General features: G+C 48.3%; 17 protein-coding genes across 17 annotated transcripts; 10 read left to right on the forward strand and 7 right to left on the reverse strand.

Annotated features, from left to right (window-relative positions):
* Positions 1-1,030: 1,030 nt before the first annotated feature.
* N7446_014029 (uncharacterized protein) lies at positions 1,031-1,577 on the forward strand (the record flags this gene model as incomplete). Its single annotated transcript, XM_058522768.1, has 2 exons — positions 1,031-1,202; positions 1,258-1,577. 2 exons carry the CDS (start codon positions 1,031-1,033, stop codon positions 1,575-1,577), a joined length of 492 nt encoding a protein of 163 aa, XP_058364861.1.
* Positions 1,578-2,693: 1,116 nt separating this feature from the next.
* On the reverse strand, positions 2,694-3,216 carry N7446_014030 (uncharacterized protein; the record flags this gene model as incomplete). Its single annotated transcript, XM_058522769.1, has 2 exons — positions 2,694-2,878; positions 2,931-3,216. 2 exons carry the CDS (start codon positions 3,214-3,216, stop codon positions 2,694-2,696), a joined length of 471 nt encoding a protein of 156 aa, XP_058364862.1.
* A 1,391-nt stretch (positions 3,217-4,607) lies between these two features.
* Positions 4,608-5,222, forward strand: N7446_014031 (uncharacterized protein; the record flags this gene model as incomplete). The annotated part of the gene is made up of 1 exon (XM_058522770.1): positions 4,608-5,222. One exon carries the CDS (start codon positions 4,608-4,610, stop codon positions 5,220-5,222), a length of 615 nt encoding a protein of 204 aa, XP_058364863.1.
* A 34,334-nt stretch (positions 5,223-39,556) lies between these two features.
* N7446_014032 (DUF4238 domain-containing protein) lies at positions 39,557-41,207 on the reverse strand (the record flags this gene model as incomplete). The annotated part of the gene is made up of 2 exons (XM_058522771.1): positions 39,557-41,063; positions 41,122-41,207. 2 exons carry the CDS (start codon positions 41,205-41,207, stop codon positions 39,557-39,559), a joined length of 1,593 nt encoding a protein of 530 aa, XP_058364864.1.
* A 14,313-nt stretch (positions 41,208-55,520) lies between these two features.
* Positions 55,521-56,882, reverse strand: N7446_014033 (class I SAM-dependent methyltransferase; the record flags this gene model as incomplete). The annotated part of the gene is made up of 8 exons (XM_058522772.1): positions 55,521-55,953; positions 56,014-56,200; positions 56,251-56,276; positions 56,335-56,451; positions 56,510-56,551; positions 56,609-56,638; positions 56,689-56,745; positions 56,809-56,882. Coding segments are annotated over 8 exons (966 nt in total), but the record flags the coding sequence as incomplete, so codon positions are not given.
* Positions 56,883-58,140: 1,258 nt separating this feature from the next.
* Positions 58,141-59,937, forward strand: N7446_014034 (cytochrome P450; the record flags this gene model as incomplete). The annotated part of the gene is made up of 5 exons (XM_058522773.1): positions 58,141-59,217; positions 59,277-59,302; positions 59,360-59,444; positions 59,507-59,670; positions 59,733-59,937. The coding sequence occupies 5 exons, from the start codon at positions 58,141-58,143 to the stop codon at positions 59,935-59,937; spliced, it is 1,557 nt and encodes a 518-aa protein (XP_058364866.1).
* Positions 59,938-66,774: 6,837 nt separating this feature from the next.
* N7446_014035 (uncharacterized protein) lies at positions 66,775-67,312 on the forward strand (the record flags this gene model as incomplete). Its single annotated transcript, XM_058522774.1, has 2 exons — positions 66,775-66,905; positions 66,962-67,312. The coding sequence occupies exons 1-2, from the start codon at positions 66,810-66,812 to the stop codon at positions 67,310-67,312; spliced, it is 447 nt and encodes a 148-aa protein (XP_058364867.1). The 5' UTR covers positions 66,775-66,809.
* An 8,150-nt stretch (positions 67,313-75,462) lies between these two features.
* Positions 75,463-77,974, reverse strand: N7446_014036 (uncharacterized protein; the record flags this gene model as incomplete). Its single annotated transcript, XM_058522775.1, has 4 exons — positions 77,696-77,974; positions 76,666-77,650; positions 75,923-76,610; positions 75,463-75,860 (listed from the first exon to the last, which is right to left on the reverse strand). The coding sequence occupies exons 1-4, from the start codon at positions 77,911-77,913 to the stop codon at positions 75,463-75,465; spliced, it is 2,289 nt and encodes a 762-aa protein (XP_058364868.1). The 5' UTR covers positions 77,914-77,974.
* An 896-nt stretch (positions 77,975-78,870) lies between these two features.
* On the forward strand, positions 78,871-79,741 carry N7446_014037 (uncharacterized protein; the record flags this gene model as incomplete). The annotated part of the gene is made up of 2 exons (XM_058522776.1): positions 78,871-79,059; positions 79,136-79,741. The coding sequence occupies 2 exons, from the start codon at positions 78,871-78,873 to the stop codon at positions 79,739-79,741; spliced, it is 795 nt and encodes a 264-aa protein (XP_058364869.1).
* Positions 79,742-80,886: 1,145 nt separating this feature from the next.
* On the reverse strand, positions 80,887-83,494 carry N7446_014038 (ATP-binding protein; the record flags this gene model as incomplete). The annotated part of the gene is made up of 9 exons (XM_058522777.1): positions 80,887-80,955; positions 81,011-81,430; positions 81,479-81,551; positions 81,604-81,790; positions 81,840-82,146; positions 82,218-82,676; positions 82,725-82,843; positions 82,896-82,999; positions 83,058-83,494. The coding sequence occupies 9 exons, from the start codon at positions 83,492-83,494 to the stop codon at positions 80,887-80,889; spliced, it is 2,175 nt and encodes a 724-aa protein (XP_058364870.1).
* Positions 83,495-84,472: 978 nt separating this feature from the next.
* Positions 84,473-84,873, forward strand: N7446_014039 (uncharacterized protein; the record flags this gene model as incomplete). Its single annotated transcript, XM_058522778.1, has 2 exons — positions 84,473-84,547; positions 84,658-84,873. The coding sequence occupies 2 exons, from the start codon at positions 84,473-84,475 to the stop codon at positions 84,871-84,873; spliced, it is 291 nt and encodes a 96-aa protein (XP_058364871.1).
* On the reverse strand, positions 84,870-85,741 carry N7446_014040 (uncharacterized protein; the record flags this gene model as incomplete). The annotated part of the gene is made up of 3 exons (XM_058522779.1): positions 84,870-85,075; positions 85,125-85,190; positions 85,240-85,741. 3 exons carry the CDS (start codon positions 85,739-85,741, stop codon positions 84,870-84,872), a joined length of 774 nt encoding a protein of 257 aa, XP_058364872.1.
* Positions 85,742-86,987: 1,246 nt separating this feature from the next.
* Positions 86,988-87,347, forward strand: N7446_014041 (uncharacterized protein; the record flags this gene model as incomplete). The annotated part of the gene is made up of 1 exon (XM_058522780.1): positions 86,988-87,347. One exon carries the CDS (start codon positions 86,988-86,990, stop codon positions 87,345-87,347), a length of 360 nt encoding a protein of 119 aa, XP_058364873.1.
* Positions 87,348-88,595: 1,248 nt separating this feature from the next.
* On the forward strand, positions 88,596-90,392 carry N7446_014042 (aminoglycoside phosphotransferase family protein; the record flags this gene model as incomplete). The annotated part of the gene is made up of 4 exons (XM_058522781.1): positions 88,596-88,671; positions 88,734-89,033; positions 89,087-89,440; positions 89,488-90,392. The coding sequence occupies 4 exons, from the start codon at positions 88,596-88,598 to the stop codon at positions 90,390-90,392; spliced, it is 1,635 nt and encodes a 544-aa protein (XP_058364874.1).
* Positions 90,393-90,708: 316 nt separating this feature from the next.
* On the reverse strand, positions 90,709-91,505 carry N7446_014043 (uncharacterized protein; the record flags this gene model as incomplete). Its single annotated transcript, XM_058522782.1, has 2 exons — positions 90,709-91,022; positions 91,313-91,505. The coding sequence occupies 2 exons, from the start codon at positions 91,503-91,505 to the stop codon at positions 90,709-90,711; spliced, it is 507 nt and encodes a 168-aa protein (XP_058364875.1).
* A 46,845-nt stretch (positions 91,506-138,350) lies between these two features.
* Positions 138,351-139,216, forward strand: N7446_014044 (uncharacterized protein; the record flags this gene model as incomplete). The annotated part of the gene is made up of 4 exons (XM_058522783.1): positions 138,351-138,355; positions 138,631-138,869; positions 138,923-139,000; positions 139,119-139,216. 4 exons carry the CDS (start codon positions 138,351-138,353, stop codon positions 139,214-139,216), a joined length of 420 nt encoding a protein of 139 aa, XP_058364876.1.
* Positions 139,217-140,170: 954 nt separating this feature from the next.
* On the forward strand, positions 140,171-140,665 carry N7446_014045 (uncharacterized protein; the record flags this gene model as incomplete). The annotated part of the gene is made up of 3 exons (XM_058522784.1): positions 140,171-140,202; positions 140,258-140,456; positions 140,510-140,665. 3 exons carry the CDS (start codon positions 140,171-140,173, stop codon positions 140,663-140,665), a joined length of 387 nt encoding a protein of 128 aa, XP_058364877.1.
* Positions 140,666-143,105: the final 2,440 nt, after the last annotated feature.

The raw sequence follows: 143,105 nt of genomic DNA on the forward strand, positions 1-143,105 counted from the left end.
TCTGCTATCCATGTGCTTTTTGGCGGGTTCTATTTCATTTTAGTGATGCAGGATGCTACTTGGAAGCACAGGAGTAAGGTTCAAGGGCATTCTGTTTTACCAGTACGTGTTTCATGGCCTCGGCAAATTGCGGCTGCCGGCCACAACATACAGTATGCAGCGGACTGTTGGGTTGAAGAGACGAGAAGGCTAACAAAAAGCCAGAGGCAACTCACCCGCACCGTGTTGTAGTGCCTCAGAAACATGAATTGGATCGTTCAACACAGTGTGTTGTGGGGACCAAGGCTGGGTCGGCCTACTTCCGGAACAAGACCGCCGACCAGACACACGGCCTGATACGCCTCGTAATTGGATACATGGGTCCTCGGTTATGAATAGCATAGCTCTATCAGAATGGACAAAGACCAAGGTCGAAATCTATGGTTGTGCATTTCGCGCCCCGCGTTATCGTAGACGCGGCACATCACTTCGATAATGGCCTGCTACGCCACAAGTGTCCAAGTGCATATCCAGTCCTCACTTCTTCAGCCACGACGACACGCCATAAAGCTGTAACAAGCCATTTTCCTTCGGCCGGGTTGTGAGGTGTAATCTGGTGAGATGTTGTAAGGAAGTACCTCAGAACTCCGGAGCTCATCAGTTCTGAAAAGGTCGCCCGCATGTTCTAGCCCTAGATACGTCAAGGGTTATTGGGCAAGCATCAAGTTGTCTTAGCTGGCCTAAACTGATCTAACCGATTCCTGACCGCATAGTGAGCCTCAATAACCGACCATACTTGCCAAAGTGTTAATCTCCCATGCACCTCAACTTTGGTCAGCCGACTGACATTTTTAATTCAATATGTGCCCCCTACAGGCGATCTGAAGGCTCTCAGAAATCTCGGTAATTCTATAAAAGCCTCTGTCATCCTTCCTCGTTTTGCTCGACTACACGCAACGCCAAATCAATCGGTTAAGAAATACAGGACACAAGACGCAACACACAATATTTTCGAATTTTAAGTTCCTGTAATTCGTCTAAGACAAGGAAAATGCGTTTCTCCATCGTTATGATTCTCGCCAGTGCCTATGCAAGCGGATCTCTCGGCGGCACCCTTGAGATCATTGATATTGATGGTCAATGCGCGATATGGTCCTATGACAACCATGGCTGCACGGGATCTTCAGCATTCTTTGGCCAGCTTGAGGGGGAAAAATGCTCAAGTAAGTGAACTTCTGGCATAAGAGTCAGCAAAAAGAGTTACTAACAAACTCCCAGCGGTGAACGAAGTCGGTGACCGCACCCATCGCTACCCTGTGCACGGGGTGGAGGCTTGTGGCACGGAAGACAATTCGTCAGCTGCATGGATTCAGGTGAAGGATACGGGGATGGTCACCTTCTCCAATCACCAGGGAGAAACGTCGTCATGTACATTAGACAACGGACTCAAGCATGGCAGCCGATGTATTGCTTCTGACTCGGGATCTTCCACCAAGGCGTCCTCCGCTTTGACGACACCGAAGGCTTCGTCATCTGTGTCGGAGTCGTCCTCGACTACCTCCCAGACCGCACCTTCTTCTGATTGTTCCGCGGATTGAGGAAACGTGAAGAACAAGTGGCAAAGTGACATCACTCTCGGTATGTACCAAGCATACCCTTCACTACTTTGCAGGGGGATGGAATTTTAGGCTTTCTATTAGTTATGTTCTTCAATGTCCGGTTTTGTTTCCTTTTGAACATTATATGTAGGCAAATTAGACGGAAACGTGGACAGCAATGCAATTGAGTTAAACTGGATGGGTGTTCTGATAGATTTATGCTGATTCATAGGTTGTGATTCGATTCTGCATAAAGTTCTACGATTTCAGTCGGGGAGTAGCAATAGCCTGTATTGTAGCTATGCTTTATTTCCCAATTTGGGCGCTTCTCTTGAAGACTTCCATCGATATGATAGTATTCGAGACCTTGTCCCAATCCGACGAAAAGCAAATAAGGGACTTCCCATTTTCGGAAATTTGGGCCATGGTGATTGAATATGCCCTTTGATGTTGCAGGTTAGTTTGTGCGTTATATTGTCGTCCCAGGGATTGAACATACATATAATATGACGCTTTTTGAGTTTTCCGACGGTCTTCGAGCTCGACAACAAACAGCTCGCCGATCACGGGAGCACGGGTAATGCAAATACCAATGGCAGGCTCAAGAGGTATCTTGTTACCTTGAGAATCTGCCAGAATCAGTTCCGAATTCGCATGGTTTGCTTGGAGCGACTGCCTGCTTGTCCTAGCGCATTGTTTAGTCTTTCAATTTCCTTTCTTATCACTTGGACCGAGGAATCACATACAACAGATCGCCCTGTTGGGAGTAAGAAGCTATGTCGATGGAGAAACCGTGCTTGAGATTTGCAAGTTGGGGTTGGGTTGTATGCAACTCCCTGCAGTGGTATTCGACCTCTAGCACCCGCACGTAAAGTGGGTTTACGAGTGCAGCCTTGCTACTAACATCGACGGGCGTGGCGTAAGTTCTTGCTACGGTATTTTTCCGGAAGCCAACATATCCCGGACGACCGCTACGGAACGTGCTATGACTCGTGGATTGCTGATTCCGCAGTGCAAATATTTTTATCGGCAGAGACTCTCGCAGGGCGGTCTTTGGGCCGATGGCTCGGTTTTGGGGCCCTAACAAGGAGTCATCAGCAAGCTGGTAACGATTTCTCAGTTCTGGACCGTACTCAAGATCTCTTGAGAGTTGTTAGATTGAGGGTCCCCAATTGTGAATAACCGGTCGACTATTGTGAAACAATTTGTTGTATAAAGCTCCCCACTAACTTTGTCGAGTACTCTCGCAAGTTCCTGGTGGTCGTAGTTTCTCATAACGCATGCTAGGACTTCGGATTTCTCTGGACATACATTAGTATTAGTGTTAAAAAGAGTGCACGACGTAAGACTGACCGGATTCTTGCATACCTGAGGCGTCTTTGAAGCCCCATTCAACGCTAGTGGGCCACCACCTAGGTTCCTCTTCCAGTCTCGATTTCACAGCAGCCAAAACCTCGTCATTAATAAAATTCCAATCAACGGCGCTTGGCCACCAATGTGGTTTGTTTTCCAATCTCAGTTTCGCAGTCGCCAGAAAGTGGTTGTAGAGCACTTCTCTATCGTTAGGGCAGAGTGCTTGGAACTCTCCATAATATTGGTCGGCGTAAGTTGGAACCGAAAAGTCGACCTTTGCGTCCATTGTGTTATTCATGGATGGGTGAAGTTTGAACGTCCAAATAGTAGGAGGGCAAGGGATTGTTTTAAACACAAGAGCAACAGATCAATCGTAGGGAAAAGTCACTGCCCTGACCTAGCTGCCGAGCGAGCTTGGAGGGCATGAAAGCTGGACCATTCCTATTTGGAGAGCCGCTAGGGGCCTGAATCCCTGTTTGGGTTTCGCAGGCATAAGCAACCTATAATCAAATTGAAGGCTTCCGACTGCAATGCGGTGAATCCAACTTTTCTTGGTTTGGTTTATCGCACTTGGCTGCTAGTAATGGAGCCGTTTACCGGATTGAGAATTTTCCCCCTGCATCCTTCAACTCCTTCCTTACGAAGACTCCGGGTCCACGTATCATGGAGCCGATAATTCCATGAATTTTGATCTCAAATGCCTACTGTCAAGGCTGACTACGTTGTTTGAATCGCACCCACATGGCGCCTTGTTCACATTCCTCGTAATTATATTGAAGACTAACGCCTGGCGGGGCCCCTCACAAAAAGCGTGGCAGCTCCTAGGATCAGTTCGGCCGATTCCAACATAAATTACATTAATTGTGTCGTAAATGGAACAGGAGTGGCAGCTTCAGAACTAGATTGCAAGCAGGTCTCGCCAACCCATGGGTGTTGGAAGCCTTGGAAGGGCGGCGCCATCCTGGCCGATAGGCTGTAGCCCTCCTGAGCCAGGAAGTGTCGGTGTTCTATGTGTACGTCTAGCCCGAAACCTCGAAATTGTCTTAGCCAATACACGTCCGGCAATTGTTTACTAGCCCCACCGCCAAGGCCTTAGCGCGACTCACTCGCGTCACATCCAATGGAATAGCTCTTACGGGGCCAAAGAACAACATCAAGCGTGTATTGGTCAAGGCAACTACAAGATTGCGGGCTAGACGCCGTAATATAAGTAGCACGTACGCTCCTTTGTATATCCTATCAAAATTTCCTGCATATCATCTATCAACTGAAAGAACTGATGTTCATATCGGCTTGGCGCATGCGAACATCCCTCAAAAGCTACACCGCATGCTCTCTGCAAGCCGGCCACAATTGCCCCACCGCATCCAGACATGAAGCCAAAGGCATGGGTATACAGATTTCCAATACCCCAAAGATATCGTAACGTCATCGGGTCTATCTTTGAGTTGGTTATGACGGAGAGCGAGTATTACGAGCTAGCCGACCCCTTGTTGAGTGGACTCACCGCCACGGAAATCTCTTTAATAGCGCACCTGCTCGGAGTCACAGAACAATTCCTCTACGCCAGCAGATATCTGAATCCGCTCAGGGAGCAGGACCCTTTCATGGTCTACTTTGAGCCACTGATCAAGAAGGGACTGCAAGTCAATTCTTGGTAGCGATATTCTGGATTTAATGGAGAGAATCCAACGTCCGGCGACGTACTGGGGCAGTCGAATTGCGGAGCTAGAGACCAATGGCGGACTCATACATACGCCTGAAATTTGGATCGTGGCAATACGGCCCAACCAGCCCACGTACGAAGCGCCAACAGAGCTCGCGGCATCTGAAGAGCCATTTGACGCCTTAGTCCAGCCTGTGGAGAGCAAATACATGTACAGAGACCCCGATACGAGCATGCCGGTGATGTGGTTAAAGGGTACGGGCGTATACTTGAGACATCGACATCCTCAAATGGAGACTCAACGGTCGAAATACATGTGTACCGTGGAATCTTCCTCTTTTGCGATCGATTGGGATGATCTTTACCAAGACATACGGCCCGGCTCTACCCTACCCTACATCGACGCTTCAGGAGAACCCCACACGATCAAATTTTCAGAGCATGATACGGCCATGGAATTCAAGTCGGATACCCATAATGAAGATCGCTCGGTTGTTTTGTGGAAGAGAATGTACGGTCCGGAGGCGAACGCGGTATTCAATGGCAGGGTGCTAGACAGAAATGGGAGGAATATTTTGGGAGAGGTTGAGTTTGCTTTCAAGTTCCCTTTTCAGAGTAACATATAACTGGGGATGACATTGTAAGTTACAATCGAAAGTCAGGCATCGAATCCACTAAAGCCGAACTGCTTAAGTCAGTTCCTATGAATATGGTATTCAAGGTTTGAGAGTATCGTCATCATCAAAAAAGAGTGGTTATCATCCTCTCAAGGCAGAAGGTGGCACTGAGGAGCCTAATTGTGGAAAGAGTAGGATGGGAAGCATGTATTTATGAATTTCTTCACCCACGACGTCACGTCCGGGTCAAATGTTCTTCCACGAGGTGCACTAATATGGTATATGCAGCGACCAATCCAACCCCAGAATACCTGATGCAAGTTTTCAAAAAGGCAGCAGACCCTGGGAGCTCAGGGTGATTCCAGGAGCTGGGTTACTCCCAAGACATCGGACACATTTTCCGGGGCTGTCGAACAACGACTTGCTCTGTGTAAACATCGATCAAACTTGGTGTTCGTAAAGACTTCAAAACGGTGACTATGGAAATACCATAGCCCCAGCAAATCGTACGTAGCTTGTAAGGCTATCCACCATCACTATCACGAAACCGGTCACGCTCCTATTGACGATTCGATCAGTGCTAGGAGCTCATCTCTTGACCCTGGGAGTTACCTTACTCCCAGGGGCTCCTGAAACATATCTGGGAGCAAAGAAGCAGCTTCTAGGAGCCACATATCCCCCAGGAAACCCGATGTAGCTTCTGGGGTCTGGTATCCCCACCTCGGGGAATCAAAGCCGCGTTCCTGTTGACGATTCTTTTGATTCCTGGGGCTATAATTTGGCCCTCTAGGAGTGACCGAATGACGCAGAATTGTGCGCAGGTCCGGTGAAGGTTTTTTGTGAGGGCTGTCGGCGATCTCGGAAGGCAAGATAGTGACTCTAGGACCCTAAAGTAAGCTCCCAGGGGCTCCACAGCTCCCAGATCTGGTCAATGTATTCCCAGAGCGAGTTTCGTATTCAGTCAGGAACGTAGAGTGAAGATCCCAGGGGTAGATCTCATTTTCCTAGAAATAGGAACAGCCCCAGGATCTCAAGAGTATTTCCTAGGGGATAAACAGCTCCTAGAAATGCTTTTGAGGTTCCCAGGGCCATCATATTGGTTCTCAGAGTAAGTTAACAAGCACGAGAGTTTGTCAATCTCTTGCCTGTGGCTTTTCTGCCAACAATCCCCGCCTTCACGCGACACGGCTCCACTGAGACGAATCCTTCTCTGTTTTTTTGGTCACCGCCGTTAGGTATCATGAAAACAGAATTTTTATCTACCACTACAGTTTCGAGCTCAGACATTTTCGGAATCAGCGAAGCAATCAATAGCTACTGGCTATGGTGTATTGGTGTCCAGCACTTACGAGATGAAACAGTCGCGTTGTACTTCGGAGTTTAACCATCCGTATTTCATTTCTTGCTAATTTGCTTCAAAATTCTATATCACGGCTATAACGGCTGTAACCTCTGTTGCTGATCACGATGCCGAGTGTCTGGTCACGTGTACTCGCGTGTGATTCACTCGCTTTTCGCATTTTCCGTCAAACTCGGCTGTAACCTGTGATCACCTACGCTGAGTGGAATTGAGTCGTGCCGATCGGCGAAGCGGTGCAGCGGTGGAAGGTTGTCGCGGTAGATAAGTTCCTGCTAGTCTGGCTGAGCGACGGGGCCCACCAGTGGGAGATGGATCGCTTGCCGTGTGGACGGAATGTGTCTCGGCATCCGACGAAGGGATTCGTAAGGGGCGAATGATGGCATCTAGGGCTCCTTCGTTTCGGCTGCGGTCATCAGTGTCTTGGTCGTCTCAGAAATAAGGTCATCCACACTTACCACACACAGCATGACGTGCCAAACCCTGTATCTCGCTTTTCCAACCATTCTTCGGCGCATGACAGATGACAGAGCGATGTGCACTGACCGCAGTGCAAGATCACGCTCTCGTCCGCATGGTCTTCATCCTCAGTCTGGCAGAACACACAGTAGATGCTGTCGACGTGGATGCTGTCGACCGCTTGGCTCGGCCTGAGACTCTGCAGCGTCAAGTCTTGGACACCCGCCCGGATATTAGTTGCCGATGAGAGGATGGCTGGTCGGGTCGGCGAAACGCGCCATGGAACATTGTTCGTCCGCAGCGTTGCAGAAGTCACAAATGGATTGAATGGCTGCACTGGCTCGGGGTTGGTTGACAGGGGCACCGGTGGTGGTGATGACCGGGTGTTGTCTGATGCAGGGCGTCGCCTGGAGGCTGACGATGTCTGACGCTGGCCCCGATGTACAATGACTGATGGAGAGGCCATTCTGGAGCCATGTGGTACTCGCGCCTGGTTGCGGACGGCGGCTTCATACCACTGCTGGCCAACTTGGTCGGCCTGCCGTTGCCGGTGCCATCTCGCACAGAGGAAGTCTCTGGCGACGTCACAGAGCTTCGACTGCAACGATGACAAGTCAAATGGCTCTCTGGCGAGAGTGGTCAACTTTTGATGGCCGATCTTGGTGTCTTCAACTTTGATCGAGTTTTTGCACGGCTCGCCTTTTTTCGTCGTCCCGCAACAAGAGCCAGGACCGCCATTGGGGCTGACCTCTATCTCACAAACAAGAAACGGATTCCAAGGCAGCATGGTAGTTATTGAGGTAGTCGTCAAAGGCAGAAAATGCTTCGGATTGTGGTGGTGTTGGGCAATCACTGCGGCGTTCCTTCGCCAGCTTTATATGCCATCGCGTGGCTCCTTACCTACATGGCTGCGTGGCTGGCATGGAACACTTCCTTGAAACAGTCGGTACGTGGAAGAATGCATTCACACGCAGTATGCGCCGTATACAGCCGATCAGTGGCCTGCATGAAGGGATATCATTCCAGACCACTGCTGCAATCAGCTGCACCTGTGACTGTCCATCGCGGTGACCAGGGAGTGGCGAACAGACTGGCTACTGCGGTGAGCAGCAAAGTCGACATATGCTGGGTGAAATTCTGGGTTGCCTATGGAATTCGGAAGCGCGTGATAGGTTATGATCTACTCTTATGGCGCTAGATGAAAGTGGGTACCAAGATAGATTCGGTTTCCAGGCTATCGACATAGCCAGGAACTGATTTGGCGTTCCCGGGAGCTAGACCCCACAGATTCTCCAACTCCGCCTGAACATTGTTGTCAAGGCTATGATGCTGCCGTGTGATTGCTATGCACCTTTCAGCCAAGTGACAGACTAGACTCCTAGCTGACCACGAATTTGGCTGAGGTGAGTATATAAAGGCCTCCCATATCCTACTTTCACATCTCTCACCTCACCCCTATCTACATTTCGTTTGCTCCATCCGCTGTCCAATCATGGTCCGTTCAATTCGTTCTTACGGGGTTTACCGATGAGCTAATACGTTACAGCCAAATATCAGAGACCTGCCCAACGAGCTTTTGCTGTGGATTGTGTCGTATTTGGACGGTAGTGCATTATTTGCCCTCGCAAAATCATGCAAAGACCTCGATTTTAGACTGCAGCCCAGCATCTGGAAATACAATATCAAATTTCAGAACAGCAATCTGTTGCACCTGGCCGTCAAATACGACAACGTCGGTCTTGCGGAGGTTTTGCTCCAGCACACCGCCAACATCAATGCATTTTACCGAGGCAAAACTCCTTTAATGAGGGCGCTGAAATTCTCTTCCGCTGCTGTGCGTGACCTCTTGCTCAATCGTCGAGATCTAGACATCAACATTCAAAATCAAGCACGGGAGAGCGCCCTGTGGTATGCCATCCACTACGGAACTTTTTCCACCGTCAAGCGCGTTCTAGAACAACCCAACGTCCAGGTGGACATCAAGCACAAACACGGCCGAACGGCGCTCCACCTAGCAGTCTTCGCAGGCCGAATAGGGCTCGTGCATCTGCTACTTTCTAGAGGCAGTGACCCTGATCTACAGGATGATTCGGGCCACTCGCCATGGGACCGGGCACGTCGCTTCAATAGGCCCGTGATGGAAATGATTTTTTCAAACGATCCGATGGCCGAGGTGTTTCTTGGTGCCCAATCATCACAGGAGGCTGAGCTACCTCTTCACCATGCGGTATCCTATGGGTCGGTAGATGCTGTCAAGCGGCTTCTTGGACATAAGGGTCTGAACTTGGACGCCCACGACCCAAATGGTGATACACCCTCCATCTCGCCGTCCATAGCAGACGCCTCGAAGTGGTCAATATGCTCCTGAGTTACCCTCGTGCCAATGTGGACCGCAAAGACAAAGAAGGCAATACGCCTCTATGGCTGTCAACGTACTTGTCATACGACGAGATAACCGAAAGGCTACTGGCCGAGATCGGCATCGATGTCAACTTCGTCGGAGGCTACGGGAGGCGCGAGGGGCCTTCTACATCGCTTCATCACGCGGCAGCCAGATTGGACACTGCAGTTTTACGGCAGCTGCTTGCGGTGCCAGGAATAGATCTCAATCACTGTGTTGCAGGCCGCTCTCCAATGTCTGCTGCCGCATCTCACGGAAGTGTGGACACGGTTGCTTGTCTACTGAGTATGGCGGGCGTGGAGATTAATGGAATGGATTTAATAGATCCGCCTATTTGTCGAGCGGTTGCACATGGCCATCTCGATGTGGTAAGTCTCTTAGTGCAACAAGACGCACGTCTGAACATCAATGAAAGCACGATCGCAACTCACGACACTGCTCTCTGCATGGCTGCCCGTGGCGGTGACTTGGAGATGGTCCAGGCGCTGCTACGCCATGATCGAATTGATGTAAGCGTCAGAAATCGATATTCTGAGGATCCATTGATGTTGGCAGTCAAGGGTGGACATTTCCTGATTGTTGATGCACTTGTGGTCAATCCCGGACTGACATACTTCAGTTTGGCAAAATCCCTGCATCTAACAAGGAACGATTGCATCCAGAGGGCCATTCGAAGCAGAATGGAAGATGCCAACACTCCGCAAAGATTGCTGAAGCGGTCTCCGGGGAGAAGGTTTGGTGGTCTGGAAGAGCTGGCGACATCTACTTCGGGTAGCTGTCGTGATGCAATGCGGGACGGCCGAGTTAATCGACACTTTCTCCGCTAGCTACACTGCCCACATTGTCACTGGATCCGTAGTTTTTTTGTTTATAATATATTGGGGTAATAAAAGCGATACTAGAACATGAGGGATTCTTCGCAGAACATTCCACGAAGGCTATGCTATTCCAGATGTAAGCTACTTTCCATACGGTAATTCTCTCTCAATTACAATGTTGTCATATTATTGCCAATTTGGAAAAGTAAGACCTACGACAATCCTGAATATGCAACCCTTCACCCTTCTCTTGCGTTGTCCAAGAACCCTGGTACATGTAGATTGAGTCTGGACGGGCGGTTCCAATCATCAAGTACGCAAGTCAGTCGACCCCGAGATGATTCCAGTGCCTGCTCAAAGAAGCGCAGCCGAGACAGCTGCTTGTCGTGGCGCAGCTGAAGTCCATCCCTCTCTTTAGTCAGGTGTCTGCTAGCCTCCTTCAAGATCCGATTGCCCTGCTCTAGGTTCTGGCCATCGATGTGTTTGGACACGCACGACTCCCATAGGCGTCGATAGAGTCCGACAATTCGACCTGCTGGAAAGGCGGACTTGGGATCGTCGCGTTCAAGGTCTGCTAGCACATTCAAAATAGGTTGAAAGGGCTCGGTCGCCAAGATATGTCTTGTTTCTGCTTCCTCTTGCGAGGGAGAGAGCTGCGACGGTCAGCAAGAGCACTGGAAGCTGAGCCGCTTTACTTACCAGTGGAGGGACATTATCAGAAGCCTCCTGCGAATTATCTTTTTCAGAAACGATTGGCAATGCAGTGGGCTGTTGTTCTCCTTTTTTTCCTGGTCTGGCGTACTGTTAGGGGCATCCATCTTGATCGCAGGGGAACGAGTATCTGGGCAATAGCATGTCCACTAGTTCTTGGAGGTTTTTATAGACTAGAAGACATCGGTGGCTAGGTACTCAGTCTCATTTCACCATGAAAGTTAATCAGTGTAGTCAGCTTTTCAATCGCTTTTCAATCTCAGCACTCTGTTAGCAGTCCGTTTAATGATGGTGCTGATGATCAGTCTCGTGGTGTTGATGGTTGGTGTGTTGTGATCTGAAGCTCGCCAAGCACTGCTAATGCTTGGCTGAGCAGCGCTATAGAGAGCTTCAGAGCACTTGGTTGAATGCATCAAGCAACGTGGCCTTTTCATAAAAGCTAGTGAGCTGATCACGCAATAGTTTCATGAAAGGCATATCGTATGCATTTGACCATTATAAATAGCTATAGAGAAGCCTCCTTCGGGAGGTAGACTTAAATCATCTCGTTTTACTGCCCATTGCTCATGCATAGTGCTTCTCAGACCATTGTAAATTACAACAGGTTATGAGCCCGGCTTCGTCTCCGTAAGCCGGGAATAGCTTCATTCTTGCTATCAATTCTTTACTTGCTTTACCCCTGAGTCCACTCCTCCAACAATGTCTGATAGACGCACCACACGTTCTCAACGTCGCCGTCTCGAGACCGATCACCTCGATTGGAGTGAAAGTGAAGCTCCACCAATGAGCGACGCTTACCCCTCTGATGTTGAAGACGATACGCATACCGTGATCCAGGACTCGGCGCCGGGCCCTTCATCGCGAGCAATTGGCAACCAACCAATAAGAGAGCAGCCAGCTTCGACCTCGCTGCCTCAATATGGGCCAGAGATCACTGGCACCAACCAACCACATGTCTTAGACGCCAGTACAACGTCTGATAGATATAGGCTTAACATTCAAAGTAGGAGAGCACCCTCTCTCTTTACTCAACCAAGTGAGCCAATCCATGGACCATCGGACCAGTCAGAGACCGATGGGCCCCATACAGATGCCGACGTAATGTATCGCAACCGAACTGCGTCGAGCAAGCCGGGAAGAAGCTATACAGCTCACCCGAACGGAACACATACTCCTAGAGCCTCCAGTCGCCATAGTGGAGAGCCAATTCAAAGAACAGCTTCGCGGAGATCTCACTTTTCCACTGGCAATGCACCGCTAAGACGTCTACCAAGCCATCAACCGACGCCGGCAATGACCAATGAAGAGGTCCAATACGCAAGAGCCGTTCGCAAAGCCACCGAGCACATCAAAATAGCTGCGACTATTCATCGCAAGCTTACTGATGACGACAAATTCGAAGCTTTGAAGGGAAAGGAGAACTACACCCTTTGGGTAATGAGCATGCAACAAGTCTTTGAAGACAATGCAATTGAAGCCATTGTATATGGCGAAGTCATTGCCCTCCCAGCCGACCATCGGTATTCAATGATGCAAAAGAAATTCATCAGCCACGCGAGAAAGGTTATTTGCAATCACATATCGAAGCCCATTCTCCAGTTCTTACAACACCGCAAAATCAACCAGCCGCATGCTATTTGGAGAGCATTGGAGCTGAATTATAAGCCGCATCCATACAAAGTAGCTGAAGACGGCATTGCGGAGCTTGAGCGATGTAAGCTGAGCAATTACGCCAGCTTCGACCAATACAAAAACGCCTTTCAGTCTGCATGGGCCAAGGTCCATAATGAAGGCATTGAAAGCGAGCGAATCAAATGCCTTTGGTTCATTCGAAAGCTCGACTCGGAGAAATGGCAAAGCTGGAAGACCAACCTCAAGTCTCGACTCACAGCTTCATCTAACCCTGATAAGGAAATTCTCCAATTCGAGCTGCTCGTCAGCGAGATAGAGAACCAGACAGAGAACGTCTCCAACGAGACATCAAAAGCATACTCAACCGCTGCAACGGGAGAGAAATGCAAGCACTGCGGCCGGAAGCATAAAAGCTCCAATTGCTGGAAGAAATACCCCGAGAAACGGCCAAAAAGAGGGGAAAAGGAAGAGAAAGGAGAAGAAAGAAGATCTCTACTCACCGCCTCCCTCACCGCTTCGCTAAGCGACGAATCACCGTCACCAGCTACTATAGCCCTCTCGGTAAACACCAAAAATGGCCCAGGAGCATGGATATGTGATCCAGGAAGCGATGACCACTTTATCTCTTCACCTCACTACTTCGTGGCTGGCACTGCTAAGCCAATTACGACCACCATAGTCACTATAAATGGACGACAAGAGCAAAACGGGCTTCGTGGAAACGTCGTTTTGACCGTCAAATCGGGCCGTAAAACCAGAGAAATCGAACTCTGCAATACAATATGGTGCCCGACCATACAGTGCAACCTCTTCAGCGGCAACCGTATCTCAAAGAAAGGCATTACAGCCATTTATAAGCCAACCAGGGTTGACTTCATTGAGAAGGACGGCTCGCACCTTACTTCGGGAAGGAAGAATGGCTCACAATGGCTGCTTAACGTCGTTAAAACTCATCAAACTGAGAAAGCAATATATGCCTTGAAAACGACGACAGAATCGGATGAGTTGAATGCCGAGAGCCTCACCAAGGAAGCTCCGCATATCGAGGAAGCTCAACAAATTGAGCAAGCTCCGCCTATAGCAACCGAGCAAGCGTCAAAAGCGTCAAAAGCGTCAAAACCACCTGTTTTGGACCGCTCCCGAGTCAATGTCGACACTTGGCACCGCCGTATGATGCATCTCAGCATTCAGGGGGTGCAGAATACAGCCAAAATCGTCAATGGCATTGACATTGATGGGTTGTCAGCCTCAAAAAGGCCATGCGAATGCTGCGCCATTGGCAAAGCAACTTTGAAACCACGCCGCGCACCTGTGCTTCACCGCTCGAAAAAGACCGGAGAACTCGTCTATATAGATATTGGCGGCGGCGGCAAGCTAAAACCTGCTCTCAATACTGAAGCTCGCTACTGGCTCCTAATGATCGATGATTTCGATGGCTGGGCCGATATTTGCTTCCTCAAGTCTAAGAACGAAGCAAAAGACGCTATCAAGAAGCTTCTTGCCCAGTACGAAAGGGACCACCAAGCCCGAATTGAGCAGTTTGTTTCTATCGACTCGACCAAGGAAATTGGAGCCATTCAGACCGATAATGGGGGTGAATTCATTCAGAAAGACCTCCAAATTTGGGCTGAAAACCGCGGAATCCACTGGCATTTCATTGCTCCATATGCTCATGAGCAAAATGGGAAAGTGGAACGACTGATGCGCATAGTAGCTGAGAGAATGCGATCCGTTTTAGCTGACTCGAACCTCCCGCCATTCCTCTGGGCGGAGATCATGAAGACCGTCGTATACGTCCGAAACCGCACCATTTACTATGGTAGACGACTCGCCGGGATGCCACCAACCACCCCATATGAGCTTCGCCATGGCCGGAAGCCGGATCTCTCTCACCTTCGTATCATCGGATGCCGGGTATTCAGAGTATTTGGCCGAGAGCAGGTGGCTCAAGACCCCGTCGGCAAACATCTCGCCCGCCGCATCGAAATCGGCTACCTCGTCGGTTATGAAGATGACAATGGCGGCATTTTCAAGGTCTACCGACCTTACCCAGTGCGATCAGACGGCACTAGACCTAATGGCGGCACTCTCCACTTAGTGAGAGATGCAATTTTCGAGGAAGGAGAAGACTGGGCCCTTTACAACAACCCCGACCTTCCAGACCCTCGAAACAAGCTTCCTCATCATCAAATCGATGAGCCTATTGGCCATCAAAGCCAACAAAGCCAGGAAAGCTTCAAGGAAGCAGATCACTTGCTCCTCAACCCTGAATCGGACAATGAAGAAAGCTCCGATGAATCTGCCGACAATCTCACCTCTGAAGTAGACGCATACCTAACAAGCAATCAATCTCCTCTCGATATGGCCGAGGAGGACAAGCTATCGCCGTCCAAAACCGACAAGATCATTAGAGCACTAGCTTTCAGACCCTCAGTGATCTCAAAAAGTGACAGAAGGGAAATCCAGGCATGGGAAGACACTACAACGGTATTATTAGCTCAAAAGCTGGCTAGTAATGACCTTCATACCCTACCTCAAAACATGGAGGAAATCCCTACCAAATGGCTCGACTCTCCAGTCTCTCTTGCTCAAGCGAAAGCTTCACCTCTCTGGCCATGGTGGCAGAGAGCTATGCAAGCAGAGATCTCACAATTTGAAGCTCTCGGTGTATGGAAAACGGCGACACCGCCTAAGGGCGCCCGCCCACTTCGTGGTCGATGGGTATACAAATTGAAGACTGATTCAGCGGGTAAACCAGCGAAGTTCAAAGCTCGCTGGGTCGCTCGCGGAGACCAGCAACTTCCTGGTATTGACTTTGACGAAGTCTACGCCAGTACTGGCCGATATGACACCCTTCGAGTGCTCCTTGCCGTCATCGCAATGCGAGACCTTCACACCACGCATATGGACGTCAACTTAGCGTATCTCAATGCAGCTTTGGAGGAAGAAACGTATATGCATTACCCAGAAGGCTTCGAGGACCGCGGAGCATTTTGCAGGCTTTATAAAAGCTTGTACGGACTTCGCCAGTCGGCAGCAAACTGGTACAAAACCCTCTCCGAATACCTCCACTCCAGGCAATTCATGAGCACCAAGGCTGATCCATGCCTTTACGTACGCCATGTCCAGGGGGTGGAATAGTGCTCATCTTCGTCTATGTTGACGACTTGCTGATAGCAGCAACTTCGGAGAAGCTTCTTAACGACACTAAAGAAGCTATTTCAGCAAAATGGTCAACTTCCGACCTCGGTGAAGTGTCATATTACCTTGGCCTTCGCATCAAAAGAGACAGGAAGCAGAGGCTGCTGAGCATTGACCAGCAAGCATATGTTGACGGATTTGCTAAACCAACAACCAAGATAGCTTCACCAAGCCCTCTTACTCCGATGAATCCTATCGCAGTACTCAAGAAAGCTGATCCAGAGCTTCCTACCGACACCTTACGAGGCGAGGAATATAGGAAGACCACTGGCAAAATCGGCTATGCGAGCAACAACTCCAGGCCCGACCTTACCCTCGCATTCTCCATACTGTCGAAATTCAATCAGAGCCCCGACGAATCGCATACCCTCGCCGCCGACCACGCCATTAGTTATGCCAAGAGAACCAGCGGATATGGGATCACTTACGGCAAGGCGAAGGAAGCAGGCAATACTGGTTTTGAAGAAGGTCTAGGGTTGTGGGGGTGCGTGGACGCGAGCTTCGCTTCCGACCCCGACACTATGAGATCGAGAACCGGCTGGGTATTCTTCCTCGCCGGCGCTCCTATTTCATGGTGTACTCGCCGTCAAACCAGCGTCACGAAGTCTTCAGCTGAGGCTGAATACTACGCTCTCTCAGACGCAGGAAGCCAGGCCGTATGGCTGCGTCGCTTGCTAGACGATCTAGGCATTGGCAACAAGGGTGAAGCAGTGCATTTGCTCTGTGATAGCCTCTCAGCTATTGCTCTTACGACGTCCGCGAAGAACCATTCGAGGAGCAAGCATATTGACGTCCATTGGCACTGGATTCGCGAAGCCGTCGAAGATCAAAAGATACGGCTGTCGCATGTGCCAGGTGTCCGTAATATAGCGGATGGCCTCACAAAACCGCTCCCGAAACCGTCATTTGACGAGTTCAGGAAGCAGTTATCCATTTCTCTCATCAACTGAAGAGATATCTTGCTCCATGAGCAAAATGGCATTCTGATTCGACCGATCAGAATCGAGTATTTGGGGAAGTTATTTGACACCCTATCCATTCATTTTAGAGCTGAATTTTATGGCTTTTGAACCTCTGAAATGCTTGCTGCATTCAGGGGGTGTGTTGTGATCTGAAGCTCGCCAAGCACTGCTAATGCTTGGCTGAGCAGCGCTATAGAGAGCTTCAGAGCACTTGGTTGAATGCATCAAGCAACGTGGCCTTTTCATAAAAGCTAGTGAGCTGATCACGCAATAGTTTCATGAAAGGCATATCGTATGCATTTGACCATTATAAATAGCTATAGAGAAGCCTCCTTCGGGAGGTAGACTTAAATCATCTCGTTTTACTGCCCATTGCTCATGCATAGTGCTTCTCAGACCATTGTAAATTACAACATGGTGAATGTGCCTCATATTAGTGGCTTCCGGTGATGATCGGTCCAAAAGATATATATTCAATCACAACGCATTTTCCACATTCGTTTGAGAGCTCAGAAATTCCAAAAGTAAATAGAGTAAAACTTAGAGGATTGAAAAAGAAAATCGAAAAAAACAAGGTATCCATCTCAACCATGATCACAAGTTCAAAAGTTGACTCTCGTCAACAAGGACGGCCAAGCTTCAACGGGTTGACGGGTCGAGTACGTACCCGCGCCCGCGCACGACCGTGGTCTGACGCTTTCCGCAGCCTAGACGAACAGAACCACACACAGCTCAGACAACCAACACTCGAGCGAGGCCAGAAAATTTCCGTCTTCCTTAGATGAAAATGTGAGCGCTCTTGGTAAAATCAAAGAATGCACAGCTTCCGTTACCTCAATATTAAGACCGTAGATTCAACGGTGACCCAACGTTTCTTAACCGACTCACTTTGACTCATTTTCAACATGACTTTAGCATGTTTTCTCGATGAGCATCTAAGATTGCACCACGAATTTCGCTGCTAATAGTTGCGGTAGAATGAAGGCATGGGTTGCAACAGGCCTCACTTAAGATAGACATCGTGTTCAACGTTTGCTCTCTAGTAGAGCCCGCGTGCTACAGGAGCCGAGAACCTATAAATACGTCCTCTTCCCCCAGCAATTTGTTCTCCATTACCATCACTTGGCTATGCAGAGTCGAGCAGGTCTTCGATTCCTGATAAGTTCTTCCCTTTGACCTACTGGAATTTCACTGTATTGACATCTATAGTTACATCGTGGACCGACAAGCTAGAAAGTGCTTGTGAGACGCGACGACCACCAGGTCCATTATGTCACTCATGCCAGCCGATCAAGAAGCAGATTTGGGTTAGCTAGTCAAAGTATCTATGCGAACATCTGTCCACCATAGCAGCCGACCACTGTCCGCTCCTGAATATATCGATGCAAAAGAGCGGTCGAGGTAAGTCTGTCTCCGCGCGACCCTATCCGAGACTAGACTGACTTCAAAGACGGTGCGAAACAAAGATCCATGCATTCCATCCAATATACACCAGCCACGGTGCCCTTTCCCGTGTCGTCTTTCAGAACATGTGAGTCATGCATTGCCTTGCCGATCGACAAGCTAACGATGGACAGGAAACCGTTGACAGCGCACCAGACCGAGTCCGAACCAGCTCTCCGTTAGTGCTCCGCGCAGGGTCATGGCTTACACGCCATTTCTGGCCCTATCACTTCAAACCATGCAACATGTCCTATGTGAAATACTGCAACTAAGGCCGCGGGCAAACAACAGGACGCATAAGCTCCAGACGTTCGTTGTCCACGACGAGGTGAGTGCAATATCACGCCTCCTGCTGCGCCGGGTCCGATGATTTTTCTCAACTCTGTGCCGGAGACACAAACACCACTGACATCTCTATGCCATTGCAGGAGCAGCCAGCCCATCGCCAACCGCGACAATTCTTGTGGCGAGTAACCTATTCCCGCCGAGTCAGATAAGACCCAGGGCCCAACGCGCCATCGCGTCTTCCCCTTCCTCACCGCCTTCACACCATGAACAGCGGAGTGCCTCAACCTCTCGCTGTCTGCACGAAGCTGTCTCCTAATACAACTGTACAATTTTTTGTCACACGTGAGTTCGTCATGCGCCTTTACCGTGTTGTGAACTTGTCGGTTCATCCAGCGCGGCTTCTCGAAGCGACAGCCGGAGAGTGTGACGAACCTGGATACAACATGGCATATTGGTGACTGCATCGCAGAACTGATTTGGCAGTGATCTAGTTGGTAAGCAGGTATGATCACGAATATTGTTGATTATATGTCTCAAGCATACACTCGGATTCTTCACGAACGGCGTAAGTACAACACCTTGTCCAACTGAATCAACACTTGCTGACTCGGGTCTCACCACAGGAAGACGCCGTCAGATTCCCATCACCCGAATGCAAAGCGAGCAAATCTCTTATCTGCTCGACCTCCCCTACATCAATACCATCTATGCTTTGTTTCTTCCACATGACTACTGGTGGCATCGACGAGTCGCTACCTCGACCTTCTCCCAGTCGATTTGGTTCATCAGATCACGCGTTGGTATGCTTACCTGATGCAAGACCCCACAGAGCGCATAGCAGTGTCTGTCTCTCGGCATTTGAACACCTACATGGGATAGCCTACTTGCGGCTTGGATCCCCGGCGTCCAGTGGGTGGCCATCGTTGTTCTTGGATGGCGTCTAGCGTCTTTTGAGCCTAAAACCCCTAAGAAACCGGGAGAAGCCAACGCAGCCAATGCTTTGTCTAGCTAGAGCCATATTTTCGTACTGGCGAGGTTGTTAGTCGAGACTGCTTGCATGGAGAAGGTGAGGCAAAAATCCCGTCATTCCTAGCCAAATCAACTAACAATAGCCATGTCAGCTTCGAATCGATGGACAAGACCGCGGATGGCCAAACGATTGAGAGGACCCATGACCCAAGAACTACGTCTGATAGAGTCATCTTGGTTCCTCTTCCTCTCCGGGTTGCTGAGCTTTTGGACATGTACGGGCGAGCGGGAACCACTCGGACATACACGGAGCTGCATGCTATCAGGATTGTTTGTCTCGTCCCTGTTAGACAGGAGCTTGGCGATCTGATTCCTAAGCCTGTGTTTTTCTATCCAAGCCCGAGCACTACGTGCAAAACCCATACACCTTGAATGTCAGAGCAGCTGGAGGTCAGTCAAGTTATCCAGTATCCTTCGTCCATTGAGACCGTCGTCTAACATATCGCAATTGGAGGCGCAAGCAGGTCTTGCCAGCAAATCACCGATTCCTCTACGTCTCTGAGCTCACTGTTCTTTGACCATCTATGATGTATTTCTCCGCGCCCAAGACGATATCTGGCATATCACTGTTCGAGCAATTCACCGTGAAGGTGGGTTTGATGTCTGTAACAGAATCACAAGAGCCCTCGGGTTCTAGGACCTCTGAATATCCTGTACAGCCTATACTGAATTGTCTAGCCCAATAAGCGCTCATGTTATATTTGCTTGGGGAGCAGTTGGAGCGGATGCCTGCTAGGGTCACACGTGGGTTAGAACACCCCTGTACAGATATCACCAGGTCCTGAGCGGTGATCGTGGAGAGTGTCTTTACCGGTTCTGATTCCAGATAGCTCGTTGGACCCCGATCGGAATTTAATCATGCTATATCAGCAGCGGCGCGTGATTTATCGCATGTAGTGGGGAATAAGCCTCACAGAAGGTAACGACCGTTTCTTCATCGCTGTAGTGGACTTCTACGAAAGACTGGTTCAATTTACTGGCGGGATATTATTCACAGAGTTGCGACGGCTCCTACATGTAGAAGGAGCGGATCAGATATTCCAGAGCCAAAGCTACCAATGACATGTTAACCTCGAGAGAAAGAAACTCTCACTCTCGCAATCGCTCTATGATGTAGGCATTCTAGTGTAGAATAGGTTCGAGTGACTAGCAATAGTCATCTCAAGCAATTTCTTTGGCGACGCAAGAAACTGAGCCTATCACATAAGCATCTTGAATTGAACCCATGATCAGATTTTCTAGACACATCGCATGGGTCTACACTTCGTATTTCTGATCTTGAGTGTACAGTATATTGCGTGATCAGAGTTGCACAATTCTTGAATTGGATCATCTCAATTGAGTTGGAGGCCGTAGTCAAGACGTGACCAACAGGGATCAAAATTGCTTTGCAGAATCAAAAAAAAAAGGAATTGAAATTTCTATGATGTGGGTGACATGGCAAGAAACCGCGCTGCCTCCATGAGACGTTGACCACCCCTCCCTTCACCGCCCGACCGTTCACAACAGTGATGTTTCGGTACACACATTTCACCACATCGACATCAACACTGAGCAACAACACACCAACACCAACATCAAACATCAACATCAAACATCAACATCAACATCAACATCAACATCAAACATCAAACATCAACATCAAACATCAACATCAAACATCAACATCAAACATCAACATCAAACATCAACATCAAACATCAACATCAAACATCAACATCAAACATCAAACATCAACATCAAACATCAACATCAAACATCAACATCAACATCAACACATCAACACATCAACGCATCAACGCATCAACGCATCAACGCATCAACACAACAACGCATCAACATATCAACACATCAACACATCAATACATCAATACATCAACGCGCATCACCACATCAAAACACAACACATCAACACTCTCACCAATTCTCACCAGCATGTTTGCCCTACGCCTGAATGAAGGGTGTCAATTTCACTACGCGAAAGGACTATCGGACCGCAAACTATCAGCGCAGAACATTTGGGAACCTCCCCTTTGATAAAAATGACAGTTTCGTTGTTATCGTATAATTTTGGCCATTGAATTTGGGACGATCTATCTAGGGCTCATTCTATCTATCCACTGATGATCCTTCGGAAAAAGAAACAGACTATGAGGAGGTTGGGCAGGTCTTTGCTTCTTCGAATACTGTTGAATATCGAATACTGGTCTCTAACACCACGAAGAGGTGCCTGCACATTGCTAGAGGGCTTGTTAACGCAGCAATCCCCTGCAAAGCACGTTTGTTGACGCAGAGCTCGTCCTGCGAAGCACATTTTTACACTCGCGGGGCTCAGGGCAACGAGGGAGCACACTCTTATACTCGCAGGGCTCAGGGCAGCGAGGGAGCACATTTTTACACTCGCGGGGCTCATGGCAACGAGGGAGCACACTCTTACACTCGCGGGGCTCAGGGCAGCGAGGGAGCACATTTTTACATACACAGGGCTCATTGGCTGTGAGGGAGCACATTTTTACATACACAGGGCTCATTGGCTGTGAGGGAGCACATTTTTACAGTCACAGGGCTCATTGGCTGTGAGGGAGCGCAAATCTTACATCGCTGGGCTCGGGGCAGCGACAGCCGTGGTCACGGATGGTCTGGAGTACTTGGTTTCGCAGAGCCCATCCTGCGAGGCACACTTGTTGACGCAGAGCCCATCCTGCGGAGACTCTTGTTGTCGCAGATGTCCCTGCGAGGCGCTTTGTTGACGCAGGACCTAGGCTGCGGAGAACTTGGTAATGCAGCGGTCTCCTGCAGAGAACTTGTTAACGCAGCGGTCTCCTGCGGGTCTCACTTGTCATCACAGCGTCCCCCTGCGAGGTAGTCTTGTTGACGCAGCACCTCCCTGCGAGGATTATTGTTGACGCAGACCTATCCTGCGAGGCACACTTGTTGACGCAGAGCCCATCCTGCGAAGCACACTTGGTAACGCAGAGCCCATCCTGCGAGGCACACTTGATCACGCAGAGCCCATCCTGCGAGGCACACTTGGTAACGCAGAGCCCATCCTGCGAAGCACACTTGGTAACGCAGAGCCCATCCTGCGAGGCACACTTGTTGACGCAGAGCCCATCCTGCGAAGCACACTTGGTAACGCAGAGCCCATCCTGCGAGGCACACTTGATCACGCAGAGCCCATCCTGCGAGGCACACTTGGTAACGCAGAGCCCATCCTGCGAAGCACACTTGGTAACGCAGAGCCCATCCTGCGAGGCACACTTGTTGACGCAGAGCCCATCCTGCGAAGCACACTTGTTGACGCAGAGCCCATCCTGCGAAGCACACTTGTTGACGCAGAGCCCATCCTGCGAGGCACACTTGGTAACGCAGAGCCCATCCTGCGAGGCACACTTGTTGACGCAGAGCCCATCCTGCGAGGTAGTCTTGTTTTCGCAGCGCCTCCCTGCGAGGATTGTTGTTGACGCAGACCTATCCTGCGAAGCACCTTTCTACACTCGCGGGGCTCATGGCAGCGAGGGAGCACAGTCTTACATCGCTGGGCTCGTGGCAGCGACAGCCGTGGTCACGGAAACTCTCAAGCCCGCAGGCAAGAGAGGGACACTATGATGCATCAAAGTGTGAGGACCAAAGTGTGAGGACCGAAGTCCTGAGTTTTTTGGGCTGGGAATTCGGCCCCTTTTATAATTTTTCGGTCAAGTCTCTACCATGGAACCATTGCGCCGAGGGTAGAGAGATCACTGTCCTTTGGTTGGCGTTGAAGCAAGTCGAACGACGTTGAAACGGTTTTTGGAGGATTTGTGGCCTATAGACTGAAGTTTCGACCTGGGATCATTTTTCTCAATCTTGTGTTGAGTATGGTGAACCACTTTCATTAACTGTTGAAAGAAAGCAACGCCGCAAAAATGCGATTCCTACATATTGTTGAGCTTGCAATTAAATCGCTCAAGGCGGTGGCACTCTACATCTTGCTGTTTTAGCCACGGTCACCTTCTCTTTCATGAGGGTTGAAGTGCTTCAACAGATGCCAAAATAATAGGTTGGAACTTTTCTGGCTGACAGAAACGCTGGACTGTACCTGCGGTTGGCCGGAGGATCCTTTGGTCTCGCTCGAATCAATCCTGTTCATCCTTGGCCCCGCGCCGCTGAATGTTATTTCTTCCCTGTCTACTCGCAGCCAGCTAATGTTGCTTTTACTAGAATCTTTACTCCCTTACCGCACAGATATTGACATACTCTCAAGCTCAGGATGAGGATTGTCCTTCTTTGGAGGGCATAAACAAAGTCCAGAGCTTATTGGAAAGTTTCCATAGGAAACCGAGCCTAGGACAACCATGTGAAATGTGCAACCAGGCCCACGAGCTAGGTTCGCGTGATCGCCACCCCCTCGCAAGATTGCAACGCTACTATCACATTGATGAGACTCTGGATACAAATAGCGCCCGACGGACCAATCAAACACAATGCGCGAATTTAGACAGACGCAGGTACGGTTCTGCGATGCAGATCCCAGCGACGACCCACCGGACACTAGATCAAGGAGGTTCTATTTATGGCCCGGAGAAGAAGTGAAGGATTTGCAAAGGTCCAGACCGATCCACAAGCCCAAACTTGACGGCCGTCAGTGTCCGATGGAAAAGGACTTTGTTGCGTAGAGGGTACGGCCGAGGTACGGTCCAGGCAGGTGAGGTATTTGGAATATCGGCGGAATTTTGGCAACAGAATGGTAGCCTAAATCCCGATCCGTGGTTATGCTTTCCTGGTTCCTGTCACAGGAGAATAATTCTCCTGTCAAGTGGCAAGTTGCTCCTTGTCTATCAGGTCTGTCGAATGTTCTAGAAGCTCTGTCTTCTGTCCTGCATAAAGCTTTCCCGTAGTGGTTGTACTCTCTGAATCCGACACAACCCCCTCAATCGTCAGTCCCATATCCCTAGCGGATAGCTTGTGGAAACTTATCCGATCATGGACAGATCTCATGAGCTTATGTAAAAATATCTCCGGTTTTTGCACTAAAACCGAAGAACCGATTGGCTGCCGGAAATGGGTTGAGGTTGTGGGCCGGCCCTCCTGCGGCCCCTAAACTTTATCTCAATTACCCTCCGCATCTTGATTACGACTGTAGCGAGAGAGAATCTTTCTAGTACACTGCTGGTCTGTTCCAATACCCCATACATGAACAGGTCGAAACTCTCGTGATTCTGCCCCAATTCTCTGGGCTTCTCTTTTGGGCTGTAGGGCTTAATCACGAGCAACCTAGAAAGCAAGTGAGGCAATAGCCCGGGCCTGAATCCTTCATGACCACCGCATTCTCTCACCGAGCAGGCGATTCCATGGGTCGTCCAGACTAAGTGGTGGAAATGATTTGCGGTTCCGCTGATGATCGTCAGCTGCGCTCGTGATTCCACGGTCTCTGTCTAACTAATTTCCTCCTGACTTGGGTGTAGTTCAAAACAAATCGTACGCTTCACCCCAAAGATTACCCTGCTTTCGACCATCGACCCTATCAAATCCAAGCAGTCGTATTACCTTGAGCCAACAAGAATGCCGTATTTCCATTTTCCTAGAGCCCCCTTGCTACCATGTCCTGTCTCCCCATGGGAACACTCATAGTATCGTAAATCCTTATATGCTGTCCGCAGTATTTACCGGGCCACATAACACTCCGATGAAATCCTCCTGGTTTTGCATGACAAGGATGAAAATGTGTAGGCGGGCCTGATCCAAGGGCACCACCATCGTGCTCGAGTCCTTTGACTTTGGGACATCCTCTATATTGTTGTCATTCCTAAGAAGGGCGATTGCTACTTCCTCTACGGAATACATGAAATGATATACAACTACGCTTATATTCCTCATGCTGAGGCTTCATTGCTGATCACCGCCTTTATTATAGTAACATTTACTTGGACTAGTGTATCGTGGTAGTTGGCCACTGTTCCTTGGACATCGCTATGTAGCGATCCAGCCGATGAATGCTGCTAAAGTACACGCTCTGTTCGCCGGTATCTCAGCTTCCTAGCAGCACAGACACGATGCACATAGTCCCACCTCCAGGATGACGACCGTGTTCTTTTAGGCCGGCACGGAAGCGGTGCTGGCGTCAAGCGGTCTGTGGCAAAGCATCAGCATGTAATATGAGACGATTAAGTATTTCGTACCTGGAATTGGGTTCGTTTGAGTTGGCCTTTTGCTGTCATCAGGCTGGTTAGGGTCGACCGCTAGAATCGTTTGGAACCATTTGTCGATGTTCCTTTGGGCAGGGGTCTTGGCTGAAAGACTCGACTGTGAAGCGCTATCGACCACCGAGCATCGTACGGGAACGGCTCGCTTTGGTTTGCCTGACTTTTGGGGAGCTTTGGTGCCAGTGCCACTCTGCTTCCGCAGAATATGGTACTTTTTCCCTCGTAAAGATTCAACGCTTCGATGCACCTGGTATTCTTCATAATATGCGTCGGAGAGAGCTTTCCACGACAGCTGCGGATGGGCATCCAACCATGGAAGAAGGTTTTTCTCCTCTCATTCTGGCCAGCCGCATGCGTTACGTGGGGACATGGTTATGCTTGGGTAGTTGGCAGAAGTGGTCAGAACAGGTGAAGAAAACTGCAGAAAGTGAACTTGTAGATGTAGGTTGTTGAGTTTAAAAGATTGAAGTGTGGCAGATAAAACCGACTTTTATGTGTTTATGAGACCCAAACGAGCCCTCATTTTTGATGCAACGCACATCGTTGAGAATCAACAACGTTGAACGCGGCCACAAGAGTCCGTTCTTGTTGACAATTTCTCGTTGTTTCACCATTTGGTAAATTCTATTGTCTGATCCGCCTCTTAGTGAGTCATTGTTAAAAAATGTGCAGATTCAGCAATAGAATATCTACGGGTAGAAAGTAGGAATGAAAAATGCGTGCACTTACGGTCCTCTCCTCAATTGTGAGCGAGCAAACAGTCAATCCGGATCCCGCGATGCAACATGCTATAAAACCCGAGCGCCTCCTCCTATCACAGAAAACCAGAAGTAGGACCACTCCTCACCCCAGCGTAACTCAGACCCAAGTATGGGCGGAATTCGCAAAGTCTCGCACACTCCTCGACGACACAACTTTCGAAGCCGACTGCAACGTGCATTGTCCTTGTCGTCCTCTGAGTCTGAGGATACTGGTAGTCCATCCAGATCCGCTACAGGCGATACCACAGAGGATGATTCATCCTTTCAGGAGGAACATGACTTTGTCGACCAGGAAAATAGCACCTCGGCCGATGAGAGTGAGCAAGAAGCTGTACGACAGCGAAAGACTGTGTTTGGACACCGAAGGGACTTGGAACCACGCGGGCAGACTCAGCTTTCCGGAGATGGCAATTCGGTTGCTCTGGAATGCCTGACGGAGTAAGTAAAATCCCATCAAGCACATAATCATGATTGGCCTGCTAACAACATCTAGACTAGATAACCGGATGCGGTCAGTTGTGGTCCATCTTGAGTGACAATGTAAAGCGCTAACTGTCTCCGCAGGTCTATTGAGCGCTCATCGCAGGACCAAACCACCTGGAATGAATCGATACGCAATGATCTGGCCGACATTTTTGGTCGATTGACACTCGTCGAAAGTGAGATCCAAAAGGGGACACGGCAGGGTTCAAACAAAGCTACAGAGGGCCAGAAGATCGGACGATCCTTGCGTCGGCAGCAGTGATGCGACTGGAGGTTTACTTGGGTATCACATTATGTATATCAGAGCAAGATCAGTCTGTATTGGTCTTGAGGTATGACCACCAGTTCAACCAACAGAATATGAACACGCTCATCATTGACGCCGGATTGGACGGTCACTGGATAAGCCTCAATTGACTCAGTGCCAAGCTAATGCCATGGCGAGCGATGGACCGTTTGTCGTTGCATGGGGTGTTTGTATTTTACCAGTGATCTTCTAAGCTGTGCAGACAGAAAAGTTTGACTGGTATATGGACTGTACCGAGATGGCTTTTTTGAACCCTCGGGCTATTGTCGCGAGCCACCACATTTTACCGAGTAGATTAAAGATTTGATTATTTCCATCATTGCAGCTGATTTGTATTGCCTGCCCCAATAAGCTCGTACTCGGTCTGCATAAGTGAGGAAACTCCCAAGAAAGCTAAACTACAGTAGTGCTCAAGAATCGCACACCATGTAACAAATGATCAAAGATTGCTTGCGGCTATTGAAGTACGATCCTTAGTGGTTGATACGCACAGTAGTGCCACGTCTATCGACTTGCGATATCTCACTCAAACGAGAAACTGCTATTTGTGATTGCGTTGGACCAGAATACTACGGCAAGCTTTGGCTGAACGCTGAGAAGAAATAATGACTATAATGCGCAAGAGAAGCGCGGGTTTCTCCACGAAACCCATAGCACAGATATTAGCAATATACGGATCGGACCGTTGGAAATGCGTTTACTTTACGGCAAGGGAGCCCAGTGTGTAACAAATCCACAAGCCCGCGTGGCAGGGCCTTTCTCTCATCCAGAGCGTATCCGGGCGTCTCGGCCTGGAGCGGTGTGATGTCGAATACTCTACGGCTGTCTCGCCAGAAGTAAGAGTCCAATCTACGCTTATATTTATTTATGGCATAATAAATCGACCATGGAGCTTGTGGCGGACTCTGCTGGTATGCGGCGAACAGTCCGCTGGCAAAAGCTCCGTACTGGAAGGAATTAGCGGAATTCCTTTCCCCAGGCAGGATGGTTTGTGTACCAGATTTGCGACGGAAATTGTCTTGAGACATACTCTGCAAGCGAATCGCATGACTGCGACGATAACTCCTCATTTCTCGCGAGATGAGGAAGAGAAAAGGCGCTTGGAATCGTTCCATATGGAATTCCGTGACTTCGCTGAGCTCCCCGGGATCATCGAGGCCGCAGGTCAGTTCATGGGTATTCGCACCTCCGAAGATCAGACCGACGCTCCCGCTTTTGCCGCCGATGTTCTGCGACTGGAGTTAGTGGGTAATACCGGACTGCATTTGACTATTGTTGATCTACCCGGATTGATATCGGTGTCTGAGAATGAGCGCGACATGCAGCTTGTCAGTGATCTGGTAGATTCGTACCTCGAAAGCTCGCGGACCATTGTACTCGCGGTTGTTCCAGCAAGTAGCGATGTTGATACTCAAGGCATCATCCAACGAGCCCGTCGCTACGATAAAGATGGGGTACGAATGGTTGGGATCATTACCAAACCGGATCTTATCAATGCCGGTACCGAGCAGCGGGTTGCACGCCTGGCGAAAAACATGGATCGTACAAAGCTCAACCTGGGGTTTTTCCTGCTCAAGAATCCGGCTCCTGCCGAGTTGCGGAAGAGCTCGTCCGCGAGTGCGAGAAATCGCGCAGAGCAGGCTTTCTTCTCCGGTGAACCATGGAGTAGCCTGGGACTTGATCCATCACGCGTTGGGATCGAGAACCTTCGAGTGTTTCTCCAAGACCTTCTGGATAGTCACATTGAACGTGAGCTCCCGAAAGTACGAGAGGAACTGCGTGAGCTTCTCGAGCGAAATCCAGAATCTCGCTGCTCTTGGATTGGAACGAAATACTGCTGGTCAGATCCGAATATATCTGACACAGATTAGTGTCGACTTCCAGGGCTTGGTGCGAGCTGGTATGGACGGCGACTATGGTGGCCGGGACGCGAGTTTTTTTGACGTCCAAGACAAGTATTTCGCCAACCGGCTGCGCGCTGTGGTCCATCTCGAGAACGAGAAGTTTGCGAATCACATGAGAGAATACGGTCAGACACGCAAAATAATTTGTAGGGAAGATGATCAGTCTCTCGAGTCAAATTCTTCTAATAAGAACATGGAGTTATCTCTAATCGAAGAGGGCCAGATTCTTGTTAGTAAGGAAGGGATGGCTGCGTGGGTTAAGCAGGTGAGCGGGGAGCCAAACAATTGTCGATCATCTCCTAATAATATCAGGTATATTACCGGACGCGCGGCAGGGAACTACCGGGAAATTATAACCACGCCCTGCTCGCAGAGCTTTTTCATTCACAATCAATGCGATGGGGCAAGATCGCTCGTGACCATGTTGACGCCGTCGCGAACTTGGTCTTTAGTTTCTTACAAGCAACATTGAAGTTCGTGATCAAGGATACCAAGGTCCGCCAAAATGTCCAAAACTGCGTTGAGAAATCTGTTCAAGGAAATACCCAGCGCGCAATCGATGAGTTGAATACATTGCTCGAGGACGAGGCGCGCCAACCTATCACATACAATCATTATTATACGGACAATATCCAGAAGGCTCGAAATGAGCGATCAAAGTGCCAGATCCAAGATCCAATGCGCAATGCCATTCAAACAGACTGGAACGGCAAATTTCACGTGAGCAATTCGTCTGAGGAAATTGAAAAGCTCGTTACTTCACTTCAGGAACGGGTGGTTGTCGACATGACGAAGCAGGCCTGCTCCGAGACACAGAACGATCTTACCGCATACTACAAGTTCAGTCAGCCTTTCCTGATGACGAATCCTTCTTCCTAAAAATTTAGTTCAGGTTGCCATGAAAACCTTCGTCGACAACGTTTGTAGACAGGTCATCGAACGGCATATCATCGCGAAGCTCCCAAGTGTTTTCGAGCCCGTTCTTGTGAGCGGATACGAGACCGACGAATTGCTTCGGATGGCTGCAGAATCCGCACAGATCAGTCTTCGCCGGGATGAAGCACGTCATTTTCAGGAAGTGTTAGAAAGAAGTCTCGATGATCTGAGTGTCTAGTTGGGTATTTGTGGGCTCTGGGCAAGGTTTTTTCTCACGTAGTTTTCCCTTACCTCTTCGCGAATGTGGGAGCCTACGTACATGTGTCATTCTATTTATCTGTTTCAGTTGCTTTACAATCTTCAAGCTATATATTGTGCTTATCTTCTATGAATCTGCTTTTTTATCCCGTGGGCTCTATAGGCAATAGATTCTCTTTCTTCTTGCCATAATCTCAGTATGGTGTCTGTACAGGGACCGCTTATGAGATTAGCACTTCACGAAGTTATCAAACATGTTTAACAGGTCTCCCATACGATCATTGTGTAGGCTTATCCTGTTTAGTAGTTTCACCCTGGACGCGACAGGGAGATGGCAGCCAGGCGCGTGCCCCAGAGATCACATGCTAGACTCAAGTAGAGAATGAGTCAAATTCACCTCAACCTTCTGGAATGGTCGCAGTTTGAATCAGGCTCAAGTGTGCGCTCAAGTGTACGCTCAAGTGCCCCATCAACGTGATCTGAAGTATCCAACTATAAAAATTCTGGGCTCTACAGTATTTTTCGAAATCAGTTATACCGCTATTCTCTGGCAACTTCACTCCCGGAAAATAAATCCGCCTTGTATGACCTCTGATTGGATTACGTATTTCGATCCTTATTTCAGACCGCTTTCTATAATTGTCGCTGTATCTATAGTACAGTCAACTCTCGCTTATACCACGGTGGGATATTGCACATTCTTGATAATAACACATCCCTTGCTTGGATGGCCCCTTCATTCCAGTTTTTTCCATATAAATTGACAGAATATAACACATTTTGTTTTACCACACTTTCTTTACCTCAGTTCCCTCAGACCACAGCCAATGATGAGACAGAATTCTGCCGATTCTGCCACGCTAACCCGATTGGGTTGCTTCATCAGCCCGTGGTCTGAGCCGGGAACCCCTTCCGTACATACAAGTTTCCGGTTCTCGCCAGCAACCCCACCATTTGGTCAAGGTGTGTTTTCTCAAGCTCTCTGAGAGTATTTCTGACATTGTTAGAAAGAATGGCATCACCGGATTTGCCCAATATGATCTCTAGATCGCGAAAGCGTGCTCGACAATCCTCCCTCGAGTGGCCTTCTTCCAGTTCACCATTACAAGAACCACCTGCGTCTACTCAGCGATCTCGTTATATCTCAGGATTGCAGCCACGCGAACGTGTCGATATGGTACTGGCTGAGCTTAATGATAAGCACCGGTGGACAATCAAGGATCTTCTTTACCACATGGTGCATGCACAACCAGTCAAAAAAAATGGATATTCGACATCGTATCGAGCACAGAAATTGTCTGACGCTATATATGGGCAACCTGAAATTATTGAGCGGCTAGGTAGTGTCTCAAAAGACATATATGCCACTGGTGCATCCGATCTCGTGTCTCGGATACAGACCGAGATTCGAGGGCTGATTAACGGAGATATACTCGGCGAGTTCCAGTCCAATGTGGACCCTAAAGATATGGACATCTCTAGCTTGGCTACGCAGATGCAGAGGAAAGCTCCAGAGCTCTGTGGACTGCTCGTTAGCATCATGACACCTCCAGGAAACCATCGCGATACACCCAAGATCCACCAGGGCAGCATTGTGATGGTCTGTTCAATTCTGGCTTGCGCTTTTGCACCACGGAAAAGCAACAACTTCCCGATGTTGATCGGCTTGTATTTACATGCAATGGGTGTCAAGCGACGTGTGATTAGCTTTCTGGCTGGCCTGGGGATAAACTCAGCATACCAGACTATCATGGACAGACGGAAGGAACTTGCAGAACTAGGACAGGTACTATAACCGCATTTACCGGAGAATAACATGTTCTGGCTGACTTCTTACCCCAAGATGTGTACAGAAACAATTGAAACAGAATGCCCAGGCTTCTCGCAGGAATCTCATTGTGGCATGGGATAACTTTGACTACAGCCAGACTGTTCGACATCAAACTATTCGTGATCCATCAGAGCATATCTCCGCCACCACTGGCAAGCTTTGTATCGGTCAGTCCATCCCTGCAGGAGGGCTTCTCCGATCTATGTTCCATCCAGAGGTTACACTGAGTCCTCATGATATCTACATGGCACCAGGCAATCAGGATGATGAGATCTTCCATCAATGTCAGCGCCATTGGATTGCAGAGGCCATTCGCTATACTCATCGGGAGGCAGTAGAGAAACTATTTACTGCGGAAGCGTGCGTCAAACCAGGCCAGATGAAACCGCGAGCCCATCTTATTGACTGGCCTGAATTCCCAGCAGTTAAACGACTGCAAGCGCAGAAGACAATTCACTACAGCCTTGGGCCAATGTTATACAACGAAGGCACGACAGAGGGGACATACAAGGTCATTCAGAATGTCTTTCTGGAGCAACTGGGGGATGATGATGATACAGACCTTGATGGGCTTTTACAACTGGTTTATGGAGATCAGAAAACAGTGTCACTCCTTCGTGCCGTCAAAAAAGAACGTGCGGAGGCTTCTCGTCTTTTCGATCGTTTCAGCTGGATATTGCCAATCCCCGGACTGTTCCACTGGCGTATGAACTACTTGGATATGATCTTTGAGCTCTATGCTGGGACAGACCACCCTACCGTTGAATCGACGATCCATCATAATAAGGTCTGTCTCGGTTGCGTACAGGGACACAAAAGTCCATTCCACCATAAAGAAGAGGTGGCTACTCGCTCATTTGACGCTCGCGTCACGGCCATGTTCTATCAGTTTGTCCCATTAACAGTCAATTTCGCGGATGCTAAAGATGTGGATGATTGGATTCAAAGCCTCGGAAGGGGTCAATTCCTGGACGTTGTGGATCAGATACGCCAGTCTCTGTTCCATTTTAAAGAGCAGCAGTCTAAGGTTCGTGAACGAGAAGGAGAACCAGTCGACTATGAGTTCTCAGCACATGCGAAATTCCTTCAGCAGATGGAGACTTACAAGTCCTTGAAGCTTGCCATCAAACTTGGTGACATTGGAATTATCCAGCGGATCTTTGCACAATGTTGTCTCCTCTTCCCTGGCACAAAGAAAACCCGATATTCTTTCCTCTCCTTGTATATGACATGGCTCACTCAAACCAAAGCAGCTGATCCCGAGCTGCAGACTGCCATTCTTGCCAACGGACTTGTGAATCTACGGGGTGCGGAGGACGGTTGGTTCGAAATTGATCGACTGAATGAGTTCTTCAATCTTCATATGAAGACACTCATGTCGACTCGACGGACCTCAAATCTGGACATCACTACCATGTTCCGTCGAACTGCTCTCACAGCCAGCTACTGTACTGATCTAAAGGAGCTTCTGGAGGCTACCTTTGGAGAATATAGCAATGGGCGACACCAAAATAAGGATGCTAGCCAGGATGTTCGTCATCTAGCTTATCAGATCTCGAAGTGCATCCAAAAGCAACCAAATGGTCGGACAAGAGGCTTTCAACCATGTGATATACTCACAGAAACAATTGGCGAAAAGCTCTTCAAAGCCGTACAGAACTTCAATAGCCTCGTCGTCAACGGACAGTGGGCACAAGAAGTTGATTTTAGCAAGATGACATCGACTCCTATTGCTGTTCTAGATGAGATTGAAGAGAATGACACATGACACTGAATAGCAGGTTGCTGCCGGGACAGCTTTAGCTATACTTCTCTTCATTCCATTGATAATACTCCCACGCTATATTATAAGGTGACTGACACACATTGATGGAATGCATCAGATGGATTGTTCATCATTCTCTACCAGACCTTAGAACCTAGGTCTTCTCCACCCTTCATCACGCGACGCCCATTTCCTGATACCACACCGAGGGCCTTGCGTTTGGGAACTGGAGTTGCCGAAGGAGGAGGCATGTCCATAAAAGCTTGGGATGGCGTGTTAATATCAACCCACGGAGAGATATTCCGAGATGGAGTTGGTTGACTGGTGCTTTCTGGCGTGACTGCAGAAGACCATGTGAGGTTGCTGCATTCACTCATTTGACTAGAGTCATTCGACACACGCTTCCTCTTTGCAGGGGTTTGAATAGTGGCCATAAAGGCTGCTTGATATGCATTCTTCAAGACATCCACAAGACCCTCAGCAAGCTGATTCGACAAAGCCCATATTCCCAATATTGTCTGAAGATCCTTTGCCTGGAAATATTCCCGCTCCGAATAGGTGGCATTTTCAATATATATCGCAAGATGGACATATTGTTCTTCTGCCAGTATGCTTGAGCAATCAGGTATGAACTTCACTCCGTTCAAAGCGCTTGAAAGGACCTCCTTGGACCAATATTTTAACTGGTTGATGATTATCTCGTCCATCTGTCCTGACCTCGGACCGTGCTCAGTATACAGATAACGAGTTGGATCATTGAGCTGATACTCAGGATTGCAGTTGCTGCAGCACCGGTCACGCCGAGGATTACATCTGAACTCTTCAGGTTCATTGAAGTAGTCCAGGAACCGTTTCCGGAGGCATTCTGTAGGCTCATTGGCAAGGAGATACCAAAATTCAGGCAACACAGCACGTCGCTCTTCATGACTTAAGCGTCCACCTTTCTGTGGTCTCTCAGGGTTTGCTTCTTTGACTTCATCATCTGAATCGGCCAGTGGGTTGTCTTCCGCTAGATCATCATTTTCTGTATGAATCTTGCGTTTCACGGCACGTTTCTTGATACGCCCCTGTATCCACTGATCAACGAGAATAACGATCTTTCCATCCTGTCCAAGGCGAGATGCCCGACCACCGCGTTGCCAGAGCGTTGCTGGTTGTAGGTTTTTGGGGAACCGATACATGACAACTTGATCAATATCCTGGAGGTCCACTCCGAGCGCTAGTGCCTCGGTGGTCATGAGGACACGAAGCTTGGATTGCGGTCCGGGTTTCTGAAGCTCTTTGATCATTGCTTCCTTGTCTCCCTTTGCGGTGTCGCTATGGTAGACCTTCACCGTATCCATTGCCTCTTTGAGGGTATAGTTGCAATGTTGAACACTTGCCCCATCTGGTTGCTTGTTATGCTGCAGCCAATACCGACAATTTTCCATGGCAGTATATGCATCATTCTTCGAGTCAAAGAATACCAATGTCTTTGGGATTCGTGACGGTCGTAAAATGGGCTGACAAGGACCATTGTCAAACAGGAAACGCAAGGCCGTTGCCTTCTTATGCGCGCCTTGTGGGATCCAAGCTGTTTGAATGAGCAACTCTGGACGATTGACGGATGTCCGCAAGATTTCAACATCCTTTGGAAACCCAAGTCCCTCAATAACAACGCGCAATGTATTCATATCAAGCGTAGCAGAGCATGCAAACCAGGGGACGCCACTGCCGAATAGACTTCGCAATTGATGCAATCGCGCATAGTCCGTTCGAAAATCTTTGCCCCATTGAGCCACAAGATGAGCTTCGTCTACAACAACCAGAGCCAGCCGGTCTCGGAAACCTGGATGCATAGCAGTTGAACGGAACTTGTCACTGATTGCAAGCTCTGGACTCACGAGGACATGTGTGAACTTGCCCGCTTGTACCCTGTCAAGAAGTTCGGATGAGAATGTTTCCCTGTTTAGGAAACAAGGTCGCCCTCCAATGTTCTCGATGTAATTGGTCTGCTCAACGCCAATTTGATTCAATGGAAGCACAACAAGGGTGATAGACTTATCAAGCAAGAGTGACACTGCTTGCAATATCATACTCTTCCCAAATGACGTCTTCGCAATCAGGATAAGGTCCTTTCTCAGGTAGATCAATTGTCTCAATGCTTGCAACTGACCCGCACGTGGATAATAGGGATACAGCTCTCGAATTGCTTGTCTGATGGCTTGGTCCTGTTCATCCTTACGCTTCTCAGACGCATCGCGAATCAGTTTCTGCGCTTGAAGAACTGAATTCTTCTCAACTTGTTGTTTCTCCAGCAAGACAGTTGCGCCCTCATTCTCGTACTCCACTCCCAATTCAATAGGCTCTCCAGCCTTTGAAGAAGGTCGATTATTCTCAGAGGCCAACCAGTTATCCAACTGTGTCTGTCCATTTCCGGGGTCGTTCAGTTTCGCGTTATATTTCCGAGGAGGCTTCCGTCGTGATGGGCGTCGATCTGGCATCGTGAGGCGGGTTTGGAGTCAATTCTCACGCGATAGAGTTAATATTGTGGATCAGATGTAGCCACTATACATTAAAATATGTCAATATATGCTTCATGGAGGTTTTGGCGGAATACTTGGGGCATATAATGGCTTTGACAGCTTAAGAAAGGGTTCCTTCGGGTATTTTAAGGACATATTTCTCACCCACCTTTCCAGTTATACATACAATTTTGGTGTCAATGGGTTCAGCTCAGAAAGATGCAGAAGACATCGTCGCCCGATTCTTAATATTCGCGTGGGTGCGCGAGAAACTTGGAAATATTGAAAGACGCGCCTGGAAACTTCGCCATATAAACACGGGCAAAAACCCCGGAAACTTGTATGGTACCACCAAATTCCCAGCTCAGACGTTCCCCAAAAAAGGTGTGTCAGCATCGCTGGAAACAGCAGGCGGTGGATGGCCAAATTCACCGCCTTTTTGGGGGCGGCTGAGGTAACTGAGGTAAACTTTCTTCCTCTCAAATCTGCTTAGTCAGCGCAATCAACCAATCAGAATGCCTCAATCTACAAGCTCTCCTACCCTCCCGACCCCACCCAAGCGCGTCAGAATGGGACCAAAGCGTACCAAATTGGGTATATCAGACGCGCAGAACCAGGCACTACGGGCATTTTGGTCTAATACTAGCCCAAAGCCCACGCAGACTGCATGTGCTAAGTGGTTTGAGGACCAATTCAAACAAGTGATTGACCGGTCAACCATATCAAGGATCCTTTCATCCAAATACAATTATCTTGATACGGGCCCTGCAGGGGCAAACAAACGATCTTCATCCTCTCATTGGCCATTATTGGACCAAAAGCTATATGACTGGGCAGATAACCATATTGGCAATGGAATACCAATAAATGGCCCTTTGATCCAAACTAAAGCAGCTGAGCTTTGGAGACAAATACCGGAATACAAAGATCGGACCAAACCTCAATTCTCTGAGGGTTGGTTAACTCGCTTCAAACAACGCCACTCTCTTCAATATCATACTTTCCACGGAGAAGCTGCCTCAGTCCCATCCTCGGTACATGATCAGATCAAAAGCACCAAATCGATTTGCAATCAATTCAAACCGTCCGAAATCTACAATATGGATGAAACTGGCCTATTTTGGCGACGTATGCCAAATGGTGGTCTTTCAAAGGGAAAAATTGCTGGCAAAAAGCTTGATAAAACACGAATCACTATTGTTGTTGCATCAAATGCGGATGGTTCCGATCGAGTCCCTTTATGGTTGATTGGCACAGCAAAAACCCCTCGCGCACTCCGGGGGGTTAATTTCCGAGCTCTGGGATGTGTTTGGCGTCACAACAAGGCAGCATGGATGCGTCATGACATTATGGAGGACTGGTTGCGATCTTTCTATGGGCGTATTCCCTTAGATAAGAAAGCTTTGCTCCTTTTAGACAATGCTTCACCACATGTTATTGGACTCCAGCGAGCGCCACCACCACCCCGGATTACGGTTGTTTTTTTGCCAGCAAACGCAACTTCAATTTATCAACCCTTGGACCAAGGTATTATCCAAAACTTGAAGCACCATTATCGGAAGAAATGGATGCGCTATATGATTGCTTTTCTTGATCGTGGGATAGACCCAAAACAAAGAATGAGCATTTATTATACTGTTACCTGGGTAACGCAAGTTTGGAGAACAAGTGTATCAGACCAAACGATTATCAATTGCTTTAAACAAAGTACTTTGATTAGTCCAAAGTCTATACCTATACCTGAGTCCGCGCCCGAGTCCGCACCTGAGTCTGCACTATTTTCCGAGCCCGGATTGAGTGATGAGATTGAAAGTCTATATAATCAAGCAATTGATAAGCTTGGTGATAAAGATATTGTGCCATTTGACGAGTTTTTGAACCCTTCGGACGAAGACATGTTAGAAGATGGGACTGAAGGGCGAGATGAGACCAATGAGCAAGATATATATATTGCCCCAACAACCTCAGAAATTCAGGATATTGACATTGATGGGCCCCCACCTGAGCTTCTGTCTAATTCTGCTATATTGGACAGCCTCCAGGATATCCTACTATGGGTTTGTAGCAAAGAAAAGGGTACCTCGGACCATATTAGACAAATTGAGAGCTTAATCAGCGACTTTGGCAGGATTCAGATTGATGAGAAACGTCAGGTGACTTTGGATCAGATGATGGGATGGAAGACTAAATAGGTATTAGGGCTTAGAGTTAGCTTGTCAAATATTATGTCATCCTCTCACCAAAACACAACTCAATTATACCACGTAATTTGGCTTGGATAGTATGCTGTGGTATAAGCGAGAGTTGACTGTACAATAATCGGACCACGGCGGATGTATTTTACAGAAACTGCCATACACGCGCTACAGTGCGCTACTAAAGTCTATGACCCCCCCCCGAGCGTCGTGTCTGTCGTCGATACCTGCCACGTGATACCCCGTGCTTGGTCACTTTGCCTTGGATAGATTTTGGCTCTCTTTTTTGTGATTGTTGATGTTCATTTGAGTATCCTGGTCGATTACTCTTCCTGCTAGATTGGTGGAGGGACATAATACCTGGGAGCTGTGTAAGATTAGACTTGTCGTTTAATTTATCTTTCTTTTTTCTCATTTACTTCCGTCAATTTTTTGGATAGGTATAGCCGTGGCGAGGTGGTGAAAAGACAAAAAGACAAAAGACGGGACAACGCTCATGTGGTACCTCTTGCAGACCCAGGCAGAACAATCTCCGACGTATATGATCAGTCACTAGTTAATTCAGCGAATGAGAAACACAAAAGGGGAAAAAAATAAGCCAGGAAGCAAATAGAGATTCTCCGGATAACTATCCAGTAAGGAGCCAAATCTGTTCGTAGTCAAAGTGCCACCCTCTCCGATAATACTCAGTATAGTAGATCGAAAATACCTAGTGTACCGATGGAATCATCTCCTCCCACGCATGCGAATGAGATTGGGCTGTGCATCCTTCAACGGTACAGCACACCGCTGAACAAAGGTTGCTAGAATATCTTGTCGCTCTTCGAACATCCATCTCAATATATCGAATGTCTGAGCTGCTCCGAAAATTGCTTTGAAGCAGGGTTGCCTGTGGAGATCCTCTGCTGGAGGGTAGGACTGCTCTGTTCCATCAACTTTCGGGGCCATAGATCCCAGAACGAGTCCAAGCAATTTCTCATACTTCTCGAGCTCTGGAGTCAGGAAGGAAACCTTTGTTACCCATTCCGAGATCGTTTGTTCGATTTCGGAAGTAAAGCTGGGCAAATGTTGCTTCGCCCATGACGTAGTCGAGAAACCCGGCAAAGTCCAAGATAAAAAGATCCTTATGTTCTGGTTGTTTTGGAGGATAAAGGGATTCAAATGCTGCTAGCATAGCAGGGTGCATGATGGGCATCGTCTCAGGGGACCCTACTTTTGCAGCCACAAGTGATATAATAGCCTTGAAAGCGAACCAGAACTTGCAAGAGTTTTCCTTGCTTCGCGGTGGGATTTCCTGAGTGACTCTTATGATATGTAGAACCTCGTCCAAGGCAGATATATGGTTATCTACCATCCTGTTCGACCGCTCTGGACTGAGCTCCGTCGTTTCATGAGCAGGTTGCTGCCCACTCATTTGACCGTACCGAATTCCCTGCCTCGTCCAAACTTCTTCTCTTTGCTTGGCAAATACTTCCAGTTCCTTTCGAGCCTTTTCAAATCGCGCTCTACTGTTGAAGACGACGATTGAGCGAGCATGACTGAGTGAGTAGGACGCGATGACTCGATGGTGCTGTTGTAAAAGTTTGCCAATACTGACTCTCCAGTTTACCGTTGCGGGCCATCGTTTCCTTCCTTTCCTCTTGGCTGGTACCTCGCCAGTGACAATATCCTTGTGCGGTGCTTTTGCCAGCAAGCTGTTCTGCGGGTAGGTCTTGTCGTGTCGAATTATAGCATCGGCGAATGGCGACTCCCAGCATCTTGATTCGTCACAGAACACGACAGCAAGTGTCGGGCTTATAGGAAGAATGACGTGTATCATGTCATCTGTGGTTATCCACATGAGCTGAGGCCCGTGTTCGGTTATTTCTGCTCCCAGGAACGATTGGGTATCGCCCTCAAAGCCACAGAGACTCTCGTTGAGAAAGAACTCGTAGCCATCCGCCGCGTGCCAGATCTGAAGGGCGTAATTCTCGACAAAGTGCTTGTAGGTCCGCGCACTAGCTTTAGAAGTGCTATCACCAGGATGTTCTGCATCTGCAAAAAGGTCCTCGTGGGTCGCTTTCAAAAGATAGAGTATTTGCTCAAGCCAGACTTCTCCTGGATCGCTAGATCGACCCTCTTTTCGCGATGCCTCGAAGAGGCGCTGGAACATAAAGTCATTCTCACGGTAAGGATTTTGCATCTCGTCTCGGTACTGCTTGGAGCGTCGGAGGGAGAGGATCATAAACTTGAATAAAATGTGAATATCCTTCTCGAGGATATTGACATGGTCGAGTTTTTCCTTTGCGGCATTTCTGATCTTGATAAATATCTGGCTCGTCTGGCTCTCTATGCCGCTGAAAAGATCCTCGATTCTCATATGTTCCGGGTCATTCTCCATGTAATACAAATTGTACATTCCGCATGACCTTTTGACCTCTTCGGTGATGAATTGCCCGGTTCGTAGGTCAAACAGGTTCAAAAGGCCATCTCCGTTTCCGGAACTAGAGTTTTGTCAGCAGGTAGAACTCACACGCTTTCCGGAATGATCTGAGGTCAAACCTTTTGGTTGGCGACTCGGTATATGCAAATTGTTTGAGGATAAATTGGGGGATAAAGTGATGGTACTGCTTCGTGAAGACTGGCATATTGAAATCTAGAAAGCGTTGTGTGATCAAGTAGATTGGCTACTTGACTGAGAAGAAATTTGATGGAATTGGATAGCGGATCAAAGGGGAATCACTTTGGAGTCCAATTTTAGTCCGTAGAGGCCCGATAAAGCAGAATCTTCATGTCCACGTAAGTTGTGGACTCGATTTTTCTGACGTTCAAGGCAGGACCACAGCGTGGTGTCAGATTTAAGGGGTGCGTGAAAATCATTTCGCAGTGGAAGAATTAACCTAGGGGCGGGGTAAGCGCGAATAGTTTCCACATGCAATGGAAGAGCTCTGGATTTGTGATATTTTTCAGCAAATCAACAAGCTCTGTCTTTAGGGGATGTTTACGTGGGCGAATCCAGAGGTGACATGTAGCCAGGCGGCTAATCTGCTGCATGTCAAGATGTAGAGTGGCGCAGCCTATTTTTGTCGTGGAGTCTGGGACCAGTCGTCTTATCAGCGCCCAGATAAATACACAGCACTTCTAGATAATGAGGCGGCTAGTTCTGGGGCTAGAACCAACTCGAGTCGTACATATATACTGTCCGGAAATGGATATGACATTGTCTCGACTGCCAGATACAACGGCGGCTGGCTGAGATCTGCCTCTTTGGTCTACGGACACTTCAGCCAACGGAAGTTGGGCTCCTCATCCTTGTAAGCATTTACAGTGACGCAGCAAATGTTTTAACACCCTTGGACAGACCGCTTTTGAGACCGCCTATTGTAAACCGAAGAGCAAGTTTATAATATCTTACTTTTCAAACATTCTTGTTTCAGTAGGTGTTTTTCATAGAAGATATAATTCAATTCAATACACAAAGGCCAAGTGTTTCATTAAGAAACAAGTTAAAGGGTGTTGAAAAATCCAAATTTTTGACCGGCAGAATCTAAAAATTCAGAGGGGTGTTAAAACATTTGCTGCATCACTGTAGTGACCGGTACTATCATGGTTTTTTCGGCCTTCATGAACGTCAGTGGTTTAGATCATTAGAATCGTCCCTCGCGAGCTTTCCATCCCACATCTCGTTGCCTTATCCCTCTTCGATTCCTTTGATCTCATTAGCTGGTAACAAACCGCCATGAGCGTCAATATCTCAAATGATAACGTTATAAAATTGATCATTCCGCTTGAATAGATGTTCGGGTCCTATTGGACAACGTTGGTCGTGACAATAGCTGAAAGCAACCAAACTTCACGTCCTATCCACTCAATACTAGCGAACTACCTCCTCATCCCCCTCGAGTAAGCGGGCGGCGGCTCATCGTGCCCTAACGACGGCGCATCTAGACCTCGAAATGGGGCGGATCCGGATCCAACTTTTGAATCCTGATCCTGATCCGCCGGATTTCCGGATCGAATTCTTTGATCCGGATCCGCACCGCGGTTCTACGCAAGGCGGATTAGGATCAATCCGTTTCGATCCTGATTTGCATAAACTCGCCAAGACTTTCCTGTTTTGGCGGATATAAATGATGACTTATCTAAATAAAATACTGTAATATACACTTGTTCTGGTCAATGCATTCATAACTCCTAAGATTTAGTGATTTTTTGGTTGAAATTTCATGTTTTGAAACCGTATGTAAATCATTTTACCTATGGAATTTGAATAATAGAAGTCGTAACATCATTTCCGACCTTGGTTGTTAGCCAATTATTAAAGTAAAGTTGAGGTGTTGTAATGACATGGGAAATATATATTCTCACCCAAGTATCATGTCACACTTTTTCGGAACTTTCTTGAACTATTTTAAAGCAAAGCCTTCTAAAATCATTATATCCTTATGATTAGTTAGCTGATAAACTAAGGTACTTCATTTCTTCCTTTGTTTTTAATAAGTGATTCCTACCGAAATACCTATCTCTGTAGCCTACATAGCATACTTTGGATTAAAGAGTCAGGCAAATTCAAACATACTAAAAGGTTTTAGGAGGGCGGGGCGGGGCGGATCAGTCAGGATTTTCCCAGGGCGGATCAGGATCAATCCGTTAAGATCCGTTCTATTGTGGGCTCGTTTTGCTCTTAAAGCCAATCATATAGTAGGGCTGTAGGTCGCCTAGCCCATATTAGAATTGATATATCTACAATGTCGTTCAGCTCGCGCTCCTGGTCGCGTCTTTTAATTTCCCTTCTTTCTCGCTTCTTTCCTCCCTGTAAGTCTCCTTCTTTCTCTTTACTAAAGTTAGTAGTGATACTTATTCACTATGTCACAAAGTCAAGCCTCTCAGTTCTCGGATACCTACCCTTCCTCTATCTTTGAGGATAATCCTCTAGATAACCTTTCAGATATTCCTTCTGACGGAGCAATATATTTTACCCCTAGTGCTCTATCTCAGCAGACATCCACCCTTACACCTGACGGCGATTCCGCTCGACCATTAATAGTACCTCCTGTTCCACCGACTCTAGAACGTGTTGGGCCTACGACAAACCAGAAGCACTTTATACTCTGGACTGAGGAGATGAATGATGAATTCTGTGGGTGGTGGTTGATGACAGAGTATGGAAGTCAGATGAAAAGGAATATCTTCGAGAAACGACGCCAAGCGGACTGTTGGAAACACTTCTATCAGGTTGCTATGATTCAAAATGGGTCACCTAAGGTCATGTGCAAAGTATGCAGCCAGGTTATCATCCACCCCGCGGTCGGAAATCGTGGGACATCCTCCCTAAATAAGCATGTCCGGGAGGGTGTTAATTGCCGGAGATCGAAACCCTCACAGGATATTCGAAAGCTTCTTCAATCAGGGGTATGTTAGAACTTATTTTTATTATGCCTACTCCTCCTTGAACCTACAATTAACTTGTTTATCTTAGGTACTTAATGGCCCTCAGCCAGAGAAATTTACCCTCGAGGAGTTTGATGAGTGTGTGATATCTCTAATTACTGAGTTACGACTACCATTTCAGTTTGTTGAACATCCTCGGTTTCATAAACTAGTCAAACTGGCTAGTCTCGCCTCATCTCCGCCTCGGGTTTTGTCTGCATATCTAGTACGACAGAAGATCCAGGCGAAAGTGATAGAACGCCAAAAAGGCCTTCTACAGATGCTTCCGTCAGGTGCGAAGCTTTCTATTGCATTAGACTGCTGGACCTCGCCCTTCCGCCAAGCCTTTATGGCCATTACCGGATATTTTATCGATATAGACTGGCATTACCGTGAGATCTTGCTTGGATTTGAGCCACTTCATGGAAGCCATAAAGGGGCCGACCTTAGTGTTGTCCTCTTGGATCTTTTAAAAAAACATCACATCGAAGATCGGGTTTTAACAATGACCACTGACAATGCATCAAATAACACGACGCTCCATGATAGTATCATGAAAGCTCTTGATTCACTCGTGTTACCAGATGGTACCCCTATTGTTCGAATCCCGTGTATGGCACATGTTATTCAACTCAGTTTAAACGAGCTTCTCGGCAGGATGGAAGCAGCCCCAAAGAATGACCGAGAAGAAATGGAATGGACAGATTCTGAGTCCCGGGGTAAAGCTCATGGAGAGAAGAAAGATATCGTGCTTACCCTTAATAAGGTAAGAAATCCCCCCCCCCCTCCTTCTTTCTTAGCTAATATTATACTAATATCAACCTAGGTTCGGCGACTAGCAGTCTGGGTTAATAGAAGCCCTCAGCGTAGAGAGCAATTCCTCGAGCTCCAGTCCAAAGAACCAAAGCTTGTTCTGATGCAGGACGTTAAAACCCGGTGGAATTCTACATTTCTGATGCTCCAGCGTGCCAAAAGACTACAGACTATCTGCGACAAGTATTGCTCTGAGTGTGGCCTCTCTGACCTTGTGCTCACTAAGGACGAATGGAAGCAGATTGACTATCTTCTTTCTATCACACAACCCTTCTTCAACTTCACAAGTGTTCTCTCAAAGACTAAGGATGTCACTATCCATATAGTCTTTAGTATCTACAATCAGCTATTCGATCATCTCGAGAGGTCTAGGGACCAGCTTAGACGAAAGAAAGCAAGATGGCAGATAATAATGCGAACCGCTCTCGAATATGCAACACAGAAGCTAAGAGACTATTATGCCGAGACCGACAAGGCCTATGGTGATCTCTATGCGATTGCGACTATCATGGCACCCCAGAACAAGCTTGAATACTTCTCTGGGAAGGACTGGAATGGGCCTTATCGCAAACAATACCGCGAGAGTCTTGAAAAATACCTTGAGCCATACAAGAAGCGTTACTTTGAAACTCGGCCAGCGTTGCATGGAGTTTCTTCTATAGAGCAGTTCTCTATAGTTGATCAGATAGGTGACAGGCAGAAAGCCCAGGGGTGTGAGATCAACCAAGACGATGAGCTTACACAATATCTTGGAAGTAGTAAGTGAATCATTACTAAATACCTTTTATTATCTCTTACTAATCCTTTACTAGGTACTCGCAAGATTAATCCATGTGTCTTTTGGAAGTGTAATCAGTATGAGTTCCCAGTTCTTGCGAGCCTTGCACGCGATGTTCTTTCTATTCCTGCGACTGGTTCTGGTGTTGAACGACTCTTCAATACTGCTCGTGATATCTGTCATTACCGCCGAGGGTCTCTTAAACCGACAACTATCCAGGATCTTATGATGTATTTATGTACATCGAGGTTTGACATTGAAAGTGATCAGCATACTTTGATAGAGGAGTATCTTACAGCACAGGAGATACAAGCAGTGAAGGAGAAAAGGAAGAGCGAAAGGCTAGATGATGATATGTTTGATCTAATCAGTGATACTGAAGAAGATTTCTCAGCTAAGGCTCAACCATCGCAGGGCCCGAGCAGGGTTGCGCTTGGTAAAAGACCTCTTAGAGATATCAGAGATACACCTCTGATTGAACTCGGAGACGAGGATGAAGAAGTCCAAGAGGATGAGATCCCGCTACCTGATAATTCAAATCTGCAGGATGCAAGTGGTACTCAGAGGCGTACATCAGGGCGGGTTCCAAAGCGTTCAAAGCGGGATGATGGTGAATGGGAGTACTTAAAGCCCTAGATTTAATAGAATTAGAGAGTTCCAAATCAATTTCTATTTCATTAGTATACTTTTTTGATTAATCTGTAAGCCAAATACTTAAAAATACAGCCCAAATCTACATAAAATATGCATATCACAGGGTTTCTTATGTTTGTCCTTTTTGTTAATCCGGCGGATCAAAGATTTATAGAACCGCCCCGCGGATCGAAGAACTAGATCCGGATCCGCCCCAAAGGCGGATCGGGGCGGATCCGGATACAGATCAGAACGGATCCTTTCGAGGTCTAGGCGCATCCTCCAAACCAACTACACAACTCCCCAAGGATTCGACGTGGTTCTATGGTATATTACGGTATTATTACGATGACTCATCTATCAACGTAAGGTCATTACTATCACTGTTTTGCCGGGCACCCAGCTCAGCGGGACCCGTGAAAAGTTCAACGGGACCCATGAAAATATGACTAATGACGGGTCCCGATCAGCTCTGGCACCTCACCGGGTCCGGAAATCCTGCCTTATATAATCAATTTTTAGCGTAGAATTTTTTTATTCGCCCCTATTTCAGTGCTTTTACACAGCTCTTACAAGCATTCTTTACGCATACTTCATTATGGCGAATTCCTTCCTCCAATCGCCTTCCCTACCGCCTCAACCCTGTCCTAATATTGAAAGGGTTTCAAATATAGGGGGTATGGCTCAAGCTGCACTAGAACTCAATCGTATTCTTTACGATATTCCAACTGTAAGTTAACTATACCTTAGCGATACATTATACATATGCTAATTATATCCTTTATTCTAGCGTCCGAGATCAAACTCTGAGATCTCTCTATATGAGGACTGTCTAGATGGCTATCAGTCATCCGAGGCTAGTTCTCATTATAATAATGAGAACTATGATAATGAGGATCATGATAGTTCTTTAGGTTCTATATCTATGTTAGGCCTAAGCCAAACAGACGTATCTACTGATGGAACTTTAATTAGTACCAATCGTAGAGATACTGTCACTGCCTATGAGGTTCAGGAGCATCTTCTACTTCCAGAATATCCTGCCACGGACGACAATGGTGTCTTACATATCATTCATGCCTCTACCAATCCATTTCAGGATATGCCTAGTGACTTTAGTGGCATTAATGAGATATTTACACAACTTATGTCGGCTGTAAGATTTTGATATGCTTAACATATGGAATTAACGTATTCGGCATGCGAGCTGGCCGGGTAAGCGAGCTGGCCACCCACCCAAAAACACCTCATGTAATTAGACCGTCTTTATTCAACCACCCACCATGCCACCAATTCGCTCTCAAAGCTCTCAAAAACGTACTGAGCAAGAGGGTAGGATCTTGTTAGCTATTGAAGCCATTCAGAAACAAGAAATTAGCTCTTTACGCAAGGCTGCAGAGCTTTTTGATGTCCCCCGCTCTACGCTCTCGGCGCGTCTTAGTGGTATCACCTACCGCGCCGAAACACGCGCTAACAGCCATAAATTGACTGTTTTCGAGGAGGAATCGCTATATAATTGGATCATCTCACTAGATGATCGTGGAGCTGCTCCTCGGCCGAGTACTGTACGAGAGGTAGCGAATTTACTACTGGAAGCGCGTGGATCTACTCCACCCATTACGGTCGGCGAAAAACGGGTCAAAAACTTCGTCAATCGATATCCTGAGCTCTCTACTCGATTCTCTAGGGCTTACGACTACCGGCGAGCTCAATGCGAAGACGAAAAGGCGATTTCAACGTGGTTTAACTTCGTGAGGTCTACGATCGAGAAGTACGGTATTCTAGACGATGATATCTACAATTTCGATGAAACCGGCTTCGCCCTCGGTCTTACAGCTACCGCAAAGGTTGTGACGAGAAGAACCTACGGTCGGAGAGCTGTTTTACAACCTGGAAACCGCGAATGGGTGACTGCAATTGAAGCTATAAGCGCGGCAGGGTGGGCGCTACCGCCATGCGTTATCTTTAAGGGCAAGGTCTTTATGGAGGCCTGGTTTAAGGATACCAACTTGCCGTGGGATTGGCGCTTCGAAGTCAGCAAGAATGGATGGACAACCGATGAAATAGGCCTCGCATGGCTTCAAAAGCACTTTATTCCATTGACTACTAGCCGGACGAAGGGAAGGTATCGTCTCCTAGTCCTCGACGGCCACGGCAGCCATCTTACGCCTAAGTTCGACGATATCTGCTCAAAAAATAGGATTATACCGATCTGTATGCCGGCGCATTCATCTCATATCTTACAGCCTCTCGATATCGGCTGTTTTGGGGTGTTAAAGCGGGCATACGGGAAGCTAGTTGAGTCGCAGGTAAAGCTTGGTGTCTGTCGAATCGATAAAAACGACTTTCTTACGGCTTATCCTGCTGCTCGAAATGAAGCATTTAAGCAAGACACTATTCTGAATAGCTTCGCAGCTGCTGGTATCGCCCCTTTTAACCCGGATCGCGTGGTTTCGAAGCTTTCTATACGCCTACATACCCCACCTCCTCCGAGCCGTGGAAGCGATTCGAGCCTCAATTTTACCCCGAAAACTCCGTATACAGCGAAGGATGTACGGCGACAAGCATCATCTATTAAGAAAATGCTACAAGACAACCCATCGCGGGTAGAGGCAGCCTTTGAGCAGATCGTAAAAGGCTGCCATTTAGCTATCCATGGCGCTACTATTATGCGTCAGGAAAATAGCGAATTACGGGCTGCCAATGCGAAGACTACCCGAAAGAAGCAGCGTACAAGGAAGCGAATAGCTCACGAAGGTGGCATGACTGTTTTGGAGGCTTTATCGATGGTTTCAGGACAAGAAATAGCTGATGAAGCAGGATCAGCTAGAGAAGGAGGGTCTTCGCCAACACCTACTCAGCCTCCTCAGAGAGCAAGGCAGCGGTGTAGCCTTTGTAAAAATGTAGGACATAAGAGAAATAGGTGCCCAGAGAGGTCTGAATAGCTTCAGTTTCAATTATAAGATGTTGTGGTGCTGAAATGTACAATTTAATGCTAGTAATAATTGGTGGGTGGCCAGCTCGCTTACCTGGCCAGCTCGCATGCCGAATACGTTATTACTCATGAATATAGGTTCAATTCTCCACAAAACATCTCAAGTCTGCGAAGCAAATCAGCACAAAACTTCTCCAAAAAGGCCCTAATGACAAAGAATCAAAGTCATGGCATCGATCCTTTCAGTGTACAGGGATTCAGCACTGTCATCAAGTTCACTATAGCCTTGTGAACTCATCACCAAAGTATAATCGGGTTAAACCAGAACTGTTTCTTGAACTACAGTCAAAGGCCGCTAAGCCTATACATGGGACTATTAGCCAGATTATTGAGCAACGAACGAGAGAGTAGGTTAATGGTTTCTTAAGCTTAACATATATTTAACTAATATCTTATATAGGCTCTACTTTGGATTTCTCCACACCTGGAATATTGACGGGCCCTGTCGCTATGGTCCAGCTACCCTGACATGTAGTGGACAAAAGCCAAGAGTGTGGCAGCGGGACGGAGTAAGTCTATATGCTATCTATACGTAAGATATATACTTACTATAGTTAGATCACCTTTATTGGTTGTCCTAACAATTCACCCGAACAGACTTGGCATTATGCCCAACCTGTATCTAGAAGTGCTGCAAGGGTCGATATTGCATTTTTGAAACTTCTATGTGAAAAGGATGGAATGCAAGCGACGGGTTACCATACCGGGAATTGCCACTTTGTTACCCATCGTTCAGCTAGACGCCAACATTGTGGTACGTTTAAACTTTTGATATACTAAACATATGTCCAAAAAATGCTAAATATATACTAGATTCTGTGCACTCTGATGGGATTGGCAAATTGACTAAGACCGAGTGCTCTGTTAAGATGGACGTTTATATTCCTTGCTCATGGAATCGATTTCCATTCTTTATGGTTGTAACGTATTTCCCGGGCGAGTGGCCATCCCGGTCGAGTGGCCACCTCAAAACACCATACTAAATCGGATGAATTACAACGTAGTATCTCAACAACCACGTTTAAACTTTAGCTCCTTATTTATCGATGGACATAGATAAGACGCATTTGTACTATATATCAATTTCAAAGAGAGTTGAAGACTATGTCATCGTGGTTTCGAAAATTACCGAAAATTACAGTGCTAAAAACCAGAAATATATATATCTTAATCAGTACTTTATAAAATTCTTTTAAACCCCTTGAAGAGTCTTAACAATTTCCTAAAAAGTATTGTGCTATAAGGCAAATTCTCTATAGATCGCCGTTGTTAAGGTAGTGAGTTGTAATTTATCCGATTTAGTATGGTGTTTTGAGGTGGCCACTCGACCAGGATGGCCACTCGCCCGGGAAATACGTTATGCCGAGGGTCTCATTCGCATTTTCCACCGCCACCAACAAAGCTACCACATGAGATTGGTCGCGAGATTGTACAGGCAATCGACGCTCAAGATATACTAGGATTAACTGCACGTACGTTATCGTTTCCTAATACTAAGTCCTGTTTTATTAACTAACCCTAGGTAAATTGATGCTTTCGCCTACATTTGCAAGAATCCTAAGCCAACATAGAGATTCCGCGCTTCGCTATATCCATAAAAGCTTGCACATTGAGGATAAAGTAACTGCTTTGATTCATAAACAAAGACTGCTATATTACCCACAAGGTACAAGTCTTGCTGGCGTGTGGCGCGAATACCAGTTCGATCTAACTAAAAACAATGACGAGCAATGGATTCGTGAGGTCTTTTTCTTTGACGAACAAAGAGAGCATTATCTCATTATATGTTGTACTTACGAGCAAGCTAAGCTTTTTCAAAACGTACAACATCTTGAAATGGATCTTGCTTTCAAAATGGTTCAAGGACAGACTAAAGTGTTCTCAATTTCTTCGTGGAACGAACAGGCAAGAAGTATTAGTCTACCTTATCCTGAACATATGTTAAACTTATGCTAATTATAAAAGGTCTTAATACATACGCCTATGCTTTTATGAACCTTGAAACCCGTGAGGCGTATCGGGTTCTTTTTCGAAAGATCTTCAAGATACTTGGCGATGTTGGACGGAAGCCTATTCGATGGGCGTACCAGCAAGGTGGTGATGATCATAGTGACGGTATCCGTACTGTTACAGTGGATATGTGCAAAAAGCAGGCACCTGGTATGTGATTGATATACTAAACATATGTGAAAATTATACTAACTAGATCATTTATTTATAGGGCTTGGAGACTATCTTGCTGAACTAGATCCTCGCTGGATATGGTCAGAGCATTTGCAACATGTTCTAATCCTTTGCCAAACACATGTTAAACGGGCATTTCGCAAAAGATTTCCTGATCATGAAGCTACTGCGGCAATTGATCTAATCTGGACTGCAAATTCCAAGGCAGAAGTTATCCAAATCATGGATGATGTCGCGGAAAAATGGCCAGAGACCCAGAAGTGGTTTGCAAATAAGAAGGTTGACTGGATTCTTGCTGGAATCACGTCTGAAGCTTCAAAAATCCCTATTAGATGGTGGACAAATGCTCCACATCATACTGGGATTAGCGAAAGCAGTCATTTTCATGATAATGAGGCAATTGGCCGGAAGCAAGCTCTATTAACTGCAATTCTTCGGTAAGTTTTTTATATTAGTATGTTTCTATTACTAACATATATTATCTAGATGTAAAAGACATACTCGGGAGATGGAGAAGAAAAACAAACTTGCAATTGAGGAGGGTATCTACCCTACTTGGCGTTCTTTAAATCCTATTCATCGGATTGCAAAGCAATATCGAAAAAAGGGTTAGTATTTCTTTGTTACATATGTCTAACTTATGCTTATTTTATTCTAGACAAACGAAACCGTCACTCTGCAAATCGTCGAACTCGGAGACCATATCTTCCTTGGAATCCAGCCAATCCCTATGATACATTTGATCCAGCAATGCAGCCACCCGAGCCTATAGGTATCTCTGATTCTGTTTCAGTCGCTACTTCAGATACTACCGACATAAGCTCAGTATATGGTCAAGGTACACCTCAAGCGCAGTCGATTATCTCTCAATATAGAGGTAGTTCAATTCTATCTGAATCACCTAGATTAGCGCCACAGGATAGTATATCTCAGCAGCTTACTAGGAATCAGGTTCTACTTGATGAAGAGGCAATTTTACGGCAGGAAATTGCAGATCTTGAGCGAAAACAAAGGATTCAGGCTCTTCAAAAGAGAAAAGAGGAATTACTACGCAATTTGCATAGTTAATAGAGTCAATTTTATTTATTTGGATATTTTTTGGATACGTTTAACTTATGTTTATTTAGATCCAAGTGTGCAATTTGCATATGGTCAATGTATTATCATGTAGAAATAAAAATCTGCAAGAAAAATACTACAGCGATCTAGGCCACGGACTCGAAGGCACTGGAACTGCTAACGTCTCCATCACCACCCTCTACGTCGTCCCCATCGCTCTCACTATCATCATCCTCCGAGTCTTCATCGTCCTCAGTGTTATCACCAACGAAGTCTGGATCGTCAGATTCGTCGTCCTCAATGACACTACCCATGTTACCTCCGTTAGAAGCAGCCGTAGTAGGTCCGAAGCCAGGGAAAGGAATAGGATTAGCAGGGACATCGGGTCCACGCTGTATAATATTAGCATAAGTCAGACATATGTAAAAATCCAACTTACACGACGGCTCCGATGGCCAGAGGTTGGGGTTGAGGGGACTTGGAATCGATGAAAACGGGAGCCATAAGTGGCTCTGAACTTCGCGTTATTGGCCCTGTAGATATAATTAACATATGCTTAGTATATCCATTCACTGAGTTGCACTTACGCAATACGCTCCAGAGCATCGCACCAAAATCCAACAAGGCCATTATCAGAGCCACGACCAGGCTCATGCACGTAGCTCGCATTTTGCCAGCCAAGCTGAAGGATCCAACGCTTGATGGCGTTGTGGGCAGAAATGATGTCCTCCCTGCGCTTGGCACGACGATCAGGCATAACGACTATTTGGTTGGTGCATTGTAAGCATAAGTCAGGCATATCCAATCCACAAGTACTTACGAGCTCCAGCATGCTCCTGGCGTATGTGACGACGCATCGAAGGCCCATCTGGCAGGACCATACCGCACATCTGGCGTGGAGGATTGACCAGGATATCGCAGCTGTTGTAACTCATATTAGTATCCGCCATACATATGTGGAACGTATCCAATAACAACGTACACGCCGATGTTCTCCTTGTTGAGGACAAGGGCCTGGTTTGGAGGGGGTTCGCCATGATATCAGCCGCCTTGATATCGTACTTGCGGATACCAGCTGCCATCGCTGTGTGGTATGCAATAGGCTTCCACCCTGGGTTGTTGTCTGGGATTGGGCCTGGATATGTTTATTATATGTAAATAACACGTCCTGTGTCCACATACCATGAGCGTAACCCGCGAAGACCTCGGGGTTTACAGCGGTCAAAACCGTGTTGTTGTCAAAATCGTCCTGGGTTGGACCCAGTCCGGGGTGCAGTGCCAGGTTCGCCATGTTGGTTTCCTGGAGATAGTTAACATATGCCTGACGTATGTAAAAACGCATCAGAGAGGATTGTAAACAGATGTTCATACCTGGGAAAAGAAAATGTGGGTGGTGAAGAAGGAGGGAAGTGGTGGTGTGTTGTTGTTGATAAATTATATATCTCTCACTTTCTTTGTTGATTTTCCTCATGACCCTTCGAATCATTTAATATTGCTTTGTTTGTTTGCAATTTATAACAAGCAAGGCTATTTTGGTCGAATCCTTTTACACCCTCTTAGAAATCTAGACATAAAGCAATAATATACAACATGTGTATAGTGATGTATTAGGATATAGTGCGTTTTAGTATTAAGTGGGTCAAAGCTTTAGGTAATATTGTATAAAAGTCAACATAAATAGATAAAATTGAGGCATAAAAGCTGAACGGGACCTGCACAAAGCCAGGACCCGATGAGGTGGCAGAGCTGAACGGGACCCGTCATTAGTCATATTTTCACGGGTCCCGTTGAACTTTTCACGGGTCCCGCTGAGCTGGAACCCGTGTTTTGCCAAACTTATAGAGCGGTAAGCTAAAGTGGGTTAGCGTCTCTCGGATTTATTATCCGGGAATGCAGTTGCAGTAGTTTGGAGGTATAACTGATTTCGAAAACTACTGTACAGACCCTCAATTGTAATGTTATCCAACTTGCAATCTCGCCCGTTCCAGACAATTATGGCAGCCTTTGTCTGAACACTTAAATCTCGTCATAGCTCTTCTGAGATTTCTCCGAGCTAGATCGCGGGTGCTCATCACAAGCATTAGGCAACGCTCCTGCGGCTGTTTGAATTGTCTCCGTTGGCAAACCAGTCCGCAGACACCCACTAAATGGGTTTGCGACCGTTCCAAAGGTGCTACGTATGAAATCTTGGAGCCAGACGCCGCTGAATCTGCTTTGATGAAGAGGAAGGCTTGTTGAGCTGAATTACATATCAGTTCCTTGCTCCTGAGACAGATAAAGCGTATCTCTATTGGGCCAGCATCTCCTACCCTTATTCCCCTATCCCAGCTACCAGAAACGTTGACAAGGATGCCAACGAGGGATTTGCATACGAGGGATGCAAGTCCCCGGAAGAGTCCTCTCACTCCCTATCCGCAAGCTAATATTGAAGAGGAATCACTACAAATGGGAATGGACAGGACGATCTTTTGTCTTTGAAGATAGGAATCAAATTGCCGCAACGAGATAAATCAACAAGTCATTCAATACAACAGCATGAGCAGCACTGCAGCCAGTAGGCCAATAGGCCAATACGACCGTCCTTCGTCGACAGTTTTCCATTATGAGGTGATAATTTGTCAAGGAATGCTTTCGTATTTAACGATACAACGTAGCTGGAATCAGGGGCTTGTGGCGATTAATTAGATCAGATTTGTATGTACAGTATTTGGGGGTTTTCCTTTTTCTTTTTTTTTTTTTTTTTTTTTTTTTGTTTTCTTTTCACCAAGAGGCGCCTCGCAAAAGCTGTTCCATAATTGCGGCCTGGAGGGTTGATATCCGCACTTTCTTCTAGCAATAGCTCGCTCAACACGGGACAATGACACGCCGAATTCTCTATCTCCCACTTATTGCGTTAAATGGCGTTGGATTTTCTTCACCGATGCTCAAGGTGACGGTTAAAATGATGGTCTCGTTGAACGATTTTTTGGGTTATCTGGCGCATCTGTTGGCATCGGCTTTCGCGCCCATACTCTCCGTCTGCGTTGTCAGTCGAAGAAATGGAAAGGGAGAGACAGAAGAATACACCACTTACCCTTGATGCCATATATGAAATCGTGGATTATTAAGCTCTTTTCGTAGCTTGGCTACATATACATAGACTTCTTCTTTGTCCCAGGGTTGCGGGTGGCCGAACTTGGTGAGCAACCACATACACCAACCCTCCATCCCGTTAACCCAATGCTCGAAATTGGCGGCGCCTGCATCCTTCAGTTTCTGGTCTCTAGGCCACGGTCCAATAGGCCACTTGTAAAGTTTCTCATGAACATCGACAAATCCCGCGTTTCGAATTCTCCTGGCCATAGTATCGAAGGTGTCGCAGCCCCGACCGGCGCGCTCACCGCAACCCAGCATGTTCGGACCCCAGTCATTCAGGATATTGTCAGCGGGCAGGCTACTATCATCAGTCTCAATGACGGGACTGACCTCCAATTGCTCAATCCACCCACCCGGGCAAAGTTTCCTAGTGCCGAACTGTCAGACGCTATTTCAGATATCAATTAGGGTCATCACTCCTGCTCACTCAAAGCATTGCTGGTAGAGGCTGTCCCATTCTGTTCCATCAAATGACCCGATCATGATACGCATATGTATCAAATCAAATGACCCTTGCCATGTCCAATCCTGCTGAACGTCGTCGACCTCCAGAATGCAATTTGGGGGCATCCAGGAAACCGGTGGCGGAAAAAGATCGACCCCACGAACGGTTGCTGTGGCCCGTCAGGAGCATGAAAGTGAAAGAATGCTTGTGGAAACTAACCGCTAGGAAACATGTCGGCAACGTCACTTGATGGAGTCAGTAGGAAGCATTTCGATAAGAAACATGATAAGATAACACACGTACATAGCCCAGGTCCCCCGGCCAGTTCCTATGTCCAGAATATGCTGGGGCGAGTTACCAATAGGAGATAGGAAGAATGGGTTTTCGCTTTCCGACTCCATGATGAGAGCAACAAGATGCCTTATGTTCATTAGCGAGGATACTATTATGCAGATAACTGCATTGACCAAAGACATACCCAGCTTCGTACGCTTCGAACTGTCGTTCATCCGAAGGAAGGCTATAACGATGCGTGAGATCGCGCGATGGAACGCTTGTCCTCAACTCGCCTGCTTACATGTAGTCTTTGTTCCGGAGTGTTTGGTACCTGGAGTTTGCAATTAGTCTTCTGGTTTCGGCGATTGTCGATATACCTACCGTCTGCCATTTTCCATCAAACCTCGGTAAATCGAAGATCCGATGGACGTTGTTTCCCTGGATGAAACCAAAGGTAAGCTTTATATCTGATCCGGGATAGTTGCTGCACGAGCCACTTACGATTGCCAATCATCGGGATAGTAGGTACTGTCGACAGCATACAAATCCGGATCCTTAAATAACTCCGTCAGGCTTCTATCTTATAGAAAGGACTAGCAATACTTGCTATAGCAATAGGTTGGTCGGCCATGGTCAAGACACGATTTTCAACAACTGGTGCGAAGATGTAGAAGACACAAGATTCAATTGTGGGCCGAATTACCCCAAAAGGGTTGGAAAAGCGGGCGGAGTGGGACACAAAAGTACCAGTTTGGGATGGCCCGAGCGTCAAATTAGCCAGTCAAAAGCGGGGCAGAACGACTCCCTTTCCCTGTCGCCATTCAATCAATGACGGGAGTCTCCTGGATGCAGTACAATATACCCCGGTTCACGAGTTGAATGATGGGTGTGAGGATCGTCTATACGAAGCAGATCTGAAAGGCCCATCGATACGCATAAGCGCTTAGCTGGCTGAACAGAAGCACATTCCCCTGGACGACAGATAGATGATTGTCAACCGATCCAAATCTGGCCGGCTCCGCTTACACTGTCACAACCTGGAAGAGAAAGTGTCCAAGCCTGGATTATTTTGTTTTACTGTAACGGGCTGCGGGCCACCCAACACGGATCCGACTACAAAAGTACGTATACGGCTTACGCGCTAGGGCGCGAACTTAAAAGCAGGGCCGGAGCTCGAATCCTTTGCTATGACCTGCGGTCTTTTCGTGAGCGAATAAAGTTCCCTGGGTGAAGCGGGGAGGAACCTGTGGCATGCATCACAGAGAGCAGAAAAGCAGGCCACCGTGAAAAGAAGTTAAAGTTGAACTAGATTGTGTGAATGAGACGGGGGAAGGCAACGAGGTTGACAACCGCAGTGGAGTAGCAATACCAACCTTAAGGCTAGCTCCAGTTGCCTTTTCTTATGGTCGAATCATAATGGGTAATGTAGACTCACGGGTGGGGGGAAAGATAGTTGACCCGTCCCGAAGCGACGGGCTGCAGCTGCGCTAGTGAATTCAGCCCACTTGAGCAACCTTCGACATGACCAAACTGGCGCAGTTGGGGTTCTAAACACGTCTCCATTACCAAAGACCGCGCTCAGACGATTTGGGTTCCTTATCCATCTCTTTAGATAGTTGCGGGCTTTTGAAATATCTTAGGTAAGCAATGCATTGTGTCCTACTCGTTCATGTGCCCTAGAAACCCTAATCTTTCCGGGTGGGGAGCAGCTCTAGCGTATAAAAAGGAAGGTGGTTGGCCACCAATTAAGAATGTATTTCCTCCTTTCCTCTTTCCTTCTTTGCCTCGGTGGCTGTACTAGATTCTTTTCTTCCACTTGCTACTCTGTTGACCATGGTGTGGTGGCACGCAACCCTCTCCCTAAGTGTTGCGGGGGCGGCCTACGCGCTTTGGCTAGCTATATATCGGCTATGGCTTTCACCTATTGCTCACTTCCCGGGACCCAAATTGGCCGCTCTGACAATGTGGTATGAATTTTACTACGATTCGTTCCTAGAAGGTCAATACACCTTTCGAATCGCCGAGATGCATCGGAAATATGGCCCAGTCGTGCGAATCAGCCCTTACGAGCTACACATTGACGATCCTGAATATTATGAAACACTGTACTCTCGAGATGCCCCGCGAAATAAGTCATTACATTTAACAGGGATGTTTGGGGCACCGGCTTCCGCATTCGGCTCAGTCGACTATCGGTGTCATCGGATGCGGCGTCAACCAATGAATCCATTCTTTTCTCAGCAACGAATCCGACGTCTGGAGCCAATGCTTCGGGGTATGGTTGACAAATTGTGCATTGGTATGCGCGCGTGGAAGGATAGACCTGCTCCACTACATGTGTACCACGCGTTTAATGCTTTCACCACAGACGTGGTCGTGGAATACACTATGGGAGAGTCTTTTCACTATCTTGATGATCCTGATTTCAGCCCACAATGGTCCAAAACAATCCAGGCCATCGTGCATGCGGGCATTCAATTCAAACAATTCCGCTGGATGATAAGCCTGTTCGAGCTACTCCCACGATGGCTCGTCGTTAGCATCAACCCTGACATCGGGCCAGTTATCGACCAGAAAATTGAAAGCCTGCGCCTAGCTAGCTTGGTCATTGATAGCCAAACCTTCGACAGCATTTCCAAAGGCGACAGGCCAAGTGTGCCCAAAGGCACATTATTTCATGCTTTTCTGGAAAGCACACTCCCACCAGAAGAGAAAGCAGCTGATCGCTTAAGCCAAGAGGTTTTCACTGTTGTTGTGGCTGGTGGAGAAACGACTGCCAGAAATTTGGCCACCATCACTTTCCACCTCCTGAATAATCCTAAAAAGCTTCAGAAACTACGCGAGGAACTGAATCACCTGGATCCCGATGGGACGGCGTCCTTAGTGGATTATGAGTCAATGCCTTACCTGGTGAGTTTTCTATGTCTTGGCTGCATTTTGCAATGGAAATTGGTCGCTGACAGAACCAGACTTCTGTTATGCTAGAGGGCCTCAGGTATAAAACTTTCCTTCACTATAGTCGATTTATCTGATTGCTCATTCCGATTTGCAGAATCACAAACGCTGTTGCAACTCGGCTTCAACGTAGCTCCCCAGATCGGCCTATGAGGTATAAAGATTGGGTCATTCCTCCTGGGGTAACTTGCCTTTGTTTTCCTACTTTTTTTTCAAGTCAACGCCCGCTTACCACAGACTTTAGGTGCCCGTCGGTATGACAAGCTTATTTATACACCATAATGAAGATATTTTTCCCAATTCCCAAAGTTTTGTCCCCGAAAGATGGATGGATCCAACACAAAGGAAACACCTCGAAAAATACCTGGTCGCCTTTAGCAAAGGATCAAGGCAGTGTATCGGCATTCCGTATGTGTAATTTCCTTGGTTCCTTGTTCCAATGCTACAGTGCACTAACATCGGTCCATTAGTCTCGCGAAGGCTGAAATACTTTTGGCAGTCGCCACAATTTTCAGGGAATTTGAGATGGAGCTGTACAAAACTACAATTGATGATGTCCGTATTGCGCGTGATATGTTCAACGGCCATCCAAGAAAAGGGAGCTCAGGCGTTCGCGTCATGATTAAGGGGTGGAATAGACGCCCAAGTTCGAGCAAGAACTCCCCCGTTCCATGACCGCCTCATTAACAGGACAGTCATCCGGTTTCATAATTCAAGCCTTAACATGGCCGAACCAATCTCCAGGCCATAATAAACTGAACTCAAGTTACGAAAACAAACAGAAAAAGAGATTATACGTGTGACGCGCACTCTCCGACTGAGAATATTCTGAACTATATGGACCTTTTTCACGTAGGGAGGTCCTAACCGTGACACTGAGGAAGTGGGAAACCTATGAATTGGCATTATTACCCGACTAGGGTGATGCCCCGCCTTAAGCGTTGCGAACTAAACGGGCATTACTGAGACTTGTTGTAGTTCAGAGAAATGGTTGATTGTGCTTATTTCTGAGGGTATTCAAGAGGTTATAAATACAATGTGAGGTCCAAATTGATTGTAAATCAAGGTGGTTTTCGCGTAGATTGTGAAGGAATTATTTCCGATGATTCGGCTTGGTTCCTGATCTGCACCAACCATATATCACAACAAGACTGAACATGTAACCACGCCATATTGAGCACTCCCGTCATTCTCTCTGAGCTCCTTGATGACCCACACGGTGGTGTTGGGCAGAGCAAGGTTAAGGGGGGCTATCAGGGCTATCTTCGGTGGATGAAGCATGGTTTGTTGGTCGGCGAGTACAGCGGATGGGTGGATGGATGGTTCCATTTACTCCAACCAAAAGTGTTGATATTCTGGGAGCAAGAATAGAAAATGCAACGTGTGGTTGGTCCGCTGCTACTCCTTTCTCCTTCTTGGAGTGGCATGGTCCCATTTCGCTCGAAAATTCCAGAAGCCTTCACCAGCCATGTGCTGGTCCTTTCGGTTTTAGTTCGGAGCTAAAGTGAGTCGCAAAATTATTGCCAGGTTCCAAGTGTTGTCGGCATAACGCCAAAGCTGTTGGGCGTTTTGCCTAAGCGTGATCCAAAGGCTATTTTTCAACGTAGCAAAAAGAATGAATTTTCCTTTACCTTTTGTTTACTATAGGAGCCGGTTCAGAACCCTTCTTTCCTCGTCTTATCTTCCCCTCCTTGCATATTCATTCAATTGCCCAGGCGTGATAATATCCGCCCACTCAGGTCAGTGATTCAATCAGGTCGCCAGTTGACCAAGGATTGGTTACCATGGATCCATGGGTCCGATCTAAACTTATATGCTGTCGGTTGTTTCCAGCGATTGGTCGAGCACGGCAGCTGCGGCGCAACTCTTACTGTACCAGCGCCCCGAGTAGAAAGAAAATAGTCGTGTGTTATAGTGTTATATGCAAGATGCGAGTCTTTAGTGAACACTTACTGGAACATGAAATCGATTGTTACTAGCCTACCTAGAATCCTAATAACTGTACATTTATTTTTATTGCTAGAGCTGGAATAAACCGGACTGTTGTAATTCCAGCAGAAGTTTTCCATGTTCGCATGAATAAATCCGGCGGTTTGCCTGGTTTAGGAGGTCGCTCCTCATTGTCGAAGTGAGGGGAATCAGAGATTAGGTCGCTGAGCTTAGGATATCCGTGTTGAAGAGGTTGAAATCTGGGTGTCGTGTTATGAGGTGCTCGCCGACCTCAGATAGCTTACACAGACGACTTAATCTCAAATTATCCTTCCGTTGGTGCCAACACACACTGACAGGGGTGTATGTCAGGAGTGAGATGCAACAGCGCTGCAGCCGTAGCGCTGGACGACAGCCTAGAGATTACAGAATCATCACAGGTTCAGGTCGAGCCGATATGCCAATGGTCGGTATACGCAGCCGAGCTGATTGAGATCTTATGTGCCATCGTCATTATCAACAAACATGCCGAATTCTCAGAGAAAGAGCCGAATCCGAAGCCTCATGTGATCAAGGGCTCAAGTGTGTCAGAACAAACAGAAGAAACCAAGATTGAGGCGTGAAATATGGATGCAATCAGGGAGCATAGGTGCATCAACGTATGCCCCGACACAGTATAGGGCTTGGGTGAACGTTGACTCAGGACTTGAATAGACCCATGAGAGTAGAACCACCCTCCGATGCCGTTAACCAAAGCCATAAAGATATAAGAGGCTGTCAGTCGAGATATATCAGAAAAGACAGCGTTGTAGATCGAGACGCTGCATAAAACCAATGCTCCGAACCCTCCAATCACCAGCACTCGTTCTCTCTTCTCCCTTGGCCAGGTTATCAAATATGTGGCACAGACCAGCCCGCCCAGTGTGACTCCCAGGAAAATGGAATTGTTGTTCCCGCTATCAGTAGCCTCTAAAAGCAAAACTGATACAGATGTCCCCCATATGTGAAGAATAATTCCAAGGTGGTCCAACAGGAAGTAGGAAGAAGGGAGCTGCTTTCTCGAATACAGCACGTAGTGACAAAAGGTAGAAGTCCCAAAACAAATGAGATTGACTAAGAGAGAAACCAAAGCTGTGGCCGTATTGCTTATGGATGAAGGGCACTGAGACACACGGTAGATAAAGCAGAGTAGGATGATACTGCCACATAAATGGAATCTCGGGTTGACAGAGCCGTTGGTGTGCACGAGTGTGCTTCGGGGTTTCGAAAAGCGACAGCTGGTTTCCATGTCGACAAAATAAGTTGTCACAGAAATTTATGGAATGAGTAATTTATGGCAACATATAGGTACAACAATGCGAAGGCTTTTCGAAGTAGACGGGATAGAAAGCCTTCAAACCGGTGGCAGGGCCCGAATAAAGAAGGCCTTTCCATGGGAGACACATCTTCATTCCATTACAGTATGCTCAGTCTCACTGTCATAGTGAAAATCAATCACACAGTCGGCTTTTGAATTTCAGTGCTCTGTTAGCAGCCCATTCAATGGTGGCGTTGATGATCAATCTCGCGGTGTTGATGGTTGGTGAATATGCTTCATATTAGTGGCTTCTGGTGATGAACGGTCCAGGAGATATATATTCAATCACAACGCATTTTCAACGCATTTTCCACATTCGTTTGAGAGCTCAGAAATTCCAAAAAGTAAATAGAGTAAAACCTAGAGGATTGAAAAAGAAAATCGAAAAGAAAAGGTATCTATCTCAACCATGATCACAAGTTCAAAAGTTGACTTTTTCCCGTCCGTCAACAAGGACGGCCAAGCTTCAACGGGTGATGGGTTGAGTACCCGTGCCAGTGCGACCGCGGCCTGACGCTTTCCGCAGCCTAGACGGACAGAACCACACACAGCTCAGACAATCAACACTCGAGCGAGGCCAGAAAATTTCCATGTTCCTTGGATGAAAATGTGAGTGCCGTTGGTAAAATCAAAGAAAGAACAGCTTCCATTGCCTCAATATTAGGACCGTAGATTCAACGGTGAGCCAACGTTTCTTAACCGACTCACTTTGACTCATTCTCTACTTGACTTTAGCATGTTTTCTCGGTGACCATCTAAAACCACACCAAGAAATTCGCTGCATATACTTGCGGTATATGTTATATCATTTATATCATTCCTCACTTAAGATAGGCACTGTGTCCTTCGACGTTTGCTCCCTAAATAGAGCACGTACGCGACAGGAGCCGAGAAGCGTATAAATACGTCCTCTCCCCTCAGCGATTCGTTCCACAATACTGTCACTTGCCGTGCAAAGTCGAGCAGGCCCTCGGTTTGAGGCACCTGATGAGTTCTTCCCTCAACCTACTGGAATTTCTACTGTACTGACATCTATGGATACATCGTGGGCCGACAATCTAGAAAGTACTTGTGAGAACGAGATTCCCACCAGGTCCACTATGCCACCCATGGCAGCCGATCAAAGTAGCAGATTTATGTTAGATGGTCGATGTATCTATGCGAACATCTGTCCACCATAGCAACCGACCACTGTCCGGTCCCTGAATATCGATGCAAAAGAGCGATTTCCATACAGGTAAGTAGATTTCAGCGCGACCCTATCCGAAACTGGACTGACTTCAAAGACGATGCGAAAGAAAGATCCATGCGTTCCGTCCAATTTACTCCAGCCAGGGAGCCCTTTCCTGTGTCTTTTGTAAAACATGTACTGTAAGTCATGCATTGTCTCGCCGACCAACAAGCTAATGATGGACAGGAAACTGTTGACAGCGCACCAGAGTGAGTCCGAACCAGCATTCCGTCAGTGCTCCGCACAGGATCATGGCTTATACACCTTTCTGGCCCTGTCACTTCAAACCATGCGATATTTTCTACGAAAAATACCGCAAACCAAGTTCGCAGGACAACAGGATACATCAGCTCCAGACGTTCGTTATCCACGATGAGGTGAGTGGAATATCGCGCCTCGTGCTGCGCCGCTTTTGATTTTCTGCCAGTCTGTGCCCCAGACACAAACACCACTGACATCTTCATGCCGTTGCAGGAGCAGCCCATCGCCAACCGCGCAAGGTCTCGTGGCGAGTTACCTATTCCCGCCGACTCAGATAAGACCAAGGGGCCGACGCGCCATCGCGTCTTTCCCCTCCTCACCGCCTTCACACACTGAACGACGGAGTGCCTCAATCTCTCGTTCTCTGCACAAAGCGGTCTCTCTGTACAACTGTACAATTTCTTGTCACGCGTGGGCTCGTCATACGCCTTTGCCGCGTTGTGACCTTTGTCGGTTCATCCAGCGCGACTTCTCGAAGCGACAGCCGGAGAGTGCGACGAACCTGGATACAACATGGCATATTGGTGACTGCATTGCAGAAGAGAATTGGCAGTGATCTAGTTGATAGGCTGGTATGGTCACTATCCTTGTTTATCATCTGCTTCAAGTATCCACTCGGGGAATTCTTCATGAACAACGTAAAGCACGACATCTCGTGGAACTGGATCAACACATGCTGACTCGGATCTCACAACAGGAGACACCCTCAGATTGCGAAGCGAGCAAATGTCTTGTCTGCTCGACCTCCCCTGCACCAACACCATCGCATACTCTGTTTCTTCCACATGACTACTGGTGGCATCGATGATCGCTACCTCGACTTACTTCCAGTGGATTTAGTTCATCGATCATGCGTTGGTATGCCTACCTGATGCAAGACCCAATGGAGCGTATATCAGTGTCTGTCTCTCGGCATTCGAACACCCTCATAGGGTAGCCTGCTTGCGGCTTAGATCCGTCGTCCAGTGGGTGACCATCGTTGTCCTTGGATGGCGTCCGCGTCTCTCGAGCCTGAAAGTCTGACGACACCGGGAGGAGCTGATGTTTCGTGTTGCTTGAGCCGTACTTTCGCAGACGGCCAGGTTGTTAATTTAAGTTTGCGTGCAAGGAGAAGGTGAGGCGAAAATCCCGTCATTTCTAGCCGAATAAACTAACAATAACCATCTCAGCTTCAAATCAAGTGGACAAGACCGAGGACAGCCGAACCAAAGATAGGGCCCATGACCCAAGAAGCACTGTCTGATACGGTCCCACCTGGTCCCTCTCCCCTCTCCGCGTCGCTCAGCTTGTCGACTTATACGAACCATTCGGACATACACGGACCTGCATGCTATTAGGAGTGTTTGTATGCTCCCCGTTGGACAGAACATTGATCAGTTTGGCTTCTAAGCCTTCTTTTTTTCTCTCCAAGCCCAAGCACTAACCACTCAAGTATGTTGAGATTCATACGGCATCTGACAATGGATGACTGATGTTTCAGGCATCCATCCTGATACCTCAGGAATGAATCAGATCAACGTTCAACCTGCTCAATGACTTATAGCTTGAACAAAGCTTTCACTCATTAAATAGCGGATCCCTCATAATATGAGGGATCAGACCTAAACAATCTCTCTGGAAAAGGACCATCTCTTTATATATTCTTCTCCCCTACTACCTACATCGTAAATCTTAACAAAGTATATTTCTCTTCAATCGGAAGACTGCACCCCGGAATCACACATCACCCCGAACGCATTTATATCAAATTTCCTCATCACGACCTGGAACCCTACTCATCTCCAACGAGCGTTGGGCCAAGTTTTGGGCGATTCCCTGCACCGTGAGATATCGTTTGAGCAGAATGCGGCGATTGGAAGCGACGTGAGGTGTGAGCGCGACCCACCGATCATGAGCGGGACTTAGATGAGGGAAATTAATTAACTGGGGGCCGCAATTCTGATTTGAGCCCCAGCGGGCTATTACGAGAAAGTGAGTCTGTGAAAGGGAAGCTACTGTAACTATAGAATTTATTGGTTTTGGTATCCCGCGCAGCGCCATCGAGAGATGGCTGCATGTCGTAAACCGTGAGGGAGAGATTTATCTATCCATCACGTTGAAATTTTGCCTTGGCTGATCACGGCTTATCTGACTATTTCCATATCGGCTTTAGCAGAGCATGGGATCCACCTTCCGACTTCCCCGAAATTATTCCACCCTTAGCTTCTTTCGTACCGGGATCAGCCTTCAGGGTGTTCCAGGCCATCTGGTGGCCCACAAACTGTAGCTTTGCTTCTTGAGATTACCAAGAGGAGGACAGAACCAGTACTACGCAGGCTAAGTCAAGACACATCGAGCGAAGGCACATGTTTCTCGGTAATCAAACCTCGTAAAGAGGTAATCGAAAAGAGACAACCCCAGACACACTTGTTTTCTTGCTCAAGGACCCAGTAATGTGCCAGGTCTCGCCAAAGTTCGAAATACAATGCGGCCAATCATACATCTATGTTGTCTCCAAAAGGAAACAATGCCTAGAGACAGCACTGGTAGCATCTTAGCACCCGCTAAACTTCAAATGGTCAAAGCTTATTTCCCGGGCTGGGGGCCAAAAATCATAGCTAGAAGCTCCTTTTAAATCGCGTTGGCCTGACTGTCAGTCAATTTTTAAAATTTTATTCTTTCGACCATATCCCTCTCGTCGTGGTTATTGCAACCACAAGAACTAGTCGGGAGGAAGCCAAATTATTTGTGTTCTTACCTCATCCTCCATCTTCTATCTGGCTTGACACAATGCCAAATGCAACCAAGTCCGGCCGAAACTTGACTGATTTGTGTCGACCAGTCAAGAGACGACGTCTCCAACGTGAAATCGACACCATTCTTTCGGTGAGTCAGGCACCCCACCCTTAGTTCCCTCCTAGAAGACAAACTCACTTTGCTAGGAGTCCGATGGAACAATCGAGGACCACCAGCTTTGCGATCATTTGATCGACACCACTACAGATTCAAATAAAAGGCTCAGATCCGAACTCGCAGACACTCGGGCGAAATTGGCAAAAGTTCAAAGAGACTACGATGAACTGGAATCTGATCACACACAGTGCCCCTACTGGATTCAGAGGAACGAGTCTCTTGCTACGACCTTGGATGATCGTTGCGAGAAGCTTGAGAAAGAGAATGAGAGACTACAAAATATTTGCGATGAGTTGACCTCTGAAATTCGACGTCTTCGTACTCAAAACTGCGATGAATTGGACAATACGGATAGGGAGGAGCAGGATGATATTCAGTAATCACTTCATGAAATGAAAATTAAATTAACGTATTTCACATGCGAGTGGCCACCCCAAGCGAGTGGCCACCCCAAAACACCATAGTAAATGCGATAAATTACAACTTTATATCTCAACAACCATGGTTTATAGGTATTTTTCATTTTAGCAGAATGTTTTTTAGCTGATATCAAGCCTCTTTAGGGAGCTTGGAGAATTTCCATGTCTTCATGATGGAGATATATATGTTTGTAGTGTTGTAATTTACAATGGTCTGAGAAGCACTATGCATGAGCAATGGGCAGTAAAACGAGATGATTTAAGTCTACCTCCCGAAGGAGGCTTCTCTATAGCTATTTATAATGGTCAAATGCATACGATATGCCTTTCATGAAACTATTGCGTGATCAGCTCACTAGCTTTTATGAAAAGGCCACGTTGCTTGATGCATTCAACCAAGTGCTCTGAAGCTCTCTATAGCGCTGCTCAGCCAAGCATTAGCAGTGCTTGGCGAGCTTCAGATCACAACACACCCCCTGAATGCAGCAAGCATTTCAGAGGTTCAAAAGCCATAAAATTCAGCTCTAAAATGAATGGATAGGGTGTCAAATAACTTCCCCAAATACTCGATTCTGATCGGTCGAATCAGAATGCCATTTTGCTCATGGAGCAAGATATCTCTTCAGTTGATGAGAGAAATGGATAACTGCTTCCTGAACTCGTCAAATGACGGTTTCGGGAGCGGTTTTGTGAGGCCATCCGCTATATTACGGACACCTGGCACATGCGACAGCCGTATCTTTTGATCTTCGACGGCTTCGCGAATCCAGTGCCAATGGACGTCAATATGCTTGCTCCTCGAATGGTTCTTCGCGGACGTCGTAAGAGCAATAGCTGAGAGGCTATCACAGAGCAAATGCACTGCTTCACCCTTGTTGCCAATGCCTAGATCGTCTAGCAAGCGACGCAGCCATACGGCCTGGCTTCCTGCGTCTGAGAGAGCGTAGTATTCAGCCTCAGCTGAAGACTTCGTGACGCTGGTTTGACGGCGAGTACACCATGAAATAGGAGCGCCGGCGAGGAAGAATACCCAGCCGGTTCTCGATCTCATAGTGTCGGGGTCGGAAGCGAAGCTCGCGTCCACGCACCCCCACAACCCTAGACCTTCTTCAAAACCAGTATTGCCTGCTTCCTTCGCCTTGCCGTAAGTGATCCCATATCCGCTGGTTCTCTTGGCATAACTAATGGCGTGGTCGGCGGCGAGGGTATGCGATTCGTCGGGGCTCTGATTGAATTTCGACAGTATGGAGAATGCGAGGGTAAGGTCGGGCCTGGAGTTGTTGCTCGCATAGCCGATTTTGCCAGTGGTCTTCCTATATTCCTCGCCTCGTAAGGTGTCGGTAGGAAGCTCTGGATCAGCTTTCTTGAGTACTGCGATAGGATTCATCGGAGTAAGAGGGCTTGGTGAAGCTATCTTGGTTGTTGGTTTAGCAAATCCGTCAACATATGCTTGCTGGTCAATGCTCAGCAGCCTCTGCTTCCTGTCTCTTTTGATGCGAAGGCCAAGGTAATATGACACTTCACCGAGGTCGGAAGTTGACCATTTTGCTGAAATAGCTTCTTTAGTGTCGTTAAGAAGCTTCTCCGAAGTTGCTGCTATCAGCAAGTCGTCAACATAGACGAAGATGAGCACTATTCCACCCCCTGGACATGGCGTACGTAAAGGCATGGATCAGCCTTGGTGCTCATGAATTGCCTGGAGTGGAGGTATTCGGAGAGGGTTTTGTACCAGTTTGCTGCCGACTGGCGAAGTCCGTACAAGCTTTTATAAAGCCTGCAAAATGCTCCGCGGTCCTCGAAGCCTTCTGGGTAATGCATATACGTTTCTTCCTCCAAAGCTGCATTGAGATACGCTAAGTTGACGTCCATATGCGTGGTGTGAAGGTCTCGCATTGCGATGACGGCAAGGAGCACTCGAAGGGTGTCATATCGGCCAGTACTGGCGTAGACTTCGTCAAAGTCAATACCAGGAAGTTGCTGGTCTCCGCGAGCGACCCAGCGAGCTTTGAACTTCGCTGGTTTACCCGCTGAATCAGTCTTCAATTTGTATACCCATCGACCACGAAGTGGGCGGGCGCCCTTAGGCGGTGTCGCCGTTTTCCATACACCGAGAGCTTCAAATTGTGAGATCTCTGCTTGCATAGCTCTCTGCCACCATGGCCAGAGAGGTGAAGCTTTCGCTTGAGCAAGAGAGACTGGAGAGTCGAGCCATTTGGTAGGGATTTCCTCCATGTTTTGAGGTAGGGTATGAAGGTCATTACTAGCCAGCTTTTGAGCTAATAATACCGTTGTAGTGTCTTCCCATGCCTGGATTTCCCTTCTGTCACTTTTTGAGATCACTGAGGGTCTGAAAGCTAGTGCTCTAATGATCTTGTCGGTTTTGGACGGCGATAGCTTGTCCTCCTCGGCCATATCGAGAGGAGATTGATTGCTTGTTAGGTATGCGTCTACTTCAGAGGTGAGATTGTCGGCAGATTCATCGGAGCTTTCTTCATTGTCCGATTCAGGGTTGAGGAGCAAGTGATCTGCTTCCTTGAAGCTTTCCTGGCTTTGTTGGCTTTGATGGCCAATAGGCTCATCGATTTGATGATGAGGAAGCTTGTTTCGAGGGTCTGGAAGGTCGGGGTTGTTGTAAAGGGCCCAGTCTTCTCCTTCCTCGAAAATTGCATCTCTCACTAAGTGGAGAGTGCCGCCATTAGGTCTAGTGCCGTCTGATCGCACTGGGTAAGGTCGGTAGACCTTGAAAATGCCGCCATTGTCATCTTCATAACCGACGAGGTAGCCGATTTCGATGCGGCGGGCGAGATGTTTGCCGACGGGGTCTTGAGCCACCTGCTCTCGGCCAAATACTCTGAATACCCGGCATCCGATGATACGAAGGTGAGAGAGATCCGGCTTCCGGCCATGGCGAAGCTCATATGGGGTGGTTGGTGGCATCCCGGCGAGTCGTCTACCATAGTAAATGGTGCGGTTTCGGACGTATACGACGGTCTTCATGATCTCCGCCCAGAGGAATGGCGGGAGGTTCGAGTCAGCTAAAACGGATCGCATTCTCTCAGCTACTATGCGCATCAGTCGTTCCACTTTCCCATTTTGCTCATGAGCATATGGAGCAATGAAATGCCAGTGGATTCCGCGGTTTTCAGCCCAAATTTGGAGGTCTTTCTGAATGAATTCACCCCCATTATCGGTCTGAATGGCTCCAATTTCCTTGGTCGAGTCGATAGAAACAAACTGCTCAATTCGGGCTTGGTGGTCCCTTTCGTACTGGGCAAGAAGCTTCTTGATAGCGTCTTTTGCTTCGTTCTTAGACTTGAGGAAGCAAATATCGGCCCAGCCATCGAAATCATCGATCATTAGGAGCCAGTAGCGAGCTTCAGTATTGAGAGCAGGTTTTAGCTTGCCGCCGCCGCCAATATCTATATAGACGAGTTCTCCGGTCTTTTTCGAGCGGTGAAGCACAGGTGCGCGGCGTGGTTTCAAAGTTGCTTTGCCAATGGCGCAGCATTCGCATGGCCTTTTTGAGGCTGACAACCCATCAATGTCAATGCCATTGACGATTTTGGCTGTATTCTGCACCCCCTGAATGCTGAGATGCATCATACGGCGGTGCCAAGTGTCGACATTGACTCGGGAGCGGTCCAAAACAGGTGGTTTTGACGCTTTTGACGCTTTTGACGCTTGCTCGGTTGCTATAGGCGGAGCTTGCTCAATTTGTTGAGCTTCCTCGATATGCGGAGCTTCCTTGGTGAGGCTCTCGGCATTCAACTCATCCGATTCTGTCGTCGTTTTCAAGGCATATATTGCTTTCTCAGTTTGATGAGTTTTAACGACGTTAAGCAGCCATTGTGAGCCATTCTTCCTTCCCGAAGTAAGGTGCGAGCCGTCCTTCTCAATGAAGTCAACCCTGGTTGGCTTATAAATGGCTGTAATGCCTTTCTTTGAGATACGGTTGCCGCTGAAGAGGTTGCACTGTATGGTCGGGCACCATATTGTATTGCAGAGTTCGATTTCTCTGGTTTTACGGCCCGATTTGACGGTCAAAACGACGTTTCCACGAAGCCCGTTTTGCTCTTGTCGTCCATTTATAGTGACTATGGTGGTCGTAATTGGCTTAGCAGTGCCAGCCACGAAGTAGTGAGGTGAAGAGATAAAGTGGTCATCGCTTCCTGGATCACATATCCATGCTCCTGGGCCATTTTTGGTGTTTACCGAGAGGGCTATAGTAGCTGGTGACGGTGATTCGTCGCTTAGCGAAGCGGTGAGGGAGGCGGTGAGTAGAGATCTTCTTTCTTCTCCTTTCTCTTCCTTTTCCCCTCTTTTTGGCCGTTTCTCGGGGTATTTCTTCCAGCAATTGGAGCTTTTATGCTTCCGGCCGCAGTGCTTGCATTTCTCTCCCGTTGCAGCGGTTGAGTATGCTTTTGATGTCTCGTTGGAGACGTTCTCTGTCTGGTTCTCTATCTCGCTGACGAGCAGCTCGAATTGGAGAATTTCCTTATCAGGGTTAGATGAAGCTGTGAGTCGAGACTTGAGGTTGGTCTTCCAGCTTTGCCATTTCTCCGAGTCGAGCTTTCGAATGAACCAAAGGCATTTGATTCGCTCGCTTTCAATGCCTTCATTATGGACCTTGGCCCATGCAGACTGAAAGGCGTTTTTGTATTGGTCGAAGCTGGCGTAATTGCTCAGCTTACATCGCTCAAGCTCCGCAATGCCGTCTTCAGCTACTTTGTATGGATGCGGCTTATAATTCAGCTCCAATGCTCTCCAAATAGCATGCGGCTGGTTGATTTTGCGGTGTTGTAAGAACTGGAGAATGGGCTTCGATATGTGATTGCAAATAACCTTTCTCGCGTGGCTGATGAATTTCTTTTGCATCATTGAATACCGATGGTCGGCTGGGAGGGCAATGACTTCGCCATATACAATGGCTTCAATTGCATTGTCTTCAAAGACTTGTTGCATGCTCATTACCCAAAGGGTGTAGTTCTCCTTTCCCTTCAAAGCTTCGAATTTGTCGTCATCAGTAAGCTTGCGATGAATAGTCGCAGCTATTTTGATGTGCTCGGTGGCTTTGCGAACGGCTCTTGCGTATTGGACCTCTTCATTGGTCATTGCCGGCGTCGGTTGATGGCTTGGTAGACGTCTTAGCGGTGCATTGCCAGTGGAAAAGTGAGATCTCCGCGAAGCTGTTCTTTGAATTGGCTCTCCACTATGGCGACTGGAGGCTCTAGGAGTATGTGTTCCGTTCGGGTGAGCTGTATAGCTTCTTCCCGGCTTGCTCGACGCAGTTCGGTTGCGATACATTACGTCGGCATCTGTATGGGGCCCATCGGTCTCTGACTGGTCCGATGGTCCATGGATTGGCTCACTTGGTTGAGTAAAGAGAGAGGGTGCTCTCCTACTTTGAATGTTAAGCCTATATCTATCAGACGTTGTACTGGCGTCTAAGACATGTGGTTGGTTGGTGCCAGTGATCTCTGGCCCATATTGAGGCAGCGAGGTCGAAGCTGGCTGCTCTCTTATTGGTTGGTTGCCAATTGCTCGCGATGAAGGGCCCGGCGCCGAGTCCTGGATCACGGTATGCGTATCGTCTTCAACATCAGAGGGGTAAGCGTCGCTCATTGGTGGAGCTTCACTTTCACTCCAATCGAGGTGATCGGTCTCGAGACGGCGACGTTGAGAACGTGTGGTGCGTCTATCAGACATTGTTGGAGGAGTGGACTCAGGGGTAAAGCAAGTAAAGAATTGATAGCAAGAATGAAGCTATTCCCGGCTTACGGAGACGAAGCCGGGCTCATAACCTGTTGTAATTTACAATGGTCTGAGAAGCACTATGCATGAGCAATGGGCAGTAAAACGAGATGATTTAAGTCTACCTCCCGAAGGAGGCTTCTCTATAGCTATTTATAATGGTCAAATGCATACGATATGCCTTTCATGAAACTATTGCGTGATCAGCTCACTAGCTTTTATGAAAAGGCCACGTTGCTTGATGCATTCAACCAAGTGCTCTGAAGCTCTCTATAGCGCTGCTCAGCCAAGCATTAGCAGTGCTTGGCGAGCTTCAGATCACAACATGTAGCTCATGGCAGTGTAATTTTCAGTAACTTTTGAAATGATGATAATATGGCTTTATGATTCCCTTGAAATTCAACCATAGTGCTAATGAGACTCATCAATAGCTATTGGTAAATTATTAAATATAATTAAGATGTGGTTGTTGAGATAAAAGTAGAGAATATATCGCATTTACTATGGTGTTTTGGGGTGGCCACTCGCATGTGAAATACGTTAATTTCGCAATCGATTATTTATTTTCGGTCCGAGCTGCTTACCAGCTGAAGCTTTAATTGAAAACTATGAGAGGTCAGATACAGAGGGGACGAGTACGTTGTGAAACGACTTCGCGCTCACTACAAGGGTTATTAAGATTCTGTCTAACCATCACCCCTTCGCATGACCAAGCGTCTGGCAGTAACGGAGAATGCTAATATATAGATTGCTATCACCAATTGCAGGACATCTTAGTTAGCTGATCTGCAAAGACTTAGAATGGAAAGATGAGTAAAAGGCTCGTCAGAGCAGGGAAAGTCTTAGTGGAACGAAATCTATATGAGATCGTTAGTGTAGCAACCGAAAGTTGGATTCTAAACCATAACCCACTAGGCTGAGAGTGGATTCGTATTTTAGTCTAGTTGGGAAATCAACTCCGAATGCGATATGCAGGCTAACCCGTTATATATTACTTTCCTCGTATTGTGAGTATCGCGTTCCGCTTCTTAAGCGAGCTTAGGGTCTCGCCAAGGCCTGTCATGACCGCCTAACATCCGTGGTCACAGCTAAGCTGCTCTCATGGCGCCCAGCTCCAAAATCGGTTTGAAGCTTCGACGGAGTCCTGAGACCACTTATGCAATCTTGGTCGTGAAAGGACATTAGAATCTACCGTGTGCTGCTTTTCCATATTATCCAACTATTTGGATCTACTGTTGGACATGTCGCCCACTTCCCCTCGCAAGTCCCTCGGTGAATCGCTCAAACTTGGCAGTTCAGTAGGATGTTATCGGTTCCTAGGTAGGGATCCAGAAAGCCACCGTGTTTAACTCACCGGTAAGATCGATCTGGCCCACGTGACTATCTATACCTATTGCCCAAAACTATTAAGGTGTGGGTTTAAGAACGTGAGGGATTTTAAAGAGAGTACACGAGCATAGGGAGCTGGTCAAGGAAAATAGGCAGCTCTTTACTTTCCAATTTCAGCAATATGATCGACGATCCATGGCTCCAGCGTGGGGGCCAAAGTTAGAGCGGATTGTCCAATCTTTAGGCGCTGACGCTGATCGAAACGGTCGGGATCTGCCACAGCCGGGCTATGTTCGGTATATTAATTTCAGGATTTGTGGAAATTAGCCAAAGACATTCGTTGAGAAGCTCCTATTATCGCACTACCCCTACGCCATACCAGCAAGAGTTCAAAGCGAATACTTTGGGTTTATCCATCGTTTGGTTGTACCCTGAGAAAAATACTTGGCCGCTAGTGCGTAGCGGGGCAAATTTCGAGATCCCAAATACGCTAAATCATCAATGGCTCGCGTGCCTGGAGACTGACTGGAATTATCCTGACCCCCTGGAGTATGTAACTATATGGTTTATACCAGATATATCAGGCATGGGTCTATCAGCGCAGATCCTTCCATCATGAGTCTAAGTCATCCAGAGATTTCTCTCATTTATATAGAATTTCTCTCTCAATGAGAGAGAGATCAGATGTAAACAATCTCAGCATCTTGACGTATACGGTTCCCAGGTTATCATACACCTAGTTTTTGACACCTGTAATTGACTTGCGTTTTTATAAGCAATATATACTTGCAAACCCAAGTATTCTATCTCATTTCAAGGATAATTCTCGCATGACGTATTGGCTGTATTCACCCTTCCGATTCGCTCCTACTTCATGGAGTGCCTTAGCCGAGAATTGACCAGATAAGAGCCATTTCTAAGGTGGAAAAATTTCTCCGAATATTCAATAGAATGTGAGTTGTGATCGGACCTGACGACTAAAGGCACTAGCAAATCTGCTAGATAGCTGTCTCTGCAATCAGACAGGATTATCACGCGGAGATTGGAGCTGGACTAGCTTTGCTCGCCGATTCATTTATCCATTTGAAACTGCGAGACTCTTCGCCGTTTGTTTGTTCCATGGTATGGAGCTGGTTCACCTGAAGTGAGGTTAGGTTGGCCTGCAACTCCAGGGTCCCGAGATCGTGTTGGCGACCAATGGGCGGAGATCCATCCAGATTGCATGCTATGTGGTCGGGCCCACCCATGCTTGCGTCACGAGGTGACACCAGCTCAGATGGAAGGCCATAGATCGCCAGCCGTTCATTGAGAGAGATCATCGCATAATACCTTGTGGAATGATCCAAAGCGGCAAAGACACACCATCGGCGCGCCTGGACAACAAATTGCTGACGACACCCACATGCCGCGGATTCCATCCCACTCGGTACTGTCTGGCACTTCAGCTTTCGATTTCCTTTACGCGCAGGGATGGTAAACTGGGGAACTTACCTGCGTCCGAGTGGAGAAGCTCCGATCTGGCGATGAAACACTCTTCTGCATGGAGGACGACTCGGGACTCTGGCCCACCTCCACCAAGTTTTCGAAACGACTCTGCCTCATTGTCTTCCCAGGTGACCAGAAGGCCTCCGGATTGGGGTCTGAGTTTGATGCTATGCGGCAGAACTCGAAGCAGGCGTCTGATCTGACGCATGTATTTCATCTCAGTCATCCGCAGCGTCGAGGATGCTTTGAAGATCGAAGAAATGGACAGGTACAAGAGCTCCTCTACGACATGACTGCAGAAAAACGGCGCATTCTTTTCGGTTATGGCAGCAGGAAACCATTTCCGACACGATGCTTCCTGGTGCGTCGCATCAAAGTCCAACCATCGATGATGAATTTTCAGCGTACCGTGTCCGGCGTCGTATAACACATCAAGCTTCCCTGTCAGTCCTTTGACATAGACTACTTTGATATGTTTGGTCGCCTTCAAAAGTGCCAGACAAGCCTTCAAAGCCCAGTCTGTTGTTTTTGCAAAGGCAGATTCGGGCGTAGCACAAATCTCAGCATCCTTGAAAAGCTCTATTTGCTCCTCCTTGACGGTCCGGATCGGTGTACCTGAGCGCAGCAGGTTCCAGAGGGCCTCTGGAACTCTCGTTGGCCTCTTCCCGGTAGTTTCTCGTATCATGCCTACACTCTGTTCGAGGTTAGTATATTGCATATCCAGCTTGAACATCTCACCGTGAACTGACTTGGACGCTTGATGTCTCGCTATAAAAGAATCGCTTTCTTCTCGTCACATGAAGCAAGTATTCCCAGATACGGGCCGTGGTAGACGGTTCCAAAAGTCTATCGGCTTGTTCAATATCGCCCGCCTGGGGGAAGTTCTGAAGGAGATTGACATAAATTGGAAGTAAACTATGCTCGTGCATGTGCAGGGCACACTGCCATATTTGCCGCACCTGATCTGCCACCTCACACTTGGCGACCATTCCTTGTCGATCACGGCTGAACTTACCCAGAGCAAAGTTGTAACCAAACTTGTAGCGCTTGACCCCTGAAGTAGTCATTGGTAGCAGGATCCCATGAAGGAAAAGCTTTCCGTGGAACTGCGAATCAAGAAGCAAGTCTCCTCGGGGCGTTTCTACAATCGATGGGGGATAGGAGAGCCCGCGAATATCGAGAGTGACTCGCAGCCACCAGAAGAATGTTTCAGACGATACCGGTCGATTTTGATTGGCACGTCCAGCCCCAATCATTACCGTGATGTCTCTTTCATCCTGGAACCGCAACTTTGCCATATCATCAGCTGGGTCTCGTTGAATGGCTGGACTCATCTTTCTGGAAGGAGTGATGACACAACGGAGAGACTGGGACGTCCCATGCAGACCAAAACTCCACCTACAGTGGCTTGCAGCCACGCTCATTTTATATCCGTCTCGACTCATTATTAACGCAGCCAGCTTGAGCCCGTCACCGTGGGAGCCTGCCAGCTGGTCTTGCTCGTCCTTGGATGTGAACCCCATCACGAGAGACTCCACGGGAAGTTGCATGCAGGAATTGGTCAAGGTGACTCGACCGGTCTTTTTCTCATATTTTATGTACCCCAGAGCTCGCCGATCGCCGTTGTCATTCGAGGTAGTCGGGACTGTGATGGAGAAATAGTCTTTCTTGTCTTCATAGAATGGCTTGAAATCCAATCGGTTCAGCTGAAATCTTCCTAGAATAGCATCTTTCCTATTCTGTCTCAGTGTTTATCCAATAGAAGAGAATGTCACATACCAATTTTGGTACAGCTCGCGAAATGCATCTGCAGAGTCCCAGCCTTTCACATAGGCAGGTGAAATCCCAACTGGGATAGTTTGCCGTGACGGCTCAGTCGCTGTGTGAGTGGCTCCTTCGCTTTGTTGTAATTCACGATCCAGCTGCAGATTCGCTTCGTCGCTCGTGCTTGTACAACTATCTTGATCCATGGGATCCTCATCGGTGTGATTACTCATCGTTAGGTACGCATTTGGAGCACTGCAGCAGAATGAATTATTGGCTTTTTGTGTCTCTGGGTCGTACGCCTGTTATTTATACGGCGCCCGAGCTTTCCTCTAAGACATCCTCCCTGAAATCGTTGATTGCGGTGAGCAAAGACAGTGACATCCTCATTAATAATTTCATGAGGGAAAGTTTAAACTTGATATATCTTGATATATCAAAAATGTGACAATAAACAGGTTTGCATCCATGACTTACCAGACCTTTACGAATGACCAAACGGTGATGTTGAAGATCTTTACGGTTGACTAGCTAGGTCATATCCGGCAAACTCGACATTCAACGTTGAATACCCGGCATGTGAACCATGAAGGGCCACCGTGGCTCCGCATTTATATTAGCGTGCCAACTGTTGAGTTGAGTTCAGACACAATGCCGAAGTCAGCATGTCCAAAGATGAGGTATGCAACCCGTTGGACCTTAGAAACCTGCCTGTGGTTTCAATCAAGCATGCGTGAACGGTAGTCAACGGTGAAATGAGGTCATCAATGAACCGGGAAAACGTTGAAACATGCTCGATTATCTTTGAGGTTGACAGATCGTGAGAAAGCTGAAGATGGGCTTGCCTTCCAGATAAGACAAATCTCCGTTCAAAATACGCTTTAGACCGCGCGTGGTTGGCGTTTTGGAAATACCAGGACGTATACCCCGTGAATAAGGATAAGGTATGCGGGTATATTTCAGCTGGTGTTCACTGATGAGGCCAGTCTAGGTAGCCCGAAACGACTTTGTCAACGTATACCGAGCATTTTGGAACCAGTGACTGAAAACCAGCACAAACCGCCCGCCAAGGGTGTTTATGCCTGAGGCACCAGATAAGTAAGCCGGTAAACATCCCCGTGACGGTTGGTTCTCCCAAGGCAGACGATAGCGTACTCGGAAGCATTCGTCGACCGAAGGCAGCGGCAGTGATGAAGAACCGAATTCGCCATCCATCGCAGCAGCGGCGCGCAGCCGGTCGAGCCGCGACCGAGGTAACAACCGTCAATCGACCAAGGAAAGCGAAAAAGCACACGAGCCGGTCGAGACAACAAACAGACCTCTCGGAAAGACGGACAGGCTACACAATCTTCTGCACAATTGCCTGCACCCGCGGCATGGTGAACCGAGACTCTGGATAAAGAATGCCCCAACTGGAAACTCCACGGTAGCCAGAGACACTCGATGTGACCGCAGGAATTCGCACGCCGGCTTCACCGTCAACTTGCCCGAAACCGAAACCATGGGTTTGAACAACTCCACGTCTGTGGTCGGACCAGTTACCTCATCAAAGCCACTCTTCTATTACACGGATACACTGTGATAATCAAGGCTACCACGGCGGACAAGCAGCATCTCATTCAAGCAGAGGCAGACAATTATGGTTATCTCAGGAGCCTGCAGGGAAAGCACATCCCCGTCTGTCTTGGGGCATTTACGCCACGAGTCTCATGTTGGTACCACGGCGAACTAATGGAGCAGATGATGATCCTAAGCTGGTCAGGAAGCAGGCTTCAGCACGTCATCAACGATGACAACTCGAGTTTCTTCCACAAGGAGCGCGCGAAGGCCCTGGCTGTGCTCCGCTCACACGGGGTGGTCCATGGCGACAGTGAGTGGCGTAATATGTTGTGGGATGACATGGGCGGTCGTTTGATTGTCATTGACTTGGAGGACATGAAATGGTTGAAGCGCCCTCGGGCACTTGAACCAACCTCTGGCAACACGCGGCATGGTCATCGCGTCGGGGAAGAGAAAAGCAGACAAAGGCTCCTATCCAGCTCAACTGCTGTATGCACATGACGGCCCCTAGGCTCATGGTCATTTACATCTGCACCTTCAGATTACATCATTTGTTCGTGATGTCCATAGGGAAGAAAGTACAGTGTCGATGGAGCTGGCGCCTTGGTTTCGCTTGGAAATTCACAGATCGAATCAGGAAATCAAGGGGCCTTGGGAATCATTTACAAAGTCTTTCGAGATATGAAGGTCCTTTGGAATGAAAAGCTCGAACGGGCAACAGTCATCGACTTTTACCCCTCTAGAAAATCGAATTTTGACCAGCTCCAAAGACCACGAGCAAAGAGACAACTGCTGCAAACGGAAAACCCAAGGGTCTGCTGTGCCTGTTTTCCTGGGCACGATCGACTTGGCCGAAATATATTTTCTTTATGGAGCTGGAGAGATTCGTCATATGCTCATGATGGGCTGGCCGGGTGGGAGGGTGGGGGAAGTACAGCATTGATGGACTTGACGCCTTGGCTCCACCAGGAGATTCGCAAATCAACAAAGGAATCACTCACGAAGATTTTCGGCGTGACAATTTTCTTTGGAATAAAGAACTTGGCCGGGCATTGATCATCGACTTTCACTGGTATATATTGAAATGTCGACCGACTTTGCAGCGATCACGAGCGGTACAACGACAACTATGTCAACCAGAGATGGGAGATCCAAAACGTCTTTGTGTAACGCGAAGCAATGTGCTTAGTTTTTGGATTAGCAATTCAAGTATGCATGATAATGAAGCATGAAGCACTTCTAGTCCGCATCCTCGTGAATAAACCAGAACTTCGACCTATTATCGATCCTTGATGCCCGCTTTTTCACTTCACCTACATTGCCTCAAGAGTAACCCCGCTTCTATATGCGTTGACAATGACAAACTGATCGTCCAATTCTGGCTCTCGTACTTGACTTTTGTGTGAGATGATGAATCATATTAAAACGTTGATTCCACTATGAAGCTTCAGTAACGATATATTGGACTGTCGTGTACAGTACTAATCGAACATATTGCAATGAGAGATCGACTGCTCGACAACCTTGAGGAACGAGATAATCCACGGATCTTTCCCAGGTAGGTACTAGACATACATTCCATCAACAGGTCTCTTTTTGCCAAACTCCCTTGAAAACTTCTTATTAGAATCGGCTGCTAACTCCAATTATTTGTAGGTCACCTGATTGACGTCAGCCTCAGCGAGAGCATGTGCGATTGCTGCGATGTTCTTGATCTAGATCATGTTAGTCAACAAGTGAGAAGTGCACAGCAGCTCTCTGGAACCCCACCTCTCGTCCATTTAGAGTTAAAGTCTCCAATCGTCGGAGCTCGTACTCCTCAACGAGGGCAGGTCCTTGCATCGTACATGCCTTGGACAAAAAGATTGACCAAAGATCTCTGCGAAACTCTCTCGTCAAATTTTCATACTCGATGGTCAAATGGATCCGGCTTAGAATTGCGTCATCAAACTGGATACCCCGATTTGACGTCAAGAAAAGAATTCCTTGATAATATTCCAGCTTTCGGAGGAAAATGGTCACAAGGCGATTGTGGGTATCGTGGTATGAGGTACGCTGCTCCATGAAAGCGTCTGCCTCATCCAAGAGAAGGACGGCATCAAAATGTTTCGCGATCTTAAATACTGTTTCAAGTTGCTGCTCGAGCGCGTTGGTATCTCCGTGGTCTACAACAAGTTCGCCTGCGGATATCTGAAAAAATCAGTGACGCCAAAATCAGCCGAGCTGGATAGTTCATACCGAATAGAGGGGGAGCTTGAAATACTCCGAGGTTGCCTCAACCGTGAAAGTCTTTCCGACTCCCGGTGGGCCACTAGCACGAGTTAGTTGGAAGTCTTGATAGTATAGGCGCTTCGCCGACATACTTCAGAAGAATGTTGAATCCTTGGCCCTTTCCGTCAACTACGTCGTCGAACGGTACCATCGGTATCATCCCTAGGCGGGTTTTTGCCAATGACAAGAGGATGGTCTTGGTCTCTAAAGGGATCTTCAAGCAGTCGAACGACTCAGGTGACCAATCCACGTCTTCAAGAGCACTGACCGCGCACTCCACTGAAATCACATTAGTCGGACGCCAAACATTGTCAGTAGACTTACATACAGAAAATCTTCTCCTTGAAGCTGAAACAGCATACTGTTGGGCAGGCGACCAAGAAATCGGTCTCGCTCAGTTTTTGTGCATCCACTCCGTCTCCTTGCATTCTCTCCTTCTCCCGCTCGCGATCCTCCTTGAGCATCGCACCTATGTTAATAACTGCAATTCCATCCTTTTCCTTGACCGCTAGGTCGCGGAGTGAAGGTCGGGAGTAGTTTGGCTGCATTTCATGAAAAAATGCGGCGTCCACTCCCACTCGACTGTTGACGTTGACTTTGATAGCCTTCCCTTGTTCATAAAGAACGCGTTGCCTCTACAGTGCCGAATGTGTGAGCCGGCCAAATCGCGAAACTTTTCGCCTCTTTCGACCAAATCTTTCCGGACTTGCCCGTGCCTTGGATGGTAGCGGAGAGGGAAGGCCTCAAGGCTCTCGATCGGCTTTGACCCCCGGAACTTTGCCAGACGCAGAAACATTCCGGCCTCGCCGAACTTGACTCCGTCATAATCAAAGAATCGGCACTCGAGATTCCACCACGTCTCGTCATTTTGTGTCATCTCTTCCCCCGCGTCGAATCTGACACATCGCGGCTCTTTTGTGCCAATGCATGTGGTATAAACATGGCAACCAGGCTTGAAAAGCGCCCAAAGAAGGTCATATGTAATATGACCGTACTGCAGCATTGATTCGAGACGCTGCAAAGTAGAAGTATGTGCATGCTTGAGGTGGTCGATGAGCAGGCGGAGATGCTCCGCATGTGCCGAGTCATGGTCCGAGCTGTTGTCCATGTTCTCCGCACATCTGTCGAGCTCTGGGAGGAAATGGAAAAGGAAATTTTGCTCGATCTAAATCCACGTCAGTGTGCTCCTTGATGATAATACTGTCTCAATTACCGATGGCTTGTCCTCCATCAGGCTAACGGCCTTGATGTCGTGCAGCACGTCTCGCAGGATGTCGCGTAGGCCTTCCGACTTGATGTCTATGAATGGCACTACCTCCTTGGACGTCCGGTCTGATCATACTATTAGTAGGTTTTCGGTCCGGCATGCAAAGGTGTCACGTACCAACACGTTCACGGACAACAAATGCATACTCAGCATAGTCGTCCAGGTCATTGCTAGTCTCCGTTGGCTCGGCAATCTTGTATTTACATGCCTCTTTGTCCCAGCTAGACCCGTGTCAGCTATCTGAAAAAGTGGAAAGGGTGGTTGGCTGGTGGCTCATACGTTTCCACAATTGTTTTGAATTGGGATTTTGATGCCCATTTCTCAAAAGACTTGAAATCATCCGGTGTAGTACAGATCGGAATTTCGAGATCAATCTCATCTGCCGCCTGAGCGTTCTCTGCCTGCTCATCGCTGGAAAAGCAAGGCTGAGAAGGCTCAGAAGGCTCATTTGCCACGGGAGGCTCAGCTGAAGAATATCCTTTGCGGATGACCTTCACTAACAACTGCTTCAGTTGAACCATATCGGGGCCTGGTTGGGAATGGTCCTGGAAGACAGGAGTGTTTGGAGGTTCTCGGTTGGTAAGACTGAGCAGCACACTTTCAAAGAGATACTTCAGATCCTCCACGGTATCTCGAGGCGTGGTCGATTCCTTCGTTGGGCTATCCGGCGGCGTCATGCCTTGGTGACAGGGAGACGAAGTCTTTTTCGATGCCATGTGCTCTGAAAGCAATCTTGGGCTGCTTTGAACAGGTGCCATGCTGTTTGATGGAATTTGTTTGTACGATGGAGAAGAAAGATTGAATCAGCACGGTAAAAGCTGATGTGAATGTAAACGAAGAACTCAATAAGGCCGAGAGGTTCCTCCCATTTTATATCTTCGTCGCCCACCCCTGCCCCATGTGAAACCCTTTAACAAAAGTACGCCGCAGATCGCATGAAGTTGGATGAACGGTCTTGAAGGGATTATTGAGTTGTGCTTGTGGGAGCAAGCCTATCTCTGCCTTCTGGGACGGCTAAGGTGGATAGGTACAAAGAATCTGCATGTCTAGTTTCGAGAATGCATGCCTTCAAGACTATGACGTAAGAAAGAGATGCGAAATATCGTCGAACATTCAGCGATATTTCGACGATATTTCGATGAATTTATGCAGTTTAATCTTATCTCGGATTGATATGTCAGAGCAAATAATTTTACAGAGATTTGGGAAAATTATTCCAAGGATTCGAATTTTATTGTTCTTATTATGTTGATCTTGAAGATGGCGAAAACTTTTGGTCTTTAAGCTCAAAGATTATTGCCATTGTTGCTTGATCAGGTCTTGACAGGAGACCAGCGCCCAACCCTTCGGGCAAAGACGTTTGTCACGTGATAACATAAAGGCGGATTTCTTCCTGCCCCTCACCTGCCACTCATCTATTTACCAGCGCATTACAACGACTGTTGCTTGACTCAAAGGTGATACAGCCCCAAATGACTGTGGTCATTAACCCTTGACGGAAAATTCGTGTTACTTGAAAGGAAATAACTCAAAAAGCAACGTCGTTGGTGATTATCCTTAATCTCATCGGACTAAGCGGCGACGTAAGTCAAGCGCGTTCACTTCTCATCTGGCGTACGTGTAATGTATTCTAATATTCATTCTTCCCGGCAAGTTTGGATTCCACCAGAAAAGCGCACACAGAGACCAGTACCATGGATAAGGCAGCCAAAAAAGTTCGCACCGAAAGCTCATCAGACAGCGGGATTCTCGAAGAATGCAAGAAAGAAGTGAGAATGATATGTTAGATGTTCATCTGTGAGAAGAATACTAATTACCCCAGGTAACATGTGACTTATGCGATCGAATAAACTGGACGACTCCATCAAAAGGTGTTCAGACTACCCCTCCACCGAGAACGGTTGCAATTGTCGTGGATGTTGTTCAGAACAGAGGCGCTATACGGATTTTCGAGAAAGAAAGCGGTGAATACGTCGACGGAGTTGGAACCGAGGAGGAAGGCTTTCGGATCATCATTCCATGGAGAGACACTTGGCGCTTCAGAGCATCGGGCGTCGTTGAAGTTGGGTATATAATAGCAAATGAGGCAGATTAGTTTGGCGGCTGGTTCCATGTTGCCAATGGACGGTGTAAGATTAATCGATCCGTCAGCTCGTTACTGACTGGAATTGTAACAAAAGATGTCGTATTCACTCCATACGTGTCTGTGAGCCATACTGCGCCTGATATCTGGCCCGATTCTATGATATCTCGAATATCTTGCACGTTGAGCTCGTATACATCTCCGGTCAAAGGGTCTTTAGGTCGATTTAGCCAGTAATCATCCACTTTGTGCCAAGGCCATACCTATGTCTTGCCGCTTCCCGGGTTGAAATGTCAACAAATCCGGCGACGTGACTACCGCAGGTGGCCCTTCACCATGTTAGCTAGCAGCGTGGCCCACAAGATTTAGATGTCATACTAAAGATCGGTTGAATGATTTGGTAGCTTCCTTGACCCCGCTCCTGATGCTCGAGAGCGTCGTGAGTCTCGGAGACTTGGTTCACCGTTCCATCATCGGCTTGTAAGGGAGCCTGGGGAGCCTCTGGGTAGAGAGAAAAACTGATATACTGACGTGCAAGCCATCGGAGCACAGGGTTGTCAAGGCCAGAGTGATTTTGGATCTCATATGGAAGATCAAGTCGTATACTCTCCTTTGCGATGGCAATTGTCGACAGACCCAAGCCAATAGCACAAAGAACGACCATGGGTGGGCCGTTCAGCTGTAGAACCTTGCGGAGGAAGTCGAGATAAGTTGACTGTCGACCTGCTCCGATAGAGTCCTGGGGTGGGTACCCATTCCTCAGTAATGTGGCGGCTGCCTTAATTCTTTTCCTTTCTTTTTCTTTCACGCCGTTCCGACGCTCAACATCTCTTGAAGCCTGGATAAGCTGCTCTATGGCACTAGTAAGAGACAGAACCATGCTTCAGAACATGCAAGTGAAATTTTCGTCGAAAAGGAGCTAAGAACGCGTCGATGAAAAGCGCTAAATACCACAAATCAACGTCGAAAATCTGTCGAAAATGTGTCGAAATGGAGACGAAAGACCGCATTTTATAGCCTTCTCCATTATTAAAGTGGGTTGCAGGGCTGTGCTCTTGTGGATTGATGGGACACTAGCGACTGCGTGCAGCTTTCAGCAATCTCAGGACGGTGTCGTATGCAAAGCCGTACTCGTCATTGGCTGATGCTCTTTGCTGTGTCAGCCTAGACACGCTGAGGTCCAAAAAAGTGGGGCAGTCGTCCAATCTCCGGCTTTAGTGAAAAGATTACGCAACCTTAGTCTACCAATCCCACACGTGCGAGGAATACCCCTCAAACTCATATTTCGGCCACGTTAAGAGAAGATAGGATGGCGCGAGGTGCCAAAATTGGATCTGCTCTCCCACCGACGTAGCCGCTGGTCTAGATTGTGGGCCAGGCACTGAGAAAGGGCTGGCCCTGAGCCGCTCATTCACTAATGCATAGTGGTCACCTCAAAGCACTGGAGCCTCTTTCACTACCTCAGCCAATCACGGCACTATTGATAGGTGCCGCAGAGGCACGTACTATGGGGGACCGAGCCATTGTGCTGCATGTATATGATGCGCAATAGGGCTCCAAGTGATGACAGCGTTTTGGCTGTCAACTCAATGGGTATCCGGTGTGTTTCTCATGTGCACGACTCAGCCTCGCTCTAATGCATGAACTTTCACATCGTTATTTTGCCGGCGGCTACGTTGGTTGGCGACTCACCCCAAGCTGCAGCTCTGCTTGGTCCGGCTCTGGCCAGCCATATCAGCCTTTGTCCCCTGACGCAACTGAGAGCCAGTAGCCTAGCAGCGAGTAACTGCAGTGGCCCTCATCTAAAAATAACTACTACGTAGATCAAACCAAATCATTGTTTAGTGCTTATGCTTAGTTGGCGACAAGCACTCCTCCACTTGTATATCAGAGTTACGCGCTCAAATTACTTGGCTAGTCTCAGGGTATGTTTGCGCCCCTACCTAGCTCCACGACGCCAATTTGGATTGACAGGTTAACAAGTATGCAAAAAATTTTGGGATTGGTTATAAATACGCCTCTGCTGGGCCTCCATATTGTGAAAATTATCATCTTTGTCTTTCCAAGATTTCATTTATCCTCTTCCAAGGCCCTCTTTGAGTTTTCCTATTCTCTACGTTTCGAAAATGTCCAAAGCAATTAAGGAACTCGGAGAGCAGCTCTTCACTACAAAGCTTTATACAAAGCTCTTCCAAACACAAACCCCAGGAAAGCGCATTGCACCTCCCCAGGCCAACGACAACAAAACAAAGGCTCCATTGCGTCTCGACGCCGGCGAAGTTATTGGTGATTGGAAGAACGTCTATTTGCAAGTCAACAGCCAAGCCCAGAATGAAGCGCTAGCCAAATTCCGAAAGAAGAATGGGACCGATGCCAAGTTGGCAAGCGGTAAGATTAATGTGAAAACTTCAGAGAAAGAGCAGGAAGAAGCCGCTAAAGCGTTGTGGAATGCATTGGCGAGCGATGCAAAAAAGAAGCTGGGCTAAGTCCAAAAACATCGTATGTTTGACAATTACCCCCTCTGAATTTTCAAAGCTGACTTCAAAGACCACGATCCTTGCCACTGAGCGTCGATAGCCCGAGAATTATGAAGAAAGATGGATGCCCTACTCCCACAGGCATATAAAATATCCGTGGACAAAAGGGTAAATAGTGCTTTGTCAAGATGATTGCTGTGATCAATGTGTATATTACATTTTACCACCAAGAAATAGCCTTGAGTCAGCTTTGAAGCCAGGAGGAACTGCTATCCCATCATGAATATCATATTTCGAGATTTGCTGTTACTTAAACTGATAGAGTCATCTGTGTCGGAGATAGTATTACCGGCGCTTATCGATATGCTTGACCGTCTTTGTAGATATCTTGCATGCGACCCGGGTTGCAGTAGTCGTGCACTTGAGCAACCGGGACGGAAAAAAGGGCATGAGGCCAATCAAAACACATATGCTCTTCGCATACCATGGACCTAACAACGCGCTGCCTGGTATCGACATGACATGTAATATGTAATAGAAATTTTCATATGTTAAGCCCGTTCTAGATAATTTAGTGCATTCTCTTGACGTTGCATGCGACCAGAGATTATGAGCCTGATGGCCTTGAGTAGAATCAATGACGGTTCATACGGCGGGTCATTGATCAGCAGACAATTCCGAGGCGGCTTTTGTTTTCGTACATCGGCAGATGGCCATAGAGACAGCCTCCTGTTAAATCCTCTTCGGCTGGACAAGCTATTGCTAGAATCGCAAAAATCAAGGATAGCCAAGAGAGAGACGCCATATTAGGGTTGCGACAGAATATCCATTGTGCTTAGAGTGAGTAATTTCTGAAACTGCATGAATTCATGACAATTCTCAACAGAAAAAATTTGAATGTCCAAGGTTCCAAGGTTCTGGAATTATGGGTGCGCAACACGAAAAGATCCCTTTCCTTTTATTGGAAATGTTGTTTCAAAATAGCAAGCGCATTGGTTTCACACTGTCAGCAACCACGGAAAATAACTGGCTTTTAGTCACCGTTGCGATAGCAGGTCTAGCTGACCCAATTTTTATTTATAGCTACTATATGATCTCAGAGTTGTAGGCGTGGACCCGTGGTGGATGGACCCTTGTGGTGGACGCTAAGACTGCTGACTCATCTACCATACCGCCCGAAGTGTCTCATGAGTTCCCTGCCGGCATTCCTTCTATCACCTCTTTCTATTACGTGTGTGTTGAACACTTGCTCTCAAAATGCTACGAGCGCTCAGAAATTTTACTACACATCGATATGGCAGACCTGGATCGTCTTTATCGATAACATGTCGAGGTAAGAAGGGAAAGGGGTTTGGTGCAAAGGCAGCTGCTTTCAGTTTCTGATTGTTCAAATAGGTGCATCCATTACACAGGAGGAGCTTTTCGCTTACACCAATGGCCATTTTCTTGCCAACGAAGAATACCAGCTAAACAGAAGATATGTCCGATTCGATGTGGATGAGCTTTGCAATACTACTGCAACAGTCGGCGGAAAGTTCAGTCAGGTCACAGCTATTGACAAAATGGAAGGAGGTTTCAGCAAGGCTTTCTTGATGAGAAAGGAAAATGGATCCGAAGTGATAGCAAAAATTCCATGCCACATTGCTGGCCCGCCCACCTTAACGACAGCTGGTGAAGTCGGCGCTCTCGAATACAGTACGTTATATTGGTATAATTCTACTTCCAGTGGCTAATATCCTATAAAACAGTCAGAAAACACACTAGCATCCCTGTCCCTCGTGTTCTTGCCTGGTCTTCGAACAACTCGAATGCTGTCGGTGCAGAATATATCATCATGGAGAAAGCCGCCGGTGTTCCATTGTTTCAAGTTTGGGGTAGTATGGCCGAATTTGATCAGCTACAGTTAATCAGAAACTTGACCCAGATCGAGGCTCAATTATCAGCTATTCATTTCCCTGCTTATGGAGGACTGTATCTTCGAACGGATATAGAGCAACCAAACAAGCCCCTTGATGATGAACTTGATCCATCTTTCTGTATTGGACCTTCTTGTGATCGAGGATATAATCCTGATCCAAGTCTGGACTTTGATAAAGGACCTTGTGAGTCCCCTGCGTATTTTGACAGTTTATATACTAACTGTTCATAGGGTATTCAATTTCAACCCTCGGGGTTTCTATTGCAAAGCGCGAAATGCTACGAATATCAAAGAACGGCCAGCAAGATCAAGCACTCTTTTATAAAGGAGATATCGAAGAACAAACTGAACTCTTACAAGCAACAGAGAGTGTCATGGAACTTTTAGACTCGAACGAAATATTGAAAGGGGAAGCTTCCCAGCCTATTCTATGGCATACCGATCTTCATATGGGAAACATTTTCGTCGCCTCTGACGAGTGTTCAAGAATAGTATCCCTCATCGACCTCCAGTCGATTTCTGTTCTCCCAGCATTTCTCCAGGCCCAATGGCCAGTCTTTCTCAAACCCCCGCAGAACTACGATTACGAGAAGGGGATATTTGAGGTGAAACTGCGCGATGATTTCGATACCCTAGATGAGGATGGCAAGATGCTTGCAATGCGCGAATGGTCCCAAGTAAAGTTGGCAAAGGCCTATGAGATCTCAACCTTGCTTGAGGATAAACCAGCGCATAGGGCCATGAACGTACCCCGTGTCTTCCGAGAGTTATTCCTTCGATGCGGGGAAGTCTCCGAAATTGGCGTTCTCCCGCTTCGTGCGTGCTTGATAGAACTCTTTCAGAATTGGTCGGACCTTGGATTTTCTGGAGAATGCCCTTTATCCTTTACGCAGGAGCAGGTCGATACGCACGATCGCCAATTCTCTGAGTATCAAGCTTGGTATAAGATTCAGGCTCTTGCGCAAGAATGCCTTGACACTGATGCGGAAGGATGGGTCGCACCAGGATTGGATGTGAATGAGAAGAGGACGCAGAATGAGGAATTGTTGACTATGTACATTGAAAGCGTTGCTGGGCAGAAATCCGCAGAAGAGGCGAGAGCCATATGGCCTTTCCCGGTCAAGGCAGGAGTATGATTTGAGCATTTTGTTATGCTGGTTTGACAGATGAATAGAAAGAATTCTGGAGGCTGTCATGATATTTTTCACCTCCATAGGAAAACCGGAGGACCAGCTGACTTAGTCCATAGCAAACAACGACTACCGTCCCTCTCAACCACCCACCACCTTAACTTTACACCGCGCAAATCCTGGAGCCAATGTATGAAACCGAATCTGCGCAGATCTCCTGAATGAAAATAAGGGAAACGGGTTTAGATCACACTTAAATCTTCGTAGACAGGGCAGTCCTCCACATGGAAAGTACTCTTGGTCACTTTCAATGCGTTGTCATCTAAGTGAAGGCGGTTTGTGGGTGATTGCCTGAGGGTTTGAGACTCTTCTGGATCCTCGCGGGCTGCAATCTGGTCAGCGCAAGGATAGACGTCAGGTCAACGGTTGCACCCTCGTCTGCTGGCACAAGAAAGCTTCCATCGATTAAATTCTCCCAGAACTCTGGTGTAGGCATGATCTCAGTGTCGGCAACAGAACCAGGCTGCTCCGTCTCATCATAGCCACAATCCTCGTCAACGTGAATCACGATATGGTTAGATGCCGAGTCCAAAGGAGCAGGATCATCTCTAATCGCTATGGGATTGGCCTCTGTGCCTGACTCAGGAGAATCGATGAATTCGCGTATTGACCACTGCAGGCCACTCTGAAGGCTCAGCTGGGATTGATGTTTAAGATCGTTTCTTCCCAGATTCTGCAAATTACATGGTTGTTCCCTTTGATTCACATGCAGCTGGACTGGCGACCAGGAACCGCCGTTCCCTTTGCATTGTGTCGTCTGAATTGAAGAGGTGAATCTTGATTCAGAGAGTGGGAGCACCCCAAGAGACATCTGTCCGGACATGTTGCGATGCCGGTGGTATTTTCCGTTGTTTAGGTCTGCTCACCACCTGGAAAGGCGCGATCGTCGAGGACTGCGAGATCGATTGTTGCAGTGATTGGAAGATCTCCAGTCTGGGTAGGGTTTCTAGAATCGACAGCTTGAGGGTGGTGCTGACCAGCAACAACGGCAGGCTCCAAGTCGCACGATCCGAAACCGGGGGATCGATGCTTAGCACACAGACAAACATTACCGGGCATTGTGGCAGAATCAGCGTCTTCGGTGCCTAGTATGTCTTGCAATTGCAAAAGTCTTCAGAGTCGACAGTCTTAGCGTGAGGTCTGGAGGGGGTGTGGCCAAAATCCTTAGGCTCGTGTCAAGTGGTTCGTGCGTCCGAATGTAGACCGCCATCCAAGCAGACCTCCGACGGCGGGCAGGGGATGCTGGCCAGGTTTGTGGGAACGACTTTTTTGACTCTTTGAGACGGGGCCGATAGGATTGGAGAGAGGCGGGGTGGCGGTCATTTGGGTAGCGGCAAATGTCGAGAATCTCGCAGAGGCTGGGCTTTGTCCTGGAAAGGATTCCATGGACGAAAGGATTCCAGGCGAAAACTAGCGTTTGACATTGTGTGGAGAGGGCTGAAAAAGCTTTCGGGATGTGGTGATTGTGGGCACTCATAAACCAGGGAAGCTGACAGAGAACATGGAACCGGGGATGAGGGATAGAGGACAAGGTGCAGGGGAGAGAGAATTTGAAGGGGGCTTGAATTCCGGTTTTGCAATTTGGGTGGATTTGTAGTCTCTTTATAGACGACGGTCGCCCGTGAGGCGGAATCCACCTTCTACCCACCGCAGAAAATCTCGGCCAGCTCCTGCAATCCAGGCCACTGCATCCAAGACGCGAGACGACACCAGTTTCACAACCACGGGCTGTAGTTCACCGGCAACAATTCCAACTACCCTCGCCAATGACCTTTGCGACGTATGCCCACACTAGTCGTTAGCCCTCTCTCCATTCAGTAGGTGACGGTATGATCGTGGCATGGTTCTCGCGGTTACAGTCCAGCATTGGCCGCATGATGCAGTATCGACCGATATTTTCGCTATTGGCTCGCATCGACGTGGTATGCTTTCGACATTCACTGCTTGGGTGCGGAGAGACCGGAGAGGCCAACGATGACGACAGATGGGAGGTCGAGGCATTCGCGAACAAGCGGCCGAGAGTAGATCTGCGACGCCAAGGGCTGTGCAATGTAACCTCAGGTGGGGCCTGAGATAGGGCGAATGAAGCAGAGCATGCAGCATCAAGGAGGGCAATTCGGGAGACTTCGCAACAAGGGAAGTCATCGGAATAACAGACACCCAACCACGAGGCCTCACCAGCAGAAAGAAATCAATCTAGATGTCTTTGTAGAGTTCTTTGGAAAATGGAGTATTGACACACAATCATGCGATGCGGTGGATGGCTTGATCACCCTAGTGTTCCTGCTTCTGAGCGACTGGATAGCATTGCAGCCCACGCTGGTCAGAACGACCAGATCGAGCGGCATCTCCGGGAAAATGAAAGGGGCAGTGCGTCGGGCTGAAATGTGCAGTAGTCAGTGGGGGCCAGAGAAAAGGAAAGGGGGCGGCGACGAGTGCAAGATAGAGAGGTAGGAAGAATGAAAAAGTGAGAGGGGGTGGATGAGCAGCGAAGACGGGTCTTTTATGTCGGAGGGCATTGAAGGGAGGTTACGTGACGGTGTATTAGGGCGCTAAACTAAAAGAGGTAAAACTAACCGGATACAGTAATTCACAGGTCCGCCGTTTACAATACTGGAAGACGCGCGCGTTGCACGCATCGGCCCTGAAACGAAAACCAGGGGGAATAGGAATTGGAAGCGCAAAGCAGCGTTGAAGTGGAAATGCGACTGAAATCCAAATGAGCCAATGAAAAAAGAGCTCCCGGATGACTAATATCCGCAACACGAGAGATGACGTAAGTATTCGAATCCTTAGCCGCATTTTTATTTGGACAGTGCAAGTATATCGGCGTATGAAGTCTTTTTTTTTTTTTTTTTTTGCCTTTGTGAACGCCTCTTCGGATTTGGTGTACTTGCTTGTGGTGAGCTCTCGGTTTCATCCAATGTGTAAGCGCACGTAATCTGAGTGCTTTCCTCATCTTTGTCAAAAGGAGTATTCGCTCTGATGGGCTTTGCAAGCTGGGGGTCATGAGATGATAGGGATTTGGGCGGTGTTGTTGGTCCAACCCTTTGGGACCAGCGATCAACGCGTTTCCTTTTCCCGGTTGCAGAAGAAGGGGTTGGCGGAAGACTACTTGTTGATGTTGGTAGGAAATGTATGTCATCAGCCACGACAGCTAACTGGCGATCCTCTTTTGTGAGGCCAAAAATACGACCCGTCACAAACACATAGGCGTTCGCATTGAGTGGTGGGAACTTTGCCCAACGCTGCCCGTTCTTCAAGAAAGCGGTGATGTGAAACGTATGAGGGGTACGAGTTGATGGGTTGTAATAGTCGTTTGAAGACGATAGTGAAGTAAATTCCGTCCCTCGTTCAATTGTCGTCTTCGTTCAAGGACGATTCCGAGAAAAGTCACTATGGGCTGGGCAGCACCGGGACAGTGCATAGAATATGAATCTGTATCTTCTTGATTACCCGGATGGCTGCATGGTGTTAGCAAAGTACTTTGGTTCACATGATATACATGTACCGACCGGTCCAAACTATGAGCGTGCAGTATTATGTGGAACCCGCCATCTTCAGATGAGGTAGTCAAAAAGGGACCAGACGATTAGACGAAAGTATTGGGTTGGTAAATATCAGATTGTTTACCCTCGTTGAAAAATCTAACGAGAGTAGAGATCTCCTTTGATTCAACATCATCTGATTCGATATCTTTGAACGGGATGTTAAGTGAAACACGTAGCTGCATCGAGAGCGCTTTACCCGGACGCGTTGGATCTGGTTCAACGTGTTCGACGAAATCACGTACGTGGAGAATAGCAGGAAAAGATTTATTCGACAGCATATTGTAAATAGAAAGTCAAGCGTGGTGAAAACAAAAAATTGCGACGAAATACAACCAGAAAGTCACGCAGAAGGTAGAGCGGGGTAATAACTCATTTATTTGCTCTGAAAAATGTGTGCTGGTCGAGGTACTTACCCGGCGCAAGCTACAGTCTCCAGATACGAGCCAAAATGTGATATATCTCAAAGTTTAACCGGTTGTGCAAAAAGTTGGTGCATCTAGTATGCGAGACTACAGCCTACAAATATAAAGGGCGTGTGTCAAAGAATGATAGGATGGATCTGCTATTCATTCGCAAGGATTGGTCTGCCATGCACGAAGGGTCTCTTGTTGCAGCAAATCTAGCCTTTGCATTTCTTCCAGTAAATGGGGGTCAGGTCTCTGCTCGATGTCACTCATGCCAATGGGCTGCAAGAGGTGAAGACCACCCAGTGATCGCAGACGCGATAGCTGTACGTATGTTGAACAGTATTTTCGGTGGGAGTCGTGTCGCCGATTCTTGCGATCGTTTTTCAAATCCAGAATGGCAGAATCGAGGGTGGCACCCTGAATCTTGTAGTCAGTGAGACAAAATGCTGGACAGACGGGGATTTGTTTTCGTCGGACTGAATAGCCTTTCACAGTGATAGACATCTCGAGCGGAAAGATAGGCAAGGATCCGTCTTCGAGATAGGAATAGTTTGCCTGTGTGCGAGCAGGTTTGAAAAGAAGACAAAGTGGTGGTCTAGTACAAAAGATGTATTGGTCGTCCAGTTCTACGAATTCCGCTGATCGCACGTGGATCGCTTCAGAATGGTGAAAATATATATTCGTATTGGTGACTTACCTTCGGGGTCAACGGCGACGCCTGCCGCTTGGCCTGTGGCACCATTTACTAGGCCGGCCGGCGTGCAAATATTGGTTAACACCATTGTCGGCATGGCAAGAGTGTAGAGAATGAGCCCAGGAAATGGGATCTTGGCGCCTTGCTCCGGCAAACCCAGCAAGTCATCGGCTCGCAAGCGAAGGGGGGTCGGGCCTGAGGATTTTGTTCGAGTGTGGAGGGCCGGGAAAACGAAGATTTTCTGATGTCTGGCGCGAGCAAAACGTTCGATTTGGAGGCGATTTACGACATGGCGCAGCGAATTTAATTTGACGATGGCCGGTGATGTTTGCAATTGAGGATCGGTGAGCGAAGAAATGGCTTTTGAATTAAGCGTCGCCAAGTCGTCGGAGGTCAGTGTACCAGACCTCGCTCGACCTAGCAAACATCTATATGATATATCCTCGGCCTGGCGCATCTGTTCATCGAGAATGACAACCTGTTTAAACTGGTCCCAGATCAACTTACCGTCCTCTTCCATCTCGTTCCTGGGAAATCTCCATAAGGGCTGGCCCTGGACTGGAGGAAACTGATGGAAATCCCCCATGAGAATCACTATCGGCAAACCACCAAACAGATCGGCCGATGATCGATCTAGGGATCGAGCGACTTTACAATGTGTATTGATAATGCTCAATGCGGCCAGGTCGACCATGCTGATCTCATCTATGATCATGACGGTTTTCCGAGACCATAGTCTGCGAACCCGAGGACTAACTCCACCCCGCCTGTATCGGTTGAGCGAAATGCCAAGAGAGGTATGGTACGTGCTGCCTCCGATGGCATCAGCGGCTGCCCCGGTGGGAGCCATAAGGATGACCTCTTGCCTGCGGTAAATCAGGTCCATCGCTGCAACAATCGCCTTGATAATCTGGCTTTTCCCCACCCCGCCTTCGCCTCCTACGTAAAGGAGAGTCTGGTTACGCAGAGAAGAGTCGTACGGGTTGGCAGCACAGATGAGAAGATCTGATATAACCTTCTCCACGACAAGCCGTTGTTTTTTGTTCAGCGGAATATCATGGCATATAACAGACGTTATGGAGGCGCCCGTTGGATTTTGGGCTATAGCGGCACGATGGTGATGCACATCACCCGAAAAACCCGAATCAGTCAATGTGGGGACCAGAACTTCATCAGTCAGTCCAATATTGAAGTCGTCAAGGTCAGAAGTAAGCGGAAAGGGCGATCCAGCCTGTATGTCTTGGTCTGAGGTGTTGGTCATGTTTTGAAGCCCTGTTTTCAATTCTTGTAGGGTGGACGAAGAGAGAAGTTGAAAGCCGGTGGATTCGTATAGAGTTCTGCTTGACATATCGATTGGTCCAAAATTTTCAAATCGAAGGGGTGAAGGAGGCAAAGCTCGTGAGATGAGAGTGGGAATACGCCGTTGTGCTTCATTTGCCTCGTTTGACCAGCTCCGGCCAATGGCAAGAAAAGCGGCTAAAAGAGTCTCCTTTTTTATGGTGTCATCCCCACGCTGGGCAACTGACATGGGCTCATTCTCGGTCTCCGATTCAGGATAAGGTGGGCTGGTCAGTTCTTGGTCCAGTGGAGATGTATTCTGAGATAAATTTCGTAGAGAAACGTCAGCCTGACAATCGTCTTTTGATTTCCGCAACAGTTCGATATTTTTCGCGAACGTTCGAATATACGGAGGAAGTGTAGGTTCCACAGTAGTCCAGACGCGATGAAGCAAGTTGGGCATACGAGGTGCCATTGATGGCGCTCGGGGGAAGAGTGAGGGTAGCCTCTGCCAGGGAACGAAAAGACCGAGGAGAACCTCGGCCAAGTCATCTTGAATCGCTGTGGTTAGAGGGTGACCACCTGGAATAGCATCTTCCGAGGACTGAAATTCGGTAAGTTCACCCTGCAGGGTGACGGTAGCTGTTTGAGCAGCAGATCGAGCCAGCCTTTGTACATGCGTCCGATGTCTTGGATGTGGTTCATCAAAGGGTATATCTTCGGTCGTCGCATCCTGCAGTGTCTTCGTGCGAACTACCATGCCGTACTGGAAAATACACAAGGACGCCAGAGGAACACCCCGCAGCTTATAATTATCAAAAATGTTAGCCGGTGCGATGTTAGACTGATCATAATGGCATGGCTCCTCTTCAATGGAATCAGACGTTGTAGTATTTTGATGGTGGTCTGGATGAATTATAGACCGAACGTATCGTCGTAGCCACCACAGATTTATCCGAGTGAAGTTGTAGTTCAGAGTATAGTATGAAGGAAGTTGAAGTACGGTGCTCGCCACTTGTACGCCACTCACTTCACGGTCCTGTGAGAGGCTGTTAAAGCAGCGAAGAGCGAATTTGTTCATGCCTTTCTCACGTAGCCTTGAATCAGCCGCGCTCGGCGCAGAAGTGGAGCTTGCGCGATCGATGGCTTGTTTAAGTAAGGCAGCCTTTGCTACCATCTGACTGGCCGAGACATCATCCTTCGTCGCATAGTTCGTTATGTAATACAGGAGCGACAGCGATTTTGATACGGTCGGAATCCAAGAAATATCGTGATTCGAGCGGATACAGCTGGCGATGGAAGGATTCCACGGATTGACCCAGGCATGATTTCGTGCAAGATGAATGATACCATACTCATCTACCCTGGACACTTCTACAAGACTCCTCGGCATTTGAAAGCGGCAGGAAGTGGAGGTCGACCCTCGGTTGCGGTATTTGAAGCAAGTTGCTGTGTGATGCTTCGAGTGAAGTTGCTTGGTGCGGGCTACAGAATTACTATCGATAAAAAGTTTCTCAGCAAAGTCACTATCCGATTCGGAGGTGGTCGGTGATGGTGGCATTCCCGATGTATTTTTCGGACGGCTGTTGTCCAACACGTGGAGACTCTGCATGATGATTGTTTCTAAGAATTCAATCATGCGATGTGCGAAGGGACGATCGGTAAGAATTCGATCCCTTAATTGGCCGAAACCGAGATTTCCTCGCACCCAAACGAGTGTGTGAAGATGTAGCATGCCGCGACCATTGCTCTCCACGACACCGAAATAATTAGATATGTCACCAAGGATACCCACTTCAACCGGCTTACCACCCAGAAGGCCATTGAGAACAGCCTTACATGTGTAATGGAAGAATTTTGCGACGGCTACAGGGTCAGACGTAGCCGTGGCGCACCTAATTGCTGTGCTCACGTCAGTCTCGGGACCAGTCGAGCACTCCAGGCCCGCAAGGACGAGCACGAGAGGATTCTGTAGATCTGATGGGTTGATTGTCAACCAAAATGCAGGCATTCCCTCGCGTACTATCAAACCTCGAAGCTCGGCGCGCATCTGCAGTTTCTGGAAGAAAGAACCTGGAACCCTGACACCGATGGCGGTAATGTCTTTGAGCAGCCTTCGAACCAGTGGGTCTGAGGCAAAGCGATGTTCGGCGAGCTCTCCAGCGGCCTTTCGCAAGCGATCGTAGTTTAGAGAATTCAGATCTTGTGTCACGGAAGACCACTGCGACCTCTTAATGAGCAGCGAATTGCCAAGACATGAATTGCGGAGCTGAATAACATCATACAACAAATACATAAATGTCCGGTGTTGCGCAAATCTGGACTCATTAGCCTGTGCCACATGAACAACCAAATAAAAACCACCTTCGGCTGTGATGGCATAATGCCCACTTCGCAAAAGCGGCGATCGAAACATTAACTTCCCGGTCATCCGAATGACCCCCTCGGCCAGTGGGAAAAAGTGTAGGGAAAGCTGATGTGAAGTAATGAGGATCTTGCCATTGATTGAGAAGTAAAGGTTGGCCTCGGACACCATATTCAATCTCAGGGAAGCGGTGATATGGACTGCTTGGTGGCACTTCCTGGATGATCTGGCCAGCGGAAATAAATTGCGGCCGCATTTCACAAGATGGCTGGTCATTGAAGGACTGTATTGTATTGAGCAGACGTAGGTCAGGGTTATAACGATCTCCATTTAGATCAACGGTAACTGAAGCAGTGACTGGAATTGAGTCTTCGAAGAAGTTGTCTTGATCGTCGTCCGCAGCTTGCCAGTCGTTCTCGCAATTTCCTTCCTGTAAGTCAACAGTGTAGCCAGCTCTTTCGTCATGGTCGTCCCCGTCCAGGCATATGATATCCTGCTGCAAACCTGACGGAACAAAATCATCGGGCCAATTCTCCATAGTGGAATGAGAGATTGCGACATCTTGGTAGAGCGGGTTGTACCGAATCAGATATTGCAACGCAGCGAGAACCCTGCTTTTGCGTACAGTCAGGAAGGGTCGTAGATCTGCGTTATTTGGAGGACGCCGTCCCATCCATAGAACTTTAATGAGCTCCGTAAATTGAAGCTCAGGGCTCGGGAGTATTTGAAGAAGCGGTTTCGGATCCTGTGGTATGATAATAAAATGGCCGCGTAACGCATGGTAGTTTGCTGGTGATGATCGGCCCCCAGGCCGGAGCTTCAGGATGACCCCAACAGGATGGGACTTAGCAATAAGGTACTCTTCCGTAAGCGTAAGATCTTCAAGAACTCTGGGGTAATGTTGACACAGGGTAACATTTATTTTGTTCTTCATAGAGAACTTCGGAACGGATCCTCGGAGAAGAGCAGCATAGCAAAGTGAGCATATGTTCCAGCGTCCATCAGACCATCCACAGCCATCAAGGCCGCCGTCTAATGGCTGGAGCAGGTAGTCATCGGCGAGCACTCGACGTATTTCATTGTTGCAGACAAGCCTGCCGCAAGAAGAGCATGTTTTATCAAGAGCGGCGACCGCAAGTTCGGTCTCAAAACGAGCCACAGAAAGGCGAATCTGGGAATCAGTAACGGGGGTTGGAAAGGCTAGCGAAGCTTCTGCACGAGCCTCATATTCATGGGCAAGTAATCCTAGCGCTTGTTGGACAAGGCAGGATTCTTTGCGGGAGACTTCCACACGGGATGATGAGGCCTGAAATGACGACGAGCCGAGCCTTTGTCGCTTCCGCTGAGAGGTATTGAATTGGTGAAATGAATTAGCAGATGGATTGAAAGAATTCGAGTATAAGGGACCGAAATCGACAGGAGGCAGCACGACTGTTGATCTTCTGGACCTGCAATTAAAGCAACGAGTGACTCCAGGCCGGGCGAGAAAATTATTACGGCAATCAAAGCAAGGGACATAAGGAATTGAATTAGATTGGCAATTCGTGCAATGAGAGCTTGGGGTGCGAATAGGAATAGGAGTTTGGCAGCGCATGCAAGAACGAGTGTCAATATGGGGCTGTGAACTAGACAAGCGACAAGCAGGACACCTTGGTGGTTGAATATTTGATGACAGACGTACTCGACGACTACAATCATTGCAGGAACGCAGGGTGAGCATAGTGTAGGGTGGACAGGGTCGGAAAAAGGGCTAATCATTATGTGGAAAAGTGAAGCGCGGGGAGCAAAAAAACAGAGCTCCTGGGGCAAGATCAGTGGCAATAACACAAAGTTCAACTAGTGCAAAAGCGAATGAACGTCCGAACCACGAAGCAATGAGAGAGCAAAATCTTGCATATACCTGCAGATATAACCCTACAACCCTAAGCCAAGACAGGCCAGTCCGAGGAAGGAAATACAGGTGGCACCAGCAGGGGTGTGGAGGAGCGGACGGGAACAAATCAAAGAAGTGCGTGGCAGAACAATCTATTAAGTTCTTCTTTCCACGTCTCACGCACCACATTGTCAGCGTGATCAACAACCCTTTCTCTCACTTCGTTCGTTTCAGGGCACTCCGTGCCTTTCAGTCCATTCTTGCGTCGCCACCGCTAGATGAATCCTTGCGTTATCTTGCTGAAATACTAAATCAGCCGTGTAGATTGGCATTAGACCTTTTTCGAGCGTCGAAATATACGACTTCGCAGTATAACCCTCCCCGAAGGCGAGTCCTCTTCTCTTTCCGTAATAATTAAGTCTGTCCGACCTCCGAGCCAAATTCCAGCCCAAACCATTTGCGAAATATCTTTAGCGTGTACTTTGGCATTCACAAGATCGCGGCGAAGACCCTCGGAGTCCGTACGGATGCACCATTGTGGCCAAAGTTCGAGGTTCGCTGCACCGAACACTAGGGCTCCGAAAGGAATATGATCATTCATGAATATTCATGAATATTTGCGAATATGAATAATATGAATTGCATAATATGAATATGAATAAGAGACTTATTCATATTGCATTATTCATGAATATTCATGAATGATCATATTTATTCATATACTGAGAGAGCATACATTACCGTTCATGTTGTTACGTCTCAATACAGGAACCCATTTTCATGTGCCTAAGACTCTATAACAAATGCGTTCACCATCTCTAAGATATTACATTCCCATAAATCTTAATATTATCACAATCACTTTTTTGGAACGCTATTTTTGATACTGTCCCTTCAGTAGCATAAGCCACCGCATAGTCTCCGCATTTAGACAGTGTCTCCTGAGCCCCAATACATCCCTGGCATTGCTGAACTCGCGTTCAATCCCTACCTCCGCTGATGGAATTGGCAGGTAATCTCGGGCTGCCTTTGCCATGAGTGGAAAGCTAAATACATTCGCCTTCCACCATTTGAGAACCCATTCCTCGTCTGCATCGTCAATCATATGGTGGGACCAACTCACCGGTGGCGCGTCTAGATATCTATCAATGTCTGAAAGAAGCGTCCGCTGTGATGGCTGTACTTTTCGCAGCGTCCTCCACATAGTCTCGGACATTTCCGGCGGGCGATCCACTACACACGACATGGACAACTCCTGCGGATACTCCCTCTTTAGGAACTCCCGCACTTGAGAGATGATCAGTCCCGCATCTTGCTCGCTCATCTGCGATCCAATCAAAGACGATTTAATACGCGGGTCTAGGACGGAAGCCACGTAGTAAAGAAGATTGGTGTCCATCTTCCTTGCAAACTTGTTCATCTTTTGGATTCCTCTTTCCACCGCATCCCGGATCTCGGTATCCACACCTTCAAAATCACCTTCGGCTTTTTGAACCTCGTCAAGGAGGTCGTCTAGACTCCAATAGATAGGCAAGCTCTCAACAATCGTGGGACAAGATTTTGATACGGAGTTGGTGTGATCCCAGAATGGCTTAAGAACCTTCGCTACTTGTTGAAGAATCGACCATTCGTTCTCGTTTAGTTGAAGGGCGTGAACTTCTGGATGCATCCGAACAAATTGTCCAAGTTCCTTCTGTAGCCGAAGGGCGTCCGCTATCATGATATAGGTTGAGTTCCATCGAGTGTCAACATCGTAGCCCACTTGCTTGGCTGGTGACACATCTTTCCAATTTTGGCGGCGCTGTGGACTGCGGGCAACCCATAGGGTCAGCAGCCGGATCTTCATGATTGCTCCCTTCGTGCTGTGGGCAGAGGTGAATGTTGGGCTACTTTGTGTGGCCATGTCGTCCAGTATAGCCTTCGCCTCTCGAGCTGAGCCGGCCCTCAGGGAAGCGAGTACGTCCCTGCAAATGAGATTTATGACGTGGGCAAGGCAAGGAATGAAGCTCTGCCGTCCACGAAACCGCATAAGAGGTCTGATGCGAAATTGGTCGTCATTATCGTCATAGTTCTTGAGAAGCTCGGCGTGAAGACTGTCGCAGAGAGTTCCATTGTTGGCAGCATTATCCCCCGTAATTGTGAGGAGCTTTGGCGCGACGTCTAGTTCCTCGAGCATTCTAATCACAATTTCCGCAAGGTTCTCCCCAGAGTGCGGTCCACATATGTCAGTAAACTCCAGAAGCTCTTCCCGCTTCTCAAACTCGGGTGAGATCCAATGGCCAATGATGCCCATGATCGCTATCTGATTCTCCGATGTCCAAACATCAAGAGACAGCGCAAGCGTGCGACTACTACTGGCTAATTCTTCTTTCACGCAAGTCCGGTTTTTGCGAAATTCCTCCTTGATCCTGTTGAAGAGAGTGTCGGCCGTCTTGATGGGTAATATAGCCCCTGTCGCTTCAAAAAGTGCCCTAAATGCCGGATGCTCCACTACCGTAAACGGCTGTCTCGTTTGGACAACCCATTGTATCAGCATTTGTTCAAGGCCCGCCCTTTCTTTTGCAGGTGTCAAAAAACTGTCCAGGGTCGTTCCGATAGTTGACGATGACGTGATGTCTGATCCGGAACTGATGCGGTGCTTAGCCTGGAGATGGGCCAACAAATTCGAAGTGGAGCCATAGCGTGCCGAATCCCTGGATGACCAACTGCACTGCCTACAGACTAAGAGCCGATCCTTCTTTGGTGGCCCACCCTTTCGACGCCAGGTGTTGTCTAGCTTTGTGATCCAGAAATGCTCGAGGGTCCAGCTAGAATATGACTTGGCTTTTCGTCTCTTGTAAGTCGGTGGGCTACTCTGACTGCTAGTCAACCCTGATAGCGTGGGATCTAGCGGTGCGGGCGAAGACCTGGGAATGGGTAAGGACAGCACGGATGGGGACGTCTCTTCGCCTTCTGTAAACTCGGATGGTGCTGGTGAGCAGGGGCTCTCTATTTCACGAATATTTCCTTCCCATGGCTCAGGGAGTAGGGAGGGTGTGCCATTGTTCAGAGCATTGTAGTCGCGACGCGGAAGACCACGCGTCTTTCGCACAAATGGGTTAGGTGAGGATGCCATTCTGTATTTGCTCAGTGTTAGTAGTCCAAGTGGTACCTGGGAGCGATGCGGGGCACACCTTTAGTATCACTCGACAATACTTGATAGCATGGCGGGTCGGAAATGAACGGTGAGAATGAAACAATGATGGGGAAACACTAGCTATGCTTTCGCCTGATGCGAATCCCAGTAAAGTGGAAAGTTGATAGGTCTTTTCTTTACACGCGGCGGTTTCTCACTCGCGACTCTCATGGTAAACAATCTGTAACCTGCATGAGAAGTGAGTTAAGGTGGCATGATAAACGCGTTTTTACGTGCCAATAGTCATGGTTATAATAAATCTAAACTTTGGAGTAGATCGAGTGGGAACAAGAGAAGTTATGGTACAGTCAACTCTCGCTTATACCACAGCATACTATCCAAGCCAAATTACGTGGTATAATTGAGTTGTGTTTTGGTGAGAGGATGACATAATATTTGACAAGCTAACTCTAAGCCCTAATACCTATTTAGTCTTCCATCCCATCATCTGATCCAAAGTCACCTGACGTTTCTCATCAATCTGAATCCTGCCAAAGTCGCTGATTAAGCTCTCAATTTGTCTAATATGGTCCGAGGTACCCTTTTCTTTGCTACAAACCCATAGTAGGATATCCTGGAGGCTGTCCAATATAGCAGAATTAGACAGAAGCTCAGGTGGGGGCCCATCAATGTCAATATCCTGAATTTCTGAGGTTGTTGGGGCAATATATATATCTTGCTCATTGGTCTCATCTCGCCCTTCAGTCCCATCTTCTAACATGTCTTCGTCCGAAGGGTTCAAAAACTCGTCAAATGGCACAATATCTTTATCACCAAGCTTATCAATTGCTTGATTATATAGACTTTCAATCTCATCACTCAATCCGGGCTCGGAAAATAGTGCAGACTCAGGTGCGGACTCGGGCGCGGACTCAGGTATAGGTATAGACTTTGGACTAATCAAAGTACTTTGTTTAAAGCAATTGATAATCGTTTGGTCTGATACACTTGTTCTCCAAACTTGCGTTACCCAGGTAACAGTATAATAAATGCTCATTCTTTGTTTTGGGTCTATCCCACGATCAAGAAAAGCAATCATATAGCGCATCCATTTCTTCCGATAATGGTGCTTCAAGTTTTGGATAATACCTTGGTCCAAGGGTTGATAAATTGAAGTTGCGTTTGCTGGCAAAAAAACAACCGTAATCCGGGGTGGTGGTGGCGCTCGCTGGAGTCCAATAACATGTGGTGAAGCATTGTCTAAAAGGAGCAAAGCTTTCTTATCTAAGGGAATACGCCCATAGAAAGATCGCAACCAGTCCTCCATAATGTCATGACGCATCCATGCTGCCTTGTTGTGACGCCAAACACATCCCAGAGCTCGGAAATTAACCCCCGGAGTGCGCGAGGGGTTTTTGCTGTGCCAATCAACCATAAAGGGACTCGATCGGAACCATCCGCATTTGATGCAACAACAATAGTGATTCGTGTTTTATCAAGCTTTTTGCCAGCAATTTTTCCCTTTGAAAGACCACCATTTGGCATACGTCGCCAAAATAGGCCAGTTTCATCCATATTGTAGATTTCGGACGGTTTGAATTGATTGCAAATCGATTTGGTGCTTTTGATCTGATCATGTACCGAGGATGGGACTGAGGCAGCTTCTCCGTGGAAAGTATGATATTGAAGAGAGTGGCGTTGTTTGAAGCGAGTTAACCAACCCTCAGAGAATTGAGGTTTGGTCCGATCTTTGTATTCCGGTATTTGTCTCCAAAGCTCAGCTGCTTTAGTTTGGATCAAAGGGCCATTTATTGGTATTCCATTGCCAATATGGTTATCTGCCCAGTCATATAGCTTTTGGTCCAATAATGGCCAATGAGAGGATGAAGATCGTTTGTTTGCCCCTGCAGGGCCCGTATCAAGATAATTGTATTTGGATGAAAGGATCCTTGATATGGTTGACCGGTCAATCACTTGTTTGAATTGGTCCTCAAACCACTTAGCACATGCAGTCTGCGTGGGCTTTGGGCTAGTATTAGACCAAAATGCCCGTAGTGCCTGGTTCTGCGCGTCTGATATACCCAATTTGGTACGCTTTGGTCCCATTCTGACGCGCTTGGGTGGGGTCGGGAGGGTAGGAGAGCTTGTAGATTGAGGCATTCTGATTGGTTGATTGCGCTGACTAAGCAGATTTGAGAGGAAGAAAGTGTGGTAAAACAAAATGTGTTATATTCTGTCAATTTATATGGAAAAAACTGGAATGAAGGGGCCATCCAAGCAAGGGATGTGTTATTATCAAGAATGTGCAATATCCCACCGTGGTATAAGCGAGAGTTGACTGTAGTCGATTTAACTAGAGCAGCAAAGATGTGGAAAGACGACTTGTAGATATATATAATTTCGCTCGACTTTCTGTAGCAACCGTTGGTCACCAAAACTAGACATTTACCTATAAAAAATCACGAAAAATAATGACGCAGAATATATAGAGCTTACCGAGCCCTACAATATAGGGTATATACTTCAGAACATGGATTGCATGGGAAATATTTTCTACTATGCTTGACCGAGGCCGTGATCGCACTTGAAATACAAGTTGGCTAGTGGAAACGTGTTTTTCTGTAATACAAAAACCGGGGAAACGGAAGATCCATTAATGCGCGCAAAATGCATGATATGAATAATATGAATGCGAATATGAATAATGCGCTTATTCGCGCGAATACGATATTCATTTATTCATATTCGCGGGGTGCGAATATGAATATGCCCTATATTCGCATTCATTTATTCCTTTCGGAGTGTTCGGCGAACACTCGTCCGAGAAGATCCACGTAGACCTCGCCAAACGCGGGTTTGGGGCGGGTTGTCGCTTTCTCCTACCCGCCCACGGGTAACCCGCGCGGGTTTTGGCCTTCATGAACCCGCCCGTGGGTTCTTGGCGGGTACCCGTGGGTTACCCATATAACCCACCAAAATGCATAATAAGTGAACAAAAGTGTATTAGTCAGTAGTGGTAATATTGGTAATTTAATTTTGTCACAACTTTATATGGGAGATACCGTCTCATGAAATGCCTCACCACCTCAATAATATATAATATATATATGTACAGGCAATTGTCCAGCCAGAGCGCGCTCTCCGAACACTCTTGCATCCCAGCGTTGGCACTAAGAACATCCATCGACCCTTATTGATATCAAGCCTCTCGAGGACACTTTTAAACTATAATATCCAGAAAAATGATTGACCAGCCAGTGAAGAAGCATCCTCGCCATCGTTTTACTGTCGCACGGGTTTTGGGTACCCGTGGGTTTAGGGTACCCGCGGGTTGACGCGACCCACTATCTCATACGAAAAACCACCGCGACGCGTTGGAAAAAAAATCACTCTGATCCCACGAAAATTCCAATTCTTGGAACTCCAACGAGGTTGAGCTGTGAACATCGAATCTCCAAAAGCCATGTCCTCGCGGTCAATTCATCGGTCTTTGAGCCCCTTGCTCTCCATTGAGCCATCATCGGATGTTTCCATGGACTCGGACTTCCAGTCCTCGGTACGATACTCTCAAAATCGCAGATTAATTCAACAACTCAGAGACGCAAGCACATACTAACCAGTTAGCCTTTCACTGGCTCCCGACGTAGCGTCGATACTCCCGCTCAACAACCTCCAACGATACTTCGACGCGTCGGACCGGACCGCAGAAAGAACTGGATATTGTACGAGCCTGAACATTCCAGCAGTTTTTTGACTTGGTGGCAAAAAACAGAATATGGTCAAGTGCTGAATGGCGACGGACGGTCTAAAATAAAGTGGTCGATGGAGTCACATTACGCTGAAGTTTGGAAGCATTTCGACCAAGTTGCGGGCATTGAAACTGGCATTCCCAAAGTGATCTGTAGGGCTTGCTTGACCCTACTTGATCATCCACAGCACAAAAAGCACGGCACAAGCGCAATGGGAAAGCACCAGAGATCCAAGTCCTGTCGAAAGGGCCAGAAAAGAACATGCCATCAAGCTCTCGTGTCAAACTCAATCCAGAAAGCCTTCTTGGGAGTACCATCCGGTCCGAACAAGTTCACCACATCGCAGTTCGAGGAGCGGCTGCTGAGGACCATTGCTTGTCTTCGTCTGCCCTTCCAGACCGTTGAAAACCCTGAATTTCAAGCACTCCTCAAGTTCACCCACCTCGGACCGGGAGAGCTGGAAATGCCTTCAGCAAAAACCTTGCGGCGACGCCTGCGTGACGCTGTAAGAGGACAACAGGAATCACAGTTGCGAGATCTACCCGAAGACGCCAAAGTTTCACTTGCATTAGATTGTTGGACTAGTCCCTTCCAGCAAGCATTCATGGCAATTACAGTCTACTTCATCGATAGAGATTGGAACTACCGCGAGCTGCTTCTTGGGTTTGAGCCTTTGCATGGACCTCACACGGGAGTCAATTTGAGCGACGTGCTCCTCCAGCTGCTCAGAGAAAGACAGCTATTGGATCGTATCTTCAGCGTTACCACGGATAATGCAACAAATAATGAAACCCTCATCCGAGCGCTGCAAGAATCACTCATTTCTAGTGGCGCCATCGGCTCGAGAGAATCCATTGTCCGTGTTCCATGCATGGCCCATGTGATTCAGCTTTGCCTCAAGCAGCTGTTGGGGCATATCAGAGCTGCTCCCAAGAATAAAGAAGTGAGAAGTTTTTGGTCCGATTCACAAGCTCTTTGTCTCAGGGACTCAGTGGACCATGGCGAGGTGGCGCATACTCTAGCAAAGGCGAGTCCGTTGATTTCGGACCAGTCATATTTGGACATTGCTGACGGTGTCTCTTCCACAGATTCGGTCCCTTGCAGTTTTTGTCAACGCCAGCCCCCAGCGGCGAGATGCATTCCTGTGCCTCCAATCTGGTGGAATGCGACTTTTCCCGTTGCATGATGTTCAGACCCGCTGGAATTCCACCTTCTTGATGCTTCGACGAGCGCGCCGACTAAGGAATACCATCGACAAATACTGCCGAGACCATGACTATTCACAATTTAAAATCACTGACATTGAATGGCGGCAAATTGACTATCTTGTTCACTTGACGAAGCCGTTCTTTCAGTTCACCATGGCCCTGATGAAGACAAAAGACGTGACAATTCACAGCGTCTTCCTCGTGTACAGGAAGCTACTGGAACACATTGAACGCTCAAATCGAAAATTGAGAAAAAGACGACCCCCTGGAAGAAGGACATGTATGGAGCGCTGCTTGTCGCGAAGCAGAAGCTGAGAGAATACTACGAAAAGACGTATCGTGATCACGGCTTCCTCTATGGCACGGGGACCCTACTTGCTCCCCAATACAAGCTTTGCGCTTTTGACGACGCAGAGTACTCGCAGTGCCACAGTGAAACTTCCAAAAAATACTGTGAATACCTCAGGACATGTTTCTCGCAATATCAGCAACGGAATCCTGAGATGCTCTTCCGTACCGTGCATCGCCCTTCCTTGCAAGCCTCGGAGTTAGATCGGCTTCTTGGGCCGTCACAAGACGCACAAGTCAACGAAGGGTTCGAGCATGACGAGGTCGATCGATATCTTCGCGAGGGTAAGTATTATCGGGCCGCTGAAGCTTGATGACAGACTAATTCCTCGTAGCAACTGTCTCAATTCCGCCCCGCGCATATTGGAAGGAGAACGAGCGTAAATTTCCAGTCCTGTCGCGACTGGCTCGCGATTTGCTCTCGGTCCCTGCTACGGGCGCAGGAGTGGAAAGGCTATTCAACAGCGCACGGGATATCTGCCATTACCGCCGCGGATCCCTCAACGAGGCAACCATTCAAGACTTGATGATGTATATGTGCTCGGAAAGATTCACTTTGGAGAGCCGGCAATTGAGTCTTCTGGAAAGTCCAGCAGTTGAGAGGGAGGGCCAGGAAGCCCTCGAAGAAGATGAGGCGTTAAAGGAGACTGAAGACGATATTGCTCCTATCAGCGATGTCGAGGAGAACGATCCAATTGAGGATTCCGAAACAGGTCTCGCCGTCGAAGGGGTAAGTGGAGTAGAAAGCACAGCCTCAGAAGAACCTCCAGCCCATGATCAAGTGCAAGATGCGGCGATGGCTGAAGTGGCCGAAGATGAGGACGACGATGGAGATTTGCTCCCACCTCCAGTCACACGCCTCGGCGGTAGGTCCCACAAGAGATCATCCGGTAGGGTAACAGTACCTTCAAGCCGGCTGCAGGGTTACGAGCTGTATTAGTCTATGAATTAAGCTTAATCTGTTTTATTCCTCAAATTTATGTACTCCAAGAGTTTAGACCATACTTATACCAGAGCCATACCTTAGTATAAATCAAAGATACGGCATTATTTTATGCTAGCTGACAAATCACTCTTTTTTGGCTATCGCGGGTTATATGGGTACCCATTTGGGTCGCGGGTCGGGTTCTCAAAATGAAGACCCGCCCACGGGTCTGCTGACTAAGACCCGACCCGTCCCGTGGGGCGGGTTTTCGTGGGCGGGTTTGGGTTGTGGGCGGGTTTTGGCGAGGTCTAGATCCACGATTGGAAGCTTTCACGCCGCCATTTTCAGTTGAAGTGGGTTTAGGTTGGTCTGCAACTCCGAAGTCTTGCGTTCGTATTGGCGATCAACAGATCGATCCAGATTGCACACTATGTGGTCGGGCCCACCCATGCTTGTGTCACGAGGGGACACCAGCTCAGATGGAAGGCCATAGATCACCAGCCGTTCATTGAGAGAGATCATCGCATAATACCCTGTGGAATGATCCAAAGCGGCAAAGACATGCATCCCAGTCACCCTGTCCACGAAGTTTAGGATCGACACCCGAGTATGTGCAATGCATTCAATCGAATTCGGAACAGCGATATTGGTGCTTTTTAGGAAGCCCGAAATTGCGTGTATATGTCCCTTTCTTTCGCCCATGGAACGCACCCGATGCGTCTAAACGTGTCTGACAGTAGCACAAGGTCAATATCGGCAGTAGACAGATAGATACCAGAGGCAAAAAGAGCCAAAGCCATGGATTTCAATGCCGCCGTACCGATTCTGGAATGCAGTATCCAATCGTTCGACGAGATCTCTGCGGACAATGTTCTCAATTTCCTGTGGCTTGGCCCAGTCATAGAAGCTGACAATCTCGTGATCTAACCTAGTGCGGGTTAGAAAAGGAGCTACTCGATAGCGATTGAGAGGACAGAGAGAATACTGACTGGATCCTACGCGTAAGGAAGACGGAGTGGATTCCAATCAAGGCGTGCCCAGCTCTTGGGACAGTGGGCTCCACTCACTGGTAACGGAACCGTCGTAGTCGTACTTGCTTGCAGCATTGCCGGTCTTTTTACAATGGCGTTTGATTGGCCCCCACTGGTTCGCTTTCGACTGGGATTGGCAGAATACATACTTTTCTGGCCTGCTGGCCTTTTGGGGGCAATTTTGGCGGTGTTTTCGGGAGCGTTGCTCTGAGGTTCCGATTCTGATATCATGCCGAGGGAAACGAAATCCAAATTTACCCTGAGTTCATTTGTCTCATCTGCCTTCGCTGCATTGTCAAGCCTCGCTTTGCGAATCAGCCTGACAGTGTCGAATCTGTTATTCATTTGTTGGCTTGATGGGGGCAGCGCGGTGTATGGATCCGGGTCAGACCACCCCTGAGCCTCTGCTCAGGGGGCGTGGAATTAGCGTAGTGTCTTGGGGCCCATTAAGACCCATTGCGCGCTTCTTGCATAATCGCTCAGTGTCGGAGGCATCATCGGACGTGTCCATGTTGGCCTCTTCCCTACGCTCAAGCAGACGAGAAGGCGAACTCGAGTGGAGGAATATCTTAGTTCCATCTTAAAGTTTTTTTCGGTGGTTACTCTCTTTCTAGACAGTAGCGGTCGGTATGCAGTGGGAGGTGACCGGTAGCGGAATCCGAACCCATGTTTTGGATTCGGGCGCGAGCCACGGTAGTTTGAATTTTCTCTGAATTGAAATGGTGACATTCTGAGGAGTTTCAGGCAGCAAGAATAACGCGAGCGGAAAAGAACGAAACGGCTCTTGGTGAGTGAACGAGAATTGGATGCGTAAAGTATTGCCAATGATGAAGGCTGGGGAGAGGGAATGACCAAATTGGCATGGTGGAATGGAAGCAGAATGCTTCCCGGTGAGTGTAGGGGCTAGGGCTTGCGATTGATTTCAATCCGCGCGCTAGTAGTGTTTGGCGTGATGCAAGGTTTTATCCAGCATAGTGAAGTTGCTGGAAATCAACATCTTCACACGGACCTTGATTCAGGTCCACGACGTATTTGATAGATATTAGTACAGTGGAAGTAGGGGCCAAAGGGAAGAACTTATTAAGTGACTGCTTGACTTTGCAGAGTCAAGTGAATTGATCGTAGAGAAAATTGCCGAGGGCAGAGGACGTATTTATAGGCTTCTCGGCTTCGTCACTTGTAAGCTGGGTAGGAAATGTCGAGGGAAACCTATTCCTGTTGAGGGCTGTTGAAAGCCAAGTTTCCCCCCGCAATTATTTGCAGCAACACTTTTGATGTTTTTGGAGATGCAGTGAGAAATTAGCAGGAGCCATGTTGAAAAGAAGGGATGCTGAGTCGGTCAAGAAACGTTGTCTGACTGTTGAATCCTTCATGGTCCTCTTAAATTGAGGCTTTGCGGGAGATATTCAATCCGCAATGACAAGCTCATTCTTTTTCCTGATCAGCTCATCTGTGAGCGACTCAATGTTAGATCACCCGCCAGGTGTGCCTACAATTTCCATTTAAAAGGTCAAAATATTCTGCGAATTACTGTCAATGAAAGTACTGCCAGCCATGCCACCCTACCCTTAACCTGTCACCGCCTGTGCAATAACCCTGATTTACCGATAGCGTAATTCAAGGAGAAGATTTCACCTAAATCTGAACATTGGAGGGTGTTTATAGGTACAAGCGAGCTACTCTTGTAGAAGTACTGTAAGAGAACGAAGATATGTAAATATTGTCGGGCGCGTTGATAACCATATTTAGGGAAGATGTGCGTGAATTACTTGATTCGTTGGAGCCCAGACACTGAAAGATGAATCCAACAAAGTAATCACAGCATACCTGTAGTTCAAGGCCAAGTGCGAAAGTTGCCCTCGTCATCCAAGTGACCTTCAAGGTAGAGCGCAATTCTACAGTTGGAAGCTGCTTCAATGGCCCTTTTCACATCACTAGCACATTTTGCACGAGTGTCCCTGTAGAGACGCTTGACAACCTGCTCGTGTCCATTCCGAGCTGCTTTGCATAACGCCGTGTCCCCGAATTTGTCAGTAGCGGTAACATCAAGCCCATCTTCCTCCAGCAAGAGATTTATAATAGCCAAATTACCATCGTAAGCGGCCAAGGAAAGTGCAGTATCTCCCATATAAGTTTTGAGATTGATGTCGGCGGGTGTTGTGTTTTCAAGGAGTAACCTTATAACTTCCGGGTGGCCTATCTCGGAGGCAACACAGAGAGGTGTGCTGTTCCAAAATTGCTGATTGACGTCGATGCTATCAAATTGAAGTAATCGGCGTACAACTTCCACATGACCCTTTTTGGCGGCATGGAACAGTGGAGGGGCCTGTTGCACGTTCACTTGTATGTCTCCCCTTGCGAGGAAGAGTTCCACCATGCGTAAATTACCATTAAAAGCAGCATAGGTCAGGGGGGCCATCCCTGGTCGTCGCGAATGTTGGGATCTAGATCCTCCTTGGCGAGAAGGACACATGCGATCGGTATGTTTCCCGTGCTCGCTGCATGGTGAAGAGCTGTCCTGCCAGTTTGACCGGCCACATTGACGTCTACATGATCTTCTGCGAGAACCTGTAGGGCTATAACTGTGTGTTTTGCATGTGCTGCTAGGCAGAGTGCTGTTGCCCCATTAACATCTCGGGCATTGATATCCACAGCACCATATGCTAAAAGAAGCCCTGTGATCGACTTATTGCCATACTCTGCTGCGATGTGGAATGCGGTGTGACCGTAACTGTCTCTTGCGTTGGAATCTATACCGCATTTGGCTAGCAGACACTTGGCTACCGACGTGCATCCATACTCTGCTGCGACGTGGAGAGCAGTGCAGGACTGTCTGTCCGTTGCATTGATGGAAACCTCTTCATAGGCGAGCAATTGTTGGACTAACTCCCTGTCCCCCTTTTTTGTGGCTTGATGCAACAGTCTCTGACCATCTCTATTTCTAGAATTGGGGTCTGCGCCATGGGCAAGGAGTAGGGCGATGACATCATGAAGGCTTGCCTGTACAGCCTGACGGAGCAGACGGTTTCTGATAGTGACATCCTCCAGTAGGGTCTTTCTTGAATTGGAATCTGAATGAAGGAGTAACAGCCGGGCAAGTCTCGGGGTTTTCCGGGCAATGGCAAGGCTGAATGGTGAAAATTGTTTGTAATCTGGCGTTCGTATATCGCTGCCCCGTTCCAGAAGGACTTGCACCAGATTCTCATCGCAGGACGCGACAGCGTACCAAATAGCAGACCGGTTCTTGACGTCCGTTATATTCAGCCATGGATTAAAATCCAGTAAAAGTGATGCAGTAGACAGAAGGTTCCTTTCAATGGCATATACCAGTGGGCTCTGCCTGCGCTGATCTTGCCAATTGATATCCGCTCTCTTGTCGACAAGAAGCGTGCGAATAATTGTCTCGTTCTTAGTGCGCATTGCATGAAAAATTGGTGTGCGAGATTTATCGTCCGTAGTGTTGGCGTCCGCTCCGTAGTCGTCCAACATCATTTTTACAAATTTCGATTTGCCTCGGCGAACTCCCCAAAATAAGGCAGAGCTGCGTTGGTGTCGGACGTTGAACGTGTACAGATAGTTGAGGAAAAGGTCATTCGCTGCATGATTGAGACAAGCCAGCGCAAACAAATCTCTGGCTTGATCCAGGCTCTCCGCTATGCAAAGAAGCATTTCAACGGGAAGATCGAGGAGAAACATCTATCGTTACGTTAGTGTTAACTCATACACCAAGTCGTGTAGTAAATAGTGGAGCCGGGCATACTCACATTGAAATGTTGGGTTGAGAGGAGCTTATTACGGCTTGGTTCGTGTGGAATTAGCCTGGTGGGTGACTTGGATAGAAAGCTGAGAGATGGAAGAGAACGCTCGACTGTCTTATAGGTGTCAGAAGATATATCTTGTGGCAATCTGTCTAAGCTCGGAATGCAGGATGACTTGTTGTACGCTTTAGGAAATTGATAGGTGGGAATCAGGAACGATTTAAGCTCCCAGGAGGCAGGATCAACCATATAAGTATTCTTCTCACAATCAAATGTGGTGGATCTCGGGGTTAGCAGCAATGTGAGGTGCAGGACTATTCAGGTGTCCCACCAACATCGTATGCACCCATGTGGGTCCCGCGCAGACCACATCTCCGTCCGTATGCTTCGTAGGGCTAGGGGCTCCTTGAGAGCTGCTTCTTGGCTCCCACAAACGTTTCAACGGCTCCCAGGAGCAAGATAACTCCCAGGGCCCAGAGATTAGTTCCTAGTACGGATGGAACCGTCTGCAGGAGCGTGAACAGTTCCTTGATAGTGATGATGAAGATGTGCATCTTTGTATCTGGATACTGCGATGAGTATCTATTTGCTATTCATACGGACAGCGACAGAAAATACGCATAAAACTGATATCACCAATCAGGCGTAACAAGTATGGTTTCCCGCTTACGTCTGGAGGCAGTAATGGGACTGCCTCTGTCTGGGCACGATTTGGAGGCGAGCGAGCGAGATAAAAGACACTTGAATGAGTTGGACGAGAATATAGATCGTTGCATTCCCCTGGGGGGCTGCAGCTCATACGGTGCCCCATTCAAACTTACCTGCATGGAATATGGTTACACGGTCATCGGTAAAGGCACCACGTCAGGATTATGGGAAGAAGTTTCCCGCGAAGCGCAGGTTTATCGAGTGCTGCGCAAGGCCAAAGGATCCGCTGTACCTGTATTCTTGGGTACGATTGACTTGGCAAAAATCTATTTTCTTCATGGCGCTGGAGAAATTTGTCACATGCTCGTAATGGGTTGGGGAGGCGAATGCACAGCGACGATGGAGCTGACGCAGTGGCTTCGCCGCGAGATACACAAATCGAACAAGGAAATTAGAGCCCTTGGTATAACACACGACGACCTGCGGCGAGACAATGTCCTTTGGAGTGAAGAGCTTGGCCGTGCTTTGATCATTGACTTCCATCGCTCTACTTTGAAATGTCGACCAGCTTTACAACGGTCGGGGGCAGCCAAACGACGACGACTACGTCAAACAGAGGCAGGAGACGCAAAACGTTTTCGTATCTCTTGACAACGGGATTTTCTTTTGATCTGTTGAATTAGCGATCTTATATATGATACCCAGATTTTCAATCTCATCCAGTCATTCTAAGTACTGTATAATAGAGCGAATCACAAATCTTCAACCTCGGACTGAATTCTTTCAAATTAGAATAAGAGAACGACGACACTGAAGTTCTCACTGAATTTGATTAGGCATCTTGCCATGGTCTTCCTCCTTTGATTTTACGTCAGCCTATACATATGCGCCCTGAGCGCTCGATACGTATCATCTATAGTCCTAATTACGGCTAGGAGCACGACAAGAGGAAACCGAAGTTGGAATGCGGGCAAGAGCGGTAGACGTGGTAGATGAAACAGCCTCTCCAAGCACACCCTTGGTAAGATCAGGAATAGTTGACTTGATGGCTGCCAAGGCACTGAATGTAGGTGTTCCGGTGCATGGTGGCTCACCTTCGCGAAGAAGATGATCCTTTTCGCCATTGTGCTCCACAATGCTTCCTGGCTGAGGAAACCGAATGTCCACGTTCTCTTTGGTGACGCAGCCATTTATGTTGGCGATGAACATGGGTGGGAAATTAGGCGTTTGCTTTTGTATGCTCTTGTGGCACTGTTGCGACGAGGCACCAGACACGGTGACTGGGGCACAGTTCATATACATCTCACGATTCCCAATACGATTGAACCACGTCCAGGCCAACGTATATTTTCCGGGGTTAATGCCCTCGGGGATTGCGAAATCGAGGTGAAGGGCATTGTCGGCAGTGGCGTCTCCGGCGAGTTTCTCTGCCTTTGTGGGGCAGCCTCCTTCATAGGACTTGATGACGTTCCATTCAGAATCTTTGGTTGGCTCACGGTCTTCGGTCAGGCTCAGTTGGCATGAGCCGCCACCGTGTGTCGCGCTTCCCTTGAACCTGATTATGTTTTCAATGCCGATCTGGTAGACAGACTCTGTTGAAGGAGCCAAGAATGCATCTGTGCGTAGTTTACAGGGAAAATCGCTACCATGTTCAGCGAGAGGAGAGTTGTTGAGGGTTTCCTTGCTGTAGGGCTCAGGCGAAACCATGATCAGATGTCCGCTGACCGCCTGTAAGACGATCACCTCCAACAGTAGAATATATCTAATGAGCATCATAATTGTGGAAGGCTCGGTTGATCTTCGCTATATTAGAGCACCACTTGACGAATTGAATCCCTCGTAGAGGTCTAAGAATTTGGAAGCCGGGGAGACAATTGATTTATAAAAGATATAGAGCAAAACACAAAACCAACACTGGTGGCTCATCAAAATCGCTGTGAAAAGAAAGCTGGTGTGAGTCAATCAAAGATTTGCTCAGAATAGTGACGCCACATATAAGTGCTTGTTCGAAGCTCATGAGTAGGACAGACGAGTGGGTTGAAAGCGAAAACTCACCACATATCTGACGCTTTAGTCAATATTGGCAAGTGGGTGTGTTAACCTGATGGTGCGGCTTTGTTCGTAGTCTGCTCCAGGTACATATCACAGCATGATGAAATGAGCACATTAGGAATGCAAATTCCAATTTGGCGCCGGCCCTTTTCGCTCCTATGAGGTGGACTGACAGAGAACTGGTGAGTCAATTAATGATATTGGAGGGCTCAATTGTAATTCGCCGGAGTTAACGAAGCTAGAGGGAAACGTGAAAAGACCACACAGTGTATAATGATCACAGAGTTCGAATCTACTGCGTATGGGACTAGAAATCTTGGAACCAACGCTTGTTGTAGGAATATCTGAGATGCTGTTGACAGCGTTTGCGTTAGAGGCATCATAAAGGTAGTCTGTATTGACGCAGCTTTCTGCGTCTTACTTACTTGCATCTTGATCATGCCAAGATCATGGCCAATGCCAAAGTACACATGCGCAATTGGCTTTATTTAGTAGTCCATGGTTAATTATGATCTACTTTCAGTTCAAATTGAGCCTAGGAGATTCTGTCGTTCTCAATAAATTTCTACACAGCGCCGGTTCTCTACAAGCTCCTTGAAAATACATCGACCATAACCAATCTCACCCGGTAATGTCTCAGAAACATAGAAAACCTCTTCCCCCATTGTTGCCGGCTCAGCCTTTTCATGAGCTACATGTTCAGCATGATGATATAATATTCTCAACCGTCAAGCCGCCGACCGTAGCGACCGATCCTTTCTATTATCTGGACTCACAGGTCCTGCCAAACTGGTCCAACCTCGATGATAGCATATGGAAGGCTAACCGCACTGACGCTGCTTCGCTGCAATGTGACAATCGGGCAGAGCATGGAGTCATCCAGGTCTACTACTATTCCCCGGGTTCTCATCATCATACGCCAATCATGCTCGGGGACCATGGCATTCCCAGCGTCTATCTTCCTCAGGAAGCAGACCACTCCCTTGATCCGACCTCCATACTTTGCCCGCCGCCATTGAGGCTTTGTCATTTGCGACGGATTGACTCGATCCCAATGTCCAATGTAGCTGACCGGCTGCCGGGGGCTGATTTCTCGACAATGCAGAATATCGACCCTGCGCTGGTTTTTCCAAGTACTTCGACAACTACTCCTGAGCCCTTGAGATTTACAGCAAATCTTGGCGCCGCTGCTGAAGTCTGTCCTATCCCCGCTGATACCGGTATCTCCCCTTGGTTTCTTGATCAACCACCAGGGAATTCCCGGATAGTCCATGACAAGAGCGCGTGCGTAAACGATCTTTCACTGCCTGACTGCCATGATTATGACAAGCAGCCTGATCATAAGCCGGATGTTAAGGACCAGGAATTTGATACGCACAAGCGAAAATTCAAGTGCAACATCATTGGCTGCAGAATGGGGTTCAAGCGTCAGGACCACCTCGAGCGCCATACAAGGAGTCACTCAAAGGAAAAGCCCTATGTCTGCTGGGTGCCTGGATGCCACCGTGCCTTTTCACGCCGCGACAACCTCAAAGTCCATTGTACGAAGACACATGCGAGACCGGGTGGTCGCAACCGTTATGTTGCCACCCTCGACGAGACGAGCCCCGACTACGATCCAGATTTCCGTGGCCAGCTGTCGTTTGACGGGCGCCCACTCGGATTTCCAGCACCTACTTGCCTAAGCCTCAGCAACCATAACTTTGCGCAAGATTGAAAATCAATGCCTGATTCTTTCAGATAACAAACGAACGAACTAAGTAGCCTGAGTAGATCCCCTTCATCCCAGCTGGTCTCCTTCTGATGTAGCTAGGGCCAGTTCTACAGTACAACACCACGTCGCTGTGTCGACAGCTTCAAGAGTGAAGAGATGGCTGTTAGATGAAAGAGATCTCTCCCTGCAGTGCATATAAGTGCCGGTGTTGTGGGACGGTAGACGGGTATATCTCACCGAGGATATCTCGACGTTGATGAATACCCGGTGAAGCGGCCATACGGCCGACGGTGACGTTTCGTTCATCCTGGTGAAAGATCAACGCTTCACGAAGACTTAGTAAATTAGCCGTTTCTATTTTCTTTAAAAGTTGACATTTGATTTATTGGTCCTTTCTGCCAATTAAAAGAATGATTGGCCTCCGCCATTATATTAAACCTCCAGCAACCCTTCACTGCCAGTTCAAACGCTGCTGCCACTTCCACCACAAAAACTATACCGGGAAACTTCCGAAGCAGATGGACAAATCTGGTCAAGGTGATTCGCATAACTTTATTCCACCGCGTGCCTGTTCTCACAACAGGCTAGATATCGACTTCGATCTCGACCTTCACGCAATATGGCGAGAATCCTCTTGTATACCGGCGCCGCCTCCTTGTCTTTGCGCAGATCACGAAGATATTGCGCTAGGCTTTCCGAATGGATTAAAGTCTGTAGCACACGAGGGACAAGGATCCCCCTTGGTCGAATGCTTCTTCCACCCCAACAACGATAACCAGTCGGGCTTCAAGTGGACGGGTCCAGATCCTCTGTCGTTCGCCACTCAAGCTGATGACCTTTTCCTTTACATGTCAGCTTTCTTTCTTTTTGAAGAGGTCTTCTGGGTGGAGTTGAGGCTTGCAAGGTTTCATCACTTAACCGGCGAGACGGTGGGAGAGCATCTGTTCTTCCTGCCCCGGGTTGAAACGGCCATGGGGAATCTACGACGGGTGCGTGGGCAGATCCTGGACATCATATCACTAGTCACTGTAGGATCGATACATCCTTCCTTCCAATTGTCTTTGTGGCCGCACACAGAACCTCTACCGTATTCTGGTCACTCTACTCTGTCCCCGCTAGCGACACTACCCCCGACGCCATCCCTGGATCCATCGTTCTTTGTACATAATCTCCTGGAAAACTACAAATGAATGTGACGCACGCATGTGACTGTACTTGTGTTTCCGTTGTTTTCTGAAGAACGTCCGCAAGGTCGTCAATAGTCACGTAATGGCAATGTGCTTTGTACGACATTCTGTAAATAAAACAAAGCCTCGTCAAAGGATTGACACTACGTTTGAGTACGGGGTCTTGTTCTCCGTTTGGTTCATTACATGACAGTAAAGAAATACATGGCACACTCCCATTGGCAACCCCCTCATTCGGTTCTTTTGAGATCCACCAACATGCCCAGACTACTTTTCGAGCATTGATTCCAGCCATTGAGCACGACAGTCATTCGTTCCCACGATGATTCCAAAGCCTGCTCAAAGGAAAGCAGTCGTAATCGCTGCTCATCATGAGGAAGCTGAGGTCCATTCCTCTCTTTGCTCGGGTTATTGCTAGCCTCATTCGAGAATTGACTCTTCTGGTCGACATCCTCGCCACTGAGGTGCCTAGGCGTACATGATGCGCATAGACGTCGATAGAGCCCCACGGACCGAGCCGCTTGAAATGCTAGTTTCGGATCGTCGCGATCGAGATTTGCTAGTGTCGCCAAGATGGGTTGAAAGTGCTCGATCGTCAGGGTTTCTTTCTGGTTGGTTTCCAGCTACGGGAGGGGGAATGTCAGTAGTCAGCCACAAGATCTGACACTGTATGGGATGCACCTAACTTACCTGTCGTGGTTTGGGATCAGAAGCGTCCTTTGGGTAGCCTTTATCAACTTGAATTGGCAGTCCAGTCGGCTGCTGATCTTCACTATTTTGGTCCGGTACGTTCCTTGGAGCATCCATTTCGTAATGGGCAAAGAAATGATTTCAGAGAAATTAGTCTGTACCGGATGATAGCCTCTCTTATAGTCCACCTGGAGACACGTAGTCACCTTGTTAGTGTTACGACAGAGGTATGGGTCTCAACGCAGTCATTTATTTGATTTTGAAGGCTATTTGGTATTGCGGCCGTTGAGCAACTCTGTTCCCATGCTGATGAATATGTCAGTAGCCAAACAAGTTATTCAAGCAGCGTTGAATCTTCTCTCGCAGCTTCAACGGCTACATAAATTCAAACGCTATATTTCTTAATTTGAAAGCATTTGGCTGGCCAGGACCGGTGAGCAACAACTGATACAGCCATGTCAGCAACTGGGGAAAGACTGGGAATTCTGTATCAATCCGGCACTCGTGTCTGATTGATTCCTAGTTGTCGGGGGCAAAATCCCGGATTGAACTAGCCTCACAGGATGTGTCTGATCAACGTTGAATCAACGACCATCTCGCCTCACAAACAGGCGTTTTTATATGTAGTCCATGTATTTTGTCAACAATCCAGGGTCACGTTGAAATCAAACCGTGCACAGCAAATGGCAAGACTTCGTTTTCGATACGATTTGTTGAAGGGAGGGTCAACTTAGCGACTTGGGTGGGCAAGCAGCGACTTGGGTGGGCAAGCAGCGATGATTCAGGTATTCTAGGTTTCTGTGCGAGTTTTGCTGACTTTCCTACCTTTTGTTTCGTCCGTGTTATTTCAAGGGGCCACTCCTTCCTCTATACACACTAGGTCTCACTTACTAGTGATCGATTTTCGTACTCAGACATTGCGCTCGACAGTGGGGTTGGTGCCTCCTACTTTCGCCTCATTTTCGGCACAGAGATCCCGATTCATGCTTAGTGTGGGCAACAGTTCACAATTAGTACAACAAGCTACGGCAACATCCTCGCAAACAGAAGCATGTAAGACGGACATGATTTTCCCAAGCGACACACTACTCTTCTACGGTGACAGAAGCGAACAAAAAGACCTGATCGATCTCATACCCACCGAACTGCCTGGCATGGAGTTCCACCAGCATGAAAAGTGCGACTCTATCTCTCATGGCTTGACACACCCATTGCACATCAGCCAAACCAGAGACCATGGTCATCTTTGTCAACAAATGAGTTGCTCAATTGATCCAGGTTCCAGCCATTGCGGATGGCGGCCTGTGGTCTGTTGGTTTCGATACCAGCCTATCTGGGAGCCATCGAACTCACCCTTGGAGGCTTCCCCTGGCCATTTTGACCTTGTGCCTAATTTGTTCGGAACCTGCCCCTTCCCAGCCCCACAGAATACCGATGATCCGTGGATAGAGCGGCTTCGAGGGCAGCACATTGGACAAGACACGCAGGTTGCAGAGGCCTGTCAAGTCTTCCGACAATCCCCCAATCCCCTCCGTACGCAAGATCCCTCCGATTTCGGTGTCGGAGATTCACAAGCCAGCACCCCACGGCAACAGTTCAATTGCAGGCTTTCGGGATGCAAGCGCCAATTCAAACGTCAAAAGACCTTGAACCGCCACCTGGCAAGCCATTCAGGAGCGAGACCTCATGTCTGCTGGGTCCCTGGGTGCCAACGCAGTTTCTCGCGGCGCGACAACCTCAATGACCACTATAAAACACACGGCAAACGTGGGGGCCGCAATCGGTATGTGGCTACCCTAGACAAGACAAGCACCGTCTATAACCCTGAGTTCTGTGGGCAGCTAACGCCTGAAGGCTGGCCACTTGACCATGCTCGCCATGACTGATCTGGTGCTTGAGATGTACAGTGGCACCAGATTTCCACTGTTCTACCACTTTCTGTTACCAAAGATGAGAAGCAATGGCATAGGCTTCACTGCAGTTGCACATTGTCTCTTTCCTCTTGGCCTACTCGCTTTTGTGCTGTGAAGCTATGTTTCACTCAACCACAGGCCTATTACCTTTCATTGGATTTACTAGAAATCGATTCGATATGTGTAACATTCAGATTAGAAAACGCAATACGAGAAGTCCTTACTGAAATGGAAGTTGTATGATATTCGCACCGGCCTTGAACCCTTGGCGGAGCTCTCTATTCTCTGACTGGAGTTGCTCGTTGTGCCAGAGAATAGCCTGGTGGTAGTGGGCGGACTTTTGTGACGCGAGGCATCGATGCTGCTCGAGCGTTTTGATATGAGACTCGGTGCGCTCGCGCATTAAGGGCTGCTTCAGATGGTTCTTCACACGTTTCTTCGATGACCGACCGGGGGAGGTTAACGTCCTACGAGACATGCTCAGTCGTTATCCGTTCAGGGACCTAGGGCCCCTATTGCCGATATTGTGGCTTATGATAAGTCCCCGAATACGGCAAGGCTGGGCGCGACAGGGTCTGTGAATCTTTCGTGTTCGCGATGGCGGGTGTCACGTGGCGCTAGCCGAGGGCCTCGAATGGAATAGTAACAGTAGAGCAGAGCCTCCGGAAGTGTTTCCGGCTGGACGGAGCCCACAGATCGGTTTTAAGGTCAGCATCGGCATGTTATATGGTATGGTCCAGAATGAGGAGGCATGTAGAATGTGAGTTGATTAGGGACAGAGCGTCGGGTCAATGCGCGACTTGGCCGGCGTGCATCCCTACGTTTGGTTGCTGTCTCATTCACCACCAACCAACAATCAAGCTTTTATTTTTATTTCTATTTTTATTCTTATTTTTATTTTTTCCTTCGATTCGTCGTCATTCACGTCGTACTGTGAGTAGTGGTAAAAACTACAGCGAGAGTGGTATAGTATACTGTTATGGAAATTGGCGTTATTTCTTGATATATCTTACCCACAATATATCTTTGCGAGGGCCAACCAATGAGTAAACCCCTCACATTTCATATACGAACAAGCGACAAGGGCCCGGGACTAAATACGCAATATATGAACGATATCTGAGAAAAGCAAATTAATAATAGTGGTTATGAGTTCAAAATCCTCAAAGTAGATGTGGTACGGCCAATGTTGGTTCATGGTTGTCCACGCGACGATCCCGATCCATGTTCAGATGGACCTACGACTCAGCAACATCCTCCCCGTCACCGCCCGAGCCGTTCACTTCAGCAGCATTTCACCCCGTATCAACGCGAATTTATTCACTTTCATGCCTGCTTGCTGTTATCTGCTCACTTAATCGGAGGTAATTATTCAGAAAAGGATTCAGACTAAACCCCAGCCTGTTTTGGAAGCTTTAGAGTCTGGTGTACTCTTTCTTGGCAAAAATGTTTTCTTGAAATATCTAGCCAATCAGAGGTCTCACAGCCTCGTGAATTAGTTCATCGTAATCGTAACCTCAAGCGCTACGACCTGATACCCTTTTTATAGGGGAGATGGCAGCGATGGTTGGGACGGGTGCGAACGCACAGATTTTGCCCCCTGACAGGAGAGGAACACCAAAAACCACGGCCCTCGCGGATCCGCCCCGATCCATGGACGACATCGCGGAAGGGGCCCGCAGGGTGCTCAACCACATCGAAAACAATGGCACGGAGGACCGATATGTCACTGGGTATATTCGCGCCGTCCGCCAGTACGCACTCAACGCCCAACGGGGAGACGGCCAGGGGATGGCCAAGGTGCTCGAGGCGTTGACCAAAATCAACATCGACACCGAACGTCTGAACCAGCGAATGGATACCATTGAAAAGACAACGAGCACATTATCGACGGCACTATCTACCCCCGCGGCGAACTCTGCGGCAGCGTGGCGCAACTTCCGGGCCAAAGAATGGCAGCGCGACTTGGCTACGGCTGCGGCTCCTATCACCCGGAGCGGCGGCACATCGTCACCAGGAGTACCGGAAATGGAACTTCGCGAGGACCGAGAGGTCATCGTCAAGGTCGGAATGAACCGCGAGCAAATCCGTGGATTGACACCAAAAGATTTGGTCGAGAGGGCTGAACGACAGAGGGTATCAAATGCCCGTCAGAAGAATTCAGGGGTACTGGCCGGACAGGCTTTCTTTGTCGCTGCTCGAAAATTGCCGTCGGGGGATGTGGCAATGATCGCCAACAGTGCGGCAGGGGCAGAGGTCCTCCGCAAACATGCTGCGTGGCTGAGAGCCTTTGGACCAGGCTCGGTGGTCCAAGAACCGTCATGGGGAGTGGTGGCGTACCATATTCCCGTGAGGTCCATGAAGGTTACTCCGGAGACGATGGCTGACGTTGCGGCTGAGCTGCTCAGGCAGAACAACTGGGGCGAAGGCGCTAAGATTCAGTATCTAGGATGGATGACCCGTCCGGGTGAGAGGGCGGAGGGCTCCATCCTGATCGAGTTCACCAGCCCAGTCGTGGCTAATCGCGCGATCATCTCGGGAGTCGTGTGGGGGAAGCAAATTCACAATGCATCACGATTCTGTCGTGAGGGGCGGATAAAGCTATGCAGAAAATGCCAAAAGCCGGGGCATATCCAGTCACACTGTTCCAACTTATTCAAATGCGGTCACTGCGCCAACGGACACCCGACCTGGGAGTGTCCGTCGACGAAGGGGCAAGCGATACCAGTCAAGTGCGCCAACTGTGGTGAAGGGCATCGCCCTACAAGTCGGGAATGTCCGGTGAAGGTTGCAGCGATGAACGAAGCCAAGCAAGCGCTGGCCAACTGCCCTGCATATCACCGCGTTCCTCTGCACCTCCGAGTGACGGCAAGCACTGGCAAAGAAGCAACTTCGACCAGGGCAGACCCCATGGCCACGAATGGACTCGAAGCGTCGATACACGCTCCAGAGGAGCAACGGGGGAAGAGCCCCGGCGGAACCCCCAGGATGCTGTAATCGACGTGGAGGCTGCAGCAATAGAAGTAGAAACATCACCAGAGGAAAACACTGAGCCTATTCAGCCTACTCAGCTCAAAAGAGGTCCTGGTCGCCCAAAAGGCTCAAGAACGAGGCCAAAGAATCCGAAACCAGCAATGATACCACTAGCATGCCAAGGGTCAACAAGGCTCCAAGCGGCCTCGAAAAGGCGCCGCACAGGCGAGCCGGACGACACCATGGACGAGCAACCAGACGACAATGAATGGCTCAGCATTCAACCCACTCCGGCCGATCTCCCTCAACCTGACACTCCGCAGGATAGCCGGGAACACCGACTTACCCAATTCATTAACGAGGTCACCTCTGTCAACATGGCCGGTAACACGTCCGAGCCTGATGACGAGGACGAACTGGACCCGGAGAGCCCCGAATACCGCAAATTGGTGGTTCTGAAATACAAGCAGCGACAAGCGATACCAATCGGATCTTCTCCGCCGATTTTTACGACGGATGCACCAACAATCGAAGACCCAAATGATGAAGTATGGCATGAGGCCAGCGAACGAAGCGATGACGAACAAACTCATCAATGAAATCGTTTGAGATTCTTCAATACAACGTACACAAATCGTGGCCAGTGATGGCAACGTTCCTCAGAGACAGAAATGTCCTCGCGGCGGACGTCGTCGCGGTGCAGGAGCCATGGAAGAACGAAATGCAACACACAACACACCAACCAGCGACGGCAACATTCCAGCTAATTTACCCACCAAAAGCAGCTGCCGACGGAACAACCCAAGGCCAGGACAATCAAGTCCAAGCCTCGGATCTCTCCCAACCGGGCGTATGCCTGTTTGTGTCTAAAAGGCTTGACCCGAGCACTTGGTCGTGTCAACTCGTCTCACAGGACTACCAGTTACTGAAACTTAGAAAGGCTCATCAGGGCAGAGACTGGACAGATCTCTTCATACACAACATATACAATAGGCCGGGCAGCAATACTCTTAGACATCTGAGAAATGAGCTGTCAAAACGACCTCATGGAGAACACATCATCCTTGGAGATATGAACGCGCATCACCCGAGATGGGGAGGAACAGGGACCAGGCTCGATCAGGAGGCCGAGCAACTCCTAGAAATCGCCAATGAATGGGGACTCGAGTTGACGACCCAACAAGGCAGACCTACCTGGTCTCGAAACGATCAGTCGTCGGTGATTGACCTCACCTTCATCACATCCAACCTTGTCAACAGGCTTATCAATTGCGAGAGGGCGGATGACATCGAACACGCATCCGATCATTTCCCGATCAGGACTGTGCTTGATATTATTACACCCATTGCAGTACAACAGAAGAGAAGAAACTGGAACGCAACCGATGATCAGAAACTCATCCAGAAGATCGAAGGAGGTCTACGGACAGGAGGCCTATACCGGGCAAATCCGCAAAGGATAGAAGCCAAATGCCAGGAGCTGATGGGAGCGATCCAAACAGCAATCGAGGAATCAACCCCATGGGCAAAACCATCCGCGTGGTCGAACCCCGACTTTGACGACGAGTGTAAAGTTGCGGTCAAAGAGGTTCGTCGCCTCCGTCGCAAACATACGAGAACTCAAGACCCCTACGACTGGATGTGCTACTCTGAAGCACGCAACAGAAAAACACGACTCGTCAAGAGAACCTTGTCAAGGGCGCACCGGCGCCGAGTCCAGCAGGTCATTGAAGATGGCCCACAGGGTATGTGGCGATTGGCTAAATGGGCAAGAAACCGAGATGGGGCCTACGAGAAGGGTATCACCCCTTCGCTGAAAATACAGGATCCCCAAATGCCTGGAACTCTCGCAGAAACAGTTGATCAAAAGGCAGAGGCATTCCGGATTGCCTTCTTCCCCAAACCGCCGCCAGCCGATCTATCCGACACGGACTCATTCCAGTACCCACAGCAAATCGAGTTTCCAGCAGTCACCGCTCAAGAGATACAGGAGGCGGTGCGAGGAGCGAAAGCAGGGAAAGCACCCGGAGAAGACGGTATACCAAACTCTCTCTGGCACAAGCTTATCGAGATACCGGTGGTTCTAGCAACAATGGTCCAGTTATTCAACGCATGCATAAACACGGGATACAACCCGTCACATTTCCAGCGCTCAATCACGGTGGTGCTCCGGAAGCAAGGCAAAAGTGACTACCAGCTCGCAAAATCCTACAGACCCGTCGCGTTGCTGAACACGCTCGGAAAGTTTCTGGAGGCAGTTGTCGCGCGACGGATCAGCTACGCAGCAGAAACCAACGGTTTACTCCCACGAAACCATCTAGGCGGGCGAAAGGGCATATCCACCGATCATGCTATCCACACTATCATCGACCGAATCAAGACTGCATGGGGAAAGGGCAAGCCAGTGGTATCTCTGCTAATGCTGGACGTGTCCGGAGCGTACGACAATGTCTCCCATGAACGTCTACTACACAACCTCAAGAAACGTCGCTTGGGACATTTCGTTCCCTGGGTGAGGGCCTTCTTGACCAATCGAAGCACAAGGATCCGCATGCCCGAGGGCACATCCGATCGAATCCTGACACCTACAGGCATCCCTCAAGGATCACCGATCTCACCCATTCTATATCTCATCTACAACGCAGACCTCGTTGAGAACTGCAGCAACGGTGTGACAAGCAACGGGTGGGTCGACGATGTTTGCTTCATGACAAAGGGAGACAGCGAACGCGAAACCATCAAGAAACTCAGAGCGGCATGCCGCAAAGCCGACCAATGGGCCGAGAAACATGCATCAGTTTTTGACCCGAAGAAGTATGCACTCGTGCATTTTGTAAACACCAGGGAAGTCGACCCACAACACACATCGCTTTCTCTACGAGGACACACGGTGACAGCGACGAGGACGGCTGAGCGGTACCTAGGCTATTGGCTGGATCCGGGTCTGGAATTCCACCATCACCGCGAGAAAGCGGTGGCCAAGGCCGGTGTCTCTCTCCACGCACTACGAAGCCTGGCAGGATCAACGTGGGGAGCCTCACTCTATGCAATGCGAAAGATCTACCAAGCGGTGATAATCCCGCAGATGCTCTTTGGGGTTTCCGCGTGGTATCAACCTATGCTCATCAGTCATTCCAAGGCACGCATAATCAGTCGGCCTTTCGTGGCAATCCAGAAGCAGGCAGCATGTCTCATCAGTGGAGCTTTCAGAACTACGGCAGCAGAGGCACTGAATGCAGAGCTTCACCTACCGCCTATTTCTGTTCACATGAATCGACTGGTGAAAGAAACGGCCCTTCGACTACGGACAGGACCAAAGTTCGCTGTCCCGCCAACGATGTTACGTCGACGACCGGCAGATGAGAGAGACTGGGCTGGATGGTCACCGATGGAGGCGCAAGCTTGGAAGGCGGGCGGATGTCTTATGGCTCCCCCGGATACTTTGACGAGGAAATGGGAGAGTCGAAAGGCATTCGTCCTGGCACCATGGCAAGCGCCACCAGAGGTAATCATCGAGGACAGAGAAGCTGCGGTGAACAATCACAACCAGATCCTGATGAAAGACCCAAGAGAAAGACCCTTGATTCTGTACACCGACGGGAGCGGAATTGATGGAAGGATCGGAGCGGCAGCGGTCGTGGACCTTGAGGATCAACATGCTCATAGCCAGATGGGAGATGATAATACGTCCACCGTATATGCGGCAGAGCTTCGAGCCATTGAGATGGCACTTGAAATGGTTCTGGAAAGCACAGAGCCATGGGCTAAGCAGGCGAAAAACGGGGTAGTCATCTTTGTAGACAGCCAAGCAGCGCTGAAGGCGCTGAGACGACCGCGGATGCCGTCAGGACAGGTCTATCTAGCAGGATGCCTCAACCTGATCCGACAACTTGCGGGCAGAAGCATTCGGACAGAACTCAGATGGATTCCTGCGCACCAAGGAGTCATTGGCAACGAGATCGTGGACCAACACGCAAAAGAAGCGGCGCAGGAACAGGACGGGCTGCATAACCCCCTCAACCGAGACATATGTCTCGCAGCCGCAGCGAGACGACGAATTCGCAGAGAAGCGAAGCTGGAGTGGGACAGAACGTGGGCCAAGGAAGCGACCAGTCGTCCGACGAAACGCTTGATTGAAGCACCAACAAAGAAGACGCTGGAATACTGGACGGGCTTGCGCAAAGCGACGACATCGATTCTGATGCAGCTTAGAACTGGGCGAATTGGCCTAGGGGCTTACCTGAATCGTATCAACCGACGCGAAACAGCGCGGTGTGATTGCGATCTTGGCAGCCAAACAGTAACACACGTCCTACTGGAATGCCCCTTGCACCAGGACGAGCGAGACTGGATGAGAAGCGCTCTCTCATACCAGGGAGTCGCTCTCCACCGGGACGAACTCCTCACACGACCGGAGGCCCGCACAGTTGTGGCCGAATTCATGGTCAAGACCGGCCTCCTAGGCCAATTTCAGACAGTCGACCCTACGGCTCTGGGCGAGGAAGGGGACGACAAAGGAGCGGAGACAATGATCCCTTAGACAGTGTGACGGAAGAAGAAGGATGGCGCCCATTAGGAGTGCAGTGCCAGGTCCACTGTACTCCCTTGATCCAAGCGAGCGCGCAAGCGGCAGCCGACAAGACTGGACAGTTGGAGAGAAGAGGGCGTGGGAATGGTGTGTTGAAGCGGGGCCCTGGTCCTACCCGCGACCAGGGGTAAATGACGTTCATTTTGGCTTTGTGTTTATCATGTTTGCATCCGTGCATTTCTTTTGTTTAGTCTACGTCTTTCGATTCGAGGGCGATCGATCAGAAATTCGCAAGGCGAGTTCCCTGACGGTCGCCCAGTGGGCTGGCGACCACCTTCCAGCTGTCGGCAGGCCTGACAGCACTCCCGCATAGCAGCATATATATAGAGCGAGCTACATCGGGCAAATGAATACATCATCATCATCATCATCATCATCATATGCTGCTATGCGGGAGTGCTGTCAGGCCTGCCGACAGCTGGAAGGTGGTCGCCAGCCCACTGGGCGACCGTCAGGGAACTCGCCTTGCGAATTTCTGATCGATCGCCCTCGAATCGAAAGACGTAGACTAAACAAAAGAAATGCACGGATGCAAACATGATAAACACAAAGCCAAAATGAACGTCATTTACCCCTGGTCGCGGGTAGGACCAGGGCCCCGCTTCAACACACCATTCCCACGCCCTCTTCTCTCCAACTGTCCAGTCTTGTCGGCTGCCGCTTGCGCGCTCGCTTGGATCAAGGGAGTACAGTGGACCTGGCACTGCACTCCTAATGGGCGCCATCCTTCTTCTTCCGTCACACTGTCTAAGGGATCATTGTCTCCGCTCCTTTGTCGTCCCCTTCCTCGCCCAGAGCCGTAGGGTCGACTGTCTGAAATTGGCCTAGGAGGCCGGTCTTGACCATGAATTCGGCCACAACTGTGCGGGCCTCCGGTCGTGTGAGGAGTTCGTCCCGGTGGAGAGCGACTCCCTGGTATGAGAGAGCGCTTCTCATCCAGTCTCGCTCGTCCTGGTGCAAGGGGCATTCCAGTAGGACGTGTGTTACTGTTTGGCTGCCAAGATCGCAATCACACCGCGCTGTTTCGCGTCGGTTGATACGATTCAGGTAAGCCCCTAGGCCAATTCGCCCAGTTCTAAGCTGCATCAGAATCGATGTCGTCGCTTTGCGCAAGCCCGTCCAGTATTCCAGCGTCTTCTTTGTTGGTGCTTCAATCAAGCGTTTCGTCGGACGACTGGTCGCTTCCTTGGCCCACGTTCTGTCCCACTCCAGCTTCGCTTCTCTGCGAATTCGTCGTCTCGCTGCGGCTGCGAGACATATGTCTCGGTTGAGGGGGTTATGCAGCCCGTCCTGTTCCTGCGCCGCTTCTTTTGCGTGTTGGTCCACGATCTCGTTGCCAATGACTCCTTGGTGCGCAGGAATCCATCTGAGTTCTGTCCGAATGCTTCTGCCCGCAAGTTGTCGGATCAGGTTGAGGCATCCTGCTAGATAGACCTGTCCTGACGGCATCCGCGGTCGTCTCAGCGCCTTCAGCGCTGCTTGGCTGTCTACAAAGATGACTACCCCGTTTTTCGCCTGCTTAGCCCATGGCTCTGTGCTTTCCAGAACCATTTCAAGTGCCATCTCAATGGCTCGAAGCTCTGCCGCATATACGGTGGACGTATTATCATCTCCCATCTGGCTATGAGCATGTTGATCCTCAAGGTCCACGACCGCTGCCGCTCCGATCCTTCCATCAATTCCGCTCCCGTCGGTGTACAGAATCAAGGGTCTTTCTCTTGGGTCTTTCATCAGGATCTGGTTGTGATTGTTCACCGCAGCTTCTCTGTCCTCGATGATTACCTCTGGTGGCGCTTGCCATGGTGCCAGGACGAATGCCTTTCGACTCTCCCATTTCCTCGTCAAAGTATCCGGGGAGCCATAAGACATCCGCCCGCCTTCCAAGCTTGCGCCTCCATCGGTGACCATCCAGCCCAGTCTCTCTCATCTGCCGGTCGTCGACGTAACATCGTTGGCGGGACAGCGAACTTTGGTCCTGTCCGTAGTCGAAGGGCCGTTTCTTTCACCAGTCGATTCATGTGAACAGAAATAGGCGGTAGGTGAAGCTCTGCATTCAGTGCCTCTGCTGCCGTAGTTCTGAAAGCTCCACTGATGAGACATGCTGCCTGCTTCTGGATTGCCACGAAAGGCCGACTGATTATGCGTGCCTTGGAATGACTGATGAGCATAGGTTGATACCACGCGGAAACCCCAAAGAGCATCTGCGGGATTATCACCGCTTGGTAGATCTTTCGCATTGCATAGAGTGAGGCTCCCCACGTTGATCCTGCCAGGCTTCGTAGTGCGTGGAGAGAGACACCGGCCTTGGCCACCGCTTTCTCGCGGTGATGGTGGAATTCCAGACCCGGATCCAGCCAATAGCCTAGGTACCGCTCAGCCGTCCTCGTCGCTGTCACCGTGTGTCCTCGTAGAGAAAGCGATGTGTGTTGTGGGTCGACTTCCCTGGTGTTTACAAAATGCACGAGTGCATACTTCTTCGGGTCAAAAACTGATGCATGTTTCTCGGCCCATTGGTCGGCTTTGCGGCATGCCGCTCTGAGTTTCTTGATGGTTTCGCGTTCGCTGTCTCCCTTTGTCATGAAGCAAACATCGTCGACCCACCCGTTGCTTGTCACACCGTTGCTGCAGTTCTCAACGAGGTCTGCGTTGTAGATGAGATATAGAATGGGTGAGATCGGTGATCCTTGAGGGATGCCTGTAGGTGTCAGGATTCGATCGGATGTGCCCTCGGGCATGCGGATCCTTGTGCTTCGATTGGTCAAGAAGGCCCTCACCCAGGGAACGAAATGTCCCAAGCGACGTTTCTTGAGGTTGTGTAGTAGACGTTCATGGGAGACATTGTCGTACGCTCCGGACACGTCCAGCATTAGCAGAGATACCACTGGCTTGCCCTTTCCCCATGCAGTCTTGATTCGGTCGATGATAGTGTGGATAGCATGATCGGTGGATATGCCCTTTCGCCCGCCTAGATGGTTTCGTGGGAGTAAACCGTTGGTTTCTGCTGCGTAGCTGATCCGTCGCGCGACAACTGCCTCCAGAAACTTTCCGAGCGTGTTCAGCAACGCGACGGGTCTGTAGGATTTTGCGAGCTGGTAGTCACTTTTGCCTTGCTTCCGGAGCACCACCGTGATTGAGCGCTGGAAATGTGACGGGTTGTATCCCGTGTTTATGCATGCGTTGAATAACTGGACCATTGTTGCTAGAACCACCGGTATCTCGATAAGCTTGTGCCAGAGAGAGTTTGGTATACCGTCTTCTCCGGGTGCTTTCCCTGCTTTCGCTCCTCGCACCGCCTCCTGTATCTCTTGAGCGGTGACTGCTGGAAACTCGATTTGCTGTGGGTACTGGAATGAGTCCGTGTCGGATAGATCGGCTGGCGGCGGTTTGGGGAAGAAGGCAATCCGGAATGCCTCTGCCTTTTGATCAACTGTTTCTGCGAGAGTTCCAGGCATTTGGGGATCCTGTATTTTCAGCGAAGGGGTGATACCCTTCTCGTAGGCCCCATCTCGGTTTCTTGCCCATTTAGCCAATCGCCACATACCCTGTGGGCCATCTTCAATGACCTGCTGGACTCGGCGCCGGTGCGCCCTTGACAAGGTTCTCTTGACGAGTCGTGTTTTTCTGTTGCGTGCTTCAGAGTAGCACATCCAGTCGTAGGGGTCTTGAGTTCTCGTATGTTTGCGACGGAGGCGACGAACCTCTTTGACCGCAACTTTACACTCGTCGTCAAAGTCGGGGTTCGACCACGCGGATGGTTTTGCCCATGGGGTTGATTCCTCGATTGCTGTTTGGATCGCTCCCATCAGCTCCTGGCATTTGGCTTCTATCCTTTGCGGATTTGCCCGGTATAGGCCTCCTGTCCGTAGACCTCCTTCGATCTTCTGGATGAGTTTCTGATCATCGGTTGCGTTCCAGTTTCTTCTCTTCTGTTGTACTGCAATGGGTGTAATAATATCAAGCACAGTCCTGATCGGGAAATGATCGGATGCGTGTTCGATGTCATCCGCCCTCTCGCAATTGATAAGCCTGTTGACAAGGTTGGATGTGATGAAGGTGAGGTCAATCACCGACGACTGATCGTTTCGAGACCAGGTAGGTCTGCCTTGTTGGGTCGTCAACTCGAGTCCCCATTCATTGGCGATTTCTAGGAGTTGCTCGGCCTCCTGATCGAGCCTGGTCCCTGTTCCTCCCCATCTCGGGTGATGCGCGTTCATATCTCCAAGGATGATGTGTTCTCCATGAGGTCGTTTTGACAGCTCATTTCTCAGATGTCTAAGAGTATTGCTGCCCGGCCTATTGTATATGTTGTGTATGAAGAGATCTGTCCAGTCTCTGCCCTGATGAGCCTTTCTAAGTTTCAGTAACTGGTAGTCCTGTGAGACGAGTTGACACGACCAAGTGCTCGGGTCAAGCCTTTTAGACACAAACAGGCATACGCCCGGTTGGGAGAGATCCGAGGCTTGGACTTGATTGTCCTGGCCTTGGGTTGTTCCGTCGGCAGCTGCTTTTGGTGGGTAAATTAGCTGGAATGTTGCCGTCGCTGGTTGGTGTGTTGTGTGTTGCATTTCGTTCTTCCATGGCTCCTGCACCGCGACGACGTCCGCCGCGAGGACATTTCTGTCTCTGAGGAACGTTGCCATCACTGGCCACGATTTGTGTACGTTGTATTGAAGAATCTCAAACGATTTCATTGATGAGTTTGTTCGTCATCGCTTCGTTCGCTGGCCTCATGCCATACTTCATCATTTGGGTCTTCGATTGTTGGTGCATCCGTCGTAAAAATCGGCGGAGAAGATCCGATTGGTATCGCTTGTCGCTGCTTGTATTTCAGAACCACCAATTTGCGGTATTCGGGGCTCTCCGGGTCCAGTTCGTCCTCGTCATCAGGCTCGGACGTGTTACCGGCCATGTTGACAGAGGTGACCTCGTTAATGAATTGGGTAAGTCGGTGTTCCCGGCTATCCTGCGGAGTGTCAGGTTGAGGGAGATCGGCCGGAGTGGGTTGAATGCTGAGCCATTCATTGTCGTCTGGTTGCTCGTCCATGGTGTCGTCCGGCTCGCCTGTGCGGCGCCTTTTCGAGGCCGCTTGGAGCCTTGTTGACCCTTGGCATGCTAGTGGTATCATTGCTGGTTTCGGATTCTTTGGCCTCGTTCTTGAGCCTTTTGGGCGACCAGGACCTCTTTTGAGCTGAGTAGGCTGAATAGGCTCAGTGTTTTCCTCTGGTGATGTTTCTACTTCTATTGCTGCAGCCTCCACGTCGATTACAGCATCCTGGGGGTTCCGCCGGGGCTCTTCCCCCGTTGCTCCTCTGGAGCGTGTATCGACGCTTCGAGTCCATTCGTGGCCATGGGGTCTGCCCTGGTCGAAGTTGCTTCTTTGCCAGTGCTTGCCGTCACTCGGAGGTGCAGAGGAACGCGGTGATATGCAGGGCAGTTGGCCAGCGCTTGCTTGGCTTCGTTCATCGCTGCAACCTTCACCGGACATTCCCGACTTGTAGGGCGATGCCCTTCACCACAGTTGGCGCACTTGACTGGTATCGCTTGCCCCTTCGTCGACGGACACTCCCAGGTCGGGTGTCCGTTGGCGCAGTGACCGCATTTGAATAAGTTGGAACAGTGTGACTGGATATGCCCCGGCTTTTGGCATTTTCTGCATAGCTTTATCCGCCCCTCACGACAGAATCGTGATGCATTGTGAATTTGCTTCCCCCACACGACTCCCGAGATGATCGCGCGATTAGCCACGACTGGGCTGGTGAACTCGATCAGGATGGAGCCCTCCGCCCTCTCACCCGGACGGGTCATCCATCCTAGATACTGAATCTTAGCGCCTTCGCCCCAGTTGTTCTGCCTGAGCAGCTCAGCCGCAACGTCAGCCATCGTCTCCGGAGTAACCTTCATGGACCTCACGGGAATATGGTACGCCACCACTCCCCATGACGGTTCTTGGACCACCGAGCCTGGTCCAAAGGCTCTCAGCCACGCAGCATGTTTGCGGAGGACCTCTGCCCCTGCCGCACTGTTGGCGATCATTGCCACATCCCCCGACGGCAATTTTCGAGCAGCGACAAAGAAAGCCTGTCCGGCCAGTACCCCTGAATTCTTCTGACGGGCATTTGATACCCTCTGTCGTTCAGCCCTCTCGACCAGATCTTTTGGTGTCAATCCACGGATTTGCTCGCGGTTCATTCCGACCTTGACGATGACCTCTCGGTCCTCGCGAAGTTCCATTTCCGGTACTCCTGGAGACGATGTGCCGCCGCTCCGGGTGATAGGAGCCGCAGCCGTAGCCAAGTCGCGCTGCCATTCTTTGGCCCGGAAGTTGCGCCACGCTGCCGCAGAGTTCGCCGCGGGGGTAGATAGTGCCGTCGATAATGTGTTCGTTGTCTTTTCAATGGTATTAATTCGCTGGTTCAGGCGTTCAGTACCGGCGTTGATCTTGGTCAGCGCCTCAAGCACCTTGGCCATCCCCTGACCGTCTCCCCGTTGGGCGTTTAGTGCGTACTGGCGGACGGCACGAATATATCCAGTGACGTACCGGTCCTCCGTGCCATTGTTCTCGATGTGGTTAAGCACCCGGCGGGCCCCTTCCGCGATGTCGTCCATGGATCGGGGCGGATCCGCGAGGGCCGTGGTTTTTGGTGTTCCTCTCCTGTCAGGGGGCAAAATCTGTGCGTTCGCACCCGTCCCAACCATCGCTGCCATCTCCCCCTATGAAAAGGGTATCAGGCCGTAGCGCTTGAGGTTACGATTACGATGAACTAATTCACGAGGCCTTGGGACCTCTGATTGGTTAGATATTTCAAGAAAACGTTTTTGCCAAGAAAGAGTTGTCTCTCTACAATGTTCGAAATACTAAATTAGGGGTGTAGATTGGCATCAGACCTTTTTCGAGCGTCGAAATATACGGCTTGGCAGTATAACCCCTCCCCGAACGCGAGTCTCCGTCTCTTTCCATAATAATTAGGTCTGTTCGACCCCCTAGCCAGATTCCGGCCCAAACCATTTGTGAAATATCTTTGACGTGAACCTTAGCATTCACAAGATCTTTTCGAAGGCCCTCCGAGGTCGTACGAAAGCACCATCGTGGTCCAAAGTTCGAGGTTCGTTTAGTCAACGCAGCTAATCAGGTACATGAGAGACAGACGGCTTACTCTGTAGGCAAACGAGGTTGTACTAGGTAGGAAATGCCTCATTAACAGTATTGAGCTGTTGTTAAGAATGAAAACGATTGTCAACGCATTACAGGGCCGAGAAGCCGTGCGAAAGTCGTTTCGAGTTACAAAATTATTGTCTCTGTCTTGGGTTACAGTGTGATGCTTCGATCCCTAAGCTACGCGCTGACTTAGGGTGCGAAAGGCTGCAAGAGGGACAGGCCTTAGCTTTGCGCGCACCCATCTGGATTCAGAAGAATTTGTGACAGCAATCGCGCAGATTCAGCCTTAGACCTTAGGTTGGTTCGAAAGCATACTCGCGTAATTCCCTTTTCTAAATCACTGTCCCAAAGTAGCGTCGCGGTAGGATAAACTACAGGCTTTCGACCTTTGAGGAAGAATATGAGCAGGCCAATTTGCATGATTTAATGATATACAGTGATGTGTATTACCACCGATGTGAAGAGTAAAGAAATCAGCTTGACTGCTGTGTATTTTGGAAGATTTACAGTGAGGCAACATGCCCTATTTCTCCGTGGCCTTCACTGCTGTAATATATGGTTTTCCTAGCATAAAGCTGTATACGGTGGTCTGGGCGTGAAACAGCTCAAGTACATGAGAATTCTCTAATGGCTCGAACCGTCAACAGTTGGAGAAGGTACGGTTTCAATAGTGCCGCACCAATGGGGTGGGTACATGCATCACATCTTTTGAATTATCAACGGTTAACTTCGCGAGATCGCCTAGCCCATCTGTGACGGAGAGTCAGTTTGTTTAGCCAAAGTGATGAAGGCGCTTTTATGGGCTTGCACTGTTCGTTGGATGGCGGCGAGCTTGGAAGACGTGACAAACCCATAGCCGTAAAGCCGCTGTAGTGTCTGCTAGGCTTGCTCCATTTTCCCTGGCGGACTAGGTACTAGGGTGCCTCTAGGGACAACCAACTACCTGTTAATCGGATAATAGGAAACAAGAGCTACACCAGGAACGGCCTTCGAAACGCCCACACATCCGACCGGTTGGAGAAGCCTTCCGTGACCGCGTTGGAGATCAGTTGACCGACTGCAATAGCCAAATTGACGCCCGCCGACGACATGCCGCTCAGAAGCACGGGTGCAAGTCCGGAATAGGTAATGGGCCTAAACGTGAGATAGAAACCCACCCCGACGCCGAGGATCAGCTTGCTTACCACGAAGGCCGCACAGGTATATAAGAAGGTTTCCCCGAAGATCCCGGCTATGACGATAATAATGCCTAGGGCCAAACTCGGTCCGCGACCCAGCTGCAGATAAAGCCGCCGAAGAACTGGCCCACCGAGTCCGTCACGTTGAAGGCAGTGAGCCAGCTGGCGGTGATCACCGGAGCACCATTATACATGTATCTACAGTATCGCGATGGCCGATTAGCGCGTGAACCATGCCCGCGTTCACAGGTTCTGACTAACCCGTAATAAGAGCGAAACACGGAAACGCCGATCATGGCGCCATTGACTTGCGTGTCGAACCCCTCTGGATCACAAATTAGTCGCCCGACGATGAGTGATGGTGAATAGTGGGGTGCTCATACCCAAGCGCCATTATATACTAGAAGAATGACCAAAAGACGATGGTGGGATAACGGCGAAAGGTCTCGAGGATGGTTAGATGTCGCTCGTGGTCGGCGTCGTCCGCGGCCACATCCGGATCTAGCTGTTTGGTGGAGCTTCCACATGTTAGACATCGAGACCGCTTTTTTCAACGGCAACCGTTCTGTCGGGTATATATGACTCTGAGCTGGTTGAAATAGAAATCTGGGTTGCGAGAAGACTATTTCATTGATGTCTTTGGCACCAGATTTGAGGGGGCAAAATGTCCTTCTTAACTCTGTGGCATACATTAGTGTGATGCACTCAACCTCGGTGCCGGATCCTCCTTATAGATTGTCCCTTTCATTGGCTTTATAGGTGGGGCTAGAAGCCATAGTTCGCCTTGCTACTATTTCAAGTACGACCAAGTTTAGGGGATCCCCCGGCATTCCCAACCGGATAGACTCTAGGACCGGATCGTAAAGAAAGTTTTACGGACGTAAGCACTAAAGTACGACGAGGAGGCAAGTTCGGAGTAGATAAGAAACGAAGGATAAGTTATGCAGGAACGCGATAAGGCCACGTGCTAGAGAGTAGCGTACCTCGTGTACCGTTCAACTACCAGCCCCCACCTCACTGACAGGCGGTCCCCGGGCCAGCAGACGGAACCGGCACGACTCGGGGGCCCACGCCCCGGGGGGGAGTAGTGTGCTTTTTGAAGATGCGTCATTTTTAATGAATTGAGAAAAATTCAGGACATGCAAGAGGGTCAAAATAACAAAGTCAATATCGACACCAATTTTATGATACGGTACGGCAGCTAGTGTAACCTTCTTGAACTAATATATAAATTGGATACTGTATCTAGTCGACCATTCTTCTCTTGACTTGATTATTACAATTTACAACATCTTGACCTTGCATAAGTTAACTTTGATTAAAATGCATCTCTCTACCGCTTTACTTGTCCTTCCGTGAGTATGGCAAAAATTTGAGCTAAATACATATTTCTAAAATTGATCTGAATAGGGCCGCTTTGGTAGCAGCTGATCCGCACAAATACTGCATTTGCACCACAGATTTCACTGTCAAATACCCGGGATATTCTCATACATACCCAGTACGGGGTTATGCCATTACTGCAGATCTTGCTAAGAAGTACCCTGGCTGGATTAAAATCTACAATGATGGGACGTACGGTGAAATCTCTTACAGTTACACTGGATGGGTAAGTAACCGAAGCTTCCTACCGTTATGGACCATTAGACTTAATACTGATAGGCTCATAATGTTGATGATAATGGTATAATTGGTGGGGATGCGTTTCATGGCGCCTGTGTTGCTATAGGGGCCGCGGGGAGTTGGTGTGACAGCCTGAATAATGCAATGGCTGCGGTAGCCCCTGGATGTACGGCAACCGGCTGCGATCTTCCTTGAAGCGATCAGGGGAAATAGGAGCGCAGCGAGCTAGTTGATTGTCGAGGAAAGTGGGGGTGTAAATTACAGCTCAAATTTGTTTACTGTTGCCTCGAGTATATTCGCTTCGCTTCTGAAGTCGCCACTTGGGATCGATGAATTATGATCAACTTACTGCTTGCGTCCTCTTGCATGGGTGTTTGTACGGACCTAAACAATCTTGAGAGCTGTTCAGCAGACATACCTGTCGAACTATCCCCACAAAATAAAAGGCGAGGGAGCCATGTGACTGCTCACTGAGCAGTCACGGCGTTGTCGCATGACTGGACAGCAAGAAACCGTTACCCGAAGCGTACATGTTCCGTTAATGAGTGTACTAGTTATAGGCAACTTAGATAACATGATCGGAAAACGAGCGTTCCAGTCCCCAAATACCGATAATAAAAACCAGTTCAGATACTAATATTAGATTTTAATATATAGCTATATATTAGGGGAAAATGAATATTGGTCATAAGTATCGATCTATAGTTCCTACGTAAGGCCTAGCAAGGCATTATGACTAAAGTCTGCCTACTTGTCTACCATGGGCCCCTGATGCTTAAGTCGGATATGAAACCTAAAACACGCCTACCACGCCTAATCCTAGTGTTCCATGGATAGTTGATCTGTTAAGCGTCCTTCCGTTTCCAGTTAAAATAATGCCTCACGGAAAGTAACGACCGTTTCTTCATCGCTGTAGTGGACTTCTACGAAAGATTGGTTGGATTTACTGGCGGGATATTATTCACAAAGTTGCGACGGCTCCTACATGTAGAAGGAGCGGATCAGATATTCCCGAGCCAAAGCTACCAATGACATGTTAACCTCGAGAGAAAGAAACTCTCACTCTCTACCGCTCCGCACGAATTTTCGAACTGTTCGAAATTCGCGAATTTCGTCGAATCGAATCGAATTCGAACCTTGGTTTTTGGGCTTCGAATCTATGGGCGATTCGATTCGTCAAAATTCGCGAAGTTCGAACAGGTTCGCGAACTATTATCTAGCTTTCTTAGGAAAACCAGGTTCTGAGATGAACTTTCGAGATGTCCGGTCTCTGCAGGAAGACCTCAGCAAATCAATCCATGGACGGAATCACGACTGCCCGTTTTAGATAGATTCACGCGTATTACATTAGGAACTGAATATTCCACTCCCACAATAGGGCTTATAAGCCTTCTCTCTTACATGTCATTGGAATGCAGAATATCAACCGCATGTGCCAAAGAAACCATAACTATATAACTACTCAGACTTCCAACGTACAGCATCTTTCAGCCTTATTAGCGTCCCAAGAGTCTTGCCTTTCATAGAGAAACGTCGAATTCCCAGTACATCTCTCCCACCATTGAATAATCTCTCGATATCTACCTCTGCTGCTGGTATAGCAAGATGATCTTGGGCTACCTTAGCCATACAAGTAAATTCAAGTCTGCTGGCCTTCCACCAGTTCAGTATAAATTCAGTCTGGCTCTGGCTTCTTTCGAAACCAGTGCTGATTGTAGGAGTATCAAAATACTGGTCGATATCAGATTCAGCGACGTTATACTGTGTAGGCTGAAAGGCTTCCAGAAATCGATATTCGAAGCTCTTCCAATTAGTGCTTAGAGTAGTCGATACAGGCTGTTTTGGGGTGGGATATGCTTTCTTCAGGAACGCCCTGATTCGGCCAATAATCTTCTCTCCATCTGGTAGCGTTTTGAGCCACTTGGTCTTGATTCGAGGGTCCAGAACGCTTGCGATATAGTATATATCGTTGTCTTTGGCGCAGTCGTGGTACTGCTCCAGGAGTGAGATTCCATCGGAAATAAGAATAGTTATTGCTGGCGAGACCTTCTGCCACTCGCCTCGTCGTTCCTTGATAGCGAAGAGTATAGAATGGAGCTCTTCAAACATACGCGCCGCCATATGAATTGAAGGGCTATCTCGGGAGACGTACTCAGTATATTCGTTGAAGGGAGCCAGGATTTTCTTGATATCTGAGAGCTGTCTCCAGTCGTTCGGTGTGAGACGTAAGGCTTCAATGTCTGGTTCATCGTTGACTGTATCTTCGAGCTGCCGGCGGCACTCTTCAGCTCTCTCAATCATAACAAAGGTAGAGTTCCATCGAGTATCAACATCGTAGTTGATAGCTTTTGTACATCCAGGTCGATTATCCCACCTCTGTATTCGCTGAGGAGATCGCGCAATCCAAAGGACAAGTAGTCGAAGCTTTGCAATAGGTGAAGTAGGAGCATTGATCATCTTCCAGCTCCTCTTAGCAACATCATCAAGAAGATCACAGGCTTCCTTATGCGAGCTGGCGCGTAGAGACCTCAATATAGTTTTCATAACCAAATTCAAGGTATGAGCAAAGCAGCGGATTTGGGAGTTCTGGGTAAACTTCATCCTCCCTTCTCGGATGATGGTCTCGGCCAGGTAC

Source organism: Penicillium canescens (assembly GCF_028828765.1).
Source record: "Penicillium canescens strain IBT 15451 chromosome Unknown utg000012l_segment0_segment0, whole genome shotgun sequence".
NCBI classification, from domain to species: Eukaryota; Fungi; Ascomycota; class Eurotiomycetes; order Eurotiales; family Aspergillaceae; genus Penicillium; species Penicillium canescens.